The 144,179-nt window shown below is 40.4% G+C and overlaps 1 long non-coding RNA gene across 1 annotated transcript; it reads right to left on the bottom strand.

Moving 5' to 3' along the window:
- Nucleotides 1-34,570: 34,570 nt before the first annotated feature.
- Nucleotides 34,571-104,101, bottom strand: LOC122459995. The gene is made up of 3 exons (XR_006281000.1): nucleotides 104,004-104,101; nucleotides 46,266-46,347; nucleotides 34,571-34,633 (listed from the first exon to the last, which is right to left on the bottom strand). It is a non-coding gene; the product is annotated as an uncharacterized LOC122459995 (long non-coding RNA).
- Nucleotides 104,102-144,179: the final 40,078 nt, after the last annotated feature.

Genomic DNA, 144,179 nt, shown 5'->3' with positions numbered 1-144,179 from the left:
AGGTCCCCTCTGCTTCCTGGAAGGGTGGTAGCAAGGACGCCCCCACCCCACCAGTACTAACCCCATCCCCAGAAGCTAGGGTATGTTTGCTTGAGTGGGCCAGGCTTCCTCCCATTATACACCAAATCTTCTGTTGGGATGGTGTTGGTCAGGTTTCCCAGATCAGTGGGTTCTTGGAGATAACACCCCAGAGAGACCTGCGAGCAGTTCATACCTCTCAGAGCTACATTTCCTTCTGCCTCTACTCAAGCAGACATCACTCCATAGTTTACACTTAGGCCATATTTTCAAGCTTTTCTTTGTAAACAAGCAGGACTGGTAAGTTTGGGGTTTGTTTTTTTTTTTTAAAGTGAAAGTGGAATTTTTGAGGTCATCACATGACTTTAGAGCTGGGGCCACAGTTATAGGCCTTTATTGCTTGTGCCTTAATCTGGTCCTATTTACAATCCAAAACAAACAACATACCAAATCCTTATTACCCACTGCACTGGTAAAAGCAGAATGCACAAAATGGCGGGTAGCTGGATACTATGGGCCAAATAATGCTCTTAGTTAGGCTTATACAATTTGATTTTAAATTGACATGAATGGGTTGTACAGGTGGTAACAAAATTTGGCCCTATTTTTATCCTCACCATTTATAAATAGAGTGATGAAGCATCATAAGTAGAGAAGAGGAAAAATAAAGAATATTTACAAATCTAGTCAATATCAGCTCATTGCCTGGGACATGATATTTTTCACCAACGAAGCTCTGTTAGTTTACATTAATCTTAACTACTACAGTACATGTACTTAACTTATAAGTTGCCAGAGCGAAAAGGTGCGGAAATCCATATGGGATTTGCTTATTAGCATCCCTACTAAGAAAACTTTATGTCTAATGACTGCACAAACAAATAGTTCTATGATCACTTGGGATAAGGTGTAAAAACCTGAATGGATTTCAGAGGCTCACCTCAGTCAGACAGGAATCCAACAGAGACCTTGAATTAATTTATAATTTCTTCAGTAGAAAGGTGAATTGTAAAGCAGATTCTGTGAATTCTGCAAAAAGAAAAGGAGTACTTGTGGCACCTTAAGAGACTAACAAATTTATTTGAGCATAAGCTTTCGTGAGCTTATGCTCAAATAAATTTGTTAGTCTCTTAAGGTGCCACAAGTACTCCTTTTCTTTTTGCGAATACAGACCAACATGGCTGCTATTCTGAAACCTGTGAATTCTGGTACTTACAGACCTTCTTTGTACCACACAAGCTAGCTTCTAGATTGTTACTGAAACAAATTCTTTTATTTGTACATTTGAGTAAGCATGATTTATTTAAAAAGCATCCTGCTGAACTACATTTGCATTGCCTGATTAGATTAGCATGTTCATTTTCAGTTAACATATTTTTCAAATAAACTCTTTTAAAGAATAGCAAAATCTAAGTAATATCTAAAGGCTGACAATTCACCAAAATATAGCAAACATGCATGCTGGCTTAGAAAAAAGAGAATTTCAGTATGTGGCAAAGGATGTGGATTTGATTCTTGTTTCACAATAGAGCCCTGATATGCACGTGTATGAAAATGTGGGTGGCTTTAGCGCCAGATCACGCAATTCTTTAAGAAATTGAACTGGAGAGAAATGTAAAGGAACATTGTAAAATGTTTGGTATGAGCAGTATATTCTCCAGTTTATAACACTGTAGGAGTTCTCACAAATCAGAAGGCATTATGTGGGAGGAAGAGGAAAAACAGAAGTTCCTTGGAGGATCAGAAAACAGAAATGATTGATAAGCAGGTGAAACAGTTCAGCAGCCCAAATTCAAAGTCAACATCTCCATTGCTCATAGAGAAGCCAAATACAATCGCAAGAAGAATTGTCTGCAGAGTTTCATCCTAGTCTGTGATTGGCTTCCAAAAATGAAGGCGGAACCAAATGAGATCAAACAAACTACAACATCACAGATCGCTTCTCAAACTATACTAAAATGGTTTAAAATATTTCTTTTGAAAAAAAAAATTACATTCTTTACAAATCCTCTTATATTATTGAAAGCATCACCACGGATCGATTTAACAGTGTATCTACATTTTTCCAAAAGGTTAACTAAGCAGAAACACAGAGTAAACCTGCTGACCAATAAATGCTAATGACAGCATTTACAGGAATCCAGAAAAAAGTCTTCCTTGAGCTCCTGAACCTAGGAAATCAGCCCCCCATTGGTACATTTAAAAAGCTCCATACCTGCTGGAGAAGGCACCTCATTCCCCAATTCCTCCTCCTGCCAAATTAGCTAAACTTCTGTTATCACAGCTGTTATCCCCTAAGGAGATCCTGAATTGCTGGTTATGTGTTCAACTCTTCATCCCATGCAAATGCCTGGTTCTCAGAACTCCTGCTTTTCTCCTTGGAGTACCCCATAATTAAGCCAAAAGCCTATTCTGCCTCTTTAGTAGCACATTGGGGGCGGAGGGAGTCTCAAGAATTTGGTCCACCTCATCATAGGGCAAGTTTCCAATCCAAGCTGCACTTATGGTTTTCTGAGGCCTTATTACACAAGACTTTCACTTTTAGCCACTCTGGGTGATACCTTTCTCTGACAGTCACTTTACTACCTAGTTGTCTATCAGTTATTGCGTATGCCCATTAGGGTATCCAGGGCTAGCCCCTTTTACCCATATGAATACCAGAGCCTACACATCAATCCTCAGGCCAGCTCTCAGAATATGTGTAGGATCTCCTTTCGGACACGCTGGTAAGAAAATCAGCTAGAAGTAGAAGAGCTAGATATTATTAGAATAAGAAGTTGGTAACTATGAAAATAATGCACTATTGTACTCAACTGTGTGTGCAATGCTATTAGCACAGATAGGTGGCTTCTGGCCAGCCTGACCTCTGTGCAGACTAGAGTGACCAGAGCACTGTGAAATGGAGGGCAATTTGCACTGTTAGGGCTACTATAGCAGCATTCCCCATCCACACAAGTGGAAACTGGAAGTCCACATGCTCACAGCAAGTCTAATCCAAATGGTATTTGGAAAGTCTGAGCATCCTTGGGTGCAAATTTTTGTGGATATAAAAATATATTAAAGCACTATGAAGGGATCCACATAGCAGTTACAACGCAAATGTTTCTAGGTTAGCTAAAACATTACTACCATGATAGAGGATTACTTCTGTCCATTTTAGGTACCATTAATCACTAACCAACCAGACTGGTATTAAAAGTCATTCTAAGGATACTGTGGGTTTTGTAAGGAAAAAAGATAGCCCATCACAGATTGTAGTTTGACAGCGTCTGTTCAAGTGGTATCTAAAATTAATACTACATGCTGCTACTGCTTGTTCTAAGCCTCATGTTCATGTTCTCTTTCTTTCCTTTGTCTAATTTTATATGAATTTGGTTAATCATAACAGGAGCCAGATTAACATCATTGGACAGTAAGTCTCTGATTTATACACCCAACAGGTACAACACAGACATTAGTCCAAGCTCCCACCATACAATCCTGACCTGGAAGGATTAAGTCCAGGTTGAGATGTTAATTCAGTCTCTGTAAGATTATGCCCTTGGCTTCATCCCTGAGACCATGAGTAGTGCCAAGTATAGTTCAATAATAGACATTTATTCACTGGGAACCATTGCATCATTACTGGTAGTAATATTAGCATAGTATTTGGATGTCCCAACCAAGATCAGAGCTCCACTACATGTACATTCATATATTAAGAGACAGTTTCTGCTCCAAAGAGCTCAGTAGATATGAGATAAAGGAAGCATTATCATCCTCATTTTACAGATGGAGAACTGAGGCAGAGAGAAATTATGGTCACAAAGGAAGCCTGTGGCAAAAGTTGAGAACTGAACCCCAATGTCTTCAGTGACTTGTCCACATCATCATTCCTCCTCTCTGGCTATTGAAACAATTGTAACAGCTCTGAGTCACACTGACTTTGCATCCCCAGACATATTACAAAGAATACTTGGCAGGGCACAAGCACTAGTATCTGAAGGCAGAATCAACAAGCTTTCCACCTAGTTTGGGTTGGCACTGAAAACAAGAGATGCCATACAGTAGGGAAAAGTGTGGCTTGGAGCTAGTGACTTTTCAGGCCAAAGTGAGGCATATGCAGAGTTACAATGAAAAGGAGAGATTTTTGGCTACCAGGTGTTGGAGACAATGGTGTCTGAGCCCTGGTCTACACTACAGGGTTAGGTCGAATTTAGCCACGTTAGGTCGATTTTAAAATGAATGTGTCTACACGAGCAACCCCATTCCGTCGACCTACAGGGCTCTTAAAATCTACTTCTGTACTCCTCTCCAGCGAGGGGAGCGCTAAAAATCGACCTTGCTGGGTTGAACTTGGAGTAGCACGGATGCAAATCAACATTATTGGCCTCTGAGAGCTATCCCAGAGTGCTCCAGCATGACCACTCTGAACAGCACTTTCAAGTCCAATGCACTAGCCAGGTACACAGGAAAAGCCCTGGCAACTTTTGAATTTCATTTCCTGTTTGGTCAGCGTGGCGAGCTCAGCAGCACAGGTGACCATGCAGTCCCCCCAGAATCACAAAGGAGCTCCAGCATGGACTGAAAGGGAGACACTGGATCCGATTGCTGCACGGGAAAAAGAATCTGTGTAGGCAGAACTCAGATCAAAAAGAAGAAATGCTAATATCTATGCCAAAATCGCACAGGGCATAGTAGAGAGACGCTACAACTGGGACACACAGCAGTGCCGCACGAAAGTCAAGGAGCTTAGGCAAACCTACCAAAAGACAAAGGAAGCAAATGGTCGCTCTGGATCAGAGCCCCATACATGTTGCTTCTATGATCAGCTGCATAGCATTCTAGGCGGGGACTTTACCACTACCCCACCACTGTCTGTGGACACCTTCAAGGTGGGAGTCTCAAGCAACACGGAGGAGTATTTTGTGGAAGAGGAGGAGGCGGCGGCAGCGGCGGCGATGAATGTGCAGTAGCGGTGAATCCATTCTCCCCAGCAGCCAGGACCTTTTCATCACCCTAGAGCCAATCGCCTCCCAAGGTGGGATCCCCAACTCTGAAAGCACAGAAGGCACCTCTGGTGAGTGCACATTTGTAACTACATTACAGGGCTTAAAAGCAATAGTGTTTAATGTTTGATTTGCCCTGAAGACTTGGGATGCATTCGCAGCCAGTACAGCTACTGGAAAAAAAAGTCTGTTAACGTGTCTGGGGATGGAGCGGGAATCCTCCAGGTATATCTCCACGAAGCTCTCCTGGAAGTACTCTGAAAGCCTTTGCAGAAGGTTTCTGGAGAGGGCTGCCTTATATTGTCCTCCATGGTACGACACTTTATCAAGCCAAGCAGTAACAAGTAGTCTGGAATCATTGCAGCACAAAACATGGCAGCGAATGGTCCTGGGTTTTGGTCGCATTCAAGCAACATTCAGTCTTTATCTTTCTGTGTTACCCTCAGGAGAGTGATATCATTCATGGTCATCTGGTTGAAATAGGGAATTTTTGTAAGGGAAAAGTAAAAGGACGCTGTTCATGCTGGGCTGTTTGCGTTTGGCTAAAAGGGATCATCCCAAATAACCATGTGGAGGCGTGGCGGGAGGTATGTGCTGCACATCCACCTGAAAACCGCAGCCCGTCCTTTTAAATGGCAAACCCAACCAGCATTGCTTGCAATGGGAAAGGAGGGCGCTGCAGTTTGAAAACATTCCCACATGTTATGAAGGCATTAGAAGCCTAACTCGTGTACCCTTTGGCTTACCATGACTGCCTGGAAACCAAATTCTGTTGCCCAGCTGTGTGTGATGTGTCACCATACCAGCAGGCTCTCAATATAAAAGGCAAAATGCAACCTTGTACCTAAAGCAAATGTGCTGTCTGCCATGAACTGCTTGATTCACTGTGAAAGAGAGTCTCCCTTTTGTTCTCAGAAATGTATCATCTAAAATTTTTCTCTCCCTTTTTATCTCCCCCCAGGTGCAAATGTTTCTATGCTCCCCTATCATCTCCGTCCCTGAGGTTATAACAGATTAGAAGGCAAAAAAAAAAACCGCACTCACGATGACGTTTTCCGAGCTCATGCAGTCCTCCCGCACTGATAGGGCACAGCTTAATATATGGAGGCATTCAGTGGCAGAGGCCAGGAAAGCATTAAGTGAGTGCGAAGAGCAGTGGCAGGATGCTGAGGCTAATGGGGGAGCAAATGGACATGTTCAGGTGTCTGGTGGAGCTGCAGGAAAGCAAACAAGAGCACAGACTGTCACTGCATCCACTGTACAACCACCTGCCCTCCTCCCCAAGTTCCATAGCCTCCTCACCCAGATGCCCAATGCGGTGCGGTGGGGGGAGGCGCGGCTCCGGGCACCCAGCCACTCCACTCCGGAGGATGGCCCAAGCAACAGAAGGCTGTCATTCAAACAGTTTTGATTTGTAGTGTGGCTACCAGCAGCCATGTGCTCTTGTCCTTCCCTCCTCCCCTACCCAGGCTACCTTATCAGTTATCTCCCTTTAAAAAAAAATGCATGGTTTCAAAACAATAGTGACTATTTCTTTGCCAGCTGTGATCGAAGGGGGGGGGGGAGGTTGGCTTACAGGGAATTAAAATCAACAAAGGGGGTGGGTTTGCAGCAAGGAGAAACAGGCACAGCTGTCACACCGTAGCCTGGCCAGTCATGAAATTGGTTTTCAAAGCCTTTCAAATGCGCAGCGCGCCCACCTGTGCTCTTCTAATCACCCTGCTGTCTGGCTGTTCAAAACTGGCAGCCATGCGATTTGCCTCAACCTCCCACCCTGCCATAAATGTCTCCCCCTTACTCTCACAGATATTATGGAGCACACAAAAAGCAGCAATAGCAATGGGAATATTGGTTGTGCCGAGGTCTAATCTAGTCAACAAACAGCGCCAGCAAGCTTTTAAACATCCAAAGGCACATTCTACCACCATTCTGCATTTGCTCAGCCTATAGTTGAACTGCTCCTTACTACTGTCCAGGCTGCCTGCATATGGCTTCATGAGCCATGGGAGCAAGGGATAGGCTGGGTCTCCAAGGATAACTATTGGCATTTCAACATCCCCAGTGTTTCTGGTCTGGGAAGTAAGTCCCTTCTTGCAGCTGCTCAAGCACCCCTGAGTTCCTAAAGATGCGAGCCTCATGCACCTTTCCCGGACATCCCACGTTGATGTCGGTGAAACATCCTTTGATCCACCAGTGCTTGCAGCACCATTGAGAAGTAGTTTATGTAGTTTATGTACTGGTTGGCAAGGTGGTCTGGTGCCAAGATAGGGATATGTGTTCCATCTATCACCCCACCACAATTAGGGAAATCCATTGCAGCAAAGCCATACACTATGACCTGCACGTTTCCCGGAGTCACTACCCTTGATAACAGAACATCAGTGATTGCATTGACTACTTTGATCACAGCAGCCCTCCCCAATAGATTTGCCCACTCCAAACTGATTCCTGACTGACCGGTAGCAGTCAGACATTGCAAGCTTCCACAGGGCTATCGCCACTCACTTCTCAACTGTCAGGCAGCTCTCATCTTGGTATTCCTGCGCTTCAGGGCAGGGGAAAGCAACTCAAAGTTCAAGGAAAGTGGCCTTACGCATGCAAAAGTTTCGCAGCCACTGGGAATCATCCCAGACCTGCAAGACTATGTGGTTCCACCAATCTGTGCTTGTTTGCTGGGCCCAGAATTGGCATTCCACTGTATCAACCAGCCCCACTGCCACCATGATATCCCAGTTGCCACATCCCATGCTTTCAGGAATGTCTGTGTCCATGTCCTCATCACAATCATCCTCGTGCTGCCATCTCTCAGCCAGGTTCTGCACATACTGCAGTATAATGCACAAGGTGTTTACAATGCTCTCAACAGCAGCAGTGAGCTGAGCGGGCTCCATGCTTGCCTTGCTAAGGCATCTGCATATATATAATGGCTTGATCATTATTGTATTTCTATCAGCACGATCAGCATCATTTCCTCAACCTTATACTACAAGACTCCTGAAAATAATTCAGAGGAAAAACTCTTGATTTCTATGTTTCTTACAAAATGACCAATTTTAATTGTATAAAGCAATGCTCTTTGAACATTGCATTCAATATACAGCTCTTTGGAAGCCATTCTGACATTCTTGCAGTGGTCAGTGCATAACTATGTGGGACATAGAAACTACTCTAAAACAAGACCAACTCAGATTAGAAGTTATGGAGAACCATTACAAGTTTTAAAGAAACTGCATGGGAATTTGAGTTTCCAATAAACTAGAATAAAGGAGAACTGACACTAAGGCTGATATTTTTATTAATTGTTTTGTGGGGGGAGGGGGAGGAAGGGAAGGAGAGGAGAAGAGAATGTTTGAGAGTGGAATCTGGTGTACCCAAGAATAAGTGTCAATAAATACCCTTAATGTGGAGAATTCACCATAGCCCTAAACAATCACACTGAAGACATGTGAAATTTACGTTAGACCTCCTGTTATTTACCTCACTAGGAAAAGGACTGCGCTAAACAGAAAACCAAACAAACCCACCAATACATCAGGCTGTCAAACTGAAGGAGGATATGAAGGCCAACAAGACCTTCAACATTATAATATGGTGTCAACATGGTAGGCACCACAGGCCTGATTCCCAACTCCGTTATACCAGTTTTTTGCCAATGGGAAGTCAGTGGAGCCACAGTGGTGTAACACAGTAGTGAATTGTGCCAAGTATTTTCAATTCTTTGGTGCTCATTTATAGGACTATTACCAACAGAGTTAACCAGCCAAATTAGGAGCAGTCTGCTGTTAAGAATCTACAAGTGAATGCGATTTTCAGTGCAGAGATTTAGCCATACAATTCCAATTTATGCTGGTCCCACATTTAAATTCTATGCACTTTGTTCAAAGTTTCCCTAGAATTTTCTCCCATCTCTCCCTTTCTCCACCTACCCACCCACCATTACTTACTAAAGTTACAAGTTAGAAATCTGTCCTGGTACATTCTGATAATGAAATTCTAATGAAGACCTTGAATAAACTGTGCCACATCAAAATCAAATCATTCACATGTTCAGGGAATGTTTATTGTAGTGCCCAAAGCAAAATACATTGTTGTGCAGAGAGGTACTCATATGCATGGATCACAAACCTTTAAAAGACAGCATGTAAATGCACCCTTCTATTCACATAACTGTCAGGATAGGTTAATCAAAACCCCTCACTCCAACCCCGCCCCCACCCCACCCCACCCTGTTAAGACAAAAGGCCTTGTGAACCTACCCAGGAGTTTTGGACTGAGTAGACAGAGGAACTTCGCCGAGTATTGTTTTGGATAAGAGAGCGTGTGTTTGTATAGAAAAAGGCAAAACACACCTAACTAGAGAGAGAAACAGACAGCATGAAGGAACAGCTGAAAGCACATGGGCTGACCATGAAACCTAGGGAAGAGGTTTTTGAGTCGGGGTGCAGGTTTTTAAAAAAAAAAAAAAAAAGTGTTCTTGGTGCTGTGAGCAAAAGAAGTTGTTTTCTGTTATTGGATTATTTCTGTGTTCACAGACACAGCACTTTGTCCAACTTTGTAAATAAAAAAAACTGCATAAAAGAAATACCTGACTGTCAGCAATTTCTCCTTCTATTTGGGACAACCAATTAGATCCCAAATTTTTGGCTAGCTGCTCAGATCAAAAAGGGTTAACAATGCTTTCCTAGGTTAGTTATGTTCCAATCAGATATAATCTTGATGTAAACAAGCACTTAGCTCCAGAAGTGGACGGAGAGACAGTTTTTATTCTCAATGGGTTGTGAACAATTAGGAATAGACTTAATTAAGCATCATAGACTTGCCTAGGCCATACAAGATGTGATACAGGAGTGCCAAGGAGCAGTGAGAGAGTGCTAGATATGTAAACTCAAGCCTAATAAAAGGCGTGGTCCCCTGTAGATTGGGGAAGGTGGCTGCAGGTTAATTGGAGCACCTGCAGTCAATTAAGGCCCTGTTAGGAACCTAATAAAACCCACTGCATTAGGCAGACAGAGGAAGAGGAAAGGAGCTTGGAGGTGTGTTGGGTGATTTGGAAGACCTGAGAACTGAAGTAAGGGAGATCCTGCCACAGCAGGACAGGGAGACTCCCTCCCCCAGCATCTAAGGATTGAGGGTAACCCCACCTAAGGTGGATGAGGATAAGAAACCCACAGGAGTTGAGAGGCGCTGGGACTCGGAGCGAGAAGCAAACCCAGACCCCTCCCCTGCTTCCCTCCTCTACCACCTTCCCGGGCTAGTAGCAGGGCCCTCGGCACCCAAGAGCAGGGGCAAAGGGTGACATCTTAGCTCCATGCCCAGAAAAGCACAGGACCCACCAAACTAAAAATCGGCCATCTTGCCACATGTGGCATCAGCTGTGGGATTTCTGCACCATGAACATAGTCCAGGGGGGTCACAACCACCCTGCCTCAAAATGGAGGATGCGGTCAAAGCACTGGTGCAAGCCACCGCCACCCTGCAGGAGGCTACCTGGGTCTAGGCAGCTGCCCAGCAGGAGGCCATGCAGCTGCAGCAAGAGACCAATCACCTGTTGATGACCCAGGCCACCCAAGCTCGAGCCATGCTACAGGAACTAGCGAACTAGGTGAATGCCCTTACAGAGAGGAGCCGCGGGTATGATTGGATGCAGACTATATGGGCCAGCTACTGTCTGCAGAAAATGATGCGGGAGGATGATGTGGAGGCATATCTCCTGGCCTTCAAGAGAACAGCCCTGCGGGAGGCCTGGCCCCAAGACCAGTGATCAGGCATCCTCACCCCATTTTTGTGCGAGGAGGCCCAGAAGGCCTACTATGATATGACTGCAGAGGAGGTGGCAGATTACCCCGACTGAAGGCGGAGATCCTGCCCAGGGGAGTGGTAATGATGACCCTGTGAGCCCGGAGGTTCCATGAATGGCAGTACTGCGAAGACAAGACACCACAATCACAACTATTTGACCTAATTCACCTAGCCCGGAAGTGGTTACGCCCAGAGGCTCTCAGCTCAGAAAAAACGATGGAGCTCCTGGTGCTGGACGAATATATGAGGGGACTACTGAGCCTGGGTAGGCCAGAATGACCCCTCCAACTATGATAAACTGGTCACCCTCATCAAGAGATAACTGACAGCCCGTGAACTGTTCGAAACTCCAGGAGGTAGAACACTGTGTTTCAGGGAACCAGTCCCGACCCCGAGGACTCAGATCATCGAGAACACCAGGAAAGCCATAGTCAGAAGAGCAGGCCCCAAGGAGCAGCCTGAGGCCCAAGAGGACCAGAGAGTTGAGGGAGCGAGTCAGAGGGTCTAAGACAGAAGGCAAGCTCCGGAATGAGATATCGCTGTTATGAGTGTGGGGAGTTGGGGCATATAGCAGCACAGTGGTCCAATAGGAAGGAGCCTATGCAATGTAATCTGGGGGATCCTGGGGACCAATGTGGACTAATCAGCCTGGTAGGGGTTGCAATGGCCCCACACGAGTACAGCAGCCCGGTAAAAATGAACAGCATCCAGACTATGGCTTTGGTGGACTCTGGCAGTGCTGTCACATTGGTCTCATGGAAGTTAGTGGGGCAAGACCAACTGAGCCGAGCCAAGAACACTGGAGTGACAGGTGTCTGTGGCACAGTAAATTTCCACCCCACAATTCCAATATGGATTGAGATCCAAGGAAACACTACCAAGATGACTGCAGGGGTGGTCCCCAAGCTTCCCTATCTGGCCTTAATTGGCAGAGACTTTCCTGGGTTTGAGAGCTTACTCCCCCACCCCCCATTGAGTTAGGGGAGGGAATTAAACCCAGAGCACCCATGGATGACCCTACCACAATTTTTGCTGGATTTTCCCCTGAGCTATCTTCACCCCCCTGGGAAGTCTTGAAAAAAGAAAAGGAGTACTTGTGGCACCTTAGAGACTAACAAATTTATTAGAGCATAAGCTTTTGTGAGCTACAGCTCACTTCATCGGATGCATTTGGTGGAAAAAACAGAGGAGAGATTTACACACACACACACACACACACACACACACACACACACACACACACACACACACACACGAGAACATGAAACAATGGGTTTATCATACACACTGTAAGGAGAGTGATCACTTAAGATAAGCCATCACCAGCAGCGGGGGGGGGGGGGGGAGGGGGAAAAGGAGGAAAACCTTTCATGGTGACAAGCAAGGTAGGCTAATTCCAGCAGTTAACAAGAATATCAGAGGAACAGTGGGGGGTGGGGTGGGAGGGAGAAATACCATGGAGAAATAGTTTTACTTTGTGTAATGACTCATCCATTCCCAGTCTCTATTCAAGCCTAAGTTAATTATATCCAGTTTGCAAATTAATTCCAATTCAGCAGTCTCTCGTTGGAGTCTGTTTTTGAAGCTTTTTTGTTGAAGTATAGCCACTCTGTGATTGAGTGACCAGAGAGATTGAAGTGTTCTCCAACTGGTTTTTGAATGTTCTAATTCTTGACGTCTGATTTGTGTCCATTCATTCTTTTACGTAGAGACTGTCCAGTTTGGCCAATGTACATGGCAGAGGGGCATTGCTGGCACATGATGGCATATATCACATTGGTAGATGCGCAGGTGAACGAGCCTCTGATAGTGTGGCTGATGTGATTAGACCCTATAATGGTGTCCCCTGAATAGATATGTGGACAGAGTTGGCAACGGGCTTTGTTGCAAGGATAGGTTCCTGGGTTAGTGGTTCTGTTGTGTGGTGTGTGGTTGCTGGTGAGTATTTGCTTCAGATTGGGGGGGCTGTCTGTAAGCAAGGACTGGTCTGTCTCCCAAGATCTGTGAGAGTGATGGGTCGTCCTTCAGGATAGGTTGTAGATCCTTGATGATGCGTTGGAGAGGTTTTAGTTGGGGGCTGAAGGTGATGGCTAATCCAGATGGGAAAGGAGGGCAGACAAGAGACTAGGAACCAAGATTTTGGCAGCAAACCAAAGAGCTGCCCGAGTTGGGAGGAGGTCCTGAGATGACCCAGAAATGGCCCCCAGCACAAGTGGAAGCATCCCCAAGAGAAGGAGGGGAGCCCCTTCCAATAGAATCAGGCCAGATCGGTCCCACATGCGACTGTTTTGGGCAGGACCAAGCCATTGCATGCAAACATGAGGGAGGAGGTAGTAGAAGTAAATGGCGTGCAAGTAGAAGGGAAAACCAAAGGCTCAGAGCCCTACTATATAATCAATCGGGATCTGTTGTACTGGGTAGTGCCAATATGGGAGGGAAGTAGAAGAACAGCTCTTGGTGCCACGGAAGCACACAAGGGCCGTATTAGAGTTAGCTCACAGTCATCTGTTTGGGGGACATTTAGGAGTAGACAAGACCCTGGATAGAGTCTTAAGGAGGTTCTACTGGCCGGGGGTATGGGCAGAAGTCCAGCACTATTACACCTCCTGCCCAGAGTGCCAGCTGCATAGCCCCCAACATCAGTTAAGTGCCCCGTTGGTACCCTCGCCTATAATTGAAGTTCCTTTTGAAAAGATAGCAGTGGATCTAGTGGGCCCACTAGAAAGAATGGCCGGGGCCACCGAAGCATACTTGTCATTCTGGACTATGCTACATGGTACCCTGAAGCCATTCCTTTAAGAAACCCCACATCCAAGGTAATTGCAAAAGAATTGGTGCAGGTTTTTGCTAGGGTAGGCATCCCTAAGGAGATCCTGACAGACCAAGGGACTCCCTTCATGTCGAGAGTAATGAAAGATTTATGTACCTTGCTCCACATCCAAGCCTTGCGAACCTCGGTCTACCATCCTCAAACAGATGGTCTGGTTGAGTGATTTAACTGAACTCTCAAGAGCATGATCCAAAAGATGGTGGCCTAAGATGGAAAAGACTGGGATACCCTCTTCCCACACCTGAAAAGTTTGCAATACGAGAAGTTTCAAGCATCTACTGGATTCTCCCCTTCAAGTTACTGTGTGGATGCCATCCACGTGGCGTATTAGACATTGATGGAGGAATGGGAGGAACAACCCAACCTGGGGAAGAACGTCATTACACATGTAGCCCAGATGAGAGAACGAATAGCCCAAGTGATCCCCACAGTAGAAGAGCATTTGGAAAAAGCACAAGAGTCCCAATGAACCTACTATAATTGTCTGGCAAAAACACAGAAATTTCAATCAGGAGAATGGGTGATACTGCTGGTACCAACAGAAAGTACGCTCCTGGCCAGTTGGCATGGACCCTATGAGATTGTGGAAGCCATTGGGGAGGTGAATTATAAGGTGAAGCAGCCAGACCACCGAAGGCCAGAGCTGATATACATCAACTTACTGACATCCTGGCATGATTGGGAGAAGTGGCTGGCTGTCCTGCCAGTTCCATCCCAGGCAGATGGCCCACAAAGGCAGGTAAAGATATCCCCTGAATTAGCCCCAGAATGTGATACAGGAGGGCCAGGGAGCAGTGGGAGTGTGCTAGATATATAAGCTCAAGGCTAATTAAGGTGTGGTTCCCTGTAGACTAGGAAAGGTGCCTGCAGGTTAATTGGAGCACCTGCAATCAATTAAGGCCCTGTTAGGAACCCAGTAAACCCCCCTGCGTCAGGCAGATGGAGGAGCAGGAGGAAGGACTGGAGCTTGGAGGGGCGTTGAGAGATTTGGAAGACCTGAGAATTGGAGTGAGGGAGATGCTGCCTAGCTGGACAGGGAGACTCCTTTCCCCAAGCATCTAAGGACTGAGGGTAACTCCACCTAAGGGGGACGAGGGTAAGAAACCCACAGGGGTTGAGAGGGGCTGGGACTCTGAGCGAGGAGCAAACCCAGACTCCTCCCCCACTTCCCTCCTCTACCACCTTCCTGAGCTAGTAGAGGGGCCCTCGGCACCCAAGAGCAGGGGCAAAGGGTGGCATCTTAGTTCCCCGCCCAGAAAAGTGCAGGACTGACCAAACTAAAATCGGCCATCTTGCCACAAAGACATATCCCAAAACAATTAAGGTTTTAAGCAACAATGCATCAGAGGGCAGATATTGCAGGATAAAAGGTAAAAAGAAAATGAGCTAGAACCCAATTCACAATCACACCACTGTGTTAGATTTTTTGTCAAATACCAGGCTTTAGTGCCACAAGGCTAACAGGCAAAAAGATACAGGTTAAAAAAAATTAGATCTGAACTGTTATTCAAAACACAACATTCACTTTGAGTTTCCAAAAAAAGTTGAAAAATTGTACAAAAATAAGTTCTATTGCACATGGCTACAATTCTTGGGCAGAGATGAGAAATGACCAATCGCCTCAAAGTATTGCGCATTCAGTATGTCTATCCCAACCAGAAGCTGGAAATACTGGAAATCTATGGGGGGGGGTATTCTTTAAATTTTTTTGTCCAATTTTGCAAACTCAAAAAGTCAGCAAAGTACCGATAAGAATTCAAAACAAGTTGCATCCCTGAACCTTTTGGAAAAAAAACCACTCATTATTAGCTAGCACTGATCTCTTCAGTGAGATTGGCCAGGGAAAGGTGATACAGAAAAGGGGTTAAGACACGAGCCCTTAATAGATCATCAAAATAGCTTTAATAAGGCAGCTGTTGTTGGCACCATCAAAGTTTGCATATCAATTTAGGAGACATGGATATTTAGGTCTAGTATTGCTCAGTATACTTCTTAACTTTCTTTCGAGTGCTGAGGAATTTGGTTACTTGAAGGGACAGTCAGTGTTTGTGGGCCCACACTTCAGTAAAATAATACTCCCCACCTCCCACACATGTACATTTACCAGTATTTGTCAGGTTTTTTTAATCAAAGCATTGTGTTCACAGATATGCAAAAATGTTTGTTAGCTCTGTGTATGCATGTACATGAAAGCAACAGAGGGAATTATGTTATTATCTTCCTCTTACCAAAATTTTCGTCCAATGGGGGAAGTAGTTTCCCTGGGCAACTTACCCAGCACATTCAGTCACTTAGCCCTGGTCTACACTGCAGGGTTAGTTCAAATTTAAAATGAATGTGTCTACACAACCAACCCCATCGACCTAAAGGGCTCTTAAAAATAAACTTTTGTACTCCTCCCCGGCGAGGGGAGTAGCAATAAAATCAATCTTGCTGGGTCGAATTTGGAGTAGTGCAGATGCAATTTGACAGTATTGGCCTCCGGGAGCTATCCCAGAGTGCTCCAGCATGACCACTCTGGACAGCACTTTCAACTCCGATGCACTAGCCAGGTACACAGGAAAAGCCCTGGCAACTTTTGAATTTCATTTCCTGTTTGGTCAGTGTGGCGAGCTCAGCAGCACAGGTGACCATGTAGTCCCCCCAGAATCAGAGGAGCTCCAGCATGGACTGAAATGGAGACACTGGATCCGATTGCTGTATGGGGAGAAGAATCTGTGCAGGCAGAACTCCAATAAAAAGAAGAAATGCTAATTTTATATATATTATATATATATACACACACACACACACATATATATATGCCAAAAATCGCACAGGGCATGGTGGAGAGATGCTACAACAGGGACACACAGCAGTGCCACATGAAAGTTAAGGAACTCAGGCAAGCCTATCAAAAGACAAAGGAGGCAAATGGTCACTCCGGGTCAGAGCCCCATACATGCCGCTTCTATGATCAGCTGCATGGTATTCTAGAGGGGGACCCTACCACTACCCCACCACTGTCCATGGACACCTGCAAGGGGGGGGGGAGTCTCACGCAAAAACAGAGGAGTATTTTGTGGATGAGGAGGAGGAGAAGAATGTGCAAGAAAGTAGGCAAGCGGTGAATCCATTCTCCCCAGCAGCCAGGACCTTTTCATCACCCTGGAGCCAATAGCCTCCCAAGGCAGGATCCCGACCCTGAAAGCAGAGAATGCACCTCTGGTTAATACACATGTGTAACTACAGTACAGAGTTTAAAAGCAATAGTGTTTAATGTTTGATTAGCCCTGAAGACTTGGAACAAGTACAGCTACTGGAAAAGTCTGTTAACGTGTCTGGGAATGGAGCAGGAATCCTCCAGGGATATCTGCATGAAGCTCTCCTGGAAGTACTCTGAAAGCCTTTGCAGAAGGTTTCTGGGGAGGGCTGCCTTATATAGTCTTCCATGGCACGACACTTTACCAGGCCAAGCCAGTAGCAAGTAGTCTGGAGTCACTGCTGCACAAAGCATGGCAGTGAATGGTGCTGGTCGCATTCAAGCAACATTCAGTCTTTATCCTTCTGTGTTACCCTCAGGAGAGTGATATCATTCATGATCTGGTTGAAATAGGGGAATTTTTGTAAGGGAACAATGAAAGGACCCCATTCTGGGTTGTTTGCAAATGGCTAAAAGGGATCATCCTGGAGAATAGCGACACAGCAGGGGGAGGGGTGAAGGGATCATCCCAGAGAATAGCCATGTGTTGGAGTGGGGGGAGATGTGTGCTGTACATCCACCCGAAAACTGCAGCACCTCCTTTTAAATGTGAAATCCAACTGGCATTGCTTGCTATGGGAAAGGATAGTGCGCCAGTTTGAATCCATTCCCACAAGTTATGAAGGCGGAAGAAGCCAACCCCGCATACTCTTTGGCTTACCGTGGCTGCCTGGAAACCAAGTGGTCTTGACCAGCTGTGTGTGATGTGTCACCATACCGGCAGGCGCTCAATATAAAAGGCAAAATGTGACCTTGTACCTAAAGCACATGTGCTGTCTGCTGTGACTTGCTTGATTCACTGTGAACGTTTCCCTTTTGTTCTCATCTTAAATGTATGAGATGTATGTATGTATCATCTTAAATTTTACTCTCCTTTTTTATCTCCCCCAGGTGCAAATGTTTCTACGCTCCCCCTATCATCTCTGTCTCTGAGGTTATCGCAGATTAGAAGGTGAAAAAAACCACACTCATGATGACATGGTTTTCCGAGCTCATGCTGTCCTCCTGCACTGATAGGGCACAGCTTAATGCATGGAGGCATTCAGTGACAGAGGCCAGGAAAGCATTATGTGAGAGCAAAGACCAGAGGCCGGTGGCAATGCTGAGCTAATGGGGAAGCAAACGGACATGATGAAGCGTCTGTTTGAGCTGCAGGAAAGCCAACAAGAGCACAGACCACTGCTGCATCCACTGTACAACTGCATGCCCTCCTCCCCAAGTTCCATAGCTTCCTCACCCAGACACCCAAGAATGCGGTGCGGGGCAGAGGCTCCTGGCACCCAGCCGCTCCACTCCGGAGGATGGCCCAAGCAACAGAAGGCTGTCATTCAAACAGTTTTGATTTGTAGTGTGGCTACAATAAGCAATGTGCCCTTGTCCTTCCCCCCTCCCGTACACCACCCCACCCGGGCTACCTTGTCAGTTATGTCAAGGTTTTTTTTTTTTTTTAACTATTTACTAAATTGAAGAGGGGGAGGGTGGTTGGCTTACAGAGAATTAAAATCAACAAAGGGGGCGCGTTTGCAGCAAGGAGAAACAGACACAGCTGTCACACTATAGCCTGGCCAGTCATGAAACTGGTTTTCAAAGCCTCTCTGAGGCGCAGCACGTCTACCTGTGTTCTTCTAATTGCCCTGGTGTCTGGCTGCTCAAAGTCAGCCGCCAGGCGGTTTGCCTCAACCTCCCACCCCGCCATAAATGTCTCCCCCTTACTCTCACAGATATGGAGCATACAGCAAGCAGCAATAACAATGGGAATGTTGGTTGTGCTGAGGTCTAATCTAGTCAGCAAACAGCACCAGCGAGCTTTTAAACATCAAAAGGCACAATCTACCACCATTCTGCACTTGCTCAGCCTATAGTTGAACTGCTCCTTACTACTGTCCAGGCTGCCTGTGTATGGCTTCATAAGCCATGGGAGCAAGGGGTAGGCTGGGTCCCCAAGGATAACTACAGGCATTTCAACATCCCCAACAGTATTTTGGTTTGGGAAGCAAGTCCCGTCTTGCAACTGCTTGAACAGCCCCAAGTTCCTAAAGATGTGAGGGTCATGCACCTTTCCCAGCCATCCCACGTTGATGTTGGTGAAACATCCCTTGTGATCCATCAGTGCTTGAGAAGTACACCTTGCGGTTTATGTACTGGTTGGCAGGTGGTCCAGTGCCAAGATAGGGATAGGTGTTCCATCTATCGCCACCACCACTATTGTTAGGGAACCCCATTGCAGCAAACCCATCCAGTAAGACCTGCACATTTCTCTACCCTTAGTAACAGAATGTCAGTGATTGCATTGGCTACTTCAATCACAGAAGCCCCCACAATAGATTTGCCCACTCCAAATTGATACCCGACTGACTGGTAGCAGTCAGGCATTGCAAGCTTCCACAGGGCTATTGCCACTCGCTTCTCAACTGTCAGGGTAGCTGTCATATTGGTATTCCTGCACTTCAGGGCAGAGAAAAGCAACTCACAAAGTTCAAGGAAAGTGGCCTTATGCATGCAAAACTTTCACAGCCACTGTGAATCATCCCATACCTGCAAGACTAAGCGGTCCCACCAGTCTGTGCTTGTTTGCCAGGCCCAGAATCGGCGCTCCACTGTATCAACCAGCCCCACTGCCGCCATGATGTCCCAATTGCCAGAGCCCGTGCTTTCATTAACGTCTGTGTCCATGTCCTCATCACAATCATCCTTGTGCTGAGGTGTCTTAGCCCGGTTCTGCACATACTCCAGGATAATGTACGAGGTATTTACAATGCTCTCAACAGCAGCAGTGAGCTGAGCAGGCTCCATGCTTGTGGTATGGTGTCTGCAAGGGTAACCCAGGAAAAAAAGCGCAAAACAATTGTCTGCCATTGCTTTCACGGTGGGAGGGAGGGGCGACTGATGACATATACCCCAAATTACCCTAGACAATGTTTTTGCCCCATCAGGCATTAGGAGCTTAACCCAGAATTCCAATGGGCAACGGGGACTGCGGGATAGCTATCCACAGTGCACCGCTCCATAAGTCAATGCTAGCCATGGTATTGAGGACACACTCTGCCAATTTAATGTGCTTAGTGGGGACATACACAATCAACTGTATAAAATTGATTTTTAAAATCAATATATATATAAAATCTACCTAATTTCGTAGTGTAGACATACCCTTAAAGCAGCAGGTTCCTTGTCTATGGCTGTTCTCTGCAGCTAGAAGCTGATGAGACACAGCTCCCCACAACATCCTCTCTGAATAGTCTGGCCTTGCTGTCCCCACAATAAATCCAGATGCCCCATCACTCTCCAGATTCAGCTCCTGCTGTAAGGGGGTTAATAACTTTCCCTCCAAGTGCACTAGGGAACAGCAGGAATCATACTGCTTCCTGGTGTTCATGCTGAGATGTGTGGCTCCACAGTGTAGGCCCCTACATATATTCCACAATCCAGCCTCTGGGGCAAGCATTTTTAAAATTGCCCTACCAATAAAACCTTGAAAGACACTTGCTCTAAATATGGTGTGACTCACTAGGATTCACATGATACTGGATTTGTATATTACAGATGCAAAATAAATAGCAGCAAGGAGTGGCTATAAATGAAATACATTATAGCTCTCTGCATGCTAAGGGGCTGGTCATAGTTTAATTGGTTCAAGGAGAACATAATTTGGGGAGAGTTTTGTTTTTGACACTACTGTATTTGTTCTGTGGGCTCACTTTGAAAATGTCTGTCTAGTAGCTCTTATCTCAGATAACAACCATATAGTTACGAGCTAGACTGCAGCTTTTTAAAATCATGAGCTAGTAGAAAAGGGAAGAGATAACAGTAAACAATACAATGATCTTTCAAATTTAGATTACCATCTTTCCTCGGGAGAGGGGTGTGTCTGAAGACCCTTAACTCGGTCTGGGTTGTGTGCATATAAATGCATCGGTGTCCCTGAAGAATTCTAGCTACCGTTTCCCAACATCTGTGCCCTAAGCTGGTTTTCCAACACAAATTTCCAGCTTCATACCACAGCTGCAAAGAAGCTGATAGTTGGCATAGCAAAATCAGCCCTTGTGCGTAGTGCACAAATACTGAGGCTAAAGTTCCAAGTGTTTTACAAAAGGAAATCTTGAGAGAGCAGTTCTGTGATGTCTTCAAAGGGAGTTACAGAAAACTGCAAATCAGGTGAATTATATATGAAAACACCACTTCGCAGAAAATAAGAAGCAACTTCAAATATGCTATCTCTTGTGATAGAAATACCATATTTCTGAGATCACACATTTCATGTGTTTTGCTTCCTTACTTTGTATCTGTAGCATTATAAAGGAGATTTCCTCTTACTTTTATATTAATTAGAATAATTTCATTTTAAAAGCATTATAATTGGAAGCTTTTCTTCTAATTTACTGTGGGATTATTTGTGAATCCAAGTGCATAGTTTTTGGGCATTTTTTAATTTAAATTAAACAGCTGTTTATTAGCCAGAAAAATATACATTAAACCCTTCACCCACCAATAGTGTATGCTGGAATTCAGGTCTCCAATCTCTACAGTCTAAAGGAATTATGACAGATTGCAATTATATCTATAATTCTTATTAGGTTTGAAAGAATGCACTAAATATATTCAAAGCCATTTTTATGCATCATTGCACGCACATTCAGTTTTGAAGTCCATAACACAGAAAATGAAGTGTACCCAAATAATTATTCAACAGCAAACCTTGATCCTGTGAACAAAAAACACTGAGGGTTTAAAGTAATTTGACCAACACACAAATCACTTTGATAAAATAATTATTCATTCAGACTAATTGCACACCCGATTCTGAAACTAACCTCACAGTCTGTAACATTAAGTAGAGATTAAAAAGTTAAGACACTGCTGTGAATGCAATAAGAAAAATGCAATTATTTGTTCACCATAGCTTTGATAGATGTGGCATGCTATCTTGATCTCCTGAATTGCAGGAGTCAGATCCCATTTGTGCTTCAGCACTGTAAAAACCCTTCAACTTCTATCTTTAGTTTTGTCACCGTCTCCCAAATCTTCCTGTTGGTGCTTAGCTCCACACTCATTAAAAACCATCCTAACCACCCATGTGCAGCAGTACATCCTCTCCTTCAGCTGGATGGCAATATGCATAAACTGTATTGCAAATGTTAACCCTGATCGCAGATCAAGAATTAAGCCCATACATATAATGCTTCTAATTATTTCCCTTTAAAGAGAGTCACTGGAAGATACTGACATTTCTGCATTGGAGTTTCCTTCAGGATTCATTTTGGTCATAGAAAAAACTCAGTAGTTGTGTAAACCACAGTTCGTTCTTATTTTTTGTGGTAATATCTAGAAGCCCCAGTCAGTGATTTGGGCCCCCTTGTAGTAGACATATATACAACAGCTCCTAGCACTGCTATTCTTTCTCCCTTTTCTTCCCCAACACCTTCATTCAAATGTATGGCTGTCCCCAATCTGAAGAAGTCTTTATATCCTTTCCACCTACCCCACCCACCCCACCCCAGCCAAAGCACCCAATGCAGCTATAATTTGGCTCCAAATGCCCTATACTCTCCAGTTTCAGAAATAAGAAATGGGCACAGAAAGGACTGTGGGCCCAGCACTCTTGCCAAGGTGCTCTATTTTCAGTTTCAGCTGAAAGCAGCTAAAGTTTTGGGTATATGTTTTGATTCTTCTTTTATCCAAATTGGTGTGCCCATCCCTGCTTTTCACCTTGTTCCTGACCAAAATTAACTATTATTAGAAACTATTAACATGGCCAATTTTCTATTTTTTATTCTAGATACCAGTAAGATCCCATCCCAGAAGTAGGAAATGGAAATCTACTGTATACTGGGTCTACTAGTTTGACCAGGGCAGATAGGCCAATAACCATGCTTTCCTGTTTCTGTACCTAACCAAATCCCAGCCAGTCACCTCCCCCAACAAATTCTCATGGGGAACCATTCCTACTCACCAAGAGAGAAGGGGACTCCTAAATCCTTGACTCCTAACCCCATGCCAATTAAAACTCTGTGACTAAGGGAGTTATTGGATGGTACAATAAATGAGTACCATTCCAGTGCAGGGGTTTGTGGAAGAGTGCACTCACGACTGGCATGCTCTCCCTTGGCTGGACATGCATGCCATAGCTGCTCTTTCCTGTCTAGTGCCTCCTTGTTAACAGTCACTCTAGTCCTGCTGTGGTCTCTCTTCTCACAACTCAGCCCTCCGGCAAGGTCATGTTTTTGACCTATCCTTTCTGGGTTAACAAAAGTACAAGTCAAAGTCCAAAATATCCCAACACAAAAGATCCTTCTGCCCCTTTTTGTGTTATTCCCTGGCCTGTCCTCAAGGATTCATCTTCAGCCTCACCCTGGGCTCAACAGACCTTATGTAAGGCTTGTTCACCCCTTTCCTCAGGGCAGGTAGCGGAATCAAGTCCTACCCTCTACTATAGGTCTGCTCTTTCAGATGTACAGCTGTTTTCAGGGCCACTTCCTACCTCTGAGCCCCTTTACTACTTACTTTCAGCCTGCATTTAACAGAACCTCTCCTCTGTTTCTCAGACCTCTGTCTTCTTCCCTTCTTTCTCTGCTGGAACACCAACTTCTCTGGACTGCCTCTCTGTGCCTTGTCCTTTTTCCAGGATCCATCATAGGTCCTTTGTCTGGGCCCCAGTGTACTGACAACTTCAATTCCTCTCTCTGATCATGGTTTCTAAGAACTCAACTCTTTAGCCACAGCATATCATATACTAGTTCCTTTGGTTTCCACTTCATGGTCTCCTAAATGGATTAGATAATGAGGTTTCAATTGTTTTATGATATTAAATTTGTCTTGTGTGACTGGGTAGTCGCTCTTTTTCAGCAATGTACTGAACTTGAACAAATACTAAATCTTGCCTTTATTACAATGTACCTAAGGACAGGAAGAGAAAGGTTTTATCTCTTCCACCCCTGTAAACTACATGGGATACTGACGTGAAATACAGCAAACAGAAAACTTCAGAAAAACAGAAGAATGTTTGGTCACCAGCCAATTCGATTGGAGAAACCTACTAGTGGGCCAAAGCCAGACAAGACAGAGAAAAGTCACAGCAAAACAACCAACCAACAAAATAGAGCAGTCTATGACAAGTAATTTCATATCCCTTTTCTTTCTCTTTCTTTCTTTCTCTTTCTGAGAAATATATTTCTTCACTAAAACTAAATTAGAGTAAATTCAGAGCTAAGCCTGGTAAAGGACCGACCTCACACAACTGCAGCGGAAGGAACTAGGGTGTCACCCGCCCCATTATACTCACCTCCAAAGCATTCATAAACCCAAGGAGACATAGGGTGACAGTATGCAGGTGCCTCAACAGGCATAGCTTCTAGAAGATTCCAACTCAGATCTGAACCACAGGTTTACTTAATAGTGGGTATGCACAGAGGTCACTTGAAGAGCTGCTGTTGCCTAGAACATTGGCCAATATTAGCCACTGGATCAATACTAAAGATGGACAGATGATCTGTTTTGATTTTTGGCAAAATCTCAGTAATCCGGGTTGACAAACGCAAAGCTAAAACTACTCTAGGCTTTGATGTTGATTTTGGTTTTGAATTTAAGACTTATTGAAATACACTATATGAGCAATTAGTATTTATACAGTCACAGTGCAATAGGTGCTCTATAGAGAATTATGAAGATAAGGTCCCTTTTCTGAACAATAAAGCATTGTGGCCTATGTATGTCTTACAAATTTCAATTATTTTAAATCACCCTGTTAACTTTCCTTATGTGACAGATCATTAGTGACAGTCATTCTAAAATAATAAAAATAATAAGGAGTTCAGTGGCACCTTAAAGACTAACAGATTTATTTTGGCATAAGCTTTTGGGGGTAAAAACCAACTTCTTAAGAAGTGGATTTTTACCCATGAAAGCTTATGCCCAAATGAAGCTGTTAGTCTTTAAGGTGCCACCAGACTCTTTGTTGTTTTTGTGGATACAGACTAACATGGCTACATCCTGATTCTAAAATAATATTCTCCTTTGAACATTTTTTGCCCTGAAAAAAGTCTGCAAAAAAAAAAAATCTAGCTACCTAGACTTTTTGAGAGGACCCATTACTAGGGCTGGCTGGAAAACCAAGAATTCTATTTAATAAAAAGAGGTTTTGAAATATGTTTTCATTCTCCAGTGAGATAAAAGTGAGATGACTTGAAATTTGAGGGGGAAGGGGGCACACAAGATTCACACAATAGCAAGAGAAGAAAAGGAGGACTTGTGGCACCTTAGAAATTAACAAATTTATACGAAAGCTTATACTCAAATTTGTTAGTCTCTAAGGTGCCACAAGTCCTCCTTTTCTTTTTGCGAATACAGACTAACACGGCTGCTACTCTGAAAATAGCAAGAGAGGCCTTTTAGAACAGTCAATAACTGGTCATTAGAGCACTCATGTTGGATGTGGGAGTGTCAGGTTCAAGTCTCTGCTCTGCCCGATTCCACTAGGCTATAAAATCTCTCACTCTCCTGTTGAAGCTATTTTGCTTTCTATAAATTATTAAACATTCATTGGGCGAGAGAGAGACCGACCCACACATTAACTTCCATATCTCAGGTGGGTGCCCTAACGACCAGGCTATTCAGCGGAAGGGAGGGCTGTGTGTGTGTGTGTGTGTGTGTGTGTGTGTGTGTGTGTGTGTCCGTCCCTCCCCCCCGCCACCCCCATCCTGGACCTGATAAACCTTCCCAGTAAAATTTTTTTCAAAACCAGTATGTTTCCACAAAACAGTGTTCAAGAAATTGGTATTTGCTAACAAAAAAAAGTTTCCTCAAAACATTCCCAACCAGCTCTATCCATCATCTCTTAATTTAAAGGTTTAAATCAGAGCATACAGCTCAAATCACTAGCTCCAAATATAAACCTCATCTTTACTTTCCTGTCTCCAGCTTCGTCTGCATTGCATTTACTCAAATGAGTGCCACCTGTTTTCAATAGCAAAATAACTTATTAGTAAAATGCTCTCAATTAACCTTTAACAACCATACACTGCATTACAAAAAGATTATGCATGCAGATCAGATGACAGTCCATTACAGAGAGGGAATTTGAAGCATACATACTCAAAGTACATTACACCATAAACTGTGTGTAAAATACCACAGTAGGGCACCTTCAGTATTTTCCACTATATCTGAAAAAATCTGGGTGCATACTAATATTTGCCAGAGCCACCCACATGGCTGAGCAATGAACAGCAAAGTGATGGTCATTCCAGGCTTTACAACACTCATGCACTTGTTTTAGTCTGGTGTAATCTAAATGAAGTGGAGTTATTCCTGCTTTACACCAGGCTAAGTGAGAGGAAATTGCAGCTGTACATTTTATATATATGAATGAAGGAACCAAGTTTTTTTTATACAAATTCAGGTTTAACACTAATGGGAACTAGTACTATTGAAATGGAAATATAATCTCTCTAAAATTCTAAAGGAGTATGGTAATGAGGGGAATTATAACATGGTTTAAAATAAAACCGAAGTTCCAAATAGCTTATAGAGCAGAGTCCATTAAAGCATTGCAATCAAGACTTCATGAAGTATAATGACCACTCCAAGTTTTTAGTCGTTCTATATTTTTATTTTATGCTCCTGGGTTTTTTTCCCCCCAAAATGTATAGATTAATAGGAACACAAGTATGGCCATACTAGGTCAGACCAATCATCCATCTAGCCCAGAGTCCTGTCCTATCTTTTAACCAGTTACTGATCCATGAGAAGACCTTCCCTCTTATCCCATGACTGCTTACTTTGATCTGGTGTGGCTCCTTGTCAAGAAGGCTTTCTGAAAGTCCAAGTGGCTATATCAACTGGATCACTCTGTCCACATGAGCTTGACAGACTCAACAATATCTGGAGTGGCTCTGCACCATGAGTACCAACCACAGGACAACCATTAAGAAGCAGGGCACAAACTTCAAACTGGTTGTGAGTTCTATACTTACATTTCACCAGCTGAGTATCAAGTGTGAATTTCTCAAGCGCTATAAACAGCCTTAATATGGAGCCACAGACAGTCCCCTGGGGCACCCCACTCTATCTTGCCACCTAGGCAAACTTGCCTTTCTGATAGATGGTCCCTTATACCAAAAAACAAACAAAATAAATTCCAATAATATTCCAGTTAGTCCCAGTCCCAAAAGACCAGTCACTTTCCCCAGGTCAATTGCACTTCAGATCCTACACCAAAGACAACACTTGTAGCTAATTCTATAATGAATTAACTAAAGATGTATTAACCAAAAAAAAAGAAACGAGATATTTAAAAAGGTGAGAGCAGGTAAACCTACAAACACAAAAATAAGTTACAGTTTTAGGTTCCATAAGATGGTAGAAGCTTCTACAATAAGCAAGCTCTATATATCCTTTAGGGCTAACCCAGGCTAAGCACCAGGGATCTTTTGCTCATGCATAGTAATTCTTGCCTTCCTCCAAGGTCCACGGAGCGTAAAAGATCCAGTTTCTTCTTGTCAGGGATTTTTGTTTCCTTCCCCCAGAGTTTATGCTGATGGGAAAAATCCTCATGGATGTCTCCTCTTTTTGGGTATAGGGGGAGCAATTAATAAAATTTTTGTTCTTTGATGTTTCTGAATGGCTCATTTGATTTCAAGGGGTCTTCTTGGTGGGTAGGACCCAACACCTTCTGTAGGAAGCCAGCATTTTACATTAGTTAAATGAGCTGGCACTAGGTCTGCCACCACACAAAGCACCTCAAAGAATTTTAATAAATTGGTGAGGCATGATTTCCCTTAACAAAAGCCATGTTGACTCTTGAACATAATATGTTCATCTGTGTCTGATAATTTTATACTTTACTATAGTTTTAACCAATTTGCGTAGTACTGAAGTTAGATTTACTGGCCTGTAATTGCTGGGATCACACCTGGAGCCATTTTATTTTTTTTAAAAATGGTGTAATATTAGCTATATTCCAGTCACCTGGTTCAGAGACCAATTTAAGTGAGAGGTGACATACTTCAATTAGCTCTACAAAATCATATTTGAGTTCATGCAGACCCTTGGGTGAATACCATCTCGTCCTGGTGACTTATTACTGTCTAATTTATCAATTTGTTCCAAAAAATCCTCTATTGAGACCTCAATCTGAGACAGTTCCTCAGATTTGTCAACTAAAGAGAATGGTTCAGGTGTGAGAATCTGCCTCACATCCCCTGCAATGAAGATTAAAGCAATGAATTCAATTTGCTACTCTGCAATAGCCTTTTCTTCTCTAAGTGCTCCTTTAGCACCCCTTCAGCAAAACGTATGTCATTCAAATATTTGATACTACAAGATGCTACTTTACAAAAAAGTTATTTGAAAATAATTAGATGCTGCAAAATAATTGAGAGATTGGTAAAGTGCCTTGCTGATTAAGAAACAATCTTCATAGTTCTGTCATGGTTTATAGGGTGCTACATTTTTGGAATATGTTCCTATTCTCAAACTAATCCTTTTCTTCAACAGCAATGGCTAATTGCATTATTGGGCTCTATAATGGCAGAATTTGTTTGGGCTAATTTTTCCATCTGCACCACACATTTGTGGTTTCCCCACTCATAAGTTATGTCTATGTACCTATCATATGAAGATGAATGTACCACATTATCACGCCAACCACTGTGACATAGCCCCTAATAAACACAGCCAGCAAGAGGAGAGAATAAGAGGAATGAGAATATGTTGTTGCTTAAGGACCAATTTAATCTTTTCAAGAGATCTTTGTTTCTAAATAAAGAAGCAAAAATTCAATTAAGAGCAGAGGCCTAACATATGAATGTCATTTAAATGGTTAAGCAGAGATAAGACACTGTTCTGCATTTAATCCCCCGCACACAGCACTAAACCAAATGTGAAACTGAAACGTTGGTGACAAATTATCCACAGCTTGATGAAGCTGTACAGCTTGTTAATTATTACTCGAGTTGCAAACTGCCTAGTCCTCTGCTCTTTCATCTCCTGGTAGGGAGACTTATTAAGAACCTCTTAAGAAGAAAGATGCTCAAATGCTTGAGCAAATGTAACATGATGGACAGCAACAGATCACTTCTTTTTATCTTGTATGTCAGTCAGCAGCAAGGTAAATCTGTAGAAGTAATGCAGTGAGAAATATCTGCATTGTTATCACAAGGCATGCTACAGAAAGCGTGTGCATATGATGGCCTATAGCACTACATTTTATCAGGTTTCATTTCAGATCAGAGAATGTGTCCACAAGCCTCCTCAGATTTTTTTTCACAGCATTGGGAAAGCCTGAAACGTCTATCCATCTTCTCCCCTCTCCAGGGTGTAGCACCACTTTCCCCCGGTTTTTTACCCTCACTGTCACTAGTTAACACCCAGGAAAGTCGTGGCCAAGGGCAGCTTTAATGTGGGTTCATGGGTGTAATTGTACCCACAGAATTAATGAAACCAAGGATATAAAAACAGGCAGACATAATTCTCCTGGCCCTGTGGTGAGGAGAGGCCCCAGGGAGTGGGGTTGGACAGCGAATGAGCCAACCCAGCGCTACCCCAATATGCCAGCTCCTGTCCCACAGGGCTGGGCCCAGCTTCCCACTTTGCGTTGCAACCTGGTGCACAGGGTCCTAGCACCACTCCAGTTTGGCCAGCCACCCTTCTGTCCAGGGGGAGGAACTGGGCCCAGCCCCATGGGACAGGAGCTGTCAGTGCAGGGTGAGTGTGGGGCAGGCTTACTCTCCTTCTCCCCACCTTGTGCCTTCCCTCTGCATTAGGCTGGGATGAGGGTGGTGATGCTGGTGTGTCTGGTTGGTGTCCCCTTGGCAGTTTAGTATTGTGCACCCATTGAATTGGCAGGCTATATATACCCTTGGCCCTGGCCTTCTTTTACTACAGACTCTAGCCCCCAACCCTTTATCAGAGAAGTTGGCCCTCAAACATCAAACTGCTCTGCTTTACAGGGCCACCTTTTACAATGCTCAGTGTCTGCCTTCTTCCCAGCCTTTTCACATGCGTCTCTCATAGAGTGAGCAGATAGCAAGTATGAAAAATTGGGACGGGGGCAAGGGGTAATAGGTGCCTTGAATATCAGGACTGTCCCTATACAATCAGGACCTCTGGTCACCCTACTCTCTTGCCACAGGGACTCACTGCCAGTCTCAGTTCAGACCCCTGGGTCCTGGAGTATTCCGATGATCTGTTGCTCTTACCAGATCTGGTGATGCAAAGGATGATTCAGTAGTTAGGGCAGTTGTCTGGGACTTAGGAAATCCAGTTTCAAGTTCCTGCTCTGCCACAGACTTCCTTTGTGACCGTTTTGCAAGATTGAGACACAGAGAAACTGTTACCCACTTATAAAATGGGTATAACAGCTCCTTCCTAACTCACGGGGATGTTGTGAGGATAACTACATTAAAGGAATCTGAGGCCTTCAGAGTCTACTGTAATGGGGGCAGTCCGGTGGTGAGCTGGAGCCAGTTTGCACCAGTTTGCTGGAATTTAACGTCTGGCCAAAAGCGGCGCCTTAGGCGCCGACTCCGTGGGTGCTCCGGGGCCGGTTCCCCTGCACGCCCCCTGGGTTACCTGCTGCGGTGCAGGCAGCCCTCCTCGCGCCCCCCCCCCCCCCAGCTTACTTCCACCTCCACCTTCCTGGGCCTGAGCATGAAGCTGCCGCTTGCTTCTCAGCCCTCCCAGGCTTCCCACACAAACAGCTGATTCGTGGGAAGTGAGAGGTGGGGGCAAAGAAGCAGAGCAGGGTGGCGTGTTCAGGGGAGGAGGCGGAGGCGAGCTGGGGCCAGACGCGGGGAGCTGCCGGTGGGGGCTCTGCACCCACCAAATTCTCCCCGTGGGTGCTCCAGCTCTGGAGCACCCACGGAGTAGGTGCCTAAAGCATCACTTTTGATGTGATCAGTGGGGAAGCAGCCGCTCCCCCTAGCTACGCTACCCCACCCCTCCCCTAGGAGCCAGAGGGACCTGCTGGATGCTTCCTGGAAGCTGCCCCAGGTAGGCACCGCTAGGACTCCCCACCTCGTCCCCCGGCAGGTCCCTCTGGCTTTTAGGGGCAGGGCAGGGTGGGCACCCACTACAGTGGCCCATGAGACCCTCCTGCCCAGTTCTGGGGGCAGTCAGGGGACAGGGGAGGGGGGTGGATGGGGCAGGAGTCCCCGGGGGGGGAGCATCAAGGAACGCGGGGGGTTGGATGGGGAAGGAGTCCCGGGGGTGGGGCAGGAATCCCAGGGGGCAGGGGCAGGCCACGACCTCCTTGTGGGTGAGGAGGGAACCGGTTGTTAAGATTTTGGCAGCTCATCACTGGGGCAGTCTATCAACCACTGATGTATCTGCTGCTTATAATTAAGTCAGTGAGGCCTCCGTGACATTAGAGGTAAGTCAACCAATCACTATCCAGCTTTTCCAAAAATAATTAAAAATAATTCCTAAATAATGGAAATGCTAATATAGGATCCACTTGATAGGATAGGAATATAATTAATGCCCACCAACATGGTTTTATGGAAAATGGGCTTGTCAAATGAACCTGATTTCATTCTTTGAGGAGATTACAAGTTTTGCTGTTAAAAGTAACTGCATATAGATACAATATACTAACTTTTTGTAAGGTGTTTGATTTAGTACCTCATAACATTTTGATTAAAAAATTAGCACTATATAATATCAATAGAGAACATGTTAAATGGATCAAGAACTGGCTAACTGACAGATCTCAAAAAGTAGTCATCAGTCGCAAATCATCATCAAATGGGGGTGTTTCAGGTGGGGTTCTGCTGGGATCAGTACTAAGCTTTATGCCACTAAACGCTTTCAGCAACTATCTGGAGGTCAATATAAAATAATTGCTGATAAATGTTATGGATGACAAAGACTGGTAGAGTGGTAAATAATGAGAATAGTGCAATCATACAGAGTGATCTGGATTTCCTGGTAAACTAGGACAATTCAAAGAAAAGGAATTTTACTTCTACCAAGTATAAAGTTATACATTTAGGAATGCAGGCGCTGTATCCTTGGAAGCAGTGACTCTGAAAAGGATTTAGGGACTATAGTGGACAAGCAACTCAACATTAGCCTCCAGTGCGATTCAGTGGCAAAAGGGCTAATATAATCTTTGGGTGTATAAATGGAGGAGTAATGAATAGCAGAAGGGAGATGATTTTACCTTTGTATACAGCATTGATAAAACAAACACTGTGTACAGTTCAGGTGTACACATTTTTAAAAAAAGATGTTGATAAACTGGAGATGGAACAGAAAAGAGCCACAAAAATTATTTCAGGGCTGGAGAAAATGCCTTACAGTAGAAGGTTTAAAGAGCTCTATCTATTCAGCTTATCAAAAAGGCAATCAAGAGGTGACTTGATTATGGTGTCTAAATACCTTCTTGGGGAGAAAATGCAACATACTAAAGGACTCTCATCTAATGGAGAAAGGCATAACAAGAACCAATGGCTGGAAACTGAAATCAGATAAAAAACTGTGCCATATTTCCATTTTGAATTTAACAGTGAGGGTGATTAACCATTGGAACAAACTACTCAGGGGAAAGAGATTCTCCTTCTCGGAGTCTTCAAATCAGGAATGGATGCCTTTTCTGGAATAGATGCTAAACTTTTGCTAAACACAAGTTAAAAGCCTGTGATACACAGGAGGTCAGACTAGATGATCTAATGGTCACTTCTGGGATGAAGCTTTATGAATCAACCTTCTTGTACAGCCAAATTTACATGCAATAATTATATTACTTGTAATCACTCATTGGTGTGAGCGACACTGGTCACATGTTTCAAGACTTCTCAGTGGTAGATCTGTTGTCCTAACAGACACTGTTCTTTAGATATTTGATGGCTGTGTTCCATCTTGAACTTGAAAGGCTCCCTATGCTTCTACTGCTTCAGCTCCACTGTGGCCCCAGGCTAGAGGAACAGCAGCAGAAGTACAAGGGAAGCCCATCAAAGGCAAAGACATTGGGACTCTGGGACAGGGCTTCCCCCACCTGTCTTCACTAATACAGCCCTCTACACCCATAAAGTCAATTGCAAATTAAGAACCAAGTTCACCAGAATACTTTGGAAATTTTCCACTGTTCTGGCAACACAAAGCATCTGAAAACCCAGATTAACTACCTAGTATACAATGGACACTTTACATCTTTGCACTTTGAATATACCCTTGAAAGTTTTTTTAAATGACTTACAGTTGATATTACATAGTTTCAAATCATTAGAAATAATGTTTGGTAGTATCCACTGTGTGTTTCTTGTTTAGTGTTCAAATATGAAGGAAATTCCAAGACCGAAAAAAGAAAAACTATTAACATGAAGTTAAGGTTGAAAGTACATATCAGTAACAAAAGGGTAAAGAGACATCACAGGGATGCTGTCATTATCCATGTAATAAGGGCACTCACCTCTTGTATGCCTCCTAGCAGCTGAGTGGGGTACTGCAGTCTTTCTTGCCCCAGCACCCTCTGCAGTCTGCTGACCAACCTTCCTGGGTCTTCTATCACTTGGGCCTCTGGCCAAGTCACAAAGTTCACATAAACCCCTTCTAGGGTAGTAAAGAATTTAATAAATGAATAGTTCCATTGCCATCAATAGGGTCTTCACACATGTGCATGGGCCCTTTAAAATCAGCTCTTTGTCCAGGCTCTCAAATAAGCCCTGTCACCTTCTTGGGGTTTATGCCATTGTGGCCAGTTGGGGAACCCTGACTCACCCACTATTCTGAGTTCCAGCCCAGGGATACTATAAACCATAGCTACACTGCTCAATTTCAGTTTATTGCTGCTGCTTCTCTGGGCCTCTTCATACCAAGCTTCACCCTCACCTCAGGGTTAAGATTCTTACATCTTCTCTCTCTTTCTGCAAACCCAGCTTAAGCAAATGCAGCCAGAAACAACCCTGGTTATCCATCCAGGTCCTTTGGCCAGAGAGGAACACCCTTCTAATCCCAGACAGGAACTAAACTGCTAAATCCCAGCAGCTCCTTTTATCTGAGCCTGCTGGGCTCTGATTGGCTGCTTTGTAAGGACTCTCTAGACAGGCCTGGAGGACCCACCTTAGCTGCTCCTTTCTTGAGGCAGGGTGTAGTAGGACTGTGGGATATTCTGTAGAGATCTGCAAAGGCCAGGCACACCCTATCACAATCCCAAAACCCAGCTTAGGCAGGCAGACAGAATTTGAAGAGCCCGAATTTAAAGGAAGAGTCTGGGGCATTCTCACGCTCACACACCTTCCATCACCAAAAAAGGACAATTCCCTTGCCCCAGTCCTTGACACCACCTATCGTAGACCCACTGTCCCACCAGACTCCACACAACAACTGGAAGAAACCAACAGCTGTTGGGAGACATATGAAGAAAAAATGTTTAAATAACTCTGTAAAATATCATCAGGAAGTCTTACCTAAGGAGTTAATCATTTTGTGCTCACAGTTACATATTTTTCCACAGAAAAGTACTTGATTGGACCCAGACACAAATTTTGCAAACACAATTTTTAATCCATTAGTTGAAACTCTGGCCCTGGATGCATAAAAGAAAAATATAAAAGACTATAAAAGGATTTCTGAAAGCATCTCTGTGATTTAGAAAAGGAAAAGCATTGATTAGTGGACTTCGCATTATGTAGCCATTAGATATGGCAAATGTGTTGGGATCACTGGGGAACCAAATGCTATGACTAAATACTCACTTTCTCTGTTTATGCATAAATCCCACATTGAATGTTGCAGGTTAATCAGCCCCATTACATTTGGCAGCTGTGAAGAGAATGAGCAGAACAGTTAAGGCCACTGTTTGTTAGGGACAGGTAGTCTTATATAATTAGCTTAAAATTGTGGTAAACTGCAGTATACAGTAGGTAATAGGTGATTTCCAGTTTAAAATGGAGGAATCCTAGAAATTTCAGCTTCCACAAGTCAATATTTTATTAACTAATATTTATGAGATTTCTTAAAATTTAGGTAATAAAAAGGTAAAAATGAAAAGTTATCATGCAATGTCTAACATCTCATAATATTGCTCATTGTAGCCACCAGAACTGTTTTGTGCCACTCCTCATGTTAAATACAAGCCATTCATGCAGCTACGGTGTTGTTTAAACATGGCCTTCTCTCGCCTGTGTAGGCCTATACCCTTTGAAGTTCTTTTATCCTATTTATCTATTGAGGTATACATGCTGTAATTATCATGAGAGTATCTGAGCACATTAGCATATTCCTTCCAGGTTTCATGTATGGTGTATTAATGTCATTGTCACCAGATCCCTTGGTCTACTTGTTTTGAAATGAATGTAGTGTTAACATACTCTAGGGCTGGGCAGATAGCTTGTTAATCATTTCTGAACCTGGTTTATATTAATGAGTACGTTGGTCTTCCTTCTGAAAATGCGAACATTTACATGGATTGTGCTTGATTTGATACTGAGAAATAGATTTCAAAGATTAGCTCCCATTTAGGCTCTAAAATAAGATTTAGGTGCCTAAATGAGAGGTGAGTTCTTTTGAATGTCTGGCCCTTTTGTGGATCCCAAGCATTTGAAAATCTGGCCTGGTGTGACAACACCTGCTTTTAGATACATGCGCACAACAACCATGAAGGTCAATAAGAGCATTACAACAATCTTGCAAATACCTCTGAAGAGAAATCTCACAGATCAGACAAAGTCCTCATTTACCACTCTGTTGGACAGAAGTAAATTATAACTTTATTCCAGAATTAATTCCTCTAACTTATTTGGGACTTAACCCTTTCTATTATCTATCCCCATGAAATTGCTATCTCCCTGTTACCTTGCTCAAAGCATTTGTCTCTCCATTACTCATAATTATTCCAGTGTGCCTCTTTTCTGCCCTTTTATTTCCACTAAGTCAGCTATAATTACTAAGAGGTTTCTTGTCTTAGACATCACTGCATCACGAAAAGCAATAGACCTTTATCAGACTATATAGTTAATCTTACCCATAATGACAGAACTTCTAATATTCTAACATCAAATCCATTTTACAGCTCATTTTACAGCTCTGGGGTTAGTTGTAACAGTGATGGCTCCTATGAGATGAGATTAATGTATTTTTTACAAAACATGTAAAACATTACTTCAGCTAAGTTTTGCTAGCAATTTTAATATTGCACACTACTTCAATCACTGTGGTACCTACAATACTATATACAGCAATAAGGAAAACATTTTATGAGTCTTCATTCTGATGCCAAAAATACTCCTTTCCTGGGTGTTTTTTTTTTTTTTGATGTTATCTACTCATGCTGGAAGATTTAAAAAGTCATTATGAAGGTTTCAGTTTTAATTCTTCTTATATCTGATCAACAAAAAGACATACATCCTTATTGCTTTCCTGACAGTTTAATAAATAGGACACTTAAAAATGGTTTCTCTTTATTAGCTGTACGGAAAAGAAAACAAAGTAGACTCATGACAGCTCCTTGAGGGAAAATAGTAAACAATACTGCATATAAGCAAGTTTGTAAATCTAAATGTAATATGCTTGTAGGCAACCTGAAGAACTAATTAGTTATAATTTAGTTCTTTGAAAATGCCTCTGCAACTTGAATTTATGAAGTCTGATAAGAACAAAAAATGGTATAGATTAAGAGCAGATGGGTCCTAACCTGAACAGTGGATCTGAACCTCTTTGAACTTTGGGGGCATTAGATATGGTCTCAAGTTTTGGCTTTGGTTCATCTCCATAAGAATGCACAAAACCAGAATTCATGTCCAAACTTTCAGGGTGTTGTAAGCTAGATCTGACCTTCGAGGACTTGATCAGTAGCTAATGTTGAACATGTGCTTTGCTGAACTTCAGTGCAGGATTTAGGGTTTATAAAACACCCAGCAAATGTATAAAGAAAAAAAATTTGGATACGTCAGTGAGAAAGAGTATGGTTCATGCTTTCAGGAACAATGGACAAAAACTACACACACATGGAAGCAAGTTCAGTATAGACATAATGAGAGCAACTGTTCTCTGGTCTATTTTTTCTCCCTCTGTGGTCAAGTCTCTGATAAGAATAAAAAGACAGCATAGATTAAGACCAAGTGGGTCCTAACCAGAACAGTGGATCCAAACCTCTTTGAATTTTGGGAGTGTTAGATATAGTCTGAAGACTATCATTTGGCAATGTAAACTTTTTTTTTCAGTTTATACAACTTTATTTTGTATAGCATTTATCATATAAACTGTATCTCACAATGATATTTCTTAATGTATAGAATATAGTTACAAAGATTTAAACTTCATAAAAAAAGTTTTTAAAAAAATTGTGGAGTCTGAATTCTTTCCCTATTTAGGGCCATATTACTCCATTAATCTGGGCCTTGTAAATGGTAGTTATACTGGCAAACTTCATCACTTTAAAACTCCAATGTCAATGAGCATTAATGAATTAGCACAAATGACCCCTTTGACTTTGTTTCAGAGGCTCCCTGATCAGCATAAACATACCTTTGCAGGGGCTATTATTCTTTCAGGCAAAATACCACTAACTTATCTGGGCTAAGCCTCCCACTTCCACAACTGTAGGTTTACACTCATTTCAGCTTCCTCAGTCTCTTTTCTGCTTCCCTGGCTTCCAATCCTCAGAGGCTTCCTTATTGACCCCACATCTTCTACAGTGGCTTCACCCAACAGCCCCCCATTCTTCCAATTAGAAGTCACAGGTTGTTTGGGATGTGGGTCGGGCCATAAAGCAGTTACAGTTCATTCTACCAGTTACTAGGGAGGGAGGGGCTTCTGATTAGGTTGAGGAGTCAATTATTTGTCACATATGCAATGAAATTAGCCATAAACTAGATATGAAGCACAGAATGGAAAGATGTGCTTAGGGACATCTGAGAAGCCTGTATGTATAAAATCTCTCTTAGAGCTACTGGGCATAAGATAGCGAAAGAATTATATAAGTTATGACTCCTTGGACTCATTGACTTTAATAGGAGCTAAATAGCTCTATCTTTGTGTACTGCTTCAAAATTTAGGGCAGTGGGAAATGCATGGCCAAAATCCAACAAAAATTATAATAACCAAATATTTTAATTGTCATATTAGCACTTATTCACCAAGACTGTTAAAAAATTAGTGGCAAAAAACATAGGCACCTTCACATTATTGATAGACAATCCCCAGTACAACTTACAACTAAAGCAGCCACTCTTAGAAACAATTAAAGTATCAATGTATTTAATGAATGGCTGCTGGAATGAATAATCTAGGTACCAAAGATACCTATAAAAATCTATAAAAATCTGAGATTTTCACATTCTAAAAAGGTAGAAGTCAGCACATCAGACACCTACTCAAGAGTTCACCTAAACCTAATGATTTTCCATAATATCTGCACACTGAGTAGTCTAAATATTTTGCATACTATTAATATTTAGACCTGAACAGAAAGTCACTAGTTTTCATAAAGCCTGTGGATTTAGGAACCAATGAAGATGCTTATGTCAGGAAACTGAGTATAACCCAACAACCTTGTGAGGAGATTACGGTCTCCTGGATAATTTTACAATGGCTTCATTAAAACCCTTTGCAGAGAAACTGCAATACCTGACAGGTGGAGTTGGGAAAAAGATTGCAGAGCTTTCAACAGTATCTTTTCCTCCCCATTTTAGTAAAATCAAAGAAAACATCTGGATCCCTCTCTTCTACTTGGCAGTTTCTTCCTGAGGTTGGTGACTTAAGCACAAAAAAGCCAAAGCAGCTGCTGCTGATTTTAAAGAAACTACAAAAGTGCATCACTTGGTAGTGAAAGAAATGTTAAATGTGGGTCTGAGCATTTTTGTTTATCTTGTTTAGTTTAGGTTTTGATGTATTTTTAACCATTGTACATTTTTTTTTTTTTTTTTTACACAAGACAATCTAAAAATACAAATATTTTAAAAGCCGGGAGATCTAGCAAGGCATATCTGTCAAGGAGTACAACCAGCCAAATGAACCTTCTTTGTGGTGGGTGAGTTTGGGGGCTACTCTTTTTTCTTTTACATAATTCTGAAGTTCATTGTTCATGAAAACCCAGTGCAAAGGCAACTGTTTCTCAGGAAGCGTGAATAAAGGACACAAGTTAAGGTCTGAATTCTGTCCCAGGTAGCACAGCAGTGCAGGGACTTAATGACACATCACAGATAGTGGTGTGGGATGAAAAGAGGCTCTATAAACCCTCCAAGTCACACCGAATGCATCCGATGAAGTGAGCTGTAGCTCACGAAAGCTTATGCTCAAATACATTTGTTAGTCTCTAAGGTGCCACAAGTACTCCTTTTCTTTTTTGCGAATACAGACTAACACGGCTGCTACTCTGAAATCTCTCTCCTGGGTTGCTCTAGGGCTAGTGCAACAGGGCACTGAATCTTGTACTGGGAAGATTGCAATGTCATGATATAGCCCGAAAGGATTAATTCAGATTTATTTAGCTCCTGGTGTTCTCAGAACACCAGGGAATCCTATTTACTTCTACTATATCTAGCAGTTTCCCTGAAATTTCAGGAAAGCCACACCAGTGGCCTCCAATCCTGATTGTATTGCCAAACTGCTAGCTACTTACAAAAGAATATCAGACAGACATTGAGAATTGCTTCTCCAAATGGAAGAAGCTGAAGCACTCCTTTTTAAAGCTTTTAATTTTCTTATGGGGGAATCTTCTATCTGACAGTTAATCTTTCTGAAAGGCCTGTTAAGAGAAAGTTGTAAATCCATTACATAATACTTGGAGTGAGTATGACATTTGTATTGGTAATTCAAGTCTTGCTAGTATTACAATAGAATAGAGTGATTTCCTGTTATCTGCGGATGATCATTACAAATTCCATGTAAAACATCATTTATGCCGGTTATTCAGAGTATTATTTGTTTCCATTTTAGGCTTTGACAATAAGTAATCCTATCAAGTACCATTCTCTGGTAGAATACCCAGAAAATAAAATTCCATTAGTCCAAGGTAAATCTGTGGAGCATGGCATCTAGTGAAACCATGGCAATTCAACAAGCTTTTAATCAGAGGGTCTAAGACAGATACACAGTTAGCTTACAGCAGCTGACAAATTCCAGAGCTTTTTATCTGGAGCCTGTAGCTTTCAACTATGTTCAATTCTTGTGGTCACAGTTGTTTTCTTGAATCATTTTTCTGAGGAGCAGGGGAGGAAGTTTGCAGGTCCAGGAGTGAAAACAATAACAGAAGAACAGTAGCCGGGATTTCAATCACACTAATGATGCACATGTGCCAATTTGCTGTACAGTTGTGTTCTTTTCAGACATCTAAGTTTGTATTCAATAAGGCCTGTTGTAGTAACAAGATATTAGTATTTCTTTCAGAGTAGCAGCCGTGTTAGTCTGTATTCACAAAAAGAAAAGGAGTACTTGTGGCACCTTAGAGACTAACAAATTTATTTGAGCATAAGCTTTCGTGAGCTACAGCTCACTTCATCGGATGCAATATTTCTTTGTGTGTGTGTGCAAGAACATAGTATTGGCTTCAAGGACTGGTGAATTGATTGTATTATATTGCATAACCCAAATCGCCAGCCACAACTCAAACTGAACTAAACTCAAATTTGGGGGGGAGGGGTACAACTTTAAAAATAAAAAATGTTCATGTTCCCAGTGTTGGTTAGGACTGGAAGTGGAAGATCTGCAATACTGAAAGAAAACTGTTTCATTACTGTATATTTCCAGTCATGAAAAACCAGACAATTCTTGAATTCCATGATAAAAAAAGACTAATTCCATGAGATTTTTTGCCCAATTTTCAAATGAAAGGAGTTTGGCTACATTCATAGAAGTAGCTAAATTTAGGACCATTTATTCAAATCTAAAATCCAACCATTTTGAAGTTTACCCATTATGGGTCTATGATTCTGTATGATTGAATATGACCATTCATATCATTGATATTGCTACTGTTATACAATTGCAACAAATCTTGTACAAAGTATGTCATGTAAGGTGTCATTGGAAAAGTTGTGATCTGGTAAGTATGATTATCCTGTTTATATGCATGTATCATTTTTATATCTGAAGTTATGAATGTTGGTTATGTACTGACATTATATATATATATATGTGTTGTAGTCCTGGGTAACAGCCACCAGGTAAAATTTATATTAAGGCCAGACAGCTATGCATTGATGGCCCATCAAGGACACTTAGCTCTCACAGTGGAAACTCATTCCACTCAGATAGCTCTTCCTATGGACACGTCAGTAAGAATATGGATAATAGCTACCTCCTGGGAGTCATCAAGCCATCTAAGGACTTATGACATGCTCATGTGATCCTGGAATCCATTTTAGACCAGTAAATTTTCACAAACAGAGACAATAGATATCCAGGCACATGGTATAACCCACACACCTCCTGGATGTGGTATTCTGTCCCATTTAGTGGCACCAAGATCAAGTGAGCTGTAGCTCACAAAAGCTTATGCTCTAATAAATTTGTTAGTCTCTAAGGTGCCACAAGTACTCCTTTTCTTTTTAGAGAGAGAGTTAATGAGTCTGCTCTACAGCCTTAGCTAAAAGCCATATGGCTTTTAACTCATGCGGTGAGGCTCATGCACTAAGCTCCAGAGATCCCAGGTTTGATCCTGCCCACCGACAACCGGGGTCTGTCAGCATTACAAGTAGGGGCTGGGATTTCAACTGGGAAGTATCTGAAGCTCAGGACATGCTTTCTGAGTTAGGGGATGTATGTAATGCACACAACCTTTTGGCTGTGGTGTTCTGTCCCATCTAGTGGCACTGAGACCACTTTGAGAGAATGAATGAGTCTGCTCTACAGCCTTAGGTAATAGCTATAACAGAACACTACACCCAGAAGGTGTGTGGGTTACAATGGCAAAGGATAAAAAAGACCTCTGAGATATTTCCATTTTGTTTCTTTCCTGTCCTGATTCTCTGAACTGTAGATTTAGAACTAAAAGGAACATTTTGAGCTATGAACTGAGGATCTTCTGATCTTTTGGAAGTTACCAGAAAGACTTTACAAGCCAGCTTGTTTATTCCATCACTGCTACAAACCTGATATAAGGCCTTTGCAATTATTTGTATGTATATGATCTATTAACCTTCTTCTTTTCTTCTATTTATTAAACCTTCAGTTTTTAGTTACTGAAGGATTGGTATCAGTGTGATTATTGGGTAAGATTTGAGTTATATATTGCCCTGGAAAAGTGTCTGATCTTTTGGGATTAGAAGGACCCTTTATTTGATTAAATTGGTTTTCAGTAACGATCATAGAGTTTAGTGTCTGGGTGGTGAGCCAAGGGCTGGAATGGCTAAGGAGACTGCATTATTGACTTCTTGTTAACCAATGTGGTGTGACAGAAGTTTACTTTTGTTACTGGCTTGGTAGAATCTAATGAGAGAATAAATCACAAGTATGGAGTGAGTCTGTCCTATTTCTCAGCAGTCTGTCCTGAATTTGGCATTCTCAGCTGTGACCCACTGAGGAACGGTGACAAGGTCTACCTTTCTTTCTCCCACTCATATGATAAGTAAAGATCTTGTGAAGTTGCCCAACAAAAGATGGTTATCTGACTATGAATATTATATTATATTTTTAGCATGCATAGTGCATTTCTTATGCATCGCAGGTAAAGTACCTATTGCTTCCCCCCTTGCATGATGGGAGTTTCTAAATTTGAATGCTTTAATAATACTTCAACAGTTTCTGAGAAGGAATACCCTTACCTTTCCTCTCAGTAGTCTTCAGATTAAGAAAAGAAGAAGAAATGAGAGCATGGACTGTCACTCCTTTACTAAAAAGTAGAAGAGATTTTGGTGGCCAAAACTGTTTTAATTAGACAGAAAATAACTATTTGAGTTGGGTAGACCATAAAACTATAACTAGCTTTTAAAATTACTGCTAACAAGCAAATTAGCCAGAGTATGGAATGGCAGCAGATCAATAACAGTAAAACTACACAGTTTTTGCTGATCACATATTGTCTGTGAATGCAAACTGTAAAAGGGGTCCCCGCAGGCCTCGCAACAATAACCTACAAAAGAATGAGACACAAAGGCTATTGAGCTTAAAGATGCTTAAATTTCCCTTGACAGCTCGTTCTTGTCACATCAAACCACCTATTAGTCACAAACTCGCACAACTAAGAATTCTCAGGCCTCTTGAGTCTCCTGTCATCTTGAAAGAGGTAATACCAATGAGAGGCACTGGTTCCTCTTGTAACATGTTCAGTTTATTGTTTTTCAATGGCTCAAGCAATTTATGATGTTGCCAACACATACAAATAAGTTTGTACATACTTACTTCAGCAAAGGACAGGGAAACCCAATGCAAACGACTGGATTTTGAGAATTAATGCCAGTTAGTGAACAAATACAATTTAAAGACATAATGATAAAGCATCACAAGATAGTATTTCTTCTATTTTGACAACTGTAGTTTGCTTTACTTATATATTAAAATGCTTAATATATTAGGAAATATTCTGTACTATTGTATATTTTGGAAAAAATAATTAAGCCTTAAGCAACATGAGACTTCATTACAGAACAGTGGTATAATATTTTTTCCTAAGAGGTAGGAAGAGACTGCCATTTTTTGACTGAATGTACATTTAACAATGTGACTAGTGCGGTACTGTTGCACTTCCAAAAAAAGTGTTAGAATGTTCTATTCTTAAATACTTGCAAATTTTACCTAACAGCTATTATCTTTAGTTTCTCAGTATCTTTAGTATTCCAGTGTTCATTACTCTACTACTACAGGAAATATCTTAAATACTGCAAACACTTATTTAGTTATCTGATGCAACTGGTAAGTTTTCAAGAACTATCACTGTAGACATTTTCCAATTAATTTATAAATACTGCAGTCAAATTTAGGCTTTAGTCTATTTCTTATGGTTCATGTAATCTACAAATGAGTTAAACATTTGCAGTGTTGTATTTGTGTTGGTCCAAATCTAGCATACTGCAATCTGTGAAGTATTTACCTTTATGTCAATGATAATATATTTATATGTCAGTGCAGCAAGATAAAAGATAAGCCATTATATTTATAATGGGAGACTAAAAGTTATCAAAGCTTCATTTCAGTTTAGAAATTGGACATATATCAAGAAGGCACAATGTGATTGGAGGAAGGGGGGATAAAAATGTGACAGATGGCGATGCTTTCTATATTCCTGTAATATACTCATTTGCGTATGTGCATAGAAGATTGGTTTGGTTGGAAAGCAGGATTCAGACAGTTCTAAACAGCAGTTTAGAGTCTAAACTCCTCTAATCAGTCACTCACAGCTGTCTGATAATTATACCATTAATTGCTCAGTTTGTAAATTTTAAGTGACTTCTCTGTGGATGTTTTTCCTTTTAAAAATGTAAGACAATAGCAACAGCAATCAATAGACCTTCAATATGAAATTTGATTAGCTGTCCTGTGGAAGAAGTAGTATGTGACCATATAATTAAAGACTACCAAAGCATATGCACACGGCAAACTTTATTTTGGCACTTTCTAACTTCTAAGTGCTTGACCTAGCAACCTTAATGTTCTGTTGCCATAGCTTTTTGTGTTTAATGTGTCTAACAAGTAATAATTTGTTAAAGTAACAATATTCATTATAGGGTGTATCATTTTGCAAAATGTACACTGTAGAAAGTTGGTCTCCTTGAGCTGACAGTTAGTGGGGACTCTCTCTCTATGTAGAGAACTCAAATTCAATAAGAGCTCTGTCTAGATGGCCTGCTGTGCTCTGGGTTAGATTCTGAGCCCTGTGTAGAACTGACTTTGTGAAATAAAGGACAGGACTGGACTGAAATACTACTCCTGCTGATGCTGGTGATGCTGGAGCAGCAACAGCTGCTGACTGGATTTGTGGAATCAGACCAGACAGCAGCTGAGCAGGTGGAACTGACTTCATAAAACTGAAACTGGCAGCTACAGGTCGGAGCAGGACTAGACTTCACTGGTGGGCTTCACTGGACTGGTATAGACCAGGAGAAGAGAGCCACTCTCTGATGCCTATTGACCGTCAATGAGCATTTCTGGGAGTGAGGGATTGGCCATACCCCTAATACACTGTTTGGGGTTTGCTAATTTATATGAAAACATTTGGTTATTGTGGTTTTCCCAGATAAAATATATTTGTGGTATTCTATTCCCAAGGTCTCCTAGGGATTGTAAGTGGGGAAGAAATACTCCTAAAGGGGACTAGGAGATTTAAAATACTTTAGGTGAGGGCTTGTGCCATATTTTATTTATTTTAGAAAGGATCCCCTAGATATATTATTGAACCTAGCCCTGGTTTCTGCCATTTGATACCTGACAGAAGGTTACGCTTAATCTCTAACATTTAATAGCAATGGTGAAGCTTGGTTTGAGGAATCTAAAAAAATCCAGACTGACCAGCTAATCTACCATTATGGAAAATGTTTTATTGACTCCAGCAGGCAACTGCATAAAGCATTGAATAAGTATTCATATACACAAGCCCCATTAAAAACACACCAGCCAATCAGATAAGAGATCAGAGATGCACGGTATCTGAATAATGCATATAAGCCACGACAGCAAACACATCCTCTCGCAAGTGGGTGAGAGAAAAGAGAAAGTGGTTAAGTGAAACCCCCTCCTTCCACACAGCATCCATCTACCCAATCAGACCCAATAGTGAAAGGAACAAGCCACTCTTGAACTCATGGAAGGGAATGGGCAAACGTAAAGATGCACAAACTCAAATAAGGGAGAAAGAGGGAGCTAAAGATTAGAGGCAATATTTTCTTGTCTCTGAAGGACCCTTGAGTGTCTATTTTTGTCTCAGACCCATGAAAAACCTATTACAGCAAGCAGAGCTAGTATCTTTCTTAGAATACACTATAGCTACCTTGCAGCAGGTGGGAAATATCCACGATTCATCTGCAGTGAGTTACTGTGCACCCTAAACTTCCAATGAAGTGAATGGGATTTTAGAGAAGGCCCATGCCCTCCACAGCAACCTGAACTGAATTTTGCATCATTAATTCAGACTCATTGTGGGGCAGAGGATTGTAAATTCTGTAACTACTTCATTCTAACTAGAGAATTGAGGTGTATCTGGAATTAAATATGAAAATAAATAATACAACCAGTACAGTAGCCCCTGTCTTATTTATTTTGACATTAAATTCAGTTAGTGTTTATACTGGACTCACATTTTCAGTTTTCAATATGCCTTGTATTGTCAGGATGTCATCTTGGGACAGATCAGTTTGTGTAATCTGACGTAGCTTCATTGAAGTCACCAACTCTCACAAGCATGAAGTCAATAGCAACCCACCGAATTATACCAGCTGAGAAGGTGACTTGTATGTGTCTTAATGTAATCAATCTGGTCATTAAATTTAAATATCAGGCATTTCCCAACATCATTGTTAAATACCTTCCGTTTCCCTTTCAGCTTCCACTATGCTTTCTTCATTCCATACTGAGATACAGGAAATGCTATACCCATCTTACCTCCGCTGAGAATGGGAAAGAAGTAAAAGTCACACAGATCTTGTGCACCACACTTACATTTAAAAAAAACAAATTAACAGACTAGTAACAGATGCTTTAATCACAACGTTTCACATAGTAACCATTCACTGTATTCACTGTGAATGGGGGACTCATATCCTAGACATGTTGCAGGAATGTTAGCCAAATAGTTTTTTCCCTATTGAGGTTGCTACTTCTTTATTTCTAAAGCGGAATCAAGCATTTGCTCAGCTTCTAAAAATATATATTTTAAGCGACTTACTAAGAAATTAACAGGCATATCTGTCAAGGGACAGTTAAAACCATTGACTGTGGTTTTAAAAAATAAAACTATCTACATGATTTGTGATATAGTTCATGGATTGTCAATTCTTGCTCCAACATCCTGTTGGCTAACATTTCTAAAGAATGAGTTTCACTGAAGGTACGTTTATTCCACACACACAAAAATGTTTGGTTTGGGAATAAAAATTGTTTGGTTGACCTCTGACAATGGATCAAATGACTGTCTAAGACCTTTTACTGAAACTCACTTTAAATTTAAATCAGAAATCATTGAAAAATAAGAACATCTTGCCAGTCAGGACTGCCTCCTTACTATATTCCCACTGGACAGCAGTAGCAGCAGTTGCCACAGAGCTCCAAGGTGCTGGAGATAGACAAGCATCCTGTCCCTGCTGCAGTAGGACTATTACCAGACCATCCTCTCCTGCCCCCCAGCCCTTGACCTCCCAACTACCCTTTAACCAGTAAGCATTTAGAACTATGGTGAGTTTGTTCTGAATGGCTAAGCCCTGGTCTACACTAGGCATTGAGGTCGAATTTAGCAGGGTTAAATCAATTTAACCCTGCACCCGTCCACATGACGAAGCCCTTTTTTTCAAACTTAAAGGGCTCTTAAAATTGATTTCTTTACTCCACCCCCAACAAGGGGATTAGCGCTGAAATCGGTTTTGCTGGGTTGAATTTTGGGTACTGTGGACAAAATTAGATGGTATTGGCCTCCGGGAGCTATCCCAGAGTGCTCCATTGTGACTGCTCTGGACAGCACTCTCAACTCAGATGCACTGACCAGGTAGACTGGAAAAGGCCCGCGAACTTCTGAATTTCAATTTCCTGTTTGGCCAGTGTGGCAAGCTGCAGGTGACCATGCAGAGCTCATCAGCAGAAGTGACCATGATGGAGTCCCAGAATCGCAAAAGAGCTCCAGCCTGGACCGAACGGGAGGTACGGGATCTGATCGGTGTATGGGGAGAGGAATCCGTGCTATCAGAATTATGTTCCAGTTTTCGAAATGCCAAAACATTTGTGAAAATCTCCCAGGGCATGAAGGACAGAGGCCATAACAGGGACCCAAAGCAGTGCCGTGTGAAACTTAAGGAGCTGAGGCAAGCCTACCAGAAAACCAGAGAAGTGAATGGCCGCTCCGGGTCAGAGCCCCAACCATGCCACTTTTATGATGAGCTGCATGCCATTTTAGGGAGTTCAGCCACCACTACCCCAGCCGTGTTGTTTGACTCCTTCAATAGAGATGAGGCAACACGGAAGCAGGTTTTGGGGATGAGGAAGATGATAATTAGGTTGTAGATAGCTCACAGCAAACAAGTGGAAAAAACGGTTTTACCCGACAGCCAGGAACTGTCTCTCACCCTGGACCTGGAACCAGTGTCCCCTGAACCCACCCAAGGCTGCCTCCTGTACCCGCCAGGTAGAAAAGGGACCTCTGGTGAGTGTACCTTTTAAAATACTATACAAGATTTAAAAGCCAGCATGTTTAATGATTAATTTGCCCTGGCATTCATGGCTCTCCTGGATATACTCCCAAAGCCTTTGCAAAAAGGTTTCTGGGGAAGGCAGCCTTATTCCATCCACCATGGTAGGACACTTTACCACTCCAGGCCAGTAGCATGTACTCAGAAATCATTGTAGAACAAAGCATTGCAATGTTCCCCGCTGTTAGCCACGCGGTGGGGGGAGGCAAAATGCGACCTTGTAACGAAAACACATGTGCTATGTATTTAATGTTAACAGCAAGGTTTGCCGTGAAAGAGTGTACCCGTTGTTCTATAAAATGTGTCTTTTTAAATACCACTGTCCCTTTTTTTTTCCTGCACCAGCTGCATGTGTTTCAAGGATCACAGGATCTTCTCCTTCCCAGAGGCTAGTGAAGATTAGAAGGTTTAAAAAAAAAAAAAAAAAAAACCACACTCATGATGAAATATTCTCTGAGCTCATGCTGTCCTCCCACACTGACAGAGCACAGACGAATGCGTGGAGGCAGACAATGTCAGAATGCAGGAAAGTACAAAATGACCGGGAGGAGAGGTGGCGGGCTGAAGAGAGGGCTGAAGCTGAAAAGTGGTGGCAGCGTGATGAGAGGAGGCAGGATTCAATGCTGAGGCTGCTGGAGGATCAAACTAATATGCTCCAGCATATGGTTGAGCTGCAGGAAAGGCAGCAGGAGCACAGACTGACGCTACAACCCCTGTGTAACCAACCACCCTCCTCCCCAAGTACCATAGCCTCCTCACCCACACGCCCAAGAATGTGGTGGGGGGCCTCCGGACACCCAGCCACTCCACCCCAAAGGATTGCCCAAGTAACAGAAGGCTGGCATTCAGTAAGTTTTAAACTTTTGAAGTGCTGTGTCGCCTTGTCCCTCCTCCACCACCCCTCCTGGGTAACCTTGGTAATTATCCCCCTATTTGTGTGATGAATTAATAAAGAATGCATGAATGTGAAGCAACAATGATTTTATGGCCTCTGCAAGCGATGATTGAAGGGAGGTGGGGAGGGTGGTTAGCTTACAGGGAAGTCGAGTGAACCAAGGGGCGGGAGGTTTCATCAAGGAGAAACCAACAGAACTTTCACACCGTAGCCTGGCCAGTCATGGTTTTCAAAGCTTCTCTGATGTGCACCGCACCCTCCTGTGCTCTTCTAACCGCCCTGGTTTCTGGCTGTGCTTAACCAGCAGCCAGGCAATTTGCCTCAACCCGCCATAAACGTCTCCCCCTTACTCTCACAGATATTGTGGAGCGCACAGCAAGCAGTAATAACAGTGGGAATATTGGTTTTGCTGAGGTCTAGCCGAGTCAGTAAACTGCGCCAGCGCACTTTTAAACATCCAAATGCACATTCTACCACCATTCTGCACTTGCTCAGACTGTAGTTCAACAGCTCCTGCCTACTCTCCCGGCTGCCTATGTATGGCTTCATGAGCCATGACATTAAGGGGTAGGCTGGGTCCCCAAGGATAATTATAGGCATTTCAACATCCAACAGTTATTTTCTGGTCTGGGAAGAAAGTCCCTTCCTGAAGCTTTTGGAACAGACCAGAGTTCCTGAAGATGTGAGCGTCACGTCTCTTTCCCGGCCATCCCACGTTGATGTTGGTGAAACACCCCTTGTGATCCACCAGTGCTTGCAGCACTATTGAAAAGTACCCCTTGTGGTTTATGTACTTGCTGGCTTGGTGGTCCGGTGCCAAGATAGGGATATGGGTTCCATCTATAGCCCCACCACAGTTAGGGAATCCCATTGCAGCAAAGCTATACACTATGACCTGCACGTTTCCCAGAGCCATTACCCTTGATATCAGCAGATCTTTGATTGCGTTGGCTACTTGCATCACAGCAGCCCCCACAGTAGATTTGCCCACTCCAAATTGATTCCTGACTGACCGGTAGCTGTCTGGTGTTGCAAGCTTCCACAGGGTTATTGCCACTCGCTTCTCAACTGTGAGGGCTGCTCTCATCTTGGTATTCTTGCACCACAGGGCAGGGCAAAGTAAACCAAAGTTCCATGAAAGTGCCCTTACGCATGCAAAAGTTTTGCAGTCACTGGGAATTGTCCCAGACCTGCAACGCTATGCGGTCCCACCAGTCTGTGCTTGTTTCTCGAGCCCAGAATGGGCATTCCACTGCATGAGCCTGCCCCATTAGTACCATGATGCCCACATTGCCAGGGCACATGTTTTGAGAGAAGTCACTATGTCCATGTCCTCATCACTCTCGTAACCACGCTGACATCGCCTACTTGCCCGGTATTGCTTTGCCAGGTTCTGGTGCTGCATATACTACTGGATAATGCGTGTGGTGTTTAATGTACTCCTAATTGCCAAAGTGATCTGAGTGGGCTCCATGCTTGCCGTGGTATGGCGTCTGAACAGAAAAAAAGGCGCGGAACAATTGTCTGCTGTTGCCCTGACAGAGGGAGGGGTGACTGATGATATGGCTTACAGGGATTACACTGAATTAAAAACAAAGGGGGTGGCTTTGTGAGAAACTGAATGGCCGCCTCAAGGATAGAACTCAAAACTGGGTTTAGCAGGTCGTTGATTTCACAGAGGGAGGGAGAAGAAAATGACTACAAAACAAATCTGATCTATTTCTTGTTTTGAGCCACTTTATCTTTATACATCTTACTGGCAGCAGACTGTACAGTATGACCACTAGCCATCGTCACCTCCTGGGTGCTCGGCAGAAGACAGTGCAGTATGACTGCTGGCCATCATCTTCTGCTGGCTGCAGATTAAAAGACAATGCACTGCCGGTAGGACTCAATCGCCATGAGATGAAACAAGGGAAATGACCTGGCTGAGTCACTCCCATGTTTGCCCAGGCACCCGGTTAAAAGAGCGCCCAGGACTGCGCCAAAAGGCAGTAAACTGCTGTTGTGTTGCAATGCAGTGCCATGTCTGCCAGCACCCAGGAGATATACGGTGACTGTTAGCTGAGTGGGCTCCATGCTTGCTGTGGTATGGCGTCTGCACAGGTAACTCAAGAAAAAAGGCACAAAACGATTGTCTGCCCTTGCTTTTATGGAGGGAGGGAGGGAGGGAGAGAACGGGGCCTGACAATATGTACCCAGAACCATCCGCAACAATGTTTTAGCCCCATCAAGCACTGGGATTTCTACCCAGAATTCAAATGGGTGGTGGAGACTGCGGGAACGGTGGGATAGCTTCCCACAGTGCAAAGCTCCGGAAGTCAACTGTTGCCTCAGTACTGTGGACACAGTCCGCCGACTACATGGACTTAGAACATTTGTATGGGGACACGCACACTCAACTGTATAAAAACACTTTCTACAAAACCAACTTCTATAAATTTGACCTAATTTCATAGTGTAGACATACCCTAATACTTTTCATCCCTTTGTGATGTAAATCTCATAGTCAGCTCAAGGTCTATGATGAACTATACTCCCTTAAGCAAGGAAATTCAGAGCTGTACATGGGTATTGCAGTGTTCTCTGAATAGTTAATAATTGTATATGTCCTCTGTGCCCACACAAAGCATGGGCTGCAGATGACATTTTGGCTTTAAGAAATTCTATAAAGGTGCTCAGTGCCCCTTATGAGCTCAGACTTCAAGGTTCTAAAGAACTTCAACCCCAGTTCAAGAGACGAGGAATTGAAGATACTCAGTATCTCAAATTTCTTGAATTGGATCGTATTACCACAATATCTAAGGGCTCCTTTGTATTTTCTTTCTCTCACAGGATCTCCCATCTTGCAGGATCAGACCTTAAGCTGAAAGGTTCTTTTGGCTGTTGAATTCACCCTTACAATACTATTATTTTCAGAGGCATGAATTATTTTAAAGGTATTTTATTCTGTTGGTGAGATCGATGCAGAATTTGTCATTTTACAAGGTTAAAAAAAAAAAGAGACAGACAAATATGGGCAGGCTTTAAACACGACACGACACCAGAATTCCAGAAATGTATCAGTCTTGTGCTTAAAACAACGCTTCACAGTAGTTTTAACATGACAAATAAAAGGAAACCCAAACAATTCAATGGGCTTTAACAGTTGATGTACAAATATACATTTAAGAAACACCAGAAAGTTTGGACAAAATAAAAGCTGTAATAAGTAAAGGAAGCTGGGAGAGTGAAAGGGGACCTTGAACATCTGTGCCAACAAATGATAAAGTGTAGTTTTTACAAGACTACTTTCTTTACTCTCCCATTCAATAAAAGAGATTTTTCTGCTATCCAATGACATTTATGATATGACTTAAGTTAGAAACACTTGCCAATATCTCATGTGACATTTAGTACTTTGTACAACCCATTCACCTATTTTAAAAAAAACCCACACACAAGAAAAAGAAATCTATTCCTCTAAATGTATTATTTTGTCCTAAAAATCATTGGGGCTTTTTATTTGTTTGAAGAAATGTAGGACCCTGCAAACCTTTCCTTACATGAGTAATCACTTCAGGTAAATTAATAAATAAATGAACAATATTTAGCCTTGTACACTTTCAAATCCTGGTACAAGCATAAAATCAATCAATATGACAACTCACATAGGTGAAGGCTATACCATGGTACAGACAAACTGATTAATTAATGGGACAGCTCACATGGGTAAAGGCTATAACTGTGAATAAGGATGTGATAGCATGATCACCCCACACTGGACTGACCAGGTAGGCCTATTTCCTCCAGGTGCAGCTTCTGGAGGAAGAGCCAGGGAGCAGGGAATTGACTGCAAGCAGGTTCAGCTGTGCAGGAACAGGAAGTTATAAAACCAGGAAGCTAGCAACAGACAGGGGTTTCTCCTGGGAGGGTAGTCACTCCCTGGGAAGAGGAAGGATGATTTGGAGCTGTACACCCAGAGCAAAGCAGGAAACCATGACTTGAGGGAAGGAGCAATGGAGGGCTGGTAGAGGAAAACCCAGAACTGCTGGGTTGAGGGTTCCTGGACTGGAACCCAGAGTAGCTGGTGCGCCTGGGTTCCCCTACCAGCCACCAAGAGCATGGCACAGACCAGTGGGCCAGTGAATAGGAAGACTGTCTGGTTCATTGTGGGAGTGACAGTGAATCGAAGGACTGTACCCCAGAAGTGGGGGAAAACACAGTGACCTAGCCAGAGGGCTGAGCCACAAAGAGAACACTGTGGTTCCTGGGATGAGAAAGGAGCTGCAGATCTGAGAGGGTGATGGTGTGCAAACCGCGGGAAGGGGTGTTGACCTCAAGAGCTAATCCCCAGAGTGACCAGGAGAGGCCACCATACCAGCACTGAGTGGTACACCCCATGACGAGGGGTTTTCAGGATCAGGCTCTTTTTGTTCCTTTTCTAAACAAGACTATACTCAATATTTTTAGAGGACTAGTAAAAATATATGGTACATACATATATGTATTCAATACACCTGAGAGAAAACAGAATGCAAGCACAAAAGTCTAGGAAAAATAAGCTAAATACCAATTTATAAATGCTGGATACCATAACCATATATTTTACAACATTCAAATCAGCCTCAGTTTTCACTCTCTCAAACATGTAATTTAAAAAAGTATAATTAAAGATTATGGAGAAAAAGCAGTGTGGAGATACATTACACTACATATATTCACACATATACATAAGATGAGGAACATCTCAATATGGAGACAGTGACACTGGGCCAGCTCCTCAGTTGGTATACTCCCATTGAAGTCACCAGATGAAGATCTGGTTCATTTATATAAATTATTTGGTACCATGAAAGTACTTCAAAACACACTTTATGAGACCTAGTGTAAATTCAAAGAGTGATCAGTTTTTGTATCTGTAGATGATATCAGGCTTATAGCAGTTTTGCATGTGTATACTTCCAGTAAGGTTTCTCTTTTTTCTGAGGGACTTTTTAAGTTTTTGAGGAGAAGTTGAAATCAATGAGAAGTTCTTCCTAAAAATCAATAACTCTTACGTACTTCCTACTGCAAGGTCCAAGATACACACAAGGAGCTGCATGTAAAGGAGCCCTTGTACCAGTTTTGACTGATTCCTTTGTTTGGTTTCCATCAGTTTCATTATGTCTCCTAATAGTTCAGATGTTCTATGGAAAATAATTCCTCTTTTGCAATGAAATAACAAAAAAGAAAACAAAATCCACAACATTTTCCCAGTTAAAATCTGAACAGTTTGTAAATTTTCAGTACAACAACCAAGAATTTTGTGAGTTTGGCAGGAGTATTAGTACAGGTAACTTTGTACTATTTAAAAAAAGTCTCAAAAGCCAAACGCTGAAGCAGTATATATTAGGCAATTTAACTGGCTAAAGCACAAGTGGAGATTAATTTTACAGTGAGCTGTCAACACAGTAATGAGGAGAAAGTTCCATTGGTTAAATTAAATTATGCCGAGGCTGTATTATAAATGGCATTTTAAATGCACAGAAGAAAGGGGGGAAATCATTTAAAAATACAAGCTGTTAAGCATCTCCAATAATGGAATATATTTCACAAAGAACTGGGTATATTAAGATGGGATTTTCTAATACTTGGGACCTAAATCAACATTGACAGCTGAACACGAGCAGTATTGGTACAAGTTTTGTCATAGTTAACGAACAAAATTGATGCAGATCAAAACACCTTTTTCATGTTGAGAAGGGAGACTGGTTGTCAAAAAAGCATAGTGATGAGAGACCGTGGGGAGACATCCCAACAATAATCAATCGTCAATCAGTCACAGAAAGTGCTTATTCTGCTCTTATATGAGGCTCTTCATTACTCTCTGTGCACTGATCTCAAGAGGGAGGAGATAAAGGTTTCTTTCAATGAATAAGGCAATAATTTCCATGCAGTAGAAAACATTTCATTCTACAAAGATAGAAAAAACACCAAACAACTTAGACTGAAGCAACTGTATTCAAAGATTTATGAAGATTTTTTTTGTCTCTTGTTTTTTAAACAACCACCTTTTCCAGCCTAAAATTGGGGAAAGGATTACTTTAATCTGCAGTAAAGTATACTTGCTTGAAGAATTTATAAGTTAATATTCCTTTCAAAAATGACAAAGCACTGCACTGGTCCAAATTTCTTCAGTGGAAACTGATGTAGTGAAATGTGTGCCCTTTTAAAGTAAGCATAGGTCTATTTTAAGTTCTGTAGAAAAAAATGTTTAAGTATATTAAAAGGTTAATAATAATATTAGTCTAAGGTAAAGATTTGGCAATGAAATTAAACATATATGATTCATAAATGTAAATGCAAAAGCAGACATGCAAATGGTTTGAATTTACAGATAAGATTTTTTATAATCTAATTCATTCATCTTGTGATCTGCACATAATATTAAATCCCACCAAAAATGGGGGAGGGAACCCATTTCTTCTTTCCTATGCTGTTTATTTTTGAAGAATATGCATTTTCTTTTCCCTAAGTGAGCCTACAACCACCCTGGCACCTATTCTGCACCACTAAACAACAACTGGATGATCACACTTGGAAAACTGGGTGAGGGAAGCAATTTAAAATGTATTTTCGTAGTGGAAAATAGGTTTGCCAAAATAGTTTCAGTGTACAAAAGGGGAGAACAGCTGTATTTGGTTTATAATAAATCTTTCACAAATCAGTAAAAACAAATAGACAGCACAACTGTAACCCATAAAAGTGGAAAATATTAAACGGGCAGTGAAGTTGTTAAACTTTCCCACAGAGGCTGCTGGTAAAAACCTCTACAAAATACATACATAAAACATATATAAAAAAGTATAAACCATATAAAAAAAGAGTGGAACCGATGGCAAAGGGCATTGGAAGAAGATGGAATCACTTCTTATTAGAGGAATGTCCTATTAAGATGACAATTCTGGGTATAAGGATGAAGGTGTCTCCAGCAGTTTCCTGCTCCTGAATGTTAGTGTAGAATAATTACTTGCTTGCCAAAAATGACAGGACATTGACCCTGCAGACTTATTGAATTCGTATTGCTTGCCTCCAGGCCATGTCGGGGGTTATTCAATTTTGCCTGAGGAGGACAATCTATTATGAGAGATGACTCAAGAAGCCATCTTCCCTGATTGCCCACCAAAACCATTATCGTAGCATAGAGAAGGCATCAGCAGTGAGTGGACAGACAAGACAACACTGATCTCGATTACCTAGGGACAAGACACAATTTACATTACTTGAAGCAATAGGACAGAGGGCAATCAGCCCAGGGAATAGGGCTACAGTCCAGCAATATGCAGGTATAACACCACAGTAGCAACTGAGCTAATTGCTTATGCTAGCCCTGATGACCTTTAGCCTTACAAGATATTAACGGATTGGCTTTATCTGTAATTAGATGCATATTTTTACATTTACAAAAACTGAAACTTTCATCAAAGAGAAAAACCATTTATTTAAACTGGAATTTATTTTATTTTATTTATTTTGCTTCTGATGCTGCCTCTTATGACACTACTGTATAGTATTGATTGTTTAGTTAACAAGACCTTAAGCACCAGGTCAAATTTAGCCCTTTATTTAGATTTTATTAAAAAGATAAGCATAATGGTTTCCATTAAATAAAATTTAAAAATCCATTGGAAATAGCGTTAATTAAAAAAAAAAGAGAGAGAGAAACCAAATATATATTTCCCTGCAATAGTCATGATTCATTGGGAATCCCTCTGTAGATTTCAGGGGGCTTTGAATCAAGCTGATTGTTTGGCACCAAAAGACCTTGATCCTATAAACACTTTACATGCTACTCAGTCCTACTGAATTGAATATAACATTTTTCACATAAATGCTCCTATTTACTTTATTGGGACTACTCACATGTGTAATGTTACTCAAAGTGTTTCAGTGTTTGAAAGATATGGGCCTAAGATTGTAGTGTGCCAGTGAAATTGATCTAAAAATCAACAGTGAAACTGACGAGTCTGCTTCCCAGCTTAGGTGTTATTTATAACACAAGTAAAGGCTTCTTGTTGTTGTTATAAATATACAGGGTTTTGAACATGTTGTGTCCTTTTAAGGCTGTTGTTCTAAAGCAAACACCTGATGCAACATTTCATGCAAAATAATATAGTGAGTGAAAAAATGTAATAGAAAGAGGGGAAGATCCTCATCCTCTTGGCACTGCATCCTACCCTTGAATGCTTACGGTAGAAGTATTGTAAAATTGTGATTTGAGGCTCAGTTAGCTCAATAAGCCAATTTCACGGTGCTAATGCTAACATATAAGAAAATCAGCAATACTTCTTTCTAGATTTGAATGTTAGTTAAAACCTTAGCATAGTAAACTCACAATGTTAGATCCCAATATCCCTGCTAAAGCATCCTATTAAATTGAACATCCCCCCCCTTAACATTTTTCAATTTGAGATATATTACTACTTTTGAAAATGGATTTAATTGAGAGAATAGGAAATTCTGATATCTCTCAAATCACCACGGCCAAGAACTAGGCAAAAGGGTTTATAATACGATGGTATATCCAATTTAATATACCAAGATGAGATTATTCTCCTGGAACTTTGTGACATGCATAACTCACCAAATGGGTGAGTCTTCATTGCAATGGAAACTATAAGCTTGTATTACTGAGATATTATACAAGAGATCATGAGGAAATTGCACCAAATCGTACTCCAAGTATGAAAAGTAACTCATGCTGCCACTGTATAGTGTGACAGGTTTCAAAGTAGCAGCCGTGTTAGTCTGTATCCGTAAAAAGAAAAGGAGTACTTGTGGCACCTTATAGACTAACAAATTTATTAGAGCATAAGCTTTCGTGAGCTACAGCTCACTTCATCAGTGAGCGGTAGCTCACGAAAGCTTATGCTCTAATAAATTTGTTAGTCTAAGGTGCCACAAGTACTCCTTTTCTTTTTATGTATAGTGTGTGCATTGGTTGTGCCATTAGTAATTAGAAGACAAATCACCTATTACTCTTATGACAACTGATTAATTAGGACATGCAATAAGAAAGGTTTATGAAGCAGCTATGGAAAACAATGCTTTATTGTTTAGCTTTAGAAAACCTGGCCTTTCAGAAAAGGGTTAAAAAATTGGGCGTGTTTTGCCTTGAGAAAGGAAGACCGAGGGGGGAGTTAATAATAGTCTTCAAATAAGAGCTGTTATAAAGAGGACTTGGTCCATTGTTCTCCATGTCCACTGAAGATAGCAGAAGTAGTAATGGGTTTAATCTACAGCAAGAGAGATTTAGGTTAGATGATAGGAAAAAACTTTCTAACTATAAGGATAGTTAAATTCTGGAATAGGCTTCCAAGGGAGGTATTTAAAAACAGGTTGGACAAACACTTGTCAGGGATGGACTAGGTTTACTTGTCCTGTTTCAGCACAGGAGGGCTTGACTTAATTTCTTGAGGTCACTTCCAGCTTTATATTTCCATGATTCTATGAAATTTTCTGCTCAAAGTATTTTCTGAACTAAGCTACCAACATGTATTATGCTAAACCACTGACTCAAAATTAGAACATTTTGGCAGAAAGTGTTAAAAATGTTAGAATCTACTTATTTAAAGACCAGTGTCTCGGTTTAAACCTTGCAACTAACACAAATTGGCACAATTTCACTTCCCTGCCCCAAAAAGATTGTATTAGTCAATGAAACTGAATTGCATACTACAAAATGAGAACCAAATATCCTACCAACTTTCCAGATCAACTTCCATCTCAGCTGATGGGACTTTGTATTTTTCCCCCTACACTACACTCCTTTTATGCAATAGGAAATAAAAACAATTCTATATAGCTATAATACACACAAAAAACTACATTAAAATATTGTTAAGGTTGCAAAGTCATGGTCAAGCACCCAAAAATTTATAAATGCTAGCATTAAGGTTGCTTCAGATACCTTAATTCAGCTCCCTTGTGGATATGCATATACTGTCTTATTTGGACATCCTATTGTCATAAGATTTTTTTCACAGAACCTCTGCTTCATTCATTGCACAGGATGGATAGTATTCCTGGATTGGGCAGCTATTCAACATTTTCCTTTAGCCTCATACTTCTATGTGTGGCTGCATTTTTTTTTACTTTGACCACAAACCCTGCTCTAAAACCAGAATTATTAATTTTCTCATGGGCTATTTTATGGTGCTCATCACTATAGCATCTAAGGGCTTCACAAATATTGATGAATTTATCTTCACAATAACCCTGGGAGGTGAGGGAGTTGTATTATTCTTGTTTTACATATGGGGAACTGAAGCACTGAAACATTAATGTCAAAAGTATCCATTCAGTCTGGATACCCAAGTTGACATGCCTAAGACCTGATTTTTCAGACTATACAGCATAATAAAGCAATTCATATGTTCAAAGCACAGATCAAATTGGCTTCAGTTGCCATTTGAGTGTTCAACACTAGTGGAAATCAGACTTGAGGGTCTCTAGGCAGGGACCCAGAAAATAAGGAGCATGTCATTAGTGGCCACCTGTGAAAAGTTTAATTTAAGAGACTTCTATAGTATCACATAGGAACTCTGCAGCAGAAGCAGGTACAGAATCCAGTTCTGTAGGGTGACATTAACGGCCTTGAGACTCTCCTTTCTGCTCCTGCAAACCCTTGCCTTATTCAAAAAAATACCTTCCAATGTCCGCAACAAGTGAAGCAAGGGTCCTACAGATACGTTTTCTTCAATATATAATACTGATTCATCCCCATATCATGTTCCATCCTGTGCACTGAATGAGGCAGAGGTTCTGTGGAAATCATCATAATAATGACTATTAAAAATAATACAAACACCTAGCTCTTATATAGTACCTTCCATCAGTAGATCAAATAGTACTTGTACATGTAAAGAACGATTGTATCCTAATGCATACACTCAAAGGGAGCTGAATTAAGGATGCATAGACAATGATAGTTGGCTCTATCAGCTCTGACTATAATAATAATTTAAAGTTTAGAACATTCAAAGGAATCCCCATTAGAGATGGAATATTAGGCAAATGCAACTGAGATGGTCAGAGGTGTGCAATTAATGCAATTTATCACAGATATCACCTACACATATGTAAAAAAAAGTCCCTAAACATAATTCTCTGAAACATTTCTAAAATAGTTTTTCTGTAGCACATGCGATATGTGCAAAACACAGGTTCATATGGCATAAAGGTTTTATTGGTGTTCATTTGAGTAGACCTGCATAACTTTCTCATGACTAATGACTTCAGCTCAAACTGTTGCTGATAAAAGATGTAACCACACCACATTACGTAATTCTCTACACAGATACCTAGTACCTGCCCTTACATAGTGGGCCAGATGCTCAGAAGGTGAAAAATCAGCATAGCTTTGTTGACCATCCCACAGGATCTTCTCTGCATCTCATAGATCTTTACTGACACCTGTTTCCAAAGTAAGTAATCTTCCTTGGATATCATGTCCTACTCTGGAGGGAAGGCAAAAGACCTACACTATCTCAGCATTCAGTTGCATTTGGAAAGATTATGAAAAGTGGTATCCTAAAGTCAAGGTCTTCTAAGGAATAATGCATAAATATGACTGTTGCCGCAATAAAAGATATTACCTCACCCATCCTGTCTCTCTAATATCCTAGGACTAACATGGTGACAACAACACTGCATACAAGAGTCTCTTTGGCTACCATAGACAGAATCTAAGAGTTTTTGCTACTGATGCTTGTGGTTTTTCTGTGGCTGTGCCTATTTCCCAGGTGACTTTTGCAGTAGAAACCAATCTGGGAAGACATTCTCTGAAACAAGATGCATCAGTACAAGCTTTAGGAAAGAAAAGAGGATGATCACATAGCTTCCAAAGGGCTGCTTAGATTATCTAATTTAAACAAACAACAATGGGGCTGACAGAGAGAAAAGTTTAATGAGTAAAGATGAGCTATTCCCACCTCTGAAATCACTGATATGGGATTTTTAGAAGTGGGTTCATAAAAGGGATAGCAAGTAGCACTGTTAGAATTTTAACTGATGAAGATAATTATCTATTCTCTCTCTATTGTATTACTCATTTTAATAAATATCCCCAGTACTAAGGCACTTAATCTGAAATTAACACTAACATTTAATTTAAATTAGAACGTAGATGTACATAGGACACAAATCATCACTTTACTCATGGAAAACTCCCATTGAAGTGAACAGAAGTTTCACATAAGTAAGGTGAATGGAATATGACCACAAGGGTGCTGGCTGCTGAGCTTCTGACTTCAGCAGGATTTAAGGACACTCAGCACTTTGCAGGATCTATATCAGGAGGCAGAATTCCTTTTGTTTGTCAGCATTTTACAAAAGAGTTATTCCTTTGACGAATCTGGGCCATTGTTTTTGAAAGCCCTACTCCTGCTGCTGGAAACCACTGGAACTCAACCAGCACTTCATCTGGAAGGATTGACTTGAAACATTGATTCTCAAGGTGCTGGATTAAAGTAGCAGGAGAGAAGCAGTTTGATCCCATTTGTAGATTTGTGTCACAGTTTTATGTTAGATAAACCTATTTTTTAACATTTGTCTCTAGACTATTTTAAAGGGAAATAAATTTTCTTTCAGTGAGGTCATTCAAGGGTCTTGGGTAAAAACATGTATCAATATATTTTATGAATTTGTTACATTTTTAGTGGAGCAGATAATTTAACACAGTTTGGGTGTAAGAATGATACCTATTGTTAACTATACATTAAACAAACAGTTTTCTGAAAGAGACTAGGCCACTGACTAGACAGGCCTAGATTCGGCGGTTCATGAAAATGACATAAAACTACAAGTTTAATAAATAATACCCTCTCTTAGTTTAAAGGAAACTGTTACAGTTACACCAGTCTTTAAACCTCTGGTTCTCTGAATTTCAGGGGCCTGAGTATAATCTCACTAACACTTAAGTAAGTAACTCCACTGAAGCTAGTGCAGTTCTGCATGCATGAGGCCAAAATTGGGCCTTTGGTCTCCAAACAACATTTTCTGCTCTGGGAAAAGACTTCTCTGGTTAAGCTATATTCTGCTTTACATGGGTGGATTAAGATTAAATACGGCTCAGATAAAAAAACAAAACCAGGCAAGACCTTTTCCAATGTGTTCACATATTTCTCATTAAAGTATAATGAAAAAGTGTATAATTTGTGTGTAGGGAGAACATTAGAGTAGTTAAACTATAAAACACACCTCAGTTAATAATTTTAATTGCCACTTATACCATGTTTCTCTTGAATTTGTTGTTTATCTAAAGTACAGTAAATGAATGTTTTAATAATCCAAATAGAAAGCACAAATACATAAAAATTACAGAAAGCAAAAGAAAAATATGTATAATAGTGTTTGCAAAGTTTAAATTAATGCATTTGATAGACACACTGACCTTGCAATATGTATCCAGGTGGACCCACACAAAGGCCCATTTATTTCAATGGGGCTCTGCATGTGCGTAAGAGTCTGGCTGCATGATCTGAGCTAGAGGATGTTAGAACTCATCAAGGAGGTATAAATTCAATAGAAGTAAATGCCAATCTCATCACAAAATTCTGGGAAGGTAATTTTGGTAACAATTTAGAACTATGGGTCCTTCTTTATTTGCCAAAAAATAGATGGGGGCAGATAGCTCTGCTTATTAGTAAGGTTGCCCGACACTTCCCATTATAAGACCCCGTTTTCAGTTGCTTATAACTTTGCCAAACTTTAACCATTTGTGCTGAAATTTTCAGATCAAATCAGGAGCTGGGAGGGTGGATCTGGGACTGGCTGAGCAAGGACACTGGGAATGTGGGAGAGACTGAAATGGAAAGTCCTGAGGGGAAAGACTTGCTAGGACTTGGATGGTAAACTTGAGGCATAGAGATTGGGTTAAGTGAGGAGAATAGGTCTGGGATGAGGAGCCAAGGTAGAGAAGAGACTGAACAGACACAAGGATGAGTTGGAGGGTATGAGGTAAAAGGGGTCACATTTGTTGGGAAGAAAAAGAAGAGTCAATACTCACTAAAGCATATGCCCTCCAAAGCCTAGAAGACAACACAAGATTCCTGAGTCTCACCATTCCTCTGCTATCAGCAAATACCTGTGAAATTCACTCTCAAAGCATGTGCCTCATCCCCCTGTAGTACTGAGCCTCAGAGAAGATGACAACATGCTACTGCTGTCAGTTACTCTGTTAGCTCCATTGGCAGAGGTCTTTGTGTGACCTTTGCAAACTTTGCAAAGTCTTTGCAAACTTGCTGATGATTTATGTAGGTGTCAATATGATGGGATTTCTGATTTTCAGTTTGCTTTTTCTAAAAACTAGGAAATTACGTTGTAAAAAACGAAGTTAAAAGAATTTTAAGGTTGCAAAGTCAATCACTCAAAAGTTAGTGTCAAAATTTAAGGTTGTCTGTGCATCCTTAATTCAGCCCCTTCGTGCATATGCATTCTGAAACAATCTTTAATTACATGATCACATACTACTTTTTTCCCATGGGACCCCTGCCTTATTCAGTGCACAGAATGGATGGAGTTCACTTAATTCATAATGTTCTTTCAACATTTTTTGCATGGAATTATAAAGAAGTCAAGTGCTATGCTGTCGGAGACAGTTCAACCAAAAATACATTTTAAAGTTAGAAATCTAGGTGATTACTTAACTACTGAAACATCAATTAAATTCAAAATTGCCTTCTCAGACAGTGATCATACATAATTAAACCTTTTCCATCCACACGTGCTCAACTTTCACCTCATAACGTAAAGTACACGCTTTTGACCGGATTCAAAATCTGTTGTAGTCATAGGTTTCAAACCTACTTCTGATTCTCTACCATCAGAATATTAGGTGTGTTTGAAGCCTGATTCTGCACTACTGAAATCAGTGGCACTTCTCCCATTGCCTTGAATAGAAGTAGAATCAAAAGGTTATGTTCCTTTCTGTCTCTCAACAAATCTTGTGTTCCCTCTTACTACTTCCTTCAACTGTTTCTATGTTCTTATTCCCTTTGACTGCACAAAATTCTGTTTAACTACCCAAGTGCCTTATCTTTCCACAAACTTCCTTGTGTCCTTGCAATATCATTAAAATAAATAAATAGTACATAGCATTTATGTAGCATATAACTAACTTGCTCAAGCTAGTTAAGACTTTTGTCTCAAGCACAACATAACAGATTGGCTCCTTGAACTAAATAGACTACAACATAATGGATTATCCATTCTAGTTGATGGGCTTTCTCTGCCTTGAGCCAGCAGAAGGAAATACAGCCCTGCCCAACGGAACTGTGTATTCACTGATCTACAATCCCACATGACGTTGCTCCTCAACCTGAAGATACAAAATACTCTCTCCACACACATGAGCTACCTACCACGCTTAGACTTTCCACATGTGTACTCCCAGGTTTGACATGATAAAAATAGTCTCTTTTACTGGGGGGCAGCAGATAAACCTGCCAAAAGCCAACAAACCCAAAGAAGTGACCTTTATCCAGACCTGAGGAAGAGATCTGTGTAGCTCAAAAGATTGTCTCTTTCACCAACAGAAGTTGGTCCAATAAAATATATTACCTCACCCACTTTGTCTCTCTAATATCCTGGGACAACAGCACTGCCAAAAGCCAACAAGTAACTTAACTGAAGACTATCAGCTTACCTCTCTGTCTATGGCGAGTGCGTTGTTTACAGAAAAAGTACTCAGAGTAAGTGTCTTGAAAAAAGGATGATGAATACAGTGTGTCCAGTTCTAGGGGAGGCAGGGGAGTTTAAAATGTAAGACTTCACTCTGGAGCTGGCAGTGCCATAGTCAACAGCCTCAACGTTGAGTATAGCATAGCTGGATGGAGGGAAGGGGTTAGATATGGAATCAGAGTTATTTACAGACACAGGCAGGCTCCTACTTTACAAAGTAGGTATAAATCAATGGGCATGCTCCTTATACTCTTTCACATGAGTTTCTCTGTATCCCTGCCTCTGCCGTACATATATCATAGCTGGGAGAAATTTGTTTCCATTTATTCTGATCTCCCATCATGAGAGGTATCAGGGATCCTTATGGAACTAATGGGGTTCAGCCCTGCAGTGGCCTCTGGCATAATTCCAAAAATGCCTGTAACTCTGAAAGCATGGGACAGAAGAATGTTCCTCCCAATACTGAAACTAATCAAGCTTCTGGTGAAGCACCAGCAACCAATGCCAGCTCCTGAGTCATGCTCTCCTCACAGGGACTGATATACTTTCCATTTTCAAATTTTTTGTTGTAAGCCCTCGACCTTTCGCTGACAAACACATGCTTCTGTACATTTGTCATGTCTTATATCTGGCAAATTATTCCAAAACATTATCTCCTTCGTTGCCTCTCTCTCTCTCTCTCTCTCTCTCTCATTTTGAGAAGTGTCTATAAAAATCCCTGCCTCACCTTTAGAAATGTTTTCCACCCATACTGATTTGTACTTTTACAATTAAAAGGCAAGCTCTGTTGTGAGGCAATATCTTTAAAATATTAAAAAAAAAAACAACCATGGGAGAGCCAATGCCACTTGTTGTGCATAGTTCATTTAAATATATGTGTAAGAAAAGTGGCAAATAAAACTTTAGGGTAACATTCAACATTTGAAACAGTGTTACAAACATTAATATTTCCAGCTTGCAGATAACATTTATATTGACCACTGACCTATTAAAAGATCATATTTAGAAAAATCATTTGATGGAAAATCTCAGAGCCTATTGAATGTGAAGCTGTTTCAGATAGCCTCTCTACCCCCCACTTGCAGCAGAATTCTCCAAGGCAAATGGAATAAAAATATTTTGCTGGAGGGGATACTTTACTTTCAAGATTTATTTCTTTGCATCAGAAATATATTAGGGGAAAAAAATCAAAGAAAATACAAAAATTGTTGAACGATGTGGAAAATTTTTGTTTAGTCTTAACATGAGTTTGACACGCTAGCAAGGTTTGTTTATTTAGTTTTTAATGCTAGGCATCTATGATAAATATGAAAACTTATTTTTTATTTTAATATTCATTGTTTCCCCTTTGATGCCATGTCAAGGGAAGAGAATGCCCTTTACTGCTTATCTCATACATCTGCTACAGAAGAGAGGTCTGTTAATTATCATGACAGACATAACCTATGAGCTCATTTTGATGAGCTGTGATCTAAAATAATGCAGTCAAAACATTGTGTACAAAATCTTATGTAACATATTTCATGTTCCTATAGATAGTTTCTACTAACATTCCCTTATACATATCCAGTCCCTGTTAATAGTTCATATGCAGATCTAACACTCAGAGTATTCATAATATGCTGTTAAGTCCACAATGTGTGTGGTTGGTTTAGTTTCTATCATCTCGCCTAGTCACTAGAACCAGGGAATATATAACAAAAAATTAATATATTTGTCAATTTTTATAAAGAGTAATTACTGATCCAATGCTAGAAGAATATTTCCGAGTAATGTCCCTTCACAAGTGTTTTTCTCTCTCCTCTCTCTCTATCTCTACTCCTCGCTCTCTCTCTCTCTCTCCTCTCTCTCTCTCTCCTCTCCTCTTCTCTCTCTCTCTATTCTCTCTCTCTCTCTCTTCTCTCTTCTCCTCATTTTTTTTCTGGGGGGGGACGGGGGGGGGGAGGAAAAAGCATAGTAGTCCTCTGGCCCTTAACAAAATGTGATAGTGAAAATAAACAAATGCATGTTATTATTAAAGAGATTCTTGCCTGGAGGCAGAAGGAAGATTTTCTCCTATGAGATTTGCTCACATATTCTGTGGACTGTAGATAGTATAGCTTTACATTTATTGAAATTGTCTTTTCCCCTGAGTTCTAAGAAAATATGCCTAAAGCTATTATTGCATCTATCGACTCTGTGGGATTTAACGGACGTGGCTCCTGTTCCCAAGTGGTTGGAAAATGACCTCTATGAAGCAAAGTTCAAGCAGAGTGAAAGCTCTGAGACAGAGATTAGAGACCTGTCAGTTGCCTGGTAGGATAAAAGTGTAAAATTGTATGTGACACTCAGTTCAGTCACATCAAACAGCTAAGAAATGTTTACTGAATGAACTACACAGTTGCTAATTACACATTCCCCTTAAGTATTCACATTATCATGGGCAACACATACCAAGAGAATCTGGAAAGGGAAAGCTTCTAATAAGTATGCAACAATTACAGCAGGCATGTTTTTGCACCTTAATTTCTTACAGTAATTTTTTATACTGCAGAGACAAATTTGGCTTATCGGGTACAGTATTTTTTGCTTTCCAAGATAAAATAGATTTAAACGTTCAAATTAAGGCAAAAAGTTATCAGTAACATTGGAATCAACAAACAATGGTAAGAGAGCAATCTCTTCCATTCCCCATAACATGTATACAGAACCTTTTATTAATCAAGTGACTTTAGTGACAAAGCTATTCATCTGTCCAGATCAGTAATGTCTAATAATTGGATTTTTAAATGAAAGCCCTAATCAACCAAACAGGTGTCCAAAATTGTAGTTACATAATAAGGATTAATCCTGTGGCCTAGGTAAGGACCATAGAAGGCACTGAACACAGCAGGACAGATGTGGTTCAAAGAGGGGCAAAGCAAGGTGCAGGAAGCTAATACCTATATATACACACCTCAGAATGTGCCTTTTAGGTGATCCCTGTGCCTCAAGAGACATGAAGTTTTGGGTGATGGAGGAAGGCTGCACCAAGGGACAGCGGATCCATAGCTCCGGTGTCCAAATCCCTCTGCGGAGGATAGAGATGCAGCAGTTCTTACAGCTGCAGCATGAGTCTGCAATATCTGCTGCAGAATGGTTCTCCTTCCACTTAGGAGAACGCCTCCATGCCACCATTGAGTCTTCCCTCACCATGCCTTCCGCAAAGCCCCTTTACCCTGTGCTAAGATGCCAAGGGATTAAAAAGGCGCCTTAAAATATAGGAGTTGCACAAGCATACAGATGATTGAGAATGCAAACATGCATCTACACTTGTAACATAGGTAATTGCTTGTGTAATTACACCCTTTGTATGTGCATGCATAAGATGTGAGGATGCAGTTTAGGTATCCAATTTTTAAGAATGTGGCCCATAAAATTTCATCGCTATACAGTTAATTTCATATTTTTTTAGATGGCTTATTTCTAAATATTGTATCATGGTTAGGAAAGGAAGAATAAATTAATGTGATGGACTAACTACAGGAGATAATAACTGATGGACTGTAAAACTTACAGCCAGACTAAATTGCTAAATAAATAACTCTGAGGTCTGGAAAACCTATTATTTTAGCAGTTGTATGTTTTTATTAGCCACTCAAGCAGAGTTTAGTTGTATTATTTTACACTATCAAGTTTAGAGTAGAAATATTATTTTCTTGCATTTCACTGAATATTGTATTATGAAGGTTCATTCCCTCATAGAAATGTGTTTGCTGTAGAAGTTATCATTAAAGAGGCTTCAGCTTTATTATGGCTTTTTTTTGTGAATTTTATATAAAGATATCTGATTTTTTCCATTCATCCAGTTTTCTTAAGTTAAAATTAGTTTCTATTGATCTTCACTAACAGCAAGTTCCATAACATGTTTAAAAAGACTAATTAACAAAAGCAGAATTCTCATCTTTCTAAATATACATTCAATAACTACCTAGTGACAAAAATGATATGATTATTTTCTCTCCACTTGTATAGGATCTCTATAGCCATACCCTTAATTAAAGTTGATCTCCTTTATTTGACATCTAAAGTGACTTGGAGAAACATAGCCTAAAATAGAGTTGTGCAAATTTATACTACCCATATTATTATATATATATATAAAACCCAGGTTCTAGCCCATAATATATATCCATTATTAAAATATTTTAATTTTCACATAATGTTACTCTATAGAATTGTAATAGCTACAATGCACATGTTGTTTCCAGGAGTGTTGTGTTGGCTATTTGATTGAAACCACAAAAATACTAAAACAATTACAGTTGCAATTGTGATCCTAAAATAGGAATGGTTAGATCACATTTTAATTATGTCCATGAAGAGTTTGTAGAAACTTTTTGAAAGTGGGTTTTTTAAATCTTTTTTTCTTCTCAGCATGGATAGCCATGAACTTCTTCAGTCTGCTGTTTGTGTTGTACTTCAGTTTGAAGCCTGATTCATTTGGATAGGTCATATGGGGTAAGTGTGATGGGATGAGTTCACCCCACCCTTCAAGCTGCCCTCTGTCACCAGATTGTGAGACCTAAGTGCAAGAGTCCATACAGATGCCCTGATCTGCAGGGCTCTAAGGCCCAAGGCCCGGAGTCTATGGAATCGCCTTGCTCCCCAGGGCAACAGGGTCACATGAGACACGTCCAAGGGTAGCCCTTCTCTGCTGGGCAGTAAGACCTAGTGGCCAGAGTCCACAGGAGTAACCCACGGTTTTCAAGGCAGTAAGGCCCAATGGCCAAAGTCAATAGAGATACCCTGAGTTTACAGGGCAGTAAGGTCCTAGTGGTCAGAGTCTATAAAGTCACCCTTCGGGCAGGGCTGTATGGCCTAGCAGCCAAAGTCAATAGGGTAGCCCTCTGGGTGGGGCTGTATGGTCTCGCAGCTGCAGATGTATGACCTAGTGGCCAGAATCAATAAAGTCACCCTCCAAGAGGGGCTGTATGGCTTAACAGCCAGAGGCAACAGGGTCATCTTTTGGGCACTTCTGTATGGCCTAGCAGCTAGAGTCAATATGGTAGCACTGGGCACAGCTGTATGGCCTAGTGGCCAGAGTCAATAGGGTAGCCCTCTGGGCAGGGCTGTATTACCTAGCAGCCAGAGTCACTAAAGTTCCCCTCTGAGTGGGGCTGCATGGTCAAGCAGCTGCTTGTGGCAGATGGCAGCTAGGTAGGGGAAACCAGGCCTGCCCTGCTCCACTGGGTGCAAGCCCAGGGCCCTTGCAGTGGTGAGTGCGTCCACCACTGGGTATCCATCTGCAACACACTGACCAGCCTCAGGACAATGCCTTGTCCCCCCGGTCTACTTCCTACCTTGTCACTCCAGTCAATGATCTGTGTGTCTTCAGGGTCTCTGGGTTCTTCAGCCAGTGAAACCCCCTGTAGCTCCAACCTTCCTAGAGCATACACGGATACCTGGGCATCTGTGTAGGTCTCAGTGTCTCTGGTTTCCACAGGGCTCTAGTGGTTCCTGGACAGGAGCTGGCAAGGAACATCCTTACCCTCTAGCAGTCAGCCCAGACTGAGCCAGGCTGCTCCCTCTTATATTGCTGCTACACCTGGAGCATGCATGATAGGGCTGTGGGGGCAGGGCTTCCCTGGCCCACAGTGAAGAGTTAACCCTTCCCCGTCCAGGGCCGGGTGAGTTCACCCCATCACAGTAAATCACATTGTATTTCTCCTGGCTGGCTGAAACATAAAATTAATCCAGCACAGGGGAATCTATTATAAAAATACAATTTTTAAAAAGCTGAAAATAAACAATCCAATCTAGCTGGAAAACTCTGGGAAAAAATGTTTATTTTAATTACTATGTCTAACTCTGATAGGCAGTGGCCTAACAAATTTGTTACATTCTCTAATCTCTTTGGAAAGATTCATTTTATATTTGGCCTGATCAGTATTTTAACTATCTTTCTGTTTAAGTGCTAGAAAGATCAGTTATACAAAGGCAACTCTGTGTCCAGAAAAGGATAGGCTAGAAATTAAAGTTGAACTGCAGTCGGGGCATTATGAGATGACAGAGGTACATTCCAGAAAAGTTACCAGAAAAGACAAATTTGGATGGAAGAAGAATGTAAACAGTTGGGAAACAATGGTCTGCCTGTGCTAGAACTTACCATGGAGGAGAAAAACTTAATATTATACTCCTACACATCTTTGGACCTTTCCTCTCCAGATATCTTGGAGACAGGATACCTCAAAGACAGTATGAAAATAAATTTAAAAAAGGATTGTTTGTGAGACTTGTCAGAGGCCCCGTGGAGCACAAAAAAAAAAAAAAAAAAATAGAGCTGGTCACAGTTTGGAATGCTGAATACATCAAAAGATAACCCAGGTTAACTCATATACAGGTTCAGTTAGACAACAGCATTGTAATAACAGACCTGACTAAACTTGGGGCAACCAAGACAGAATGATCAATCTAGCCATAACATTCTGGAAGTTATACCAGAACCTGAAGTACTCTCTACGGCTACCCACATGACATCGACACAATGCAATAGCCTATAGCCCTGTAGGAAGTTTTTCCTCAAACTAGGTCATATGTTGCCAATTGTGGAGCTAGATCTGCTTGCAGTTTCATAATGTTGAAACAAATTCTTCAAAAGATTCCCCTGCTTAACTGTAATAGGAGGGGAGGCATTCTCCACCCCACCGGCATGGCCCCTCTTCTCAACACCTTTTTTTCCCCTCTTTCTAAAGCACTGGGAAGATGTTGGCAAATACAAAACTATTCCTGACAGATGTCTCAGTGGTTCTGCAAAGCTGGTAAGTGACTTAGATGCTGGGGAAAACTGCTGTCTTTGGTGAATATATGCCTGCTGACAATGAATCCTTATTAAAGTGCAGGATTTCTGAAGTACAGTGTCAAATAGATCAGATATCAGGGATTAACGTAGACATGATCTTGGACCAAAATCTGAAATATATGGCCCATCTTTTGTTTATGGGAGCTTCACCTATTACACTTTAACTCCTTTCCTACATACATACTCACGCACATAAAATTGTGTTCAAAAACGCTGATGTCCGTTTAAACAAGAAAATGCTTTCAAAAGTTTTTAAACCTATTCATTCATTCATTCATTCAAAAAAAAAAAAAGTTAGATGATTTACCTTGAGCTTAACTTTCTGCAGGTTAGGAACAGGATAATTCAGTCTAACTTTTTCATCATATGTTTTCCGCTCTAAAAGGTGACTTTTTTTCTTCCAGTTGCCTTACTATTTACACAGTATCTATAGGTATTTAAACCACAGTGGAGCAATTAACTTTGCCTGACTCACTTCTTGGCTTATTTTCTTATCATTTTATTTATTTTAAATGGATTGATGTCCTGATGGCAGATTCTGCCATTGAAGACAGGTTCCTGAATATACTCTCTATTGAATTGGGAATGTATTTGGGAATACATCCTTTTGATGCAGGACCACTCAGAGGTACCAGCTACCTCTATGAGTTTTGTTGTGAGTTTTTAACAGTTTAATTGAAAGGCTATGGGGGATGCTGAATCTTTAAAGAAGGCTTCCTTTATCCAAAATGTGAGTTAGACATTATGAAGTTAAGTACCAATAGCTGGTAACAAAAACAAAACTTAATGTTTTATACACCAGCTAAAAGCCCCTTCCTCTCTTAGTTGCTCAACTTTAACTTTGGCTTCTTCTGATGTTACTGATTCACTAGCCCTCCACTTGTAAAAGTGTCTTCCATCCTAGACAAGGCTTGTATTTCTAGTATAAGAACCAGCCAGAGGAAAAGAAACCTTTTCTTGAATAAACTTTTTCAGGACTTCTTTATACATTATAACAATTTTTTTAAAAGGTTACAAGCCAAAAAAAAAAAGTTTTTGCTGGTCATCTTTAATGATGTACATTTTCCCCTTTCTACTGTCCATATGGATTGCTTCTGGCAAAGAAAGTAGGAGCACCAAATTGCCATGCCGTTCTTAATCAGAATCACATTGTATCATTTCTCTAAACTATATCACAATATCCCCCATTCTCCCACCTGCAAAAACCTTCTTTACAGCTCTCTGTTCGATTCAAATTGACATGAAAGGCACTCTTCTATAGCAGCTTGATTCACTTTCTCCTTTCCCTGGAGTTGAAAGCAGTGTGGCATTAGCTATTGTATAATGTGACTTTTATATTTTTTCTCTCCTATTATCTAGGCTAAGTAAACTTTAACAATATAGTTGTGTGTTGATTTAAATGAAGAAATATGGTTCACTGTTCAAACAATTCCTTTCACTCATTTATAAAAAGCCCTCGAACACCATATTATGAGAATGACATGCCAAATCAAGATGTGCAAGAATTGGAAAATTATTTCATTAGACCATGTATTGTAAAACATCTCCTTTTGGCAAGTACTTAAGCCTGTGAGAGCTGCCAAATTCAAGCCACTATGACTCATGCTATAAGTCTTTCTGCTGTCCGTTGGGCCATTGTGTAACAACAGCTACCATTTTGCTATCACTGTCACTTCAAATATTCAGGCTCTAAAGCTCTGTTTGTTGTTTCATTACGTTCTATGTCTCCCTTAGGAGCTTCTTCATTTTAATATAAATAGAGCGCTTCATCATGCAATGGCAAAGAATCATGGAAGGTACAACTCTCAATATTACTGAAGATGATGCATACAGATGAATTTGGCAGCAGCAGATCACAAACAAAGGAGCTTAGTGAAAAGGGGATAAACTTCCTTAGCCAAATATATATATAAAAGAATAGTTTGTAAAATCAAAAGATGGGAGAAGTCAATAGCTTTCTCCAATAATCATTGAGGTTTTTTAAACCAACATTCACAAAATTCAGAGTAAGCACATATTTAATGGACTATTTCGATGAAGGGGTCATAACTCAGGAATACTATTCCCCATGTACACCAGAGTACACTGGGCTACACTTTGAGCTAAAGATTTGTGTGTGTCCTTTTGAATTTTGCTTTTGGCTCTTGTGTTACTTATTTACCACATATCCCTGTAAGGGTATTTTCTATTCTCTGGTTCTTGGATTAGATGTTTTTATTTATCTGATTATTATTATTAATTATTAATTATTATTATTATTAAAAGTATGCTGCCTCTTTGGATTTTGGTTTTAGAGTGTGTGGGTTAAGGTCTCTAATGGTCCCAAGCAAAGTCTTTTAGACATTTATGTACGAATCCTGCAATGATCTTGGCATGAGCAGGAGTCTCTCCTTTGTAGAGCTCGTTGCTAGACCAGGGCCTAAAATCACTGATGCAAAAGAAAGTTTATTTTTATATTATTACATTATTATTTTGCATTAGTATAGAATAAAATGTTGCATGTTAAGACCCGATTACTGGATGGCTTATTTTAGGGTTTAGGTTCAGCACTTTAGCCAACCAAAACTATCTTACTACAATAGTTTCACATATTAATTGGCTTAGGCACTCTATGGAGACAGAGATTAAATATTATTTGTAAGAAAGAACCTCTCTTTCCTCTTGTCTGCCCTCTATGTTACCTATCCTATAGACTGACAGAACAAAGGCTTGGATTTGTAAAAGCAAAAATATGGGCTTTAAGCATCTGAGTTCCAATTTATCTGAATCCCCCAGTGTTTGGGACTTTGAAGAGATAGTTATAGTTTGTCCCCTGTCTATTTCAAATTTCAGAAAAGGATTAACAAAACTGGGAGTGGTTTTGGTTATACAAAACTTCTCTCAAGTATTGGCATGCAAAACTAATAAAAAGGGTAGCTTGGATCTGGGTCCCATCTTGTCTGAACTTCTAAGTTTAGAGGTGGATGTATTTTGTATAAAAAGTTCTGGTTTAGGCCTGTCTATAATTTCAGCTAGCTCAATTGGTTATCTTCAGACCATCCTGTCCACAACTCTTTGTACTTTATTCTCCTGCCTTGACAAGCCACTATATCCACCATGTCTGTACAAATGTGTTTTGGAATGCAAATCGGTTCATGCCTATATGTTTAACACAATTTTGCCATTTTGATAGATTTTAGAATGGCAACTCTGAGGCCTTTGTACCACAAAAATTAGTATATTGTTGAGCCACGAACCAAATATACAGGCTACAGTGTGCATTTACTTTCTGAATATTTATATGCACAAATATCTCAAGCATCTGGAAATTGCCAATATCCAGTTACAAATTCACAAGTGGCAAATATGCAACCGTGAAATTCAGTAGTTACAAAGCAGAACATTTTTACATTGTAAATTCCTTTAGATTTCTTGAGTTGCATGATTGGGACTGGCAGGTGATCTTTTCTAGTTTTATGTATACTTCACCTTTCTCTTACACACACAAGTATATTATTTCATTCCGTCTATGTAATGCAGGACTCTACCACCTCTTCTGGGGAAAAAGATCTTTTCTGAGAATTCAGTAGGACCAAATTTGGGACTGGCTTCTACCTATCTAGCTATTTATATGGCTCAGATCACCATTCGAATCTAATCTATCTATCGTACTTGTATGTATATACATACACACACACACACACACACACACACACACACACACACAGTCTATTGTATTTATATCCCCCATTCCCACAATATCCAAATACCTCACAGTCATTAAGAGGTTGGAAAGTATTATCTCTATTTTATAAATGGGGAACAAAGGCACACAGAGCCTATATGACTTGACACAAGTTGCAAAGTTACACAGGGAGTCTAGTCTCTAGCAGATAATTGAACCCATTCTCCTGAGTTCCAGATTATGACCATAATCATCCTTTTGAGTGCCTCACACACACTAATTAATTTTACCCTCACAACTGTTAGGTGGGACAGTGTTATCAACATTTTACTGATGGGAAACAGACACAAAAAGAAACATTTTCCCCAGGGTCACCCAGGAAGATTGTGGCAAAGCCAGGAATTAAAACAAGGTCTCCTGAATCCCGGTGCAGCGTCCTAACTGCAAGACCATCCCTCATAACCTACCTTATACAACATATACACTCTTCTAACATAGTTATTCTTGTTGCTACACAGCTTGGCAGGTGGTAAACACTGTGTTAAAAGTTATACCCAAAACCAAACAAGAATGAAATTTGTTTTAAAATGTCATGAAAAGCGTTCCTAAAAGAATACGAGGCCATTTTATTGCAGAACTAATATAGCCGATTCACAGCAAGTTTGTACAATATCATCATTTTTTTTTACAACAAATAAATTACTTAAGTGTTCTAGCATATTTAACATAACTAGGATAGATGCTATGACAGGAAAAATAGGTGTGCACAGAAGAGTAAACCCTTTAATCTACTACTTTTGTGACGATTGTCCAATGTAATGATCTGTTTATTAATTACACCAGAAACCTCCCTAATATTAAGCTTGTCTATTTACATCTTTCAAATATATCTCAGAAGATACTTGCTTGAAATCTCTGATAAGGCCTCTCTTTTTCACTAAAATGCTGGAACACTTGATTGCCTTTTGATTTTTTTCAGTTTCGTAATATTTTATTCTTTAAATACTCTATCTCAGCGTGAATACTTACGGAGGGAGGCAGAATCAAACCCAGACTACAAAAAATAGATTGTGTAGTGACACATAATTAAAGGTTTACATTTAAGTGTCTTGCACCATAATAGGTACCTTTCTGTCAGACAGAACACTAGTTACTGTGGGCACAAACAATATCTTAGCATACTGTAACAGGGTCCACGACCCACCCGCTGCCCCCAATAAGGCTCAGAGAGGCTTCAGGGTTAGGCAACACCCATGTCTTTATTTATCTACAATTATCCCACCACCAGTGTTTATCTATTTACAGGCTTTACAGGATAATTCAACCCCTTTCACAGGCAGAGTCAGCCACCAACTAGGAGGCCTCCAGTTTACTGGCTGACTTCTCCCTAGCTGGCCCCAGCCTTTTGGCTCCCTCCCAGCCTTTATAGTCCTTGGCTTGTCAGGCCAGCAGGTGTTGTCAATCCTCAAGCCAGCATCAGGCCTTTTCCTTCAGCCCCAATTTGTTTCCCCCGATTGGAGCTGACTGGGCAGGGGCTAATTAGGTGCTTTTGCACCAACACTCTGCTACACATACAAAGACTAAAAGAAAACTTTCGATAATGGAGGTAAAATTCTCCTCTCACTCACTCCAGTGCAAATTCAAATGATGGGACTTACGTGAGTGCGAGAGGAGAATTAGGTCCTATTTGTGAATAAAAAAATATCACAAGCAATAGGTGAGACAAGGTGGCAAGCAACAGATGCCAATCTCATAGCTCCATCTTGTTTCGTGCTCAGGGATTTTTGCATCACCGGTGTAAAAACTTCATAATCATACAGCTATTAATTACAGCATAGTGTTGTCCTAAGTTATTGTTGTGGTCAGCATGAAATGACATGACACCATACACTAAAGTGCCTAGCAATTTTGGGGTCTGTCTACCCTGAAGATTTTAATAAAATGCAGTTACAATTGTTTAAAAAAAAAAAAAAGTTCCACCACTGCTTTAATTTTTAAGTACTTTTATGTTAATGGTCATCTGAAACAAACAACTAGTAACCAGATCAGGATTATCAACTCTAACACTTAGCATTTTAATACTAACTCATGGAGGTGGTGTGAGGATTAATTAGATAATGTTTTAAAGCACTTTGACAATGTAAAGTGCATATTAGTTCAATTCCAACATCCGTGGTAGTTTGCCTAAGTCAGGAATGAGTGAAAATGAGTATAAAGGTCTGAGATTATTGCTCATTAGTATTATCAACACTGACATTTTAAAAAACACATTAGGTGAAATCTGGAAGTCCATACTTAGTAAAGGTTTTATTGATCTCAATTATAATTTTGCTGAGTAAGGACTGAGTAGGACTTCAGGATTTTTTCTACTGTATTTCTAAAATTTCACTGAATCAGATACATTCTGAGAAATATAAATAAATCAATTTTTGAGGAAGGGGCTGTCTAATCTCTATTGGTTTCTTTATAGCCAAGGAAAAAGGTATATGCACATTCAGTGTCAGATGTACATCAGGTTTTCTGGAAACTATCCCACTAAGGTATGAGCTCTCATAGAGACATAACTATAACCCCATCCACAAGCAGTGAAGCACTTAAAAGAGGGCTAATTAGTTATTTGCCGTACTTGACAGACAGAAGATGTATGCAAGCATGGAGAAAAGACTGCAAATATAGATATCCCTGATTATGTTATTGTCCAACATTTTAATTAATTTCTTAGACTGTCTTTGTGTAATTTAAGGGGGTTTTCAAGATGTAATAGAGCAGGACCATAGTGTTTCTTCAACTAATCACCATCACTGCAGGGTGCTGGAAATTATACAGTACATTTTATAAATGTTCTATCCACCAAAGATTTACTTTTGCTTTCACTGGCCTTGATTTCTCCTTTATTTGCAGAGCAGCACTGAGAAAGGTGTGACTTGACTCAACTAACGTGCTGCCCAGGAGCAAAAAAAAGGCCATCATTTTGGCATCTCTGTGAGTACAGGGGAAGGCAGGCTGGTTGGCTTCAAAAGGAGTCAAGACTCCTGGACTCTCCACATGACTCTGCAAATCAATCACAGTATAAACAAGTCACTTAACTTCCTTATAACTCATTTTGTCCATCTGTGAAATGGGGATACTACTACTTACCTACCTTCCAGGAGTGCTGTGAGGTTTAATTAATTAATTTTTGTTAAGTGCTTTTAGATTCTCAAATGAAAATTGCTTTACAATATAATGCAAAAGCAATGGCAACTTCAGATCTATATGACCAATGCAACCACAAAAGTGTTTTTTTTTTTTTGCTTCCCAGGCCTATGTACCAATCAGACTGACCATCCAGTGCACCCCTGTCCCTGATACCATGCTAATTACTACTTGATAAACAAATAAAGATGGTATAAATAATATAATGGTAACACTGATTACCTACAAAGAGCAATTATAAAAAGGAACCAATGCATTTCTGCTTCTGATCTCAACCAAAACCAAAAAGTGCAAAGTAATATAAATTTTAAGACTTTGAATGAGGTTTGAGATTTAAGCAGAAATTTGGGTCTGTTTTTTTCTCCGATATAATAATAATAAATAAATTTATTATTAATTATTATTATTATTATTATTATACAGTGTCACTGATCTGTGATAATACACAGACACATGGGAACAAAATCATCCTGGTTCATCACCACTGATTTCATTGAAGGGAAAAATTTGGCCCACATATAAATAAGTAGATATCTGGAGAAGCAGGTAGACATTAATAGTTTAGATAGACAAAAAGTATTTTATCTACGGAAGAAGAAAGGCAGTGCAAAAACATGCCAGCATTAAGCCCTGTTAATAGTGAGAGACCAGGTACATTAAAGTTGCAGACATTTTGTTTGATAACTGACTGAAATCTGACAGGCTAGTGACAGCCTTGTTGTCAGGAGATCACTGTTATAGTCTCAGAGTGTGACTTTAATTTTTCCCCTAGTGAAGTTTTTACAGTCAGGCAAGCAGCAGCAGGGCATAGCCTAAGGCACAATCTGCCAATAACTAAGTCCCAGGGAAAACTGATTTGTGGCTTATGATCACATGCACCTATAGCCTTCACTATTGACTAATTGAGGTTCATCTGGATGTAGATTTATCTTGGCTAACAAGAAAGCACTAGAGGTCTTCATTGAGCCATTGAGTGGAGTCTCTTGAGACATGTGTGCAGCTGTCTTTACCTTCTTACCAATCAACACATCAAAAGCTGCAGAATATATTTTCACTTTCAAAAATGCAAACGGCAAGTGAGATAAAGTTGCCAAACTAGACTTGAAAAAGAGTGAATGATTACAGCTCCACTCCATATACAAAAGATAAATCATTTGTGACCGTGCAGAACTTTGCTTTAGGTATAAATCTAGAACAGATACAACGGAATCAGTTTATCTGCTGGACAGCCACATCATTTTGATGTCACTACAAAGGATTAAAACAATTTTAACTATACATAGCAACTAACACGGAAAACCACAAAACACAACCAACCCATTCAAATGCATATGTCCTCATACAAAATACCCTTGCAAAAACCTGATCTTTTTTTCCTGGAGACAGCATAGTTTAAAATAACCCACATGGTGTCATGGAAACCCACTTAATTACTATGCACGGCTTGCTACCCAGTCCAAACATCATGCTTAAATAAATAAATAAATAAAATCAAGCATTATTAGAGCAGTGCTCGACACCAAAGCTACAAAAAAAAATAAGAACTTTTGTCTTAAATCACTATTCTTAGCTTCTATTCCCTTTGGCAGTTATTTTCAAATAGGCAAGAAGGGCATCATCCTGCAAAGTGCTGAACAGCACCTGTTAGGAAGCTGAGAACCCTCAACTCCTATGAACTTTATTGTGGGGTTGGGAAGTCAAGGGTACACAGCACTTCCTAACAGTGCCTCATTACTTTAAGGGCCATCTGGCTCCCACTGAAGTTAATAAAAAGACTGATTACATGCAGCAGGACCTGGATTGGGCCTAAGTGAATCAAAACCTGGATCAAATCATTAGGGTACTTTTCGGCAAGGTACTGAGTATGTTCAGCTCTTACTGTTCTGGGAGTTGAGGATACTTAGCGCCATGCTGGATCAATCCCTAAATTGTTTGAATATTAATCTGAAACATATCCCAGCTATCTGTACCTTTTCTTTACAAGGCTCAGTTGGCCATATCCTGAGTAAAGCCTTCCTTGTGGGATTTTCTTTACTTCCTGCTTTCGGGTGGATTGAAAATAAAATGAAACTGCCTTCCTTGCAGGATTTCTCCATCTGATTCTAGTCATAAGCAGGAAACGCAGAGGTACATGTGACAAATGTGTTTTCCAATTAAGGTTCATTATATTTAAAGTCTGGCATGTGCTTTGCTGCATTTCAGCCTAACCGTGATGGGAGAACTGGTGAATTGTTTCAAGTTAAATAAAGAACAATTTAAATGTTCTCTCAAAACTCCAAGCCTGAAATGTTTTTGGTGTTGCAAAAAAAACAAAACAAAAACAAACAAAAAAAACAACCCACCACCTTGGGCTGACTATATTTTTTAAGTTATATGGATTTACATGTGTGAGACACTCCCATGGGACCCCAGGTCATGAAGCATCTCATCATCACCTGCCCTGAGCATGAAGTAGTCTTATCTGGGCCTGCTGTGGATCAGCTCCCTGAAACCACCAGCTTCTGGCAGCACAAGCACTGCCTTTCAGGCCTCTGCAGATCTCACTCTGTACAGGTAGCGTTAGGCACACATCCACACCCAAATGCTTGCAGAGTTCCCTGGTACCATCATCTTTTATTCAGGTTGGTCGACATTTCCCATTATAAAACATTATTTGCAGTTGCTTATAACTTTGTGAAGCTGGAATGGTTAGGACCAAAAATTTTCCATAATAGGCGTTTGTCTCAGGCTGAATTTCTTTGGAAAATGGCAGCCAGGACAGTTCAGCCATTTATGAGAGCAAGGCGAAGGAAAAATATGTTTTGTCCATGTTAAAAAATTCTTGAGATCTTTTCTTTGAAATGCTTTAGCACTCCCATGCTTGGACAGGGCCAGAGATGGGAGAGCTTTTGTGTCAGGGATGTGCCTTTTGCCATCCCCGTGAAATTTTGTCCAAATTTGGCTGAAAAAAAGCCTTTGAAAAAAAAAAAACCCACAGTTTTCACATGCACAGAAGGGAATTGCTAAAACCTCTGAAGATTCCATCTGCACTGAGCATGATCTAGGGTGACCAAATATCCCAATATTATTGGGCCTGTCCCAATATTAGGGGCTTTGTCTTATATATACACAACTACCCCCCTCCCCACCCAGAAAAAAGTGTCCCAGTTTTTCATACTTGCTATCTGGTCACCCTACCATGATCCATCCCCTCACTGCACCAGACTGTGCATGCATCATCCTGACAGAATGACCAAGAATGCTCCAGGCCAGGGCTAAAGGGCAGAGAAGGATCCTCTCAGTAATAGCTTCTCCAGGCCAGACAACAGAACAGAGACCAGGGAGCCTGTCTCTCCTCTGCTCTCAATAGCAGCAAGGCAGCATGGAGGTGGAAATCTGACTTGAATGCAATGAGAACAAAAGCCAGGACAAGGAGTCTGGTGAGACTGGGAATGGAGTCTGGTGGGGAAGAAACTCTAAGATTTTGAGGGGGAGACTGGGACTGGCTGGGCAAGGAGATTGGGACTAGGATCAGGCAAAGACCAGGATTAGCTAGGCAGAGATGCGGAACTTGGAGCCTGGGGGGACGGGAGGCTTGTGAGGGAAACGGGGCAAAGAGACTAGGAGCCAGCTGACTGAGGCTGCGGACAATGAGATTAGATGAGGAGCAGGTGACACACTGGTATTGGCTGGACAAAAACTCTTTCTAGGAACCACTAGTGGTGGAGCCCCGGGGCATTTGGGAAGAGAGAGACTATCTGACAAGGAGATGGCATGCAATGAGAAAACTAGGAATGGCTGGCAAGGAGACAAGGACTGTGTGTGGGTCAGGGGAGAGAGCCAGGGGAACAGGGGGAGGAGATTGAGACTTGGTCAGTGAGACCACAGTGATCGACTATGAATGCCTGGACAAGGAGACTGGACCGGGGATGAGAACCTGAGGAGTGGAGACTGGAACTGGGTATGCTAGGAGAATGAGACTGAAACACAGAGCCAGAGGTGAGGATGAGGTAAGTTTGAGACCGGGACAGGTTAGAGAGGACAAGGCAGAAGAGGTCAAAACTTGTGGAAACAGAAAAGTCCATGTCCACTAGGACACATTATCCTCCAAAACCTGGAATGGAACCCAAAATTCCTTAGTGTCACTATTCCACTGCTGCAGCAAGTATCTATGCAACCTCCTGTCAAAGTATCCCATCTCCATTTAGTGCTGGTTTATCCAGTTTAGGGCTCCTACCCTTCTTTCTCCAAGAACTGTAGAACCAATTGTAGAGCCACTTTTTTAAAAGTTTCTCTGTATAACGTTACATCATAACCTTTTCATTTTCTCAGCGACTATTCTCAAATATTCCTGAGGCAGGGTGGTCATCCGCTCCAGCCCTGAAAGGGTTAAAGTCAGCCCTGGAGAGGGCTGGGGTTGGGAGCAAAGGCTAGGCTGATTGGGGAAAGCATCCACAGCTGGGCCATGCTCCGATCAGGCCACATCTGATCCTGTTATAAGGGCTCAGGTTGGAGCTGGCTCAGGACTCTCTCTCTAACTTCAGAGGGAGAAGGACCTAGCTGCCTGGGAGCTGAAGGTGCAGGCAACTGAGAAGGGTTGGGGAAAGGCGAGAGGAGCTCTGCCTGGCAACTCCCCAGGCTACAGGCCTTGTCAAAGGCCAAACCAGCTACTGGGGTTGCAGAGGCTACAGCCCAGAGGCTAGGCAAAGGCAGCAGGTCCAAACCCCCCTTTGCCAATGATGAATGGCTTATACGCTGCAGTCTGCCCCCGTGAGCGGGGGCTAGTAGCCATATACTGAGGTGAGGTGGGGATAGAGGGTTGGGGGTTCCCTGGGTCGGGGAGACCCAGAGCTGTGGGGTTACTTCAGGGGGCAGAACCCTGTTGTAGAGGGCACCGGGATTTGGGAGGGATATGGGGGCCAGTAGCAGGAGAGACACCAACCTGAAGAAGGTGCTCCGGGGCGGCAGAGCTAATTCCCAGGATGACCATCTGGCGATTCATAGATACTAAGGTCAGAAGGGACCATTCTGATCATCTAGTCCAACCTCCTGCACAGTGCAGGCCACAGAATCTCACCCACCCACTCCTACAAAAAACCTCACCTATGTCTGTGCTATTGAAGTCCTCAAATCGTGGTTTAAAGACTTCAAGGAGCAGAGAAGCCTCCCTCAAGTGACCCGTGCCCCATGCCACAGAGGAAGGCGAAAAACCTCCAGGGCCTCTCCAATCTGCCTTGGAGGAAAATTCCTTCCCGACCCCAAATATGGCAATCAGCTAAACCCTGATCATATGGGCAAGATTCACCAGCCAGATACTATAGAAAGTTCTTTCCTGGGCAACTCAGATCCTATCCATCTAATATCCCATCTCAGGGGATTAGTCCTATTTACCCTGAATATTTAAAGATCAATTACTTACCAAAATCCCATTATCCCATCATACCATCTCCTCTATAAACTTATGGAGTAGAATCTTAAAGCCAGATAGATCTTTTGCCCCCACTGCTTCCCTTGGAAGGCTATTCCAAAACACCCATGAGTCATTACCTCACTACAAGGTGGTGGAGAATGTGGGCATAGCTGTTCCACTCCTGATACAAGGGGCAGGGCAAGGATGGTGGGACTATTGCCCGGAGACTTGAGAGATACAAGAAGGGATGATTGATTTCAGGTACACCAGGGTTTTCTATGTGGGGACGCCGGGTGCCATCCCTGGTTGGGTCCTGGTGTCAGTGCCCCGGCAGAAGGGGGTGATGACCTTCAGGGGAGCTGGGAGACCTATGAGGGACTATGGGAGGTGCAGAATGACCTCCACAAACAGTTGGGGCAGCTGGCAAGGGAGCAGCAGGCCTTAGTGAAGTTCCGGGGGGGGGGGGGGGGGGGGAGTTCCAGAAGGACTGCCAGGACTGGTGGGAGAAGCCCAGTGCTGGGGCCAGGAGGCCTGGGACAGAGCGCGGGGCTTGCTACGCCTGCAGGCGGAATGGACATCTGAAATGGGATTGTCCCTATTGGGGTGGGGACAGGATGCCTCAGCCCAAGCAAGGCCCTAAGACAGCCTGCTGGGTGAGGGAACCCAAGCAGCTGTGGACGTGTTGGGCCTGTGGGTGTTGGGGACACATACCATGGGCATACCCTGGCCTGAGCCAGAGGGTCCAGGTCCGCCCTGGTGAAAGGGTGGGACCTGAGAGGGACCAAGAAAGACCCAGGGCAACAAAGAGGCAGGGAGCCTGCTGAGGCTGCCATACACTGGGTCACATTAGGAGGCACTGTCCCCTCAAGGGAATTGAGGGTCAGCTGAAGGAGGTGCCCAAGAACCCAAAGGGGTCAAGGACCTGCCAGGTAGCTGCTGCAGAGATGGCAGTAGACCAGCTTGAGCACCACCATGGGTGCCCCAGGCTGTAGTAGGCACCCAGACCCTGAAGGAAGAGGGCCTGGGGGAGTCTGGTCTGCGTGCGCAGCTGGAGGCTGCAGAGCAGGCCAGCTGCAAAGCCAAGGCCAAAACAAGAGACCTGGAACTCGCTAACGAGTATGCGGCTGTCATCAAAGAGCAGACCTGTTTGCGTAAGCAGCTGGAGGAGTCAGAAGAAACTAGCAGCTCTGGAGGCTCATGGACTACTGGTCCAGGCCAGGAGACCTCCCTACCCCCAGGGGCGGTGGGGGTGTAGTGGGGTGGTCACCCACTCCAGTCCTGAAAGGGTTAAAGTCAGCCCTGGGAGAGGGCTGGGGTTGTGAGCAAAGGCTAGGCTGACTGGGGGAAGCAGCCACAGCTGGGCCATGCCCCAATCAGGCCACACCTGGCCCTGTTACAAGGGCTCAGGACTCTCCCTCTAGCTTCAGAGGGAGAAGGATCTAGCTGCTTGGGAGCTGAGGGTGCAAGCAACTGAGCAGGATTGGGGAAAGGCGAGAGGAGCAGGGGAGCACCTGCCTGGCAACACCCCAGGCTGCAGGCCTTGTCAAAGGCCAAACCAGCTACTGGGGTTGCAGAGGCTACAGCCCAGGGCCTAGGCAAAGGCAGCATGTCCAAACCCCCCTTTGCCAATGATGAATGGCTTATACACTGCAGTCTGCCCCCGTGAGCGGGGGCTAGATAGTGACTGGCAGTAGCCATAGACTGGAGTGAGGTGGGGATAGAGGGTTGGGGGTTCCCTGGAGAGGGGAGACCCAGAGCTGTGGGGTTACTGCAGGGGGCAGAACCCTGTTGTAGAGGGGCACTGGGAGGGCACAGGGGCCAGTGGCAGGAGAGATACCAGCCTGAAGAGGGTGCCCTGGGGTGGCAGAGCAAATTCCCAGGATGACCAACAGGAGGTATTGCACCAGTGAGTCATTGCCTTGCTACAATTCCCGAGCAAAAACATGTGAGCTTTTTCACTTTTGGATTGTAAAGTTTCTGCGTAGTCCAAATTCCTTTGTTCCTCTTCAGGAAGTCTATTCAGGGAGGTTTTCTGGCTCTTCGACTCATGTATTTTATAAGCCATCAAAAAGACTGATAAATTATGATGTTCTACAAAGGTAATCAGGGGAACCTCGAGAGTCCAACTGAACCATTCCACCATTCTATCAGATTGTGAGGGGTGCCCGGGTAATAATGCAAGTTTCAGGGATCCCTACAATCTCAAACCTGCTGAAGCACTTTAGATTCCACACATCTCCCCTGATCTGTATACAAGTCACCCAGAGTTGCATATCTGGTGAAGAATTCATTCCTGAGAACGTCTGCTCCTTGCCCTGCCTCTTGATTCTTTAGGGGGAAATTTTCAAGACAGGTTGTGAAACAGTCCATAGCTACCAGCAAACACAGGTCTGCTTGGACCTCTGCCTGGCCACTAACAGCCACGTGTCCCATGGGTGCTCTCAGGGTGCACTGTTGAACAGGGGCTTCCCTGTCACATTTCCTGCCCCCATTTTTTATAACCTGACCCCCTTTTACCCAAAATTTTCCTATAGCTTTTTTACAGTTTCTGTAAATATCCAAAATATCCAGCAGTTTTAAGATCAAGAGAATCTCAGGACCTTCTTTTTCAATGCCTCTGGTTTTAACCAGCCACTACCTGCACCAGTTGCCTGCTGGTTTCTCCTATCTTCTTGTACAGTATTTCAGTCTCTGACCTCCAAGCTTTCCCATGGTGATGAGAAAGCATGTACTGTCATGAACATAAAATGATGGGTTATAAATTAGCTGTTACCACTCAAAAGAGATCTTGGAGTCATTGGGGATAATTCTCTGAAGACATCCACTCAATGTGCAGTAGCAGGCAAAACCACCACAAAAGTTGGGAATCATTAAAAAAAATCATGTCTCTATATAAATCCATGGCACACCCACATCTTGAATACTAGGTGCAGTGTGGTCACCCCATCTCAAAAATGGGATATTGGAATTAGAAAAGGTTCAGAAAAGGGCAAACAAACATGATTAGGGGTATGGAATGGCTTCCGTATGAGGAGCAATTAATAAGACTGGGACTTTTTAGCTTGGAAAAGAGATGACAAGAAATAAGATAGAGGTCTATAAAAATCAGGACTGCTGTGGAGAAAGTAAATAAGGAAGTATTATTTACTTCTTCATAACACAAGAACTCAGGGTTACCCAAAGAAATTAATAGACAGCAGGTTTAAAACAAACAAAAGGAAATATTTCTTCATACAATGCACAGTCAAACTGTGAAACTCCATGCCAGAGGATGTTCTGGAGGCCAATACTATAACAGGGTTCAATAAAGAACTAGATAAGTTCATGGAGTATAGGTCCATCAATGGCCATTAGCCAGCATGGGCAGGTATGGTGTCCCTAGCCTCTATTTGCCAGAAGCTGGGAATGGGCGACAGGGGATGGATCGTTTGATGATTACCTGTTCTGTTCATTCCCTCTGAAGCATCTGGCATTGGCCACTGTCAGAAGACAGGATACTGGGCTAGCTGGACCTTTGGTCTGATCCAGGATGGCCGTTCTTATGTTATGAAGGGTGATTACATTCCAGGATGGCTGCATTTGCAAATGATTTTTCACTCACACTATCCTGATGCCAGGATTCTCTTTTGGAGAAGTTTTAACAACTCTGGAGTCCATTCTTGCAACCCCACATCCACTGTTCCAGTAGATGGACCAGAAACATAAGCACTTTGGCAAATTATGGGAAGAGAGGAGACAACCATCTCTTTTCCTGGTCACACTAATTCCTTTGAGCAACCTTGCTCTACTGCTTAAGGCAGTGTCTGCAATTAGCCTCTCAACTAGGCAATCTGGATAAGGCACCAGAATTACCATGCTTGTGGCCAGGCCAGTGTGTGACTGTGAAATTGTAACACTGCAGTTTTTCCAATCACCCAGCAAATTGCCCCCTCAGGATTCCTGAATCTAAAAATCCATTGCAGGGATGCATGGTCTGTCCTGATCACAGATTTTCTCCCATACACATAGTGATGAAAAAGTTCTGCAGATTTAATCATTGACAGACATTCCTTTGGGGTGGTGAAATAATTTCTCTGGAGACTTTAGACTTTTGCTGTAATAAGCCACCACCCTCTCAAGCCTTTTTGTTCTTGTGTCACTATTATCCCCAAACCATTTATACCAGATCTGTTTCCAGTATGAACGGGGCTTTGAAACACAGGGAGGGCAAGACAAGAACAGTCACAAGAGACTTTTTCAGCTTTGAAAAGGGTAATACCACATTTTCTTAACCACTGAAATGGTTCCCTTTCTCACCCAACCTACACAAGGGTTTTACGATATTGCAATTCCACAATTAAGCCTTCTGTAATAGGCGTAGAGCCCTATGAAACTCTGCACACCTATGTCTGCGTGTTGGTCAGTTCTACATAGCATCTGTGTTTTTTTTTGTTTGTTTGTTTTTTTATGGTCAGTAGAAATTCCCCCTCTCTGATCATGTGCCTAAGGTAAATTGCCTTTTTTTAAAAATAACTAAACCCCAATTTATTTGGGGTCAGTTTCATATTGGCAGTCTTCTGCTTGTCACAGACCACTTGCAAATGTGTTCACGTTCAAAGTTTTAGCATGCACCCAGAATATCATCTACATATAACAAACAGTCCAAGAGGAGCATGCCATGCTGTTCCTGCTTCAGGTCCATAAGAACTTTAGCAGCTAACATTCCCCAAGACTCTGGGTCCTAAGCAGGTCTCATCTACCCCCATCTTTCCTTTGCTAGAAAGCTACCCCAGCATGTAGCTGTTATTATGGAGAAATAGTATGTCATCATGTAATTATAGATTGTATCATAATTCATACAGACAAGGGGACTGAATTAAGATTTCGCAGGCAATCTTAATTCTGGCATTTACTAACTTTTGAGTGCTTGACTTTCATACCTAATTATGTTCTTTTAATGTAGTTATATCATACACGCACACTCTTTACTCACCATTTTTGCATTCTCCTATATGTCCAAAAATAGTTTTTGCCTTTCCAATGAAAGAGACATGGCTCTATTTTCGTTTAAAGCATCAATTTAGAGCGCACCTCAGCATTGCAAAACTTTTCTTTGTTCACCAAGATCATAAGAGCCTGATCTTGAAACCAATAAGAGTCCTTCCAATGGATCAGGCTCCCATGAATTCCAACTCTTTTCTGTGTAGCAAGTGTTTGGTAGTGATCTGCTGATTGCTATGCAACCAACAGAGGGAGCATGGAACATTAATTTTGAAGTTCCTCTAAAAATTATTATTCCTTAATTTTTCTAATAAATATGTTAATAGGTATCTAAGGTTACAAAGTACTTTCCCCCAAAAGATGTTAACATTTATAAAGCAGATCATATTTTGAACACAACTTCATCCCCATGTCCCTTTTATGACCAGTCTATCAAATTGTGCCTGTGAACAGTGAAACCCATTTGTCATTTCATTTTCAGTGATGAGTATTGACAGCTGTTGATTTAACATGGGGTAAATTCTAAGGGTGGAGGAGTGATCCTCTAGGTTCTCCCAGTTTTCCATTTATCCCTTCCCAGCCTTGAAATGCTGCCTTGTTTCTCCTGTGTAGACAAATAAGAAACAGACTTCTCGCTATCCTGAATTCTTATTCTCCTACTTCCTGTGGGACTTGGTCCTGGGAAGCTCTGACCATCTCCTGCGAGATTAATGGGAACTGAAGGAGGTGCTCAGTACCTCACAAGATTTGTGATTGGTCACCCATTTGGAAATAGTTAGAATTACAGGACAGGCGATAGAAATGGAGTTAATGGGAGTACTTTTCTTTTTCACTTTTGCAGTGCTTCAGGAACCAGTTCAGTGACCAAGGCCTTGTCTACAAACGAAAGATATACCAATTGCACTGTACTGGTATAACCAGTTTGGTAAACTATGTATATAGTTTGTATATGTATGTATATCACATCCCTATCCAAAGTAATTATTCTGATACAAAATGTGTGTGTAGGCCAGACCTGCTAGTTTCAGTACATTTTTGAGTAAGAGATGTTTTCTAAATATTAAAAATGATTACAAAGAAAAATAAAGAATAAATTAAAAAGTAAACTAGGTCAGGTTTTTTTAAGATCTGATAAATTCATTGGACTACTGGTTCCACCTTTCGGCTAAAACCAAAAATGTATATAGCTGAAGGTACTGATGTAAAGATATTTTTCATTCCTTTATTTTTCCTATCATCATAATACATTTTACTTCTTTGGTAGGCAAGTATTATAATACCTATTACCTTTATTCTATTTACCTGGGTAAGTGACTTACCCAACATTACACAAATGAGGAACAGAATTAGGAGTTGAGTTTATGAGTATAGACTCAACTGTTCTAACCATCAGGCCACAAAAGAGATTACATGGGCAGATGTGTATGGGATAACTGTTTTTCTGTCTTCCTTTCTTTCCTTGACCCAGAAACAAATATGAACTCATCCCCCATAAGCATCACCTTCTCTTTTCTAACTAAGATAAAAGTGCCTCTGATACTTTCAATAAAGTATAGCAATCATAAAATGATAATCATTAGCTTAATATTTTCCATGGTTGAGGAAATCTGAAAGTGTTACCTCATGTATTGTTCATGGTTACTCATTTTCCAGAAACAATAGTAACCCAAAATAAAAACCCATTAATCAAAATTGCCCTGCAGCTCTGCGGTAGGGCACTTACCTCACACTTCTGTGGTCAAAAGAATTAAAGGTCACTGATGCAACCTCCTCCATATGTGCAACACACTGCCACTGTTTCCCAGGCAGCCTGCTGAAATTCAGTTTCTCATGAAAAAGGGACTCAGATCACAAAAGAGATTATTCCATCACTGCTGATGCTTCACTATGGAAAGTGTTAGTTGATTTAATAAGGTCACTAGTAAGGAATATTCCAAAGATATGAATGTGCAGATCGGTACAGCTGTCTCTATAAACACGTTAAACATCTGCATATTTAGTTCTGAATTCTGTACAGTTTGTTTTATACCTACTCCCTCATTTATATGCATGTGCTGAAACCCTTTTCCTTTACTCTGCTGCAAAGGAACGTTCCATTGCAGGTAGGGTTTTCCCATTATCTTCTGCCTTCAAGATTAAGTAGTAAATAATGACAAAAGAGACATCACCTTGTTTGGTGAAGGAGACCCGTCTTACACTTTGCTAACATTATAGCCAGATTTCATGGTCACAGAAAAACAAAATACCCAAAATGGAGCAGTTATTAATTCAATAAATCTAGCTGCTCTCAGTGCTCTGGGCAAAAGACAAAGTTAAAAGCAGCTGCTCATTGACGACATATGTGACATGACCAGGGTAAGCTAGCTGCTTTAGCACATCATCCACCACTTTTAAGGCTGACTGCACTCAATTTCTTAGACAATCTACACACCATTTTCAGTTCTGTACCTCCATAATTTATCACAACAATACCTCAAGCATACAGATCAGGGAGAAAAAATGAAAGCAATTTACAGTATCAAGATGAAAGAAGCTGGATGGCTATGGAAGGCCTACTATGTAAATCATATCCACAACTTAAAGGAATGTCGACATAATATTCTGGAATTAATTTTTCCAACATTCCTATGTAGGTCACACAAAGGTAAATCCAGTTTCCTCCCCCAAACCCAGCCCTCATATCTGGAGTTGTTTATCAATACGTTAAAGAGGAAATTGATTCTGCCTCCCTGTTTCTACATGACAGTAAGAACCTTATGTATAAATCCTGCTGATAAAAACAGCAACCAGTTAAAACATTAGTGTACACTCTGTATATATAGTCTTCTACTTAAATGTTTTGAGCAATATCCCAATATTACATCATAATAATTAATAACCAAGACAGATTAATCTAAAGGACAATGATCTACTCTCAACTAATAGGTTATTAGATCATACATAGTAATTTCACTACAATATGTTATATTCAAACATGTCCAACTCATTCCTTTATTTAAAAACAAAAAAATAAATGCAAGTTATTTCAAGTCTTCATTTATTACAAATATTTCTAAATATTTTAAAAAACATTTCCTGAACTTTTACTCTTAACTTGGTTTATTTTGTGTGAAACCAAATTTTCAAACATTTTTGGCTAAATGTGTGCGTGAAGCATTGCATATAAATCTAGGCACTACAATAATACAAAGAATAAGTAATAATATATGTGCAAGTGTCCTTTGTGCTAATGATTAGCATATATTTATGGACAGTTGTATATTTTCTATGTTCAGTAGGTGCAAATGTTTCCAAATTTGACCCATATTTTCATGTATAAAACATTTTAATATTCTCTAGGGATATGTGGAAGTATCTAACCAGATACGCATGATGAAAACACATGACAAATGTATGGCAGTGATATCTGAGCAGATTCCTATATTAAGTTACATTTATCATGCACTTTTGACCACCTCACCTATAGTCTGCTTATTAGTCTTATTAGACTTATTAAGTCTCCCAGGACTTAATTCTTATGACACAAACTTGTTAGCAGTTTCAAACAGCTGCCATAAGAAAAGACTGCCATGATAATGTTTCTTACTCCCTCCCTGGATGTGGATTTTCATCCCAAAATACAGAAGTCTGAGTTGCAGGAAGGTAATATTCTGTTCTGGAGCAGTTTCAGGATTAAGTCCAGACTCCTCCTGATTTAGCAGGGATAAAAGTGGAAGCTTTATACCATTAGAAAGGGAAATTCTCTACAAGAAATACATCAGTTGCTTCTTACCCTGACAGGTCCTGAGATATTGGCTCTAATATTATAATATATGGAAAAAACTATTAAGACATTTTTAGATGTTTCTAACTGTATTTATTCTAATTTTTTTCTCCCTCCAATGACGGTACATTTGGACTCAAAACACTTAGCTTTAAAGTCAGGTGGATACTAAAGTGGCTACAAATTAAAAAAAAAATCTAAGATTGCTTTCCAGTAATCTATGTGATATGGTATACATTTTGTAGTGGCACTCATTTGAGATAAACTGCAGAATTCAGCTGTGGCTTCCCCACTCATGAAATATGTGGCTATCTCAAAAAGTTTCCAATAAAATCTTGATACCTTCATTATTTTCTGTCATATTTTTCATCTACCCATGTATATGTATCAATAAGTCCTCTTAGCTTCTGACACACTGCATTGCAAAGCTGTATCTAGAAGCTCTAACTCTAGAGAGGATGCATCAGAAAAGCTAGAAGGATCATATTTGAAATTTGCCTCTCCTATGAATTCACCAGGGGGAAATATGCTTTGACATCTTTATTCTATTCATATTGAATGGCCATCTCTTTGCAAATGGCACCCATTCACCCAGATATCAAACATTTACTGAACTAAGCTCTTAAGATTGTTTAAGGTATGAACGATAAGTGAAAGCAGAAAACAGACTTGTAAATATTCATACATTAGTAATGACATTAACTACTGAGTCTATGGATTTGAAAATGGGTGTCAGAAATGGCCCATTCATCAAAGATGACGTGGCAGCACAAGCAGCAACTGTAACTTTGTAATCGTATTAAAAAGAGGCACAGACTTTTATCGTGTTTGAAACAAATGCTTATATGTGCTGAAGCTTTGGAAATACAAAATACCCTGGCCAAGTCAAAGAAGCCTTGATTTGGGTGGCAACAACCTCCAAGGCTTAGTTTAAAAATATCTTAAGGACACCAGAGCAGAGGTATGGTTCTGATCCAAAGCCCATTGAAAATCAATTGCAAGATTCACTGGGACTTGATGGGCTTTGGATCAGAACTGATAGTAGAATCAGCTAGCACCATTGCCATTATAATTATGGGTGGGACTATAGTAAGTCTCTTATCTCCTCCAGGAAATCATGCACTTTGCTCCAGTTCATTACACTACTCATTCACCTAGCTGCCATTTGTGCCTTTCAAAATCTCCCCCTTAGTACTGAAAATACTCTAACAAGGCTTGAATGGCCAGGATCAAATCAATGCAATCCCTGTTCTAGGCTTAGTCACTTAGTTAATTGAGAATATTGCAGAATTAATTAACTGTATATTACTATTAACCTCCAAATATGTATGACTAAAGTATAGGCATGTTAGTCCAGTTTTCAAGATGTATACTCTTTCTTCACCATAAAGAGGATGGACTGAAAAGAGGAGGAGAAGGAAACAGCACTCACACCACCACCAAACTGGGAGAGCTGAAGAGCTGGATAGTTCTATCCTTTTTATCAGTCAGAGGCCAAGGGAGGAATGTAAGTGAGTTTAGAAGACTGTATGGTGGCTATAAAGGTAAGTGATTCATATGTTGCAGACATTATGTGTGTGGTGGGAACTGGAGAGGGTTAAAGAGGTGTGCATGATTGTCCCAGGTGTTTAAGAGCATGTATGACTGTCTGGTTCTCTTATGGCCAAGAGATATTCCAGATTGATTGAAACCATTGTAAACATTAAATGCATTCAGAACAAGGGCAAGCACAGGATTACATTTTCTGGCATACTTATTAGCCTTTTTGTATGTTATATGGTGCATAAGACAAAAGGGAAAGTGGTAAAGTGTGTGAAAGAGAAAATTTCTTCTTATTGATGTTATTTTTTTTATAAAATAAGGTAGTAAAATCATTGGGCAAGTACTGTATATTTGGGAGATTGGTTCAAATTAATCCATGATGTGCAAAGACCTGAGACAGAGGTGGTCTTGCCCTCACTAGCGGTGAGAGTGACTCACAGAAGCTGAAATTGACCACTTTGGGCAGTGGCCAGCACAAGTCCCACTTGAGCCATATGTTGAGGCCTTGCACTGATGCTCTGCACAAAGGTATTTCCTGTTGAACCTAAATGGTCCATAATCCTTGTGCTGTGCCTTGGCATGGGGTGGGAGAGATGGAGGGGAATTTCACTCAATATGACCAACCAAAAACAAAATTCTCCTTCATTTTTCAGCATATAAACCAGGACCAAATCAAAGTCTACCCATTTTCAGGATGTCAGCAGGACAATACAGCCCCACTCCCCACATCATTATGTGCCAGCAATATACCCCATCACAGTGCCACTCTTTTAAACCTCCAAATCAATGAAGGTGGAATCCAGCCTTTCACCATTATCAGCCAACTCTATTTGTCTACTCCCGTTTTACAGCTTGTCAGAAAATTTCCATCAAAATATTTTTTTTAAATAATGGGGGGTGGGGGGGTGGAGAAGAGATGATGTGATATTTTTCCTCTTGTTTCTACCCAACTGTATTTCTTTTTATGCATGGTACTTGGGCCCTGTAGTTTAATGAGTCTTGGCTGTATCTACTCTGCAGTCACTTTATCCTCCAGTCTGGTTCTTTACATCTGCTGATACAGCAGGGAAAACTGAGTTGTGACAGTTTGCTTTTCCAAGACATCTCTGGCCAAAGCCATCTGGGGATCTCCCAGCACCACAATGAACAGTATACTTCATGCCAGTCTTAAAATTCAAAAAACAATGAATATGGGGCAAAAGTAGGGACAATTTTTGAAAATTGTGGATTATTAGTCTTCTACAGTATGGGCATTGTTCACAGCTAGGAGTTCCAGTTACAGACCAGGACCTCATTGTACAGCACCTTGCACAAACAAACATATATTATGTTATTTTCCCACCTTTCACATAATGTTTTAGGGACATATTTAAAATGTGATCAAGTGAGGGGGTCTCTTTTTAAGTTATTCAAGTGGATAGTACCAAAAATAATGCCTTGCTACTAGTTCAGTTTCAGTGTGGGAGGGCAGTTAATTGGTTATGATCAAATCTACCTTGTATTTATTTATTAGTGGTAGCACTAGGTTTCCAAAAGAAAAGGAGTACTTGTGGCACCTTGGAGATTAACAAATTTATTTGAGCATAAGCTTTCGTGAGCTAATAAATTTGTTAGTCTCTAAGATGCCACAAGTCCTCCTTTTCTTTTTGTGGATACTGCTGCTGCTACTCTGCTGCTACTCTGAACACGGCTGCTACTCTGAAACCTGTCACTGTTTCCAGATTCTTTTACTCATTGCTTCCTTTGTAAATTGTCCCTTAAAACACCTTCATTTATTTTCCGATATACCTGTCTGAATAGCACATACACAGAATTTAACCTGGAAAGGTTACACACAGCTGATATAAAATATATGAAAAGCAGAATGCTCGGTTTCATTTTATTTTAGCCATTGAGGAGGAGTATGCCTAGTATTTAGAGCAGGGTAACAACAACAACAACTAGTACTTTGTACAGGTGATTTTTTTTTTTTACTAATTAAAAGTAATACAAGTGTTATCAAATGAGGAAATGCCATATGTTTTTATCAGAAAATAACAGATTAAGCCATTGTATAGGCATGGTATAGTTGTGAATATTTGCTCTTTGGGTGATGGGCCTATCAGAAAGTTATAACCCCTAAGAAACTGAAGTCATTTATATACCAACATTTTTTTCTGGTTCCCTTGAAAAGTAGTAACAGATTCTCATGCCACACTCAACATAAGAGTTCTTCAGTACATGGTCCCCATATCTCAACCCATGCCTCCCCCAAAATCATTGGACAACCTTATGCATGCATACCAGTCATCTAATCACTGAACATATAAAAGTGTACTACTCCCACTATCTTGTGCCATCCTTTACATATGAGGATGTGCACCAGTTGCTACATACTTGCCACCTACCACTGCTTCTGTGATCACAGGCTATTCTATAATTCCTGTAGCACTACTATCTTGTTATCCATTTGCCATTTAAGAATGTTAAAGAATGAATGAAATTATTGTGGGTGAGACCAACCATTTCCTATCCTACCCTCTCTCACCATGAGAAATTACCTATAATTCATCCTTCATCTTCCCCCTCAATACCAACATATGAATGGTTACACTCATGAAGACGAGTACTTGTGGCACCTTAGAGACTAAAATTTGAGCATAAGCTTTCGTGAGCTACAGCTCACTTCATTGGATGCACCCAAATGCATCCGATGAAGTGAGCTGTAGCTCACGAAAGCTTATGCTCAAATAAATTTGTTAGTCTCTAAGGTGCCACAAGTACTCCTTTTCTTTTTGTGAATACAGACTAACACAGCTGCTACTCTGAAACCACTCATGAAGACCTACTTCCTGCCCATCCCAACGTAGATCCCTCATGTGTGTGAGACATTGAGAATATTACCACCATTTATATCCTTCACAATATTACAGCCAGCAGGGTCTCTGTGACAATGAATGTCTCAAAACCATTCTCATGAGCATATCCTTAAAGTTCTGTGATGTATATAGGGCTTCAGTTTTGGACTTCTTCAAATGCATAAGTATTTTGGTTTAAAAATATCACAAGCATGCATCTTGCCTAGTGATCACAGAGTGGTCAGGACATGGAGATGGAGTACTTCATGTTTATCCTTCCAAACTTGACTGAGAATATCCTGGCTTTCCAGCGTGTGGGATATATATATATATATATATAAATAAAAGAAAACTTTTTTTAGGTAACTGACCTTAAAAGTATTTACAACTGTATTTCAATTAAATTGAATTTCAACCTGGGATTAATGTTAAAGGAGCAATGGCCAGATTCCAGCACGCTTACACACACTTAGTCCTATACTCAAAAAGTAAGTGAAGTCAGTGGAATTATTCATAAAGAAAGGTACTACTCAATTAGGGAGAACTTGGGCCTCAGTATTCTGTTGCGTGTGAAATGTGTGTTCATTTTTATATTTCATTGCTAGAAATTACTATGAATTATGAAACATTTGAAGTTACCTGAACAGATATTTTCCTACTATTCCTAAAAAAATAAATTGAATTATGAATATTTTCTTTCTTTGTAAGCATGGAAACAGTCAAGTAGTCATGCTGGGAGAGCAATACAGCAGTGCACAGACAATCCAGGAAGCTTTTGGAGAGAGTATGGGGGACAACTTCCTGGTGCAACTACTGGAGGAACCAACCCGGCGCCGTTCACCTCTTGACCTGCTGCTTACAAACAGGGACGAATTGGTAGGGGCGGTAGAAGTGGGTGGCAAGCTGGGCAGTAGTGACCATGAGATGGTGGAGTTCAGGATCCTCACAAAAGGAAGACAGGAGAGTAGCAAAATACGGACCCGGACTTCAGAAAAGCAGACTTTGACTCCCATAGAGAACTGAGGGCAGGATTCCCTGTGAGGCTAATAGGAGGGGGAAGGGAGTCCAGGAAAGCTGGCTATATTTTAAAGAAAGCTTAGAGGGCGGAGGAACAAACCATCCCGATGTGCAGAACGAATAGCAAATATGGCAGGCAAACAGCTTGCTTACAGTGAAATCTTCAATGAGCTTATACACTAAAAGGAAGCTTACAAGAAGTGGCAACTTGATCAGAGGACTAGTGAGGAGTATAAAAATATTGCTCGAGCATGCAGGGGTATAATCAGGAAGGCCAAAACACAACTGGAGTCACAGCTAGCAAGGGATGTGAAGGATAACAAGAAGGGTTTCTACAGGTATATCATCAACAAGAAAAAGGTCAGGGAAAGTGTAGGACCCTTAATGATGGGGGAGGCAATCTAGTGACAGGTGATGTGGAAAAAGCTGAAGTAGTAAATTCTTTTTTTGTCTCAGTCTTCACAAACAAGATCAGCTCCCACACTGCTGTCCTGGGCAACACAGTATGGGGAGGAGTTGAGCAGCACTCAGTGGTGAAAGAATAGGTTAAGGACTATTTAGAAAAGCTGCACAAGTTCATGGGTCCAGATCTAATGTATTCGAGGGTGCTGAGGGAATTGGCTGATGTGATTGCAGAGCCATTGGCCATTACCTTTGAAAACTTGTGGCAATCGGCGTTGGTCCCAGATGATTGGAAAAAGGCAAATATAGTGCCCATCTTTTAAAAAGGAAAGGAGGAGAACCCAGGAAGCTACAGACCAGTCAGCATCACCTCAGTCTCTGGAAAAATCATGGAGCAGGTCCTCAAGGAAGCCATGTTGAAGCACTTGGAGGAGAAGAAGGTGACCAGGAACAGTCAACATGGATTCACCCAGAGCAAGTCATGCCTGACCAACCTGATTGCCTTCTATGATGAGATGTGGCTCTGTGGATATGGGGAAAGCAGTGGATGGGATATATCTTGACTTTAACAAAGCTTTTGATACAGTCTCCCACAGTATTCTTGCCAGCAAGTTAAAAAACCATGGATTGGATGAATGGACTATAAGGTGGATAGAAAGCTGGCTAGATTGTTGGGCTCAACAGGTAGTGAACAATGGCTCGATGTCTAGTTGGCAGCTGGTATCAAGCAGAGTGCCCCAGGGGTTGGTCCTGGGGCTGGCTTTGTTCAATATCTTTATTAATGACCTGGATGATGGGATAAATTGCACCCTCAGCAAGTTCGCACATGACACTATGCTGTGGGGAGAGGTAGATATGTTGGAGGGTAAGGATAGGGTCCAGAGTGACCTAGAAAAAAATTGGAGGATTGGGCCAAAAGAAATCTGATGAGGTTCAACAAGGACAAATGCAGAGTTCTGCACTTAAGATGGAAGAATCCCATGCACTGTTACAGGCTCGGGACCGACTGGTTAAGCAGCACTTCTGCAGAAAAGGACCTGAGGATTACAGTGGATGAGAAGCTGGATATGAGTCAGCAGTGTGTCCTTGTTGCCAAGAAGTCTAATGGTATATTGGGTTGCATTAGTAGGAGCATTGCCAGCAGATAGAGGAAAGATTATTCCCCTCTATTCAACACTGGTGAGACCACATCTGGAGTATTGCATCCAGTTCTGGACCCCGCACTACAGAAAGGATGAGGACAAATTGGGGAGTTCCAAAGAGGATGGAGCTCGGCTGTTCTCAGTGGTGGCAGATGACAGAACAAGGAGAAATGCTCTCAAATGGGGGGAGGTCTAGGTTGGATATTAGGAAACACTATTTCACTAGGAGGGTGGTGAAGCATTGGAATGGGTCACCTAGGAAGGTGGTGGAATCTCCATCTTAGAGGTTTTTAAGGCCTGACTTGACAAAGCCCTGGCTGGGATGATTTAGTTGGTGTTGGTCCTGCTTTGAGCAGGGGATTGGACTAGATGATCTCCTGAGGTCTCTTACAACCCAAATCTTCTGTGATACTTGTCTGCCTTAGAGCTGTACAGTGCTCTTAAGTATAGTCCTAAGCAAGGAGTGGGGCATAAACTTAATTAGAATTGTGCCTCAAATTTACCCCTTTGAGGCACAGTTCCTCTTGTGCTTCCCTATTGCAGTGGGGTTGGGAGAGTAATCTGCTGCGTTTCCACTACAGGGCACCACATACTCACCTTGTATTTAGTCAGATCAATTGGGAAGATTATAGAGGGGGGTTGAGCTATTGTTCTACCTGTCCTCCCCAAACTTTACTTATATCCTTGCAGGATAAGGGGAATACTGGATATGCAGCAGATGTAATGCAGCCACACATGGGCCTTACTCCCTCATATTCTTACCTGGGTACATTAAAACTAGATACGGTCTAACCCTTAATGTAGATTGGGTAGATATGGAAGTCTTTTCTGTCTCCATGGCAACAATAAGATATAGATGTGCCTTGGTATCACTCTGGAGTCAGAGAAAGGAAATACTGTTGTCTCCAATGGGTGAAAGATGAGCATTCATTTGAGGGCAGGGCAGGGGAGAAGCGGCAAAGCAAAATAAATCATATAGGTATTTCTGAATAGAGCCGTATCTAGAGAATAATCTGTCATCTGCGTTTAGTTCTGTATGAGAACAACTCAGCAATGCTTCTGGGCTGTCAGGAAAAAGTGGAAGACGACACACAATCAAAAGAATCTGAGCCACTGAGATGGTGTAAATATGCCCATTTACACCAGTTAATAATCTGACTGCGACTTTTATGTAAAAAGAAAAATGAATATGAAAGGCTGCTTAAAGCAAAAACAGCTTGTGCTGTACATAACACAGTAATAGAAATAGCATTAAAATTTTAATATAATAAACAAGTCCAACTAAAGTAATAGGTATGATTTTATGGGAAATACAACTGAATAGTTAAAATGTTCAATGACCACATTCCTTGTTCAGTTTTAAAAGATAAAGGGCCAGACCTTCATCAAGCATAACATGGCATAACTGTATTGGCTTCAATGGAACTACACCAATTTACAACTGTTGAAGATTTGGCCCAATGTTTTTATACATTAACAAAAGCCAAAAATTTATGAAACTACATACAATAATTGGAAAATATGAATAAAAATATAAAACAAAAATTGAAAAAATATTAACAATTACTACAAAGGGAAATACTACCTGCAAAGGAAAAAAAAACAAGCACGTTAAATAATATATGCAATATAGTTTTGGAAAGATTATTACAATTTATGCTGATCTAGAAAAAGACATGATCAACCATGGAATTCTCTAAACAAGTTTGGGTACTCAAGCACAGACTACTGGACACAGACCCAGTGTCCTGAAACTTCACTTTGCTTGGGCTGTAATATTCACATCAAGTGCATGAAGAAGGATATCCTGGTGTGTGAGGAACGAAAACCTCATGTCTATGTTGAAGCAACACTGTTCCACTTGACATGATCATTATTCATTTACCTGACAGAGATTGAGTCAACATGTTGAGATTGGGGCTCTTAGTAAAGGTGAAGAGAGACTGGACCAATCTAGCAACCACATTGTTCATCATTCCTCACAGATGATCACTCCAGCATAAACGAATACAAAACCTATCTTGGACCATAGGGGAAGCCCTTGAGACATTGCTTAGAGCCCGAGTTTGATCTGGTCTGTACTGATGGCTTTCATCTTTCAGATACTTGATATGACCTTTTCAATATGAATATTCACTCCTGGGTGGAGGATTGGCTACTGATTAATTATCTGATGGATTGTCAGCCAAGCAATCACTAGCTGCATATAGTAGCAGGATAGTACGTTCAGGGAAATTTGTAAAATAATTTGCAAGTAATTGGGAGGAAATTATTGTCTACTATCACATGGTTGGGAGATGGAGATTATAGATGTTTCAGCACAGTGAAATACAACAGAAGAGGTCAGGACCCAAGGTATGTCACCTTCTTATCTGCATCAATTATGCATTATGGCTTGTGGTCCATATCAGCTGGCCAGGCCTGGATAGATCAGTTGGCTGAGTTAGTATTTCATATTGCCCAGGGGAGCTAGGAGTGTGTTGATTTCCTAATTGGATAGATGGGTGATCTTAGGTAAGAAGATCAACTGCATTCACCCCCTAGCAGCAGCAAGAAATAGTTTATTGTTCATGGTGGTTATATTATAATATGATTAATATCACACCATAAATAATAAATATAACAAACAATAAATATGCCATTTATTCCAACAAAATGATGATTGTCTTAACTGCTAACATTCACAATATACATCACCTGGTCCTATACTGCACTTACTTGAATTACTGTGCTTTCACAATACTAACTATAAACCTGCATTTGAGTGAGCCAACTCAAGTCAGGGCAGGTAAAAGGCAATTAGATTTAAACATCCTATTTGTTAATGGAAACGCAAATAGGTACATGCCTTCCCCCCCCAATCCAGAGTTGAAAATTTCCCAAGAATATATCTCCTTTAAACCTAAATAGTCCTCCTGGTTTATTAACTTTAATTTGTCAATATGTTTCTTTTGTCCATGGAACATATTTGTATAAAGGGCAAATGCATTGACCACTTCGTATTCAGTTAAAAACAGCAGAGGCAGAAGAGTTCTCAAGAGGAGTAAATAAACTGTTCTGGGCAATGCATCAGAGAATAGATTGTGTCCTCCTTAAGTGATAGTTACACTAATGGAAGTTGAGCTGGGGCAGCATTCACCTGTGCAACTCGCTTTTTCCAAATATTTTAACATTTATGATCACTGCGGTTTGAGTTTGTTTTTTAAAGAAAAGTTCCCTTATTTTCCTCGCTCTCCCAAAATCCTTTAGATTCAAGGTACCTTTCCTTGCCCCACTGCAAGATTAGTAATCCCCCTGGATCAATACCATTTTTCCTGGATGTTAATAAAAAAAAATTAACAACAGAACAGACCAATATTTGATCTAGTCCAGCATTTGGTCTCCAGCAATAGCAAATGACATGTTTCAGAGGAAAGTCAGAGTGGAATAAATGTGTAATATTATCCCATATGGGGAAAAATTCTTTCTGACCCCAGAAATTGATCAATTTATACCATAAAAGAATGAAGATTGATATCCATTATAAATTTTTGGAACTAGTATAACTGAATATCCTATTCTTAAATCATATAAATGACTTGTAGTTACAACAGAATTTCATGGGAGCCAGCTTCTAGATTAATAAGAATGTAAGGTTTGCCCTGCTGAATCAGATCAGTGGGCCACCTAAATTTAGTTTTCTGTATCTGTCAGCGACCCATACATAGTGCAAGAACCCTGAAGTGACCAATTATCTGTCCATAGGGGATTTTTCCCCCCTTACCCTTGTTAGTTAGGAGATTGGCTAATGCTCTGAAGACCGAGTTTATAAAAATTGTGTTTATATATAATATCCTCTTTAATGTAATTGTGGATGTTCTCATCTGAGTGTCCTATAACTGCAGAAATGATCTTAGAAGGTACTTCTACCTCCTTTTAAAGACTGCGGTGTACTGCTTATATTTACAATAAATACCTCAAACACCAACCTACCTAGTCATAACAGTGACTATTCTGAAATATTTTCGGTAATACATTGTACTAATAGAATATTAACATGGCAGGTTAGTGCTAAAATGAAGAAATGTTGCTAAACTGTGCATGTTCTTTCCTAGTAGTTTAAACTTTTATGTAGGACAGGAGTCATTTGAGAACACTACTCTTAATTTGATATATTGAGATAAAGTTTACAACATAATACAATAAAGCATTTGTTTCTCATATGCTAACTTTTTTTCTTCTGTACTTTAAAACAGTTGTGAAATTTTTGAAAGAGGACCACATTGGCCAGACCACAGCTTGAACAGCAGTTCATAAATTGAAGAAGAACTGTGCGTACTGTATTTGCATCTTTGAACCCTTTCAGAATATTTTGGCTTCCACTTCTTCCTGGAAGACATTTTGAGTTCCTAATATGAACAATGTCTAGGTGCTGTAATGCATTTTCACTAGCATTTGGTACAAGAACAAGTAATCTCTTATTTTTGGACTATTTTCACAGAAAGCCCCCAAAAAACATACATACATACATACATACATACCAAGTGAAGTAGCAAACAAGAACATGTCACATCTGGGAGGATCTCACTAGACCAATAGGGAAAAGACACTCTTAGAATCCAGGCTTCTGTGGGGAAGAGTGGCTCCTTTTTTCCCCTCCCCCAAAGCCTTATGAAGTGGCAGGGGTTAGACAGACCTCAGCTGCCCTAAATTCCCACCTAACTGCCCAATTAGTGTATGGGTGTGGAGGGGGGCAGTGTATATTGCTCCTCTAGGGCACAGTCCACCATTTGCACCTGGGTTTGTTTTTTTTCCCACCTGCCCTTCCCTTGGGTTTGTTTCTTCCTTTTTCTTAATTGCTGCTACATTTCCCGTTTTGGTCAGCAGTCTTTTAAGGAGCTAGAAAGGACTTTTCTCTAATAGCAGATTGGCAGCTAGAGATGTAGAGTTTTCACCTCGGCACACACAGGAGACCTGGCTCAGTATATGATTATAGTTTTTGTTACCACTGTAAGGCAGGTGTCCAACTGAGGATTAAGGGTCCTGGGGAGTGATTATACCCTACTGCAGTCCTGGGGAGTGATTATACCCTACTATGCATTGCAGGGTAAAGGGAAGGCTTCAGTGTTTATGCAAAAAAGTGCTGCCTCTCATTCAAATGCTCATCCCTCACATGAGGGAAGAGTAGTATGGAATTTGGGGCTTCTTGGTCCTTGTCCCTTGGTGTATTTTACAGCCTCCTCTTAGAGATTGCTCTGCCTTAATGGGCTCCACGCTTACAATGCATCAAAGTGGATCTTGTCTCTGACAAGCCAAAGGAGGATTGTTGTAGCACAGTTTCTCACCAGCCTTGTTTTAACCCTTTGCAGGTCAATGGGAGATTTAAAAGGTGGGGGTGTGGTGTCTAGAAGACAGAAGGGACACGGATGAGCAGTGAGACTGGAGAACAGTAAGCATGTGGGGCCTGGGGCTAAGCCAGGAATTCCAGTGACCAGCAGCACTGGGCATTGCTCAGTATGCAAATAGACTCCCATTGTAAAACACACAATACACAGTGGTCAGGCAGGGAGGTAAGTGTCTCCCATTTCCTGTCTAGTGGAATCCATTTTAAGGCATGTTACCTCTGGGTGGTCTGCTATTAACTTCAAGGCTTTAAAAACATAATTTCCAATATATATATGCATATATCTCCCTACATAGTATCCACACATACATTTCACAAAGGTTACTATAACCAGTGTGATACAGGCTTTCAGTAGAGACCTTATGTGACACACTTTAGCAAACTAATGTGTAAAACTCTGTAAATCCCCAGGGGAGTCCCTATTATCCTTTTGCATTCCTGTGCCCTCTGCCAGTTGGCATCAATAGGTCCTTGGGACACACCTATGCAGCCTTGTTGCTTTGCAGGAGTAACCATAGCAAATAATTCTATTATTTATGTATAAGGAGGAAAGAATACCGCTGGCTGCAGCTCACCTCCTTTGGATTTGCAGTGGTAACAAGAGAAAAAACAAACTCACTTAGGCCAGGTTTACAATAGAAAATTAGGTCAGCATAATTATATTGCTCAGGGGTGTGAAAAAATCCACACTCCTGAGTGGCATAGTTAAGCAAACCTAAGTCCCCATGTAGACAGCATTAGGTTGATGGAAGAATTCTTCTTTAAATCTAGCTACCACCTCTCAGGGAGGTGATTACCTATGACAACAGGAGACTACCTCCATCAGAGTAGGTGTGCCGCTCTAGTGCTTTAAGTATAAGCAAGCCCTCAGTTTAGTCACTATAGTCTGCATGTATGACTGACTCCACTAGGGACTTAATCTCTTGAGAAAGTATTAGTAACTTTTTACTTAGTACCAGTAACTTTTTAGAGTAGAATCATACTTTAATGTTGCTCATAAGAAACCATTTATTTTAAAGTTGTAGAGTGAAATCCAGGTTCCATTGAAATCAATGAGAAAACTCCCATTGATTTCAATGGGCCTAGGATTTCACCCCTACAGAATACATAAGAGTAGTACAGCTGTGATGGAATATTTTTAATATTACTTCATGTTCATTTGCTTTGTATTTGTGTGGCTCTTAGGGATTTCCTGTGGACTCTCCATCATCTTGGATAAGGAAGTCTGGCTGCTGCTCCCTTTGACTCCTGAGTATCACCCAGAGCACTGACCAGACAATAGAGGAAGGATGGAGTCACAGAGTTGAGTGGTGATCTCTGCTTCTAAGCACTAAGCTTGCTCGTCCTACAGTGGTCCCAGTTTCTGTTAATCCTGGAGCAAGGGACTGCATCTGGATCCTCTGTTACTCTAGTCCAATTGGGCAAGCCTTGTATGTTGTTTTTAAAAAGCTAGTTTGAACTATACATAGCCTGCTATATTGGAACTCCCTTCGGGCTTGTTTTATAATAGTTTTTCTTTTAAGCGGATACACCAACTCCTTTTGCCTTGCCATTTTTTCTTCTCTTTTAAATAAGGAATTTCTTTAACTAAAACAAAAGAGTGTGAGAGTGAAAGCTTATGTTTCAGGGAAGAAACAAGTAAGAGACCATGGAGACTACATAATTGGGTGTGATGTGTCAGTTTCTCAAGCAAGTTAAGGGACTATTCTGTCATCACTTCCAAAGCGCATAAGTGAGAGGAATGCATAAATCCTCTGCATCTTCCATAACTTAACCAAACACTGGATTCTCCTATCAGAGTAATTCAGTCATGGCAATTAACATACAGGTGGTTTATACATTTGCAAGGGAGGGGGAAAAGGAAAAAGGGAGAGAATGAGATAGTGTGGCATGAAAAAAGAGAGGAACTGGCCAAATCAGCACATTCATCCCATTTTTGCCAAGCAAGTTAGGCAGCCTATATAAGCTACTTTGGCTAAAGGCACCCTTGGGCTACCCAGTCAGCTCACATCTCCCCTTGTTTTTTCTGACCATTTTCTCTTCCCTAAAAGCAAAACATTAGGCAACAACAATAGAACACATTTCATCTCTGTTCATAACCCCAGAAAACCACTGAATATGCATATAGGAAGAGTTTTCAGGAACCTGGAATTAGGCAGTTAGGGGACTTATCAGTTGTACCTTTATGGCATTGCACTCCATATATTTATGGAAATATGCTTATGAATGTTAATATAATGTAACTGGAAATATGCTTTATGCGAAAGGTCTCTTGTAACTTATCATTACAAAACTTATAATCTACTGAGTGTGTTCATCCTATTTGTATAAATGTATCATTCTTGTATGTGAAGCTAGAAATATGAAGTATTACTCTGAAGTCCTATTGTAACTATACAAATTGTGGGCCATTATAGGGATTTAGAATCTTTATGGCTCCCATTAACAAGGACAATTGGTTGTAAATGGCTCTGGTTACTTGTAAGCCTTCCTGTGTCATGTGAGTCAGTCCAGAAAGAATGGAAGTTTAGGGTCTCACAGGACATGTGAGACCATGTCACCGTGCTTTTCCATTTAGAAGGAGGGATGGGGACCCAGAGAGACAAAAGATTCCTGCCTTGTGCCAAAGCCATAAAAGGGGAGGAACAGAACAAAGTGGGCTGCCAGTCATGGAGAAATTCCCCAGTTACCACCTGAGCTGAAACAAGGACTATACCGGGGAAAGGATTGGGCCCAGACTAAGAAAGAGTCTAGTCTGTGAAAGAAGCTTATTGGAACATCTCTGAGGGTGAGATTTACCTGTATTCATTTTCTTGAATATATTAGGCTTAGACTTCTGTGTTTGTTTTATTTTGCTTGGTAATTTACTTTGTTCTGTCTGTTATTACTTGAAACCACTTAAATCCTACTTTTTATACTTAATAAAATCACTTTTGTTTATTAATTAACCCAGAGTAAGTAATTAATACCTGAGGGAGCAAACAGCTGTGCATCTCTCTCTATCAGTGTTATAGGGGGTGGACAATTTATGAGTTTACCCTATATGAGCTTTATACAGAGTAAAACAGATTTATTTGGGGTTTGGATCCCATTGGGAGCTGGGTGTCTGTGTGCTGGAGATAGGAAATATGCTGAACAGTTTTGATTAAAGTCTACAGAGTTGGGGGCGTGATTCAGATCCAGGGTCTGTGTTGCAGCAGACTGGCAGGTCTGGCTCAACAAGACAGGGTTCTGGAGTCCTAAGCTGGCAGGGAAAATGGGCTCAGAGGTAGTTTAAGAACATCAGATGACAGTCCCAAGGAGGCCTTTGTGACTGAACCCGTCACACCCTCTCTCCTGTAAACTTCATTTGAAGTCAGACAATTTGTCACAAGCTGGGCTGACCCTCACAAGTAGTCAGATACTAGGCTTTGATGTAAATTTACAGCCTATGAGCCAAAACTCGTATTCATGCTAAAATTAAAAAAAAAAGAATTATTCATAAGGTTGAAATTACTATTATAGATAGGTGGGCAAACAGTTTACAATAAGAAACTACTTGAAACTATGGTCAAAACTAAACCTAAACTGAACCTCTTAAATTAAAAAAAAAGTTTAGATTAAAGTTTAACACTTATTTTATTGTTGAGTGCTTCCACACTTCCTCATTCTGATGCAGACAGGAAGCAGAAAGGCCAAAATACCAAGTGATGAGATCTTGGGGTATTTTTCATTTGAGCCTAAGCAGGAAATAAGATTTTTCATACAACAAATTTTGCTCTCATATAAGGTTCTCAACTCCTATTAAAGTCAGCAGAATTTAAAGATCATCATGGTAAGTACATTTGAAATACCATAATAAGCATACATTTTTGTATCATGATTTATTTGAAAACCTTGCATCTGAAGAACATGCAGAAATCAGGGGGGAAATAAAGATTTTCATTAGATTTTCTCTGTATTGTATCCCAGATTATTATTGGCATATGTAAGACCTGTGGAATTTGGAGAAGAGTTTTCCTTTGTGGTTTATGGGCATGACAACGGAGTAGGCTAGCTCCAGAAATACTACCCAGTAGGGTGCATATTTGGAAGCAGGTGTCCCAACTGCCAAAGCCATTTCTTATTCGATTTTGCAAGTCTAAAATGATACATTAATCACTGACCTGACAGTCATTGCAGAGAACACGGAATTTATTAGTTCAAGCATTTCACATATAATATTTTAGAAAATTATTAACTTCTTATAAAACCCTACTCTACACCATGCTTGTCAATTTGGAATCTCACAGGCAAAAACGGAATTAAATAATACAAAAATATAAAACTTACTGATACACTAGGTTGTACAATATCACTGTACATGTTTGACTTTCAGTTTCTCTGTGAAAGGAGAAACCTGAAGTTTAAAGGACATGATCACCTATTTTGATACAAACTGCAGTTATCTGTTTCATTCGATTTGTAATTATTCTTTTAAGCTTAAACAATTCTTCACTTAATTTTAATCTTACATATGCTGCAAACAATTATTTTCCCCTCTGTGTGTTTAACAGAATAGAAGCTAACTTGATTTTGTTTCATTCATTCAATACTCCCCTGCCCTGTTTTTGCATGAACATCAGAAATTGTAGAGATTAAATATAATTGGTTAAATACTGATACGAAGACAGGAAAGAACAACATACTGCTTTTGTGTAGGTCCTACAGAAAATGGCTCATTGTTTTCTTCTTTAGTGAGAGAGTACTAGATTTTTTTTTACCATATTTAGAAACTGAAAGATATTCTCAACCAATTTACTGGCTTTGATTAAGGAACTGGCAATGATTTAAACTATTATGTATTATGATCACTGTTTTGCAAGTTCTACACTTCTTGAACCAGAACCTTTACAGAACTCACAAAACTGTCATCTTAACACACAGAATCTTACATTATTGCCAGTTTCTTAATCATAGCCAGTGGAATTACATGGTAAAATAGATTCAGGTGACACATTCAAGATGAGACAGTATAAATGCCCAGATGGATATAGCAGTGCTATTTGGCATCTTAGATCAGACAAAAAATGTTCTGCTTTCCCTGGAATCACACTCCTATATGTTTCATTAAGACTGAATAAATCGGTCTGATAAAGTAAAAATCAGATTTGAGATTTTTCCCCAAACATAAACCAAATTTATAATTTGATCCTGCATCATGTGAATAGCCCTATTCGTTTCATCTGAATCCAGTAAAAAAGTAAGGTTGCATGAGTAGGGGCTGTTGTACTGGACTCCAAAATTGAATCTTTCGTGAAGTCTACAAGTTTGGCTAACTTTTTTTTTAATTACAATATAATACACATAGAAAGACCAGAAGCAGATATACAGAAATACCATGAGAAAGAAAATAATTCCTATCCAACTGAGTGCAGCAACCATCAACCACCATGCAATATTGTCTGTTCTCTGGACTGATTTCCAGAACAAAGGACTAAGTTTAGATACGATGCAGATAAACATCTGAACTGGTATATTTCAAACTCTCAAATCCAAATACCACCAACCTTTGCACAAAAGAGGTACAGAAAGAAGGAGATGTGCAAAGTCCAAAATGGAACCAAAAATGAATTTTGCAATTTCTCCCATATTTCTACTAATTTAAACCAAAAGTCCAGTCTGAACACAACCTGAACTTTTTTGGGTGTTAAAAATGTGGATTTGGATTAGAATTTTGCAGCATGGGTCCACTTTGAAATCTCCCTTCATTAATTTTCATCCATTTGGACCAAGGCTCCCACATTAAAAGATAAAACTTGACTTCAGAAAATGATTGGGTGCTCCAACATATAATGTAATGCCATCTAGCCATACCCACCCAACAACACTGCCACCAAAAAAAACCCCAAATCAATTATTATCTACAGGAGGAGAATAATGGCATTTTTTTGGCTTTAAGCTATTATTTTTGACAAATATGAATGGTAATTACATAAATTTAATTTTAAAAACTTGTTCAAGAATCCTTCTGGATGATTTTATTGTTTAAAATATTGTCTTCCACAAAATTGTCTGATTAAAGGGCTTTGAAGACTAAAAATCCTTAAACTCCTCTAAAAGTTCTTCTACCTGAAACAGAAAGTACATGTCTGAGCTACGGTATAGCTTAAGCTGTGACTAATGTGTCCAGTTTTCATGGTCGTCCTTAGGTACCTGTTTCTTTTCTAGCTGTCCATAGATATTAAATTATTCTTCTGTCTGCAAACAATAGGATTTCTCAAGTGCACAAACTATTTTTACAGTTAAAATTCATGTGAAACATGAGCACAGCAGGTGAATGCATGTTCAGCAAGCAGTTAGGGTAAAACAAATACATCACCAGGATCACTCCATCCTCTTCTGCACCATGTGACCTGTGGGATCTGCAGATCACAATTTCAGCTTGCCATCCTGCTGATCTCGGAAAATTTTAAAAAAATCAGCCAAGGCTTTTTCATTTAATGTGTGGATTCCAGGTCCTAGAGAGGCTGAATATAAAATGGCTCTGGTCAATCTAGAGCTACGCTCAACCCAATTCATCAGGGAACAAAACAGAACCTTCCCATTCCCTAAGATACCTGGACCATCACCTTTCAAAAAGATAGTGCTGGCCGCCATCCAGCAGATAAGCTGTTTTTAATTATAAGTGATATATATATTTGTTAGTACCTCAATACTCTTTAGCTTCTTCATTATGCCTTGGTTAATGTTTTCCAGTACATTTGATTCATTGTAATTTAATGTTTAAATTGTTCCATCACCTCTTTTTTGATATTTCAATCTCTGATAAACTCTCATCTTCACTACGTATGATATAAAGGGCAGCTCTGTGGTATATATTTCCCTCAGCACCATCTGTGGTAGTATAAGAACCTAGAAAGAGAGACTGGTAGAGAGATGTAGGAACAATGCAAAGAAATACTTTAGCTTTTCTGAATCTCCCTAGAATTCCTAGCTCTGATGTATTTAAGGATTATTTATTTGTTTTAATCTCTTGGGCCTTTTGTTTTTCACACTTCCTCTTAGTTCTTTGTTACAGGATGTAAGGTTCCTATGCAATTTGTATTGTTTATTCTCTTCATATATAACTAGTTACTTTTCATATTTTATATTCATCAGCATAAATCACCAGGATCGATTGGTCCATCAGCCCTCAAAGAGAGAGCGCCAATCACAACACATCATTCATGTTGTTCTAGCCATTTCTTCAGCCATCTGCTAGCCAGGCTGTCAATGGCACTGGACACCTGATCGGCATAGCGCACCACAGCCCAGAACCCCTGAGCGATCCGCTAGCCTCGCCTCCCAAGTAGCTGGGATTACAGGTGTGCACCACCATGCCCAGTTCAACACCATCAATGGGGATGGAAATTTGAAATCTCATATATTAACAAACCAAAAATTGAACTTTATTTTCTGAAATATTATTACTTGAAATGTTTTGATTTTGACTTTTTTGTACTATATATTAACTTAAATTTCACAACAAAACAAAAAAACTTGAAATTTTCATTCATTTTGAAAATGTCAAAATGGGATATTTAAAAAATGTTGAAACTTATTTCCACACATTTTTTTGGAAAATGGAAATTCATCTAAGCCTCTTCCTGCTAAGTGTTGATATAGATGAATCAGCATTTTCCATTAAAAACAAAACAAAAACATTTTGTAGACAAATTCCTCTAATGAATAATTCTCTTTCTCTACTTCTACTGTAAAGTCTGTTCTTTCTGAGGGAAATTTTTCTCTCACTTCCATTTTGCTTGTAACCTAGAAACATAGGAATTGATATATCAAATCAGGCCAGCAATCCATCTAGCTGAGCATCCAATAGAAGCAACTTTGGAAGAAGATACAAAGAAACTCTGCAATAGCAGTTATAAAATAACCGATCAACATGGAAAGTTTCTTCCTAACTCACATTAATTAAAGGTTGTGTTATGCACTGAAACCCACTCCAAATCTTGTTTGTTTTAATCTCTACTGCTACAAGTCTGGATAGTTTTATTATCCTTATACATGACCAAGAATATTTTCTTTAAAAGGCAGACAGTTCTGAAGTGAAATACAGTATATACACAACCATGTGTACTGGAAAGTATTATAAATAATCACAAAAAATCTGTATGAAAGCCCTCAAAGATTACAAGTTCCAATAGGAACATATTTGTTATATAAATTCTTGTAGAAGCATGAATTTAACACATGACAAAAAGTGTCAACACTACCTAAAACTCCTTTGGACTTAGGATAATGTGGTTCTAATCATAACTTTAAAAAAGTACTGATTTAAGCATAAAAAGATTTAAAAACTAGAATTAGTTTTATTGAAATATACTTTATTTAAAATACTGAAATGAACTTAAAAGAATTTTAATTATTCACAGAGAAAATTCTAGCTCAAGTGTGTATTACAGTACTTTCCCATTATTAGTTTTTGATTGCATTAATTACTTTAACTATTTCATGGCCCAACCCATGTGTTTAAAATTCCTGGTAAGGATACAAGAAATACACTACTACAGAAATAAAATAAAAGACAAATAATGTACAGTAGAGGAAAAAGCATTAGCTTATTTTAAATTTGGTCTAAAAGAATGCCTATGAAATTAATCATTGAAATTATCTGTGGCTGAGACCAATCATTTCCTGTTTTTCAAGAAAAGACCTGGAATTCACCCTCTCCTCTTCCCCCTCCAACTGTTTTGTTTTGTTTAAATTTATTTTCTATAGCCATTGCCATTAAAAGTCTATGTTTACCAAGAGTTACCTCACAGTGGTATCTGGGATATCACTATTTCCATTTCTATGAATAGGGAAAGACTGCAGTATCAGATACCAGAGATGTGATGTGTGCCTTTTTTTGATCAGGTGTTCTGCATTCTGACTATTGGCTTTGACGAATATCCAGACTTGCTTGCTCTTGGTCATTTATGAGTGTTTTTTTGAAAGTGGCATAACTTCAGTGATAAGTACAATTGCAAATATTTACTATACAAGTTCTACAATTTTTACTGAAAGGAAACCACATAAAACAATAGCATAAGCAAAAGGGGAAATGTAAATATACTCATTTAAAAAACAATCCAATAATATAAAATAATAGGTTATGTCTTTGGATGTAACTCTTCCGTGCTGTTAAATATGCTACAGTTGCCACCAGGCAAGCCATACCATATAACAGTCACTGTCCATTTTCCATATGTTAAAGTATATTAATGTAACATACAGAGAGTGTAATGCAGTTTAATATTACACTCTGTAGCATGAGCCCAGTAGGCTGCCTCTGAACTGTGGCAATCTGCAACCGTGCACAAGTGCTTACAGCTGCAGTGACATGATGCTAAGCATGTTTTAAAACTAGTCCCAATCGAGCGGTATCTTATCCAACCAGAAACAATCCCACAATCCAGCTCTTTTTAAGTGATCATCCTTGTATCATAACAGATTAAGGTTGCAGCTACTTTGGATTATATTTAATCTAACCTTTATCCATTCACATCTTCACCTGAAACTTACAAGAACCAAGAGTCAATTGCCAGGACATAATTCACAATGACACTGATCTTTCCTTCCTCACTCTAATTATCTGGATTAAGAATAACACTTTTGAGTAATTATTTTCACATTGGATAAACATTAAGCTTTCCTGGATTTATCTAAGCTTTTTCTTAACATGAAATAGATCCAACCAGGCTTATAAGAACATAACTGACAGCAGTGACAGCTTAATCAAGGAAACCCTAAACAAGTAAAACAATAGGAAATGTTTGTTTTGCATTGGTTTGAATAATCAAGAACCAGAAACTTGATAAACTCAAAGATTTACAAAAAAGAATATCCAGACAGATCAATTACAGTGATGTTACCTTTTCAATCTTAATGAAGATGCGAAGTCTTCTCTGATGCAATACAAGCGCTGCCACTCTGAAGCAAATGGGAGATTAGAATATGTTTGTTGTAACCGTATAAATGAAAAAGGAGTGTATTGATTTATAGGGCTGATCCCACATGCAGAAGAACAAACAAGCTACATTTGAATCAGTTTGCTAAAATTATGAAGTGAATCAGGTACCAGCTGTATCACTTCTGATGACTATTTTTGAAATAACTGAAATGTCCATCACAGACTGCACAGACTACCCAAAACTGCTATCACAAACAGGCGAGAAAAATCTTCGAAGCTTGTCATTGAAACTACCTATGATCATATACAATTATGTGCTAAAATCACATCACAAAACCCAATTACACTTTGGCTTTGCAGATCCACAGATAACCTCTTAAAGAGCAAACTCCCTTACTGTGTCGACCCCTGACCTCAAGCTCTTTTTCCAATCTTCAATAACACCACACTACTTTACCAAAGTGAACAACCAAAACTTGGAATGGCCAGGATTCTGAAGGATAGCAAGTGTTCCAGTTATGATAACTTTGAGGTTAAGGGAACATACAGTTAATACCTTATTCTTGACTTTTAATGCATTCCATATACTATATTATATTAAATCCTAACATTATTATGAGTTCTCAGTAGATATTTTTTCATTCACCGGAGGATTTTAGTAATTTATAAGCAATAATTTTATTTTGCTTTTAAAAGGCTAAAAAAGTATGCATCAATTGAATACTTTAACAGGTGTTGGAAGCAGAATCTCAAACAAAGAAATGTATTTACATTTCAATGTTATGAATTATTTTAAAAGGTGATCAAAAAAGGAGGGTACAAGGCTTAAAAGAAGGTTTCATTTAATGTTACCTCCCTGAAACTCTATAATGACATTCAGATTGATATGAGTTTTTCCAGCTGTAATTACTGATAATAAATAGAACTGTGCTTTTCATTTTAGTTTTTGGAGCCTTGTTTTTTACGCTTCTCAGTCATATCAGGAGGGGAAGGGGACTAAAGCAGAAAATGATTAGTTTGCCGTACCAGGGGAGACAATTCTGAGCATTTAATTCCGAGGCAAAATTAGTAGTGAACATTTGTGCGTTGCACTCTTTGACTACAAATAGTGCAGTGAAATGGGAACTATGTTAACAATACCCAGATCCATTTACAGAACTACCCAAAAAGCTTTCTATCAAAACTATTTTGACTAAACATTTTTTCCATGGAACATCTTGACTTTTCTTTGAAAATCCAAAACCTTTTTGGTTCGTTTACTAAAATTTTTCCACAGAAACGTAATGAAACTTTTCATTTTTGTTGACATTTTCTGTAAAATTTTGCCTTCTCCTCCACATTTTCTAACTGACTCTATCCATTTAGATCCACCTTCTCTACAGATCTTAGAGAAAGGTACCTCAAAGTTAGGCTGGGAGCTTTGTGTAGTCTGCACTGAAGGGTTTCTAAGTGCAAGTTCATCTAGAGCTGGTTGAACTTTTCTACTGAAACTTTTTGCAATGGAAAATTGGATTTAATTAAAACAAAATTTTTGAAAGTGGGATCAGCCCTATAAATCAATACACTCCTTTTTCATTTATACGGTTACAACAAACATATTCTAATCTCCCATTTTTTCCTTGACATTTTCAGCAGAAAACTGAAAATTTCAATTTTTGACACCCTCCCTCCTCCCCAAAACTAATGAAAACTAACCCCCAAATTTTTGGGTAATTAGTTTGACAAAAAGTCTATTTTCTGATAAAAGTTTACTATTTTTTTGCTTTAGTCTAAATTTTCCACAGGGTGGGAGGAGATATTTTCAAACCATCCAAATGCAAGGAAATTTTACCTCAACAAACTAAGAGGAACCAGGTCAGAATGGAAAAGGAACCCAACTATCAAAAACTGGATGATTTGCTACAACAAGAAACTCTGTAACTGTTAACTGCCTCTCAAAGGATAGAGGATGTGCTGGCTGACACCTCACAAATGGAGAAAGTGTCCCCAGACGTAGAAATATTCCTCAAACTGACTATACTATGGAGAACTCTAGTCATGGATCTGTTCATCAATCTTCCTAAATCAAAGCTGCAGGAGAGAGGGATACATTCTCCATCCCTTAGACTGGCCTACTGCTTCTCTGTATTTTTCTCCCTTCTAAATGCTCCAGCACTTTTGCCGGTAGCTTTTGAAGTGCAGGCTGCTCGTCGGACCATGATTACTATCCCACAGAAGGTAGTGGAGATAGTCTTGGAGAAGCCAGGCAAAGTGATTCAGATATGAGAGAGGAGAGGGAAAGCTCTGCAGTTGAAGATTCTCTGGTGATCATATCTGCTGCCTTCAGGGAACCTTTGCAAAATGCAGGATTTTAGGAGTATGTCATCAAATTCTTGCTTTCAGTTTGGAAAGAAGCAGAATGCAAAACAGGGTTTATAGGAATTTTGTATTGTGAACAAAACATTTCCTTTTGAAAGTTAGACTGACTTCTGTCATTTAGAGCCTCTATGAAAACACACATTGGGTCCTCTTCACTACCAGCACCCCAGTAACGAGAAATAGGGAATTCAACATACCAATTAGAGAGCCTTCTGGCCAAACCCATAAAGCTCCAAACTTAGATTTTTGGGAGATATTAATGTTTCACTAAATAAGTAATGTAAAATTTTGATCTCGCTTACCCCATAATAAATGGGGAGTAAATATACCACCTTAAAAGGAGTTCCTGATTTAAACAGTATTCTAGGTTTATATTGGTATGACTGAGGATAGGTCAACACTAACTGGGAGGTGTAATTTTCATGTTGGGTAGACATACACTCATTAGCTCTGCTTGAGTGAATGCCTAAAATAGCAGTGTGATCATTGCACCATGGGCTAGCTGCCCAAGTACAATCCTGCCCGATCCCCTGGATAAATACTCAGGTGGTTAGCCATAGTAGACACCCACGCTGCCACAGCCTCAGTGGTGTTTCTTAGATGCTAGCTTGAGCAGAGCTAGTGCATGTACATCTACCCGAGCTGGGAATTTCAGCTCCCATTTGCAGAACAGACATATTCTGAGACCAGAATATTGCCTGCAGACTGTGATGGCAACTCCTACAGGATCGCAAATTCAGCTACAAAACTGGCATGTCTCTTATGCCTGACCCGACCCATCAAGTCAGAAATGGCTCTAAGGCCCAAAGAGCCTGGGAGGAAGTAAAACCCCAGATATCAATTTCTTCTATCTGGGAGAAACAAACTCCAAATTGTTTACAATCTTATTTTGTGTTACTTGGTCACAAATAAGCAGGACTTAGAAGCTTGTCCCCCGCTTAGAGAAAATATTCAAGGGTCCATGGAAAGATATATGAGACTTGGCCCAATTGCAATACCATTGCAATTCCAGTGAGTTCATTGGAGTTACTCCTGCTTTATATCAGCATGGGAAGAAAAATCAAGCTCACTCTGTTTGCAGAGAGCTGTTAGAATCAGTGCTAAGATTAAATCACATAAAATCTCCAGACTTATATGAATCTAAATTTGGGGCTTACACAGTTTGAGGGGCAGCTGCAGTAGTCTGTAAAGTATACTGCATCTCCACACTGTTATCTGAAGCCCACTGGTCAGGCAAGAAGACCTTCACAAGACCATCTGATGTGGACAGAACAATGGGCAGCTGAGAATCTCAGGTCCTAGAAAGTGGTATTTCCTTTAAGTAAAATGGATGTAACATTGTTCCTGGAAGTATAAAAAGTTTTGATTTTTAAGAATAAGTAACTAATCCTATTTTTGATTAGAACACCTGCATATCATTATGCTCATCTGAATATAGTTCCTGGAAAAATGTTTATCAAAATGTTGAAAAGAAAGAATAGCTGCCTAATCCTCTTTTGTTTTTAAGGAAAAACTAAGCTTTTACCCATTTCTTGATGCTCTCTCAAGGAAACAGGGCAACAGACCAAAAATAAAGGACCCTTTTATTCTTTTGAGTCATGAAAAGTTTGTTTCTGTTTGCTTGTTTTCCCTGTGGAAGTGTTCTCAGACTCTTTGGGACAAACTTATCCTTGGTGTTACTCCATCAAAGTCAATGGAACTACACCACAAATCAATCTGGCCATTTATTATGTAGAGCAGTAGCACCTAGAGGTCTCAGTGGAGATTGGGGCCTTATTGTGCTAAGCACTGTACAAACACATAATCAGAGACAGTCCCTGACCTAAAGAGCACACAGTCTATGTAGACAAAGAGTGGGAGGCAAAGCAGTAACATTAGAAATGAAGTGACTCGCCCAAGGTAACACAGAAAGTCAGTGGCAGAGGAGAAGAAGCCAAATCTTCTGTCACCTAGTTCAATTCCCTGTCTACTAGATCACACCACGTTTTAGCCTTGTACCTGGACTCCAACATTTCTAAGGAATGTTTACATGTATTATATATTTAATCTATGTATACCTGTTTGAACCAACCAGAGAATAAACTTTTATCAAAGTTAATGAATATACTACGTTATGTATATTTATGATTTTTGGAAAGTTTCTTAAAATAACAAACAAACCCCACAGAACTACACACACAATTCCATGGAAGGAAATATTAAACTTTTATCTGTAAATTGCAGGCAACTTAGTCTTTCTCATAATCACATCTGATTAAGTATCATTAGGCACACAAGGTTCAATAAGCCCCATTTTTAGGTGAGAAGAGCTTCAGCTTTCTTGCCAGGAGGGTTTCATAGCCCTAGCTTGTTGCTAGATTTAAAGTGACAGGAGATAATCCAGAAGTGAAAATGAAGTGTCATTCCCTCATACAAACCAAATTATCTATTTTTATGTTAAAGATAAATCTGTCTTTTTAAAAAAAACATCTGGTATATTTTAAATACTATTTAAGTTGAAGTTTTGAATAGTGAAATTCAGGTTTCTTCCTATTATTTTGTGTAAGCAAATTGGTTTGTTTAGTATAAGCTCTGAAATAGTCTGAGTTTAGGAATGGATTGCCCCTTACATATGCTTTACTTTTAAAACAGCTTTTCCAAAACATCTCTCACTGATCCATCATTCCCAGCCCTTACATTTTAGCCTGCCATTGGTTTATTATACCAACATGACCTAGTCTCTCTCAAACTTTACCTCAGGAAGTTGTAAAACTGTGATCTTGTTTCAGTTATTAGGAATTCCAAATTGAAAATTAATCTTCCTCCTGGACTTTTAAGAAGTTCCTGCTATGATGAAAATAAATTTGAAAATCAACCTTTTTCATGTTCACCTGCCATCTTAATAAAAGTCAAAACCATATGTTCTTCCTCTTTGAAGTCCAGTTTTGTCCTCTAATGATAGCTTTTGCATACCACAATATTGTTCCATTAGCTCTAACTTTGCTTCAGCCAACTGAAACAAACAAAACAAAAAATCAACAGCAGCATGACAAATGCTTGTGGAGACGTGATGCTGATATAACAAATGGCTCCAGTCTATGAAGTTACAAGTGCAAAATAATGTCAACACGTTGCAATGATAAAACATGCTATGAAAAGGTCCAATATATGTTCAACATTCAGGGCAATTTCTGGTTTGAATTACAAGATCAATTCTTTCCTAGAGTGAAATGATTCTTGTTACAGAGGAACTATTGTTTATTATTTTTTTCAGATTTATGTCACAGCCTTCACAGTAGTAATTATGATTAATGTGTTCTGATTCACTTATTTTGTGCAGGAGACAAACTAGACTTCATGTTTGGTAAGGAAAATGAAAGTGCTTTTGAGTTTTAGAAACCCAAGTTCTAATTCATGTAGAATGAAGTCATCTTTGTTAAAAGGCTCACGGTAAGTAATCTTGCGATTCTTCCTAAGTGAAAGATATCAAAAGTACAGACTTTTTCTGCTCTGCTAATCTCAGTTTGTGGAATGCCTGACATGAAGAGTAGAGTCATAAGAAATGCAGGATGGCTTTAGTCTTACCCAAGACTTAACTCAATTATAAGTTGCCTATTTTTCTGTAATAAAAATTACAGATCTTTGGTTTTTTAAATGTATAAACCAGACGGGCAGGAAAATCAAGAGACTAGTTGCTCCATTTGTCACTCGTGAGCTGCCAAACAGAGCACAAAACTCTTGCACATCTATAATCGTTCTTTATGCCCACCATTATAAACTAATCATTCAAACATCCACTAAAAAGACTAAACACTCAGATGCAAAGGTGGAGGACCTCATAAACACAGAGGCAGATCCAGTGCCCACTATTAGCCCAATAGGTACAAAATCAGGCCCACAGTGGATAATCTGCCCATCCACATTTACACTGGTCTAACTAAGGCATAGGTTTAAACTGATTTACATTTACAGTGGTCTAACAGCTTCATGCGTTTAAATTGATTTAGTTAAATTGCTGCATCTTTGGGTATGGGACTATCTCAAATCAATTTTAAACCTTGAATACACCAGTTTATCTTGCCCCTAAAATAACAACAGTAAAAGATTTGTTATCCGGCATGTTGGAGGAAAGGGGAGTGCTGATAAATAAAAAATTCTGTTTAACTAAGAGGGAGGGAATTTGGGTGTGGGAGGGGGCTCAGGGCTGGGGGTTGGGGCATGAGAGGGGGTGCGGGGTGCCAGATCCAGGCGGCGCTCACCTCAGGCAGCTCCCTGCAAGTAGTGACATATCCCTGCTGCTCCTAGGCAGAGGCACGGCTAGGTGTCTCTGCGCACTGTCTCTGCCCACAGGTGCCACCCCTGCAGCTCCCATTGGCCACGATTCCCAGAGATTAGAAATGCTAGTTTATAGAGCTTTCCAGTTTATAAAGTGCCAGATAACACAGCTTTTACTGTAGTTCAAAACTGGTAACTGTTCATCACAGGAGTTTGCACTGGTTTTTCGAAACTGTTCATTAATTAATTTCACTCAAACTAGTGTGTGTTTTGTATGTAAACAAGCTCTAAGAGCAGAATGTGGCCCCTAAGCTAACTTTGAATGGTGCATTGTAATGTTTGTCTTCAATATTCCTCCCTACCCACTGGTTGTCTGTGTGTGTCACGCAAAGTTAATAAAAATGGGGTAAAAAGCAATTGGCAGTGGGATTTTCAATGGCTGACTTCAGTGGAAGTAGTTTGGATGATGCTGAACAGTATTGAAAATCCCTCTCTACACATTTTTTCTAACTAGAGTAAAACAAATTAGAGAATTTTATTATTTAAAAAGATCTCATCTTTTTTTTTATTCAAAGACTAGGTTCTCACTTTTATGGTCAACTGCTCTCTTGGATGAGAGAGCACCAGAGACAATAATCTGACAAGTGGAATAAGGATCTGGATGCTGAGAAATAGTGACATATTGCTAATCACTATTTGTTTCCAGAGCCAAGAAGAATAAAAGAGCAATTCTATAAAAAGAGGTAACGCTGACACTGTCTAGAGGGTGGCTGAGAATCACCCAGGAGGGAGAGGCAGTTTTGTCAATCTCTGAAAATCTGGCTGGTTATTTTGGTGTTTAAATGGGAGATGAGCTTTTTTTAAACCTGTTCCAAAAGGGCCTGATTTTCTGAAGTGCTGAGCTCTTGGAAGAGGTGCAATGACTTCAGCTGGAGCTATGACAATCAGGCACTAAGGACCATTTGACAGCCTAATCCTACTCCACTGAAGAAGCATTGCCATTAAACTTCAGTGGCAGCAGAATCAGGCCCTTAGTGCCCCCACAACTCCAACTGATACCAGTGGTAGCCGAAGACACCCGATGGGCCATATGGTTTCATTTTCTTTTCGGGCTAGGTCAGTACTAGCCTAGGGAACACAAAGCATCTATAGCCTTAGTAAAGTCTGAAAGAAATTGTAAAGAAAGTGGTTTGCAAGACACATCCAAGCTGCAAACCTTTGTATAAAGGGTTGACAAATCCCCTCAATAATCAGGGCAGGGACCAACTCTACTATACCTTTAATATCCTACCTCCATCTGGTGTGGGTTAAACTTCAGTCAATGTCTCCCATCCAACGGCTGCTCTTAGCTAGTCATTTGGAAAGCGAAGACACTGCTCCACCTGGGTCAGACGAGATAAAAAGAAAAAGGGAGACATAAGGATTCATTTCACCTGCCCATTTGGGTGTGACAGCCTAGATCACGTCACTACCTCCCTTTTCACATACACATAGAACAGGAGGGGTGACAGAATAAAACTCTCTGAGACTCAGTACAAGAGAGTCCATAGAAGTGGAGACATTTTCAAGGCTAACAATGGTTATATTATTTCTCATTGCTGGCTACGAAAAACCAGGGAAGGACCAGAAAAAATAAGGGAGGAGAAGGTATTTGTCCACGTTACAGAAGGAAGTATTAAGCCTCATAACTAAAGGCAACTTCCCCACTCTCACAGTGATATGTTTTCTTTTAGACACCACAGAACTAACTTGAGTTTTTGCAAGAAACTTTTGCTTTTTCTTTCAGTTCCTTTACCATACAAAATGCCGAAGTCTAGTCCCAAGCCATTGATGGCTCATCAGGCAGACTCATTCTGTATGATCAGGTACCCATTTTGCACCTGGGTGAACTGGAGGCAGTCTTTCAGTAGAAGACTGAGACTTGAACCCATGGGCTATAATTAAACCCCTTAATCACTTAGCCACCTTCACTCATAAGGTGTGATACATTTAAAAATATAGCATGTGAATTGTCAAAAAGATGAACAATTCTGTTATAATTTTATATAGCTATATAATATAAACTATAATTATACGAATTTTATAAACCCACTAACTGAAGCTTTAAGACTTTTTCTCCTGCAATCCAAATTTCAAAGGATAATTGAAATTTATTAACTATGAATATTAATTCCATCTCATAATAAAAAAGGAACAGAAGATTTATCGAATCAAAACACTGTTACTGTTATGTGGGCACTCTCCCTTGAAGTGCCCTCCTTGCATCAAGGCTGGCATGCCCCGGGGGCCCAGTGCAGAACCACAATTGTATCCCTGGCTCAATTTCCCCTCATGGGATTTCAGTTAGTTCACTGAGCCTTTTTTGTAGTTAGCAATGCCCCTTCAGCAGTCTAATTTATTTAGCCAAAAAAACCAAATATACAATATACATGGTACACAAGCAAATCTTCATCCGAGCAGCCTAGCCCGAGGACTGAGTTAATATTAGTCTGTCTGCCCCATCCAAGTCCATCTGTCTCTGCTGCTGTGGCTCCTTATAAATAAGGCAATGTTGACCTGTGACCACCACCCTCCCCCCCGAGTCAGGCCTCTAGCCATTACCTAGACAAGTGTTCCCTTCCTGGACTGCAGGCCCTCCCAGACGTCAAATCACTGCAACAATTCTCCAGAGAAGCATGTAGCTCTTCTGCTATCTGGACTGCCTGAGCTGTCTGGTAAGGTCCTTTCATTGAGACCAGGTTTTCCTATGGGCTCTGGCATTCTTTTCATAACCTCTGTGCTCCAGGAGTATGTTTCCTACATTACGTTTCTTGATGAGCTTCCTAACCAGTTCCCCTCAGGAGTCTGTCTTCTTGGGAGCTTCCAATCCTCTGCAGGCCTCGGGACTGAGCCCTCCTAAGCCTTTATTAATGACCCATATGTTCCTTAACTGCAGCCCAGCCAAGCTAGGCAATGAACTATTCCCAGGTGGATTTTCCTTAGCAGAGCCTGTCACAGGTAGGCTGGTTGCCTGAACCCCTCAGAGGACCAGCTACCCTGTGAGAGTTCCCATTAAAAACAACATAAAACAAAACAAAACACCTCAACCATAAAAATGTCACATTTTGACCCAATACTACCGAAACCTGTAATGACCATCCTTCTCTGAGATTCACCTCAGATAATAATAACCTGAACTACTTATCACTTGTCTGGAAAACAGAAGAAGATAAATTGCCAGACAACCAACTTTACAATGTAAGTCCTTTCCACTACGTATCCCTTATTTTTTGTAAATACATTACAATAATGAAATTTTAAAAACATCCAACAATAACAAAAACAGAGTTAACATAACACCCAAGTGACATGACCAATCTTTCTGACAATAGATTATATGTAATTTAATTTAATTTAATTTCTCCCACTGTTTCAGGACAGCATAGTATTTAAAGAGTCAGAACAACACAGCAACGTTATTTCATTTATTCATGGGTTTTAACAGTCATTTAGGGCTAGAGTATGCCTTTACTCAATGAATTATGTAAGAGGAATATAGATGCCTCGAAAGGAACTGTGACACATAAAGTCATAATTCTTTCCCTGCTCCTTCTTGCTCTGGAATGGAAGTGATTTCCAAGCTATTACACCTTTACCCCTGTGTCCTGACGACTCTGCTGGTCAACCCATCAGAGGGTAAAGCCAAGGTTCAGATCACGGATTGCCCACTCCCTACCACATGCCAGAAAACACCTTATAATGAAAGGTTTGGGGAGTAAAATGTCCAAGCAAGTTGACTCTATGATGAAGGGAAAAGTGCTGATTGGGTAGTAGAGCCAATATGGTGGGAGACCGCACAACAGGGCATAGTTTCTTACTTCCCCTTACTCTCTTGTATAACCATGATAGGCCCAGATGCAGTTTTCCCATAAATGAAAATATTTTTTGCTAGATAGATGGAAGATGATTTTTGCATGATTCTTGCATCGAGGGGTTGCATGACCCAGGGCTCTCTTGGCATTGAGGAGAAGGCATGAGAGTTTTGCACTCTTGGAATGGTGGGCTGAGGCTGTCTTTTAGCTGGAGATCAATCAGACTGGAGCATTCTGCAAACAATCTGGGGCTTTTTCCTGTTTCAGCCACAACGGAAGAAATCTCCATCTTTCTGCCAAATTGCTAAAAAGACTTCAGTCCTTCCCACCATGCAAATCCCTCCCAATTGCTGTCATAGTGAAAAAGAGCTTCACCCAATTCCTGCCAGTATGTAAAACTCCAAAAGCAATGCTGGAGGCAAGAGGGATAATTCAATATGTGGAGGTAAAAGCCAGGAGAAATTAAGTAGGAGTGGGGAGCTGGTATTACCTCTATGCGTGGCATTATTGAGACCACCACTGGAATACTATGTCTTGTTCTGGTGTCCATACTTCAAAAAAGATGTTGACAAATTGGAAAGAGTTCAAAAAAAGAGCTACAAGAATAATTTGAAGTCAGAAAAACATGCTTTATGATGAGAGAAACAATCTTTTTAGTTTACCCAAGAGAACCTAAGAGGTGACTTGTTCATAGTCTATAAGCACCTATGTGGGGAATGAATTTCAGATAGTGAATGGCACTGAAATCTAGCAGAAAAGGGCAAGATCCAATAGTTGGAAGCTGAAGCTACAAAAATTCAAATAACTGTACCTTATTCTATTTTAAGTGAGTAACTATCCATTTGAACAACTTACTCGGGACGCATCCGATGAAGTGAGCTGTAGCTCACGAAAGCTTATGCTCTAATAAATTTGTTAGTCTCTAAGGTGCCACAAGTCCTCCTTTTCTTTTTGCGAATACAGACTAACACGGCTGCTACTCTGAAACCTGTCATTACTCGGGAATGTGGTTCATTCTGTATCACTTTCCAAAGTAGTGTCAATAGTCCTTCACACTTATACTGACCATCCTATGAGCAGGCAATAGGGGAACCCAGGTCCATCCTCTCCTCTAGATACCAGCCCAGGGCTCTTTTGATAAGCAGCTAGGCTCTGTTTCTTATGATCCCTCATTGGTTGTCTGGGCTGCTTCCTGCATTTGCCTCTTGCAGGCATCTATCATGGAACTGAACTCTCCAATCCTCTCTCCCTGGAATTTTGTCTCTCTGTAAAGCTTTTTCCTGTCTGTTTCAAAGGGGTTTTCTCAAAGTATCTCCTAGCATCTCTGGCAGCTGCCTGGAATCTCTTCACCATCACTGTTACCCTCTCCCTTTAGCAACAGTCCCAGCGTATAAGCTCCCTGCTACAACTCTCTTCTCTCAGTTATCTGCTTTGGCCCTACGGTCCTTACTTTATCGGAAGCATCCAGCCTTGATCTCTCCAATTGGGTCTAATCTTTAATTACCCTTCTCTTGCTCCATGTGTCACAGAATGGGCTAATTGTGCCCCTAAGATCCCCGTTAGCCCCTTCTTTGACCGTGCGGCGCACATGCCCCATCACATCATGTAAGCATGAGTTATTGCACTATATCTTAGAAAACACTACACTGTTTTTCCCAGTTTTATATATTATTTCTTTTTAGGTATACCCCATGGTATTCAACATAATGAAATCAGTACAACACCCATTCCCTGAGATGTGACTCCTAAAAAGTTAAGGTAGGCATAAAAGCAAACCTGAAAACCTTAATAGACTTACATTTATTGCATAGAAGGTCTCATCCAGAAGAATTCCAAAGACATTAACAAATTATAACCACAATCCTGCAATTGGAGTCATTGCCATTGATGGCAAAGTTCTGTCTGAATGGATGCAATTGCAGGATCCGGTTTATTGTGTACACAATTCAATTTATTTTATAAATTCCTGTTTACACTCACACATGAAAGCATCCTTCCTGGAGCTCTCTGCCATTTAAAATGCAGAAGTTCCACCTTGAGTGGAGAATTATGGCATAGGGCGGGAGGTACCATGTGTATCATTCAGACACTGGGAGGGGGGGAAAGGTGCCATATACCATTAGTGCTTCTCGCAGTATAGTTTTTAATGTTGTAACTGACAGGACTTTCACACACAGTTTAACAGATCTCACTACCACAAAGTATTTCCTAATATTCATGATACACTTTCCCCACCTACATTTTATATCTCATCCAAAATATGGCACTTCCAGCAGCACCATGCCCCTTTTTGCAATGTTGGAGGCTTAAGTGAATATGACTCAGAAGAAAGGGTATCTCTGACTTAATCAATTATTGCAGCACCCATCCAAGTACTTACTACACCTGACCTTGCTTAGCTTATAAGACTTGACAGGATCACAGTCCAAGCTAGTGTAGCTGTGCAAATATCTTTAACAGAGCTTTAAGCTGTCACTGAAAAAGCATGAAGCTTCATCTTGTGTGACATTCATATTTTATGACGTATATGTGTTTCCAATGCTTTCTTTCATGATTCAACACGTCACTTTTTTGCATAGTAAAAAAATGTAAACACCCATTATAGTTTTGGAGAAACTTCCTTGGCATTTCTTTTCTTCTTTTTTACATTGTAGCCACACCAAACACAGATTGGTTCAACAAAGCATCCTAGCAAATGCTCAGGATAAGCAATTGTCTTTAGAAAGTGTTCAGGAAAAAAAAGTTGACATTTGACAAACAGGATAAGCCCAACAAAGTATTCTGAAGATTATTCTTTTCTGCTTTTATAATCCACTCACTTCTTATTGTTAGTTTTTAATCCAATATCATGTCTAGACTGTTTCTTCTATACCTCCAACAACGCTTTGGGAAAAGCAAAATCATACCTTCACATGTTTCTATACCCTTCAGGGAACATTTACAGCCAAAAAGTATAAATATCACATTGTGTTTTCTCTTTGGAGCTGGGACTTCTTATGTTGTTAGTTCTTTGGGTAATTTGCTACACCTACAAAAAAGGACAGGAAACATAGGTGGTTAAAGTTCTTTTATAAGATTAGGTTTCAGAGTAGCAGCCATGTTAGTCTGTATTCGCAAAAAGAAAAGGAGTACTTGTGGCACCTTAGAGACTAACACATTTATTTGAGCATAAGCTTTCGTGAGCTACAGCTCACTTCGGATGAAGTGAGCTATAGCTCATGAAAGCTTATGCTTAAATAAATTTGTTAGTCTCTAAGATGCCACAAGTTCTCCTTTTTTTAACAAGATTAGTATGCAGCAATTCAGTCTCCTTCTAAAATACATGTGAAACACAAAATGCTTTCAATCATTTCTTGAAAGTGTTTATTAAAGAGGTAAAGAGGATAATCCATGCACTGCTAGTGGACATTGTGTTTGTATAGGCTTTATATGTATAATGAGAAAGAAAATCAAGAATAGAAGAGTTTACTGTTTTATTTATACTGAAACCCAAAAGTTAATTACCTTAAAATGTTAACAATTTTAGAAGTGTAAATTTCCTTTGAATTTCATATAGAAATGCCTAGAACTCTGAAATAATAAAGCACTTGTTCCACTGAAAGAGCAGTGATACTCAGACCTCAGCAGTTCCGGAGCCAAATAAGCAGTCAACATTACCCAAAAGAGCCACTATAGTGTGAATTCATTGTTTCCTTTACTATATACAATTCTCACAGCAAAATGACTGACCAAGTATTTTACCATTGGCTAATAACATAGTAAAAACATCCTGATTGGTTAATAATTAAATCACACAGTGTTTTAATATCATGTGCTGTAAAGAGCAGCAGGAGACACATTAAAGAACCACTTGCAGCTCCTGAGATCCGGTCTGAGTATCACTGAGTTACAACATTGTTTAGCCTACATTTTTTTAAGCAAGGTAAAAATCTCTCTTCTGTCCTGACCAAAGAAAGCACTTCAGTGCACCCATCCCTATTCAGGGCAGCATTAAAGCAAGTGCTGAACTTTAATGACTTCACGAAGAGTGACTTCAATGGAACTTAAGCATGTGCTTAAAGTTCAACAGATGCTTGCGTGAGTGCTGTCCTGAATAGGAGGGTTTTCATGAATTTTGACCTTTAGCTCCCATTATCAGTATACAATATGAAAATGAAATTATTAGAATTTACATAGACAGATATGGTAGGCAGTGTTCAGGCTTCAAAAAGGAGGTGAAAAAACTGAAAAGGGGAGCTGCAAGAACGATTTGAGAACTGGAAAACATGCCTTACAGTGGAAGACTTAAAGAACTTAATTTAGCTTATTGAAAAGAAGTTTAAGAGGTGACATGATCACAGTTCATAAGAACCTATATAGGAGAAGATATCTAATGGTAGGGGGCTTTTTAAGACAACGGCATAATGAGATTCAATGGCTGGAATTTGACACATTCAGACTGAAAATAAGGTGCCATTTTTTAAGTGAAGGTAATAAACCACTGGACTTACCTAAGCCTATGGTGGATTCCTCATCACTTGAAATTTTGAAATAAAGAGTAGGTATCTTTCTAAAATATACGATCTAGTTCAACCACAAGTTGTTGGTCTTGATGAAGAAATTCCCGGTGAAATTCTCTGGTCTGCGTTATGCTGGAAATGAGGCTAGCTGATCTTATGGTCCCTTCTGGCCTTAAAATGTATCAGTTCAATTGTATATTGAGTGGTGAGCAAGTCTGCCTGTTGTGTTGTCTAGGGATCTAAGAATAAGTGTAAGATTTTGCCATAAATATTTAATAGTAAATTAGAAAAAGACAGGGTGTGTTTATTATAACTATTTAGATATGATTACCATCATTCCAAATAGAATCAGAAGTGTTGCTTTCTTTGACAAAGCCAAGCAATTAAACTTTTTTCTATTTATATTTATTGGTGAGATAAGCACAAAGTAACATCACTAATATGATTTCATGGTAAGCGAAAATACAGGAAAATTCTCATTTTTAAAAGTTATTGAAGAAGCAAAACATAACATAGATTGGCTTGTTTCTACCACCCTGTTTCACAACAGAATTACATGACAAGTGAGGTACTACCCCAAGTAAGTATGGAAGAATTAGACACAGAGTAAATTAAGTATGATTTGTACAACATTTTTTGTGTAGATCATGGTATAGAACAGGGACTAGTTTTTGTTTGAACTGTCATCTTTATGTTTGATTATTCAGTTTTTCTTGTAATTTTCAGTACGTTTCCATTGGTCTGAGGGACTCAATAAGAGAGACCTCCCGTGGTAAATATAAACTCTGTAAATTTCTTGGTAGCAACCAAACATTGCATAGCTTAGTGGAGAAAATACCCACTTCAAATACAGGGCTAAATTCTGTTCATTTTACTGATGCAAGTAGTTCCATGAACTTCACAGGACTACATGTGTATGTAAGGCAAGCAGAATTTAGGCATAGTAAGTTTTATAGATTCATAGATACTAAGGTCAGAAGGGACCATTCTGATCATCTCGTCCGACCTCCAGCACAATGCAGGCCACAGAATCTCACCCACCCACTCCTACGAAAAACCTCACCTATGTCTGAGCTATTGAAGTCCTCAAATCAAATCGTGGTTTAAAGACTTCAAGGAGCAGATAATCCTCTCTCAAGTGACCTGTGCCCCATGCTACAGAGGAAGACGAAAAACCTCCTGGGCTTCTTCCAATCTGCCCTGGAGGAAAATTCCTTCCCAACCCCAGATATGGCCATCAGCTAAACCCTGAGCATATGGGCAAGATTCACCAGCCAGATACTACAGAAAATTCTTTCCTGGGTAACTCAGATCCCATCCATCTAATATCCCATCTCAGGGGATTAGGCCTATTTACCCTGAATATTTAAAGATCAATTAATTACCAAAATCACATTATCCCATCATACCATCTCCTCCATAAACTTATTGAGTAGAATCTTAAAGCCAGATAGATCTTTTGCCCCCACTACTTCCCTTGGAAGGCTATTCCAAAACTTCCCTCCTCTGATGGTTAGAAACCTTCGTCTAATTTCAAGTCTAAACTTCCTGGTGGCCAGTTTATACCCATTTGTTCTTGTGTCCACATTGGTGCTGAGCCAAGTTCAGTGTATATCCGCAAGGTATCCCCAAGTATTCTATTTTACTAACACCTATATTCTAGATTTTTTTTTAAGTTTTCCTATTTGATTTTTATGAATGGACCTTTGCTGTATATTCTGAGTTGGGAGCCAACTTCATATTTTCTTAGCTTAAGTGAATATTTGAATTATAATGCATTGCAGTTTGAGGTCAAATCCTAAAACTGTTGATTTGTTAACATTTCAATTAATGCAAATAGATTAAGTCTTGCCTCTAAAAGTATACCAAATCCAAAACTTTCACATGTACGCAAAACCAGATTAGAAAAAGTACAGTTCAGACATGTAAAGATTTATTATAAAAAACAGCCAATTTAGATATAGGTTAGATGTTTTCAGAGCCAGTTGGTGAACACTTTGGGCTAGATTCACAAGGGGGACTTAGTGTAAGCATTGCAATGGCTGAGCATTCAATGCCTAACTTTTAGGTACCTTGCCAGCAAGAGGAATCCTTGGCTGAGTTGGACTCCCAAGCTCCCTATACAATACACAGGGACAGTTAGGCATCTAAAAAAGGGATTCACAGAAGCCAGCATGCTAAACAGAGAACCACCTAAGCTAGGCAGTAGGAAATGCCCAAGAAAAGGGTATGATCTAAGTATCACCACTGAAACGGAGTTAGGTGCCTAAATCTGAGCTGGAGGAAGATGCCTATCTCCGCTCAGGATTCACAACTGTGAACCCTCTCCTGGAGTTAGGCACCTAAGATAGTTCAGCCCTTTCTCAAAAAAGAGAGGAGGGGGAAGGATTACACAAGTAAGTGCTCACAACCATGAATAAAGAGAAATTGGAGAGAATTTAGAGGAGAGCAACCCAAAAAGATGTAGGGTTTTAAAGCGAGACCTGCGAAATAAACATGTTCAGTCAATAGAACAGAAGATCGAAGGGAGGCCAGATAAATATTTTAAAATACAGAAAGTGGTGGATTGAAAAGCGGTCAGAGATCAATTAATCTCATTAGTCAAAGATGACAATATTTGTGATAATGGGTTTACAATGCAGTAAGGAAGATGTTGGTTTAATACTAGGAAATACTTTATTACTATAAACATTAAGACAATAGAACAAGCTGCCAAAGGGTAGATTTTTTTGGAACCACCATCATGGTGATATTTCAGGATGGACCAAACACCCATTTGTTATGGAGGGGTTAAAAATATTGAATTTAATCATGTGACAGGCTACGGGAATGGACTACAAGATATAATAGGGTCACTTCTCAAACCAAATGGTTCTAGGAAACACTGCAAAGGTAATACGGATGGCACCAGAGAATCTGGGAACCCTGAGTTTTCTATCTAGGAAATAACAAAACTAAAGGACTACAAATACCATTAACTCTTTTTTGCCAAGACTTTAACTAGTTTGTTTTGTTTTATCCTTCTACATGAAATTTATTTTGGTGGAAGGAATAATGATTATGACTGGATTAAGGAAGGTAGTGAATACAATGGAGTACTATAAGTAGCGCTCTGAAGGCAGGCCAATACTTTTAGCATCAGTAAAGAATGTGTAATATTAAGCAGCAAATGACCAAGCATTCTTTGCAGTCAGACTTTGATGTTAGAAGGTGGGTGGGCCCCCTAGTCATCTCACATTCCCTCAACTGCATTTCCTTTATAGCATTCCCCTTCCTTAACACATCCTATTCCTTGAACTAAGTAATACTCAGAGATCTGACATCCCTTAGTTCTGACAGAACAGGGTTTTTATATTCTCTCTTGCTATTTTATTTTTTTCTCACAGTAACTTTTTTTTTACTTTATTTTATTGTATTTTGGAAGGAAAGAAGCTTCCTGCCAGGTGGATATTTCAAAATTCTCACAGTTCCATTCAAATGATCTTTTATCAGGTGCCTCTGAACAGTGAGAACTCATAACTCATTTGAATGGGAAACAGTTGGGGGCTTGCCACATTTCATCCTACTTGACTGTTGACACTGTTTGCAGCTGTTCATGTCAATCTCTCTTTTACCAAGTGGGAGCATATCAAAATGTTCTACATACATACAGTGGTATAGTCTCTTCTCTTTCACATGAATGGGAATTAAGTGCACACAAAGAGAGAAAAGTATGTCCCATAGTTCTTAAGTGTTTTACACATTAGTTTCTAAACTGACTTCCTATGGGAAAAAATTAGATCTATTTTAAAACATTCCAGGAACATAATGTTCCCTCAAAGGCAGTAAGTACCAATAATGGCATCATTTGACTATGCAAAGCTTTATTCCACAGCAAGGCAATTAAGTACAGTATCAATAAAGCTAATTTATAGAAATAAAAATTTGTGTGATCTTTTACCTTTGCTTGGTAATCTCTACAAAATTAACTTGGTGCTCTCAGTCCAGTTGCCACTGGACAACTGTCTACATCACAAAACTACTGTCACAACAAATACTATGTGGAAACATTGTTAGTCTCAGATAAGAGGCCAAAAATTGAAGAATGAGCATGAATTCTATTAACTTGCCAGTTCAAGACTGGAACATACTAGGGGTGCAAGATAGGGATGCTGGTTTCACTATTTTCTATAATATTCCTATTTGTTCTGAAAATAAGAAGATGGCTTCAGTCTTCTACCTAGTAGTCAAGCCCCTGTAGCTAAATTAGTTACATCACTGTCTGCACTGATCTACTTGCTGAAGATGGTAAAGTAATTCCATCAGTGGATCATTTACTAAGACAACCTTTGCCATCTAGCACTGGAAGAACTAAGACATGAAGATGTTATGTGCCTCCTATTGGAACAGAACTAGAATACATCTTGATCTGTACCATGTGATCTCTATCATTAATGAATTACTTTGGGCTAAATTGTAATACTCATGTTGACTATTACCCTTGCCTTCACAAGCAGACCCATTGATTTCAGTGGGATGACCGGAGGAAAAGGAACTACTCAGTATGAATAAGAATACTTCAATCTGATCCCATATCCTAACGATATGGGAATTTCTTATTTGCAATGTTAAACAGGAAAGATGCAAAACATCTTTCATCTCAATAAAATAGTAAGTGCCATAAGTCAGTCACTGCTGGTACTCAAAATACATGGTGGGGCTGAGGCTAGCAACCTAAACAATTGTTCAAATTGGAGGGGAGTAACTCTTCTATCCGTCACAGGAAAAGTATTAGCAGCAGTCCTCCTGAACAGAATGAAAAGAAACATGTATACCATCCTATGTGAACAACAATCTGGATTTAAATAAGGGAGATCATGCACAGATGCTATTTTCACCCTGAGACAGATTATTGAGAACACAATTGAATTCCAAGGCACTCTTGCCATCAATTTTGTGGACTTTCAAAAGGCATTCAATAATGTAAACACAGAAGCAATGTGTAAAATTGTGGAACAATATGGAATTCCAACAAAATTAATTAACATTATGAAGGCATTCTACACCAACTCAAAATGGAAAATGAATAAGCCATTCAGCATCAAGACAGGTGTAAGGCAGGGATATGTCCTGTCTCCTTTTTTCTTTATGCTAGTCATCGACTATGTATTAAAACAATGTGACAGTGATACATATGGCCTAAAATGGAACAATTCAAGGCTATTTGATCTAGACTTTGCTGATGACATCGCTCTTATCAGTGAAGATGCCAATGGACTACAAAAATGCACAAACCAAGTAAAAAAAAGTAATGGAGAAGACAGGTTTGAGATACAATGCAAAGAAATGTAAAGTCATGTTAATGAGGACTATAGGGACAGAAATAAAAATTGAAGAGGAGAAACTGGAGAAGATGGACAATTTTACGTATCTTGGAAGTACCATCAGCCAAGATAGTACTAGTTCCGAGGAAATAAGAAGAAGAATTGGGAAGGCAAACGCTGCATTTGGAATACTCAAAAACATCAGGCAACTCAAAAACATCACTCTCAGGACAAAACTGAAGGTGTACAAAGCAATTGTTATTGCCATCACAACATATAGCAGCGAGGCATGGCAAATTACGAAGAAAGATACACAACAGCTGGATGTATTTCATCACAAAGGTCTGAGAAGAATATTGGGAATAACATATAGAGATAGGAAGATGAATGAAGAAGTCAGAAAAATTACTGGACAAGGTATCCTCTCACAAATAATCTACAAAAGGAGACATCAGTGGCTGGGACATGTGCTGAGAATGGAAAAAGAATGCTTACCAAATACCACCCTTGAATGGAAGCCAGAAAACACAAGAAGAAAAGAGAGGAAGACCGCGAATAACATGGAAACGAACAGTTGTGAATGACATCAAGCACCTCAACATGAAATGGGAAGATTTGGAGAGAAGGATAGTTGATAGGCAAGGATTGTAAATGTGGGTATCCCAATCCCAGCAAAGTATGGGAAGGAAGCTAGCAATGAGCTACTGCCCCATTCCTATGACCTGCAAATATCTTTTCAGACCTTACCTCACCCCACAAAATCATTTATGATATCCCAAAGAAAATCAATCATTTAAAACAATTTGGGACTCTTCCCTTTTCCTCAGGAATTTCTCCTCTCCCTTCCACCCGCCCCATCACTTCCCATAACTTCTCTGCTGTAACTGTAATCATACTCCTCCTGAAAATAAGCAGGCAACCGATCGACATTCAGACTTCCTTCCCATGTCAGTTCATCACAGTTCCCCTAATTCATCTCCAACTGCCTTCATCAGGTCACAGGTTCCCTCTCTGCTTCACCTTTCACCAGCTTACAGGTCTCCCACCCCCTTTCCTCCTGGGGCACAGACCCTTACCTCCTACAGTCACAGGCTGGCCAGCTCCTCACTCCCTCTGCTTCCTCTTTCCCTCCCTTGAGTGTCTAGCACCTACCCTAAGGGGAGGATTGAATGCTGCAATGCGGCTGCTTAGGGACTGGAAATAGGCCTGGGAACTCTGAGTAAAGAGTTCCACACTATACTTTCAATGTAGGGAGAAGGTCATCAGAAGCTAGATGACCCACCAGTCTCTGTTGTATCTCCCTCTCTGTCTGCACACTGTGGCAGTGAAGTGCTCGAATCTCCCAGCCCTTCTTTCCCTTTTCTAGCCCAGTCCCTACTCCTCTTTTTGGTGCTGCAAAAGAGGAGAGAGACAAGAAAAATATGGAAAAAATATGCCCTACAGGCTGTTTGTTGAAAAATAATGAGGAAGGAATTTAAGAGGTGGGTTTTGACCCCATTAGCCCTGCATTACTAACAGCCATTGGTTATAACTTTGCGCAAACACCAAAAATGATTATTTATTCACAAATACTGCCACAGTGCCTCATGCTTCCACTCTCCTTTGTAGGTTGGGGTCCCTCACCAGACTACATCCCCCATAATGCACCACAATCTCCCCTCATAGAGAGGGAAGGTAGTTTCATCATGGAAGTCCCCACCTGGGGTATGTCATAGGAGATGTAGATTGGAAGCCCAATTCATAGTGGAGAATGAAGCAATGAGGAAAGTGAACTACAACTGTTATTATGCATCACAACATATCATCCAAATTGAAATATTTCAGTTTTTGAGCTTTTGGTTTTTCAACAACAACAAAAATAATGAAATTTTCCATGGAAAGCAGACACTTTTCACACAAAACGACTGTTTAGTCAAAACCTTAATTGTCCATTGAAAAATCATTTTGGAAGAATTTTTTCAAATAGGTCTAACACAAACTACAGCTAATTTGTGGTCATCTTGGATGTTAGCAAAGGAGAGAGAAAGAAAGCAAAGCAACAACATTTCACATAGGAACACATCTCTTTTCTTTGAGTCTTCAGAGCTTGACACTAATAAAATCAGACAGGGAAAAATTCTTTTTTTGTTTGAAATGTTTTGTAGTGTCTTCAGTAAGAAATTTGCACCATAGTTCTCCTTCACTTCAATGGACTTTCTGGATGCTCAGCACAACGTGTAGACATTGCATAATGTTCAGACAGAGCAAATGGCATGTCCTAACAAATACATAAACACCAGCCCCAGTGCCACAGACCTCAGGTCTCCCACATACAGTGGCATTCCCCAGGCTGCCTTGTCTTTCACCCACTCATGTTGCAGCTGGTCTGTCCATGTGCTGTCTTCACTGTTAATGTGTGAGACAATCCACTTATTGCAGCAACAAGCAGCATTTTGCCACATAAATAAAGATGAGTTAGCACTTGCTCCACTCCTTCAGGTGAGTATCACATGGACGTCAAGGGGCATATTCTCAGGCTGGTCTACACTACAGAGTTAGTGTATGTCGACCTAACTACATAAGTATCTACACAAAAATTTCATTCCCACCAACATAACTGCCCCGCTATGCCAACGTAATAACTCCACCTCCACTAGAGGCGTAGATGTAGTGTAGGTCAATGCAACATCAGTGTAGACACTGCATTGCTCACATTGACTGCTACTGGTTTCAGAAGCTGTCCCACAATGCCCCACACTGACAGTGCAATTGGTACAACCGCTCCTGCGGAGGACGTGCACCGTCAACATAAGGAGTGAAGTGTAGACACACACGTGATGTTATTACTGTGACAGCTATATCCCAACATAAGTTAGTTAGACTTAATTTTGTTGTATAGACATACCCTTTGTCGTGCACTGCTCCTGCGATGGGCTGTGAGCTATCCAACTACATAGGATGGGCAAAAAGAACAGGAGTACTTGTAGCACTAACAAATTTAGAGACTAACAAATTTATTAGAACATAAGCTTTCATGGGCTACAGCCCACTTCATCAGATGCATAGTATGGAACATATAGTAAGAAGATGTATATATACATACAGAGAAGGTGGAAGTTGCCATACAAATTAATTAATTAATTAGCCTCTTACAGTTTGTATAGCAACTTCCACCTTCTCTGTATGTGTATATACATCTTCTTACTATATGTTCCATTCTATGCATCCAATGAAGTGGGCTATAGCCCACAAAAGCTTATGCTCTAATAAATTTGTTAGTCTCTAAGGTGCCACAAGTACTCCTGTTCTTTTTTGCGGAGACAGATTAACATGGCTGCTACTCTGTCATTATGATAGGATGGGAAAGAATACCATGTTAAAGCTTTTCCACTCTTCACTCTTGCTAACAGATTTCCACACAATTAACTCATGTTTGCTTCCAACTCTCTGGACTCACGCTGAGAATACTCTGGGCTTTTCATCAGCCCCAGCTCAGCAGAACCCTTCTCAGAAAAAAACAATTAGTGATCAATTAAATTAATTAATGGGTTTACCCACAGGAGAAAGCCAAGCTTTAAGCAATTAGTAGTAAGTTTTTTTAATAAACAAAACTTTCAAAAACACCACCACTGACTGAAAATGTTTGTTTATTTCAAGCCAACCAAGGTATAAAATGTTTCATCCTCTCCTAACTCATCTCAGATGTTGTTAAAAGCCAAGTTAGAAAAAGAACCATTCATTATGGGGAGAGAACTTAGTTGAAACAAGGGATGCATTTTCATGGTAGTGTGGCAGAGTGCAGGGTGACCTTAAAAGTGTCAATTGTGGCCTGATTTTCTAAAGTGCTGAGCACCCACTGCTCCATTTGAAGTCAATGACAGTTGAGAGTGCTCAGAATCTCAGAAAGTCAGGCCAATAACCTTTCTACTTCAGTTCCCCCATCTAAAATATGAGGATAATATTTCTCTCTGTTTGTAAAGTGCTTTAAGCTTTCTGGCTAAATATAGATGCAATATAAATTAAAAATGTTTGTATTTAGCTCTGGGGTTGTCTTGACAATGCTAGAAAATAAAATCCCCTATTTATGCACAAGACAGTGACAGCTTAGAGAGCAATAGTATAGAGCTCCCCATTACTGTCACCCATCTTCCCCACTACATTCCTCTGTCCCTGCTCTGTATCCCTCTTTATCCCCTACCAATGGATTTCAACCCTGACCTGGAAGGACCATATTTAGGAGTGAAAGAATAGTGCAGTTCTGATTAAGGCCATTTAGTCCTTGGTCTTTCTAATAAGAGTGCCTATGAGAGCCAGTTGTCATGGTGTTTTTATAATGTGGACCCTTGCTGAGTGTGAAATGAACTGAAATCAACAAAGTCATTTCACAGAGGCCACCCAACAAACATCAGACAGTAATAACTTTTAATCACTCTATAAATATGAACTGGATTGAAACCATCAAATTCATGCTGATAAACTCTGTATGACCCATTATTAATCTCCTTAAGTCTGCCTTTTTAAAGTATATACTCTTCAGTGTTTTTCCTTTGTCTTCTGAATCAAATTTTTGTTCCATGTAGGTCATGTCTACACTACAAAATTATGTAAATCTAACCTATGTCGGCATACCTCCACTAGAATTATTAAATTGCTTATGTGTGCACACTCTTGGCTCCTTCTGTCGGTGGTGTGCGTCCTCACCAGGAGCACTTGTATCAACTATTTTATCTGTGTGGGGCATTGTGGGATGTCTACATTGACACTGTGTTGACCTAGTTAGACTGACTGCGACTCCACACCACTAGGGGAAAAGGTGTTACTAAATAAACATAGAGAGGCACTTACATCGGCAGAAGCCAAATTCAAGTGAAGATACTTCCACTGCTAGGTTGATGCAAGGCAGCTTACGTTGACCTAATTGTGTAGTATAGACCAAGCCTTAGTCTTCAAAGATCTGCACGGCCTATTCTGTATCTGTGTTCTATTCCTTTTACTTCCTCCACCTGCGCTCCTCAATCCTTCCAAACAGCACATCTAACCATCACCTTCTACTGCTCTCTTTGCCTTCTTCCATGTGGCCCCTCCCCTTAAAGTGCTGTCCCTAAACCAGTTTGTCATGCCTCAAGCTTTTCCCTCAACTCCCTCCTTGAAGTGCCCCTCATTCAGCCCGTTAGCTGATCAGATGATAAACAACAAAAATGTTATATATAACCAATTCCAATTTAAAAAAAAAAACTACTACAGCCAACAAAAGTTACAGGTTCTGCTCTACTGCTTAAATCTCACCACTTTTTGTCACATCCCAGCTACCATCCTTGGAGTTGATGGAAGAACTACACTATGCCCCTTTCCTGTCACACCCACTATGCTGGGTGTAAGGATGGCAGCTGATGCCAGAATCACCTCTGCCAGCTAAGAATTCCAGGAACTCCATCCCTTTTATGCCATGTGAGTAGTGAAGAAGGGCCTGATCTCCACAGAGAATCTGGCTTGATATGTCAGCTGGGTTGCCCTTCTTTTGTCTGGTTACACAAAGGAAGGATAACAGAAGTCAATTAACTTTTCTCTTAACAAAAGGCCCAGTTTAGTTTTGCTTAGGTCCATTGACTTCAAGAGAGTTGTGATTGCTTACACTTGGGCTTAATTTGGCCCAAGGGCCTAAGAGTTGTGTGTTAATTCCTCAACAGCAACTGTCACCTATTGTTCTGCATCTGTACACACTGAGCAATTAACCTTTCTTTGTGATAGGTGAATCTGCAGTGTCTACTAATACTTTTTGTAGTGTGTCCCTTATTTGGACATTATGGATTAAATATCTTTATTATATTTGGTACAAGAGAACAAAAGACAGCTATATATACTCCAGGATATGAATTACTATTTTGCACAGACACTAATTTTCAATGGAAACATAGTAAAAATTCAAGGAATATTGTAAATCTCAAACATTTAAAAATCCTCAGCTACACCCTCCCCCCCAAGCCAATACCATGAAATTGGCTTCAAAACCATGAGGTTGTAAAAAAATACAATAATGTTGGTGTTTTTTATTTGTCTTGATTTTTTGGGGTTTTAAGGTACACTTGGGCCATTTTTCAAGCTTTTCTCTGAAAACTCAGGGGCTAGAACATGTACCCCCCCTTTTTTTTAATGTAAACAGATTCTTATGTAATTGCTGCATTCCAGCATCAGGGTTTTTTTAAAAAAATGCCAAATATTGTAAGTCTCACAGTAAAATCATGAGAGTTGGTAACCCTGTAAATGGTAGGAAAAATACTTTTTAGAAAGCATGCATCAGAGAGAAACAAGATGGCATTATCAGAAGCAATCAGACTTGGCCTAACTCTGCTGCCATTAAAGTGAATGTGAGTTTTACCATTGGCAACAGAGTTAGAATGGCATTCAGCACTTTAAAAATCCCACAGATTCTGTTCCCTAGTTCATACAAAGTTCCATGTGCAGGACAAACTTCAGGCAATCTGACTTAATCTAGTACAGAATGTGATTTTTCCTTACATTATTGCAATGTCTCTAAGTATTTCTCTAAACATTATGGGACCCATTCAAGTTCTTGTTTCTGTATAATATTAAAGTGAGTCTATATAAAACACACATACACACTATAAATAATTCCAGTGCCTAGTATTGTCAAAACAAGACAGTAGAAACCACTTAATCAGGATGTTTCACTGGATTTAAATATATCCCAATTAAGTGGCCATCCCATTTAAACGAAGTTTTGCTGAATGTCACTTAACATAAACCAAATGTCTTTGGCAACTCAGTCCAAAACATTTGTGACCCTTAACCACCATATTAGCACCTCTAATTGTAAATGACAGGGCAATTTCCTGGTTGCCATTGTGTGAGACAGGCAGAGAGCACTAGCCATAAGCAATCTGTGACCTTTGGCTGTCATATTAACACTTTTAATTGTAATTGACAGGGAAGTTAGAACAAAAATTGTCCCAACAAAGCAACTCCAGCATTTCAGAATGTCCCGTTAAAGCAAAAGAATGAGCATTCATTCATTAAATAGGGTCAGAGAAGTGCTGTCTGAAATTTGCATGATTTCAAACTCCATTTAACTGATTCTAACTGTATCCCAATTTCTCACCAAATTTACTGCAGAGTAAATAGTAATTATTTTTACTAGAGATGAGCAACATTCACAATTTTAGTTCCATGGAATTTTTTTTAAAAAATGATCAGAAAATATTTTCAATTTGGTTTCCATGATCATTTTTAAACACAAATTTCATTCTGTTCAATGAATGAAAATGAAAATCTTTTCATGTTTTTGATGTAAAACCAAAAGCACAAGAATGTGCCTATGACTAAAGTGCCTCTAGACAACAGTATCTAAAGTATTCTAGACATCGAGATTAAATAACAAGTGTCGTCTCATTTGGAAGACGAGGGTGGTGGTGGTGATACGTATATGATTTTTAGTAGTTGGCCACTAGAGGGTGAAATACTATAGTCACAAACATTTGAGCAGCTCTGATTTTATCCAGCAAAGGTAAGGGCACAAGTTGGATAGTAGGATCCCCTCCTTTATTTCCCTTCAAGATACCATACTATCATTTTTATTTCTGCATGTACTGGTGCTGAACATTAACTTTGAGAGTTTGCTCAAATTTTTGTGGTTCAACCTGTGTGGTGGATAATACACAGCCTGGATGAGATCACTGGGTTCTTCCTTAATACAACACAAATACTTTTCTAACAATAAATTAAAGGAACTTGAAATCTAGACAACTTGAAATCTAGTTATTTAGGAAATAATAATTAAAAATAAGGTCAGGTACTACCCTTGCCTGCGAAGTCTCCCTGCCAGTCTCCCTCCCTCTTGTTGCTTTAGGAGCACACTTCCCTAGTCTAAAATGTAGAGTGAGGGGGGAGTGTCTCAGAGCCCGCTCAAGCCCCACGAGCCTGAGTCAGCTTACCCAGGCGCTGAGACTCGCTCCCATGGAGGTTTTTGTTTTGGTTTGGTTTTGTTTTTTTGCAGTGTAGACATGTCCTACATAGCTTTTGAAAATGACACGAAATTACTTAGGTACTTTTGAAAGTTTTTCCCAGATTTTTTTAATGTACTTAAATGTGACCTGCAAAGGAAACAGAAATAAACTTGTGTCCTTTTTTGTATCTTTAACTTGTATATAAAATGATTCATTCCTACTGCTCTCCCTAAATTAAGAGCCAGATCCTCAGTTGACGTCAGCATAGATCCCTGGAAGTCCATGGTGCCGATTTACAACAGCTAAAGATCTGGCTTTAGAAATTAAGAACCTGTCTAGGCTGAATAACTTCATAAATAATGAAAAAAAACCCCAGTGAATTAGGTTATGTCTACAATTGAAACACTACAGCAGCACAGCTGCACCACTGTAACACTTCAGTGTAAATGCTACCTATGCCAGTGGGAGGGACTCTCCCATTGGTGTAGGTAACCCACCTCCTGACAAGTGGCAGCTAGGTTGATGGAAGAATTCTTCCATCAACAAGCACAGTCTACACTGGGGGTTAGGTCAGTGGAGCTACGTCTCTCAGGCATGTGGATTTTTCACACCCCTTAGTAGCTATACTGATGTAAAATCCTAGTGTAGACCAGGCCTTAGAATGGAGAACTAGTGATATCACCATTTCACAGATGCCAAGGGAAAGTTAAGCAATTACAAGAGGAATAGATTTTTAGTCAGGCCTTGTCTACATTGAGAATTTGCCATGATTCCAGCCATTGCTGCCTAGACACATATGCAGCTGTACCAGTGGAAGTTAACCTGGTTTAAAGCAGTGGCCCTAGAGGTTTGTACTGGTGCAGCTAAGCTAGTGGCTGGTCACTAGTGGCTGAGATCAAGGGTGATCCAAATGCATGTAGAAAAGGTCTAATGTGGTTTCAGACTCTGTTTTTTGTTAACACCAATTTAATTTCAAAGGCTAATTAACAAAATTTCCTTTCTCCACAATGATAAAGCTTCAGCAGCCCAGCCCCATCATAGAATCATAGAATCATAGAATATCAGGGTTGGAAGGGACCCCAGAAGGTCATCTAGTCCAACCCCCTGCTCAAAGCAGGACCAAGTCCCAGTTAAATCATCCTAGCCAGGGCTTTGTCAAGCCTGACCTTAAAAACCTCTAAGGAAGGAGATTCTACCACCT

Source organism: Dermochelys coriacea, chromosome 4 (assembly GCF_009764565.3).
Source record: "Dermochelys coriacea isolate rDerCor1 chromosome 4, rDerCor1.pri.v4, whole genome shotgun sequence".
In the NCBI taxonomy this organism is placed as follows: Eukaryota; Metazoa; Chordata; order Testudines; family Dermochelyidae; genus Dermochelys; species Dermochelys coriacea.
Note: the sequence above shows the minus strand (reverse complement) of the source record. Positions and strands in the feature narration are given on the sequence as shown.